Source organism: Trachurus trachurus (genome assembly GCF_905171665.1).
Source record: "Trachurus trachurus genome assembly, chromosome: 22".
Classification (NCBI taxonomy): domain Eukaryota; kingdom Metazoa; phylum Chordata; class Actinopteri; order Carangiformes; family Carangidae; genus Trachurus; species Trachurus trachurus.
Window position 1 is genome coordinate 4,761,672 of NC_139907.1, and position 125,359 is coordinate 4,887,030.

The following is a 125,359-nucleotide window of genomic DNA, read 5'->3' on the forward strand; positions in this document are numbered from 1 at the left end:
TCAAAAACTTGTTGGTGTAATACATTTTTGCATTGTCAGCCTCAGAGTTTGCACTGAACAGCACAGTCGAGTCTCTCCCTTCATTTCCCTGCTCACTGTCTCGTATGTAAATTCTAGGGTTACGTATTTGTTCATCGTGCGTTATATGTAAAAGTGTTGGTCATGTCACTATAACAGTGTAACCTGCTGTGTTTTTTTAATTGATTTATCTGACAACGTTTATATCCTTATCACTGCAGTAGCACTATCTGGATCAGATACAAATGCATTCTTTTAATATTTCCATTTTATAACCTCTTGTACTGCAGGTTTTGGTTTCTGCATTTCTTATTGGGTTTTTCAATTTGCTTTTAATCCCCCTAACCCTGTTTCAACATCCTCAAAGTCTACATGAGCTGGTCACTATAGAAATGTACAATGTCTCCTTTAGGTGGACAAGAAAAATGCTTGAAACACTTGTTGGTGCACATACTGTCCATACCACTGCTGCAGGTTAGTGTTCACATACTTCTTCAAAACTGAAATAGTCTGTAAAAGCATTGACTTGCGTAACAAACAAAGGGGCTTTCATAGGTATTTAATTGTGTGTCCCGGTTCAGGTCATGTTAAATGTTTAATTTAATGACACTATTAGAAAGTCTTAAGCCATATCATCCTTGCTCCTTTTCATTCCTCAGCTGGTATGACAGTGAATCAAGAATTCAATTGTAGTTAACATGTTATTAGGTGTAAAGCGGTAGATATAGTAACTGAGGTAGAAACAATGAACATCAGAAATATAAAACAGTTTGATCATATGTTGCATATCTGATGTGTAAACTACACCGCAGAGATGATGCATTTCCTAATCTTCTTATCTTTTCTTATCTGTCATATACTGGTTTAAATATTTAAATCCACTGTTCTCACAAGAGGGTTTGTATCATGGCTCCGAATGCTCTGCCGCATATAAACGACTCCACCATTTAACTGACATATTTTAACTCTGTATATACCTTTCTTTAATCATGTAAAAGATTATACATAACAATTACCCTAAATGTATTTTACTTGATTGATTGATTGATTGATTGATTGATTGATTGATTGATTGATTGATTGATTGATTGATTGATTGATTGATTTGTTTAAGTGCATGCACATTACTGAGCCCAGCCCACATGGGGTTAGAAGACAATAGATAATATAAATACAGTACATATTCAAAGACAGCTAACAAGTCTACTCATAGATATGTGTCCATAGACTCATGATGCAACAAAAAACTCTGCTTTTACAGGCAGTTTTTCAAAATAACCAAAACAATAAGGATATAATGTTTTCTGTCTCCACGCTAAAAAACAACAACAACAAAAAAAAACAGTTTGATTAATGTCGAAAGAGGACTAACTCTGAAACACTCAATTCTTAAATTCTTTGTTGTATCTTAGAAATGTTAGAAATTCTTTAAAAAAAAAAAAAATCTATATATCAATAGATAGATGATAGATAGGTTTGGAATAGAATTGGACTTGCAATATTGTATAATATTTACGTCACTTCACATTAGTACGACTTATACCATTGTTTTCTTTACTTAATATAAGAATAAATAATTCCTCCACCACTTTATCATAATAGTATAATACATTTTTTTATATAAATTGTGTGTGTATCTATCTATATATATCTACATATCTATCTATCCATCTATATATAGATGGATAGATAGATATATGTGACACACACATATCTATATATTTATATAATGTCTCTATCCACCTTTTTCCGAACGTCAAAAACGTAGCCTGTTTTGCCGGTTTTGCTCTTCCGGTGGAATGTTATGTTTACGTTTCCATGGTTTCGGTAGTCGCGGTAAATGCATGGATTTTTTTTTTTTTTCCCCCCAATGAAAATCTGTAAAACGCATGGATCATCACACCAGCTTTTAATTAAGCAATATTACCCGAGAGGGTGTGCTTTAACGTCATTTGAGCACGACGGTGATGCGGTCAGGACCGAGGCGCTTGCGCCGAGGTCCGCAAGCATCCCCGAAGTGCTCAAATTACGTTTAAGCACACCCTCGAGGGTAATATTGCGATTATACAACAATTACCAACAAAATAAAACGTATAATTAAATAAATATTCATGTTGATGGACATTTTGCTCTCAAAATGTAAAGTTTTTTGCGAGTGTGCTTCCCGTTTCCATGGAAATAATTGGGGTCTGACTAATAACTGAAACACAATCAGTCACGTCAGTAGACTCCTATGTGTAATGGAACCTAGTTCACCTCTACAGCAAATAGTCCGAACCTTAGTAACGACCTAGCAACAGAAATGATTTTCTAGTCCCAGATGAGTGAACTCCGAGCTGACGTTCATGTTTTAACGCGGTCTCGGACTTTCCCGAACTAAATCAACACTGCACAAACTCGCCCAAGTTATAACAAAGATGCCGTTTTTTTCTTTTCACATAATAGCTTCTACAACCGCAAACTCTGCATGTAAATGAAGTTATAGCGCCGTGTCGCCGACACAGCTGATAGAGAAAGCCAAACGATTACTACAGACTATTTAAAAGCCCAATCTGGCGCAAGTGAGAGAGAGGGAGAGAGAGAAACATACAGGTAATCACCTCCGTTTTATCCAATGAAATATTCAGCTCCAGGCCATATTTTAAAAAACATATTCACCGCGATCACAACTCGTGTCTCTCCGACTTTGTAACGTTACACACATGGGAGGGAGACAATCCTCTCGGCTGTAACAGGGAAGTTTACAATATATTAACAAAAAATAAAATAAAATAATTGTTCTATAAATGTGACTTTGGCAGCTGACAGGAACACCCTACAGGAGGTCAATGTAGTTTGTGATTTATTTTCACGAGTAATAAATGACGTTTCTGAAAATAAAAGGGGGAAAAATCCATGTTGCCATGGAGATGTGTAAACAACATGACATGGCGAAGTAATATTTTCAGTGATAAGTCAGCCGTGCTGTAATGCTGATTTGAGCACGTTCTAAATGTCTTATTGACCAATCAGATTGCTTGGTCGGAACTACTTGTTGTATAACAGTGGATATCACACAAATTGACATCTGTGTTAAAAGCCAGCGTTAATAGATCCATGCGTTTACCGCAACTATGACAACGCCTGAAAACCATGGAAACGTAAACGTACAATTCCACCAAACCGGCAAAACTGACTTCCGGTTTTGCCCATAGATGACGTCGGAAACTTGTGGATACACAGACAGACAGACAGACAGATAGATAGATAGATAGATAGATAGATAGATAGATAGATAGATAGATAGATAGATAGATAGATAGATAGATAGATAGATAGATAGATAGATAGATAGATAGATAGATAGATAGATAGATAGATAGATAGATAGATAGATAGATAGATAGATAGATAGATAGATAGATAGCATTTGGCCTCCCTCTTGACGCGGAACTACTTTTCTGAATATAAGAAGAAAAGGAGGAAGGAGGGACATTTTTCTTTGTAACCCTCCTCCTTACACAAGGTTCCGTTTCCAGCACTTTCCGTCGGCCGGACGACATTCCGAGGAGCACCGCTCCGCCGAGCAGCAGCGGCCAGAAGAGGCTTCTAGAAACAACGTGCACCACCGGCGGCGGCGGCGGGGGGACCGACTCAGACAGTCAGCCAGTCAGTCACCGGCAAACACACACACACGCCGAGAAAACCCCTCCAATCCCAGAACTTTTTTTATTAAATTAATTAACATTTAGCTGGCTAAATAAATGGCGAAGTGGGGAGAAGGGGACCCTCGCTGGATTGTGGAGGAGAGAGCCGACGCGACTAATGTCAACAACTGGCACTGGTGAGGAGCTGCTAATGCTAAAGCTAATGCTAATGCTAAAGCTAATGCTAACGCTGCTGTGCTGCTGCCGCTGCTGTGGTGGAAGGACGTTAGTTAGCTCGCTAATGCTAATGTGCTAACATCACAGACACACACACACGCGGCTCATATTACTTCACCACAATGCGGCTGTTATTTTCGGATTTTGTCCACAGACACCAGTTCGTGTGACTTGTTGGGTATTTTTTTAACAAAAAGTGTCACATTTTAGGTAATTTATCCGAGCTAACCACCAGTTAGCTTAACTCGCTGCTGCTGCTGCTGCTGCTGCTGCTGTAGCTTCAAATGAATGCGTGCTGGTGGCAAGTTAGCAGGGATTTCACAACATCCTGTGCCACTTAATCAGCTAAAACACGTGTATTTCACTGTATTTATATGTAAAATATGATGTCCAATGTTATTGTGGTTAGTAGTAGTAGTAGTAGTAGTAGGAGTAGGGTTTCGGGGCTAATTGTGTTACACCTGTTTAGAAAACACGTGAGGGAGCCCCACTTACAACGTGACTATAGATTTTATCGTTTAGTTTATTTTGCAGCAGTTCCCTAGAGTTGAAGAATCAGATTTAGGTGTTTTGGCAGCTCTTTCTGTCTCTTTGTGCTTTAAACGTGGACACACACACACACTCAGGTTGCTGCATTATCTCCATACTGAGCTGTAGACACTTCACTTGAATTGCTGTAACAGTGTGGTTGGTGCATAACAATAACAATGCAAATCAAGTCTGTAAAAGCATTGATTTCAGTTTGATTAAAGCTTTTTAATGGATTGGTTTCACTTGCATATGTGTTAGGGTACGGTAGTGCCAAATATAAAATGTTTCTAGATGGGATTGGAGGTCTCAACTACAATTAGATCAACCATAAATAGACAACTTGCTCATCCATCCATTCATATCCTGCTCTGTATCCAGGTCCAGATCGGACACAGACACAGACAACAGTGATGAAAGATGATTAAATTAGTCTAAATCACCAGTTGTGCTTATTGGCCATATCATCCCCACTGTTTTTCATTCATTATTTTCATTCTTTTGCTTTTATGACTGTGAAACAAGAAGTAAATTATAGTTTACATGCTAATAAAAAGTTATGTTGAAAGTCTTGGGACTCTGCTGTCAAGAAATTGGTTCGTTCACCTTCATTTTGCTTTGTAGGATTTAACCTGTTCTTTATAAATGAATGTTATCTAGGATCCATCTGTTGTCAGATTAGATTGTGATCATCATTGTTTAGTTAATGAAACCAACCACCAGATCTAAACATGATCAGTGTAACTGATAAATAACACACGATACTCACTGAAATGATTGTTTCCATAGCACAACGTAAATCTATAAAAACCAAAGTCACAGCTGATTTTCTTTCTGTTAAAGTCTCAACAAGTTGTATATTTTAATTTTTTTCCTTTCAGGACTGAACGAGATGCAACAAACTGGTCGTCGGACAAATTAAAAGCGCTGCTCATGGGGTTGAGCGTGGAGAGCGAGGAAGGCTCGTGTGAAGTGACTGAAGTGAGCAAGTTGGAAGGAGAAGCGTCGATTAACAACCGCAAAGGAAAACTTATTTTCTTCTATGAATGGAACGTGAAAGCTGCTTGGACCGGTGAGCGGGAGAAGTTTGGTTTCATATTATATTTATTTTAAAAAATGATCTAATTGATGATTCTGCTAACGGTCGCTATGACTCCCTTTGTGTTTGTTTTTACCAGGAACATCTAAATCGGGAATCAAATATAAAGGAACATTCGAAGTCCCGAACCTGTCTGATGAAAACGACATGGAGGATCTTGATGTGAGTTTGTGCGCTCAACTCCACACACACACACACACACACACACGTGCAGAGGTGGTAGCAGAAGCAGAAGCGTTGAGCTGAGGTCTGTCCTGTGATTGTTTTTCTGCAGGTCTCTGTATCGTTGAACAAAGACGAACCCGAAACGCCGCTGACCGGCCTGATGAGGACAAAAGGAGCCGAGAAAGTGCGCGAAGCCCTGGGGAGCTACGTGGGCTACTTGAAAACAGGTGAGTGAAACCGGAGGAGGAGGAGGACGAAGAGGAGGAGGAGGAGATTTTAAAGTTCAATCAGACAAAGAGAGACGAGTTCAAAACAAACAGCTACACTCAGAGATGAGTTGTGTTAACCTGTAATAAAAATTACTGATTCAAGTCTTTAACAGCGTCTCTCTTAAGTTATCATCAATAGTTGTTTTTATAAGTTTATCGTGATAAAACTGAACAATATTTTTCTTTTTATTGGCAACACACACAATACTGAATCATTACATGTCTTTTTTTTAATCATATATACAAGAAAAACAAGAGGTTAGGTGAAGATTTAAGTTTCCATTAGACTCATAATCAACATTGTTTCTGTCTGTCAAGTCTTTTACTGCACCTGTTCAGTCTCCAATTACATCAGTTGAGTCACTACAGGAAAAAAGCATAAAGAAAAAGTAGAGAAAATAAAAAATAACCAGTTAAAAACTTGTTAAATTCTGTAAGTGGATTAAAAAAAAAGTAAAATCTTTTAAGATAGATTTCTTTTATATTCTTCTTCCTCATTAGTAACATTTGCAGGCGTCAGTTTCTGGCACCAAAGTGTCCAGTAGATTTTATGAGTTACTAAGACAATTTAACACATTTCCAGAAGCAAAAAACCATCATAGAAGTAAAATGTAAACTATCAAACAGTAACATTTTTATTTTTAATTCAAAGAACTGTAATTTTGAAGATGTTAAAAGGATCTTGTGAACAGACGACGGACGGTAAAGTCTGTATTTTATGTATCGATGTATGAGACACTTTACATTGCTCACCTATAGAGAGCATCATATGTTTGATATCTGGTATAATGTATTTGCACGTGGCTTCTAAGTCATGCAACAGTGTTTTCTGTAGTTAAACCATTGCTTTTATTTTTTATTTCAGATTCTCAACAACTTCCTGTTTAGATTTTTATAACTGACCTGTTTGTCTTTGTTTTTAAAGCAGCTGCAGCAGTTAAACTCTGTGAAGCTCAGTAATAATGAAGCTTCTGTATGTTTTTCCTGTTGTTTGCCCTCAGAGTTCACACAGGGAATGATCCTGCCCACGGCCAACGGTGTGGCCAAGCAGCAGTCCACCTCTCAGTCCAAAGCCAAGCAGGACAAAACTCAGGTTTGTGCCGACGACACGACAGAAAAAAGCTCCAGTCACCTGATAATTCACTTTCTTTATTTCATAGCAGAAGATCTTTTCCTCACCAGACGTTTGTTGTTGTTGGACAGATTTCCTCCTCAGGCAGCATCACCGCTCCGGCCAACACCGGCGTCAAGATCCCCACCTGTAAATTCAGCATGAGGGAAAAGTTCCAAACCTCACCGGCCGATCTCTACCGGGTGTTCCTCAACCAGGAGGTCAGCTCGCCGCTTCACTAGCGTTGTTTTTGGCGGCCTGTTTTTAATTTTAGTTTTAGTCTTTGTGCCAAACTGTCATTTTAGTTTAGTTCATACTCTCTTTTTTCCCATTCAAGTTTTAGTGGATTAAAACTCTTGTAGTCTTATTTTAGTCAGAATAATCCTTTTAGTCAATGATTTTAATCTTTTTCTAGTGATGCAATTCTATTAAACCCAGTCAATATAGTATAGTTACCTATACCTTTTCTTTTAGTCAAACCCATTTCACAATTCAAACATAGTTATATTATTGTTACCTTATAGACTCAAAAATACAACCATTTCAGACACGGAAGATGCTGCTCAACATATTTATTTTCAGTTCCCACACACTATTATTTGGCAGATATTTTGGAGAAACCCACTTTACACTATCTCTCTCAATTCAAATTGGCTTTATTGGCATGAATGTTGCGAGAACTATGTTGCTAAAGCATCAAGAATCAGTGAAACAAAACAAATACAACTCACAGAATCAAATATATACAAATAAAAATTTTAAAAAGTATATATACATTTATACTGTATACCGTATGTGTGTGTGCTGATGAAGTGCTGTCTCTCTCTCTCTCTTATACACAGATTGGGTGTCATTAGGCAGTTGCAAGTTGTTATATATAATGAAAAATATATATACACATTATCAAACATTATTAAATCGCTGCCTAGGAAACAGAAATACTGCAAAATAATAATAACACCACTAAACATTATAACTTTATTTCATCTCGTCTCGTTTCGGTCAGCGAAAATAAAGAGACATTTTAGCAGAGTTTTTATTTCTAAACCACATTTAGTCTCGTTTTTATTCGTCAGCAATATTGCATTATATATTTCATTATAGTTATCGTCACATGACCACCATTTACATTGCATCTCGTCTGGTTTTCATCATGTGATAAAGGTTCATTGACGACGATAAAGCAACACTACTCTTCACCTGTTCACCTGACTGCGGTTCTGCTTCATGTTCACTTGGACACATGACGTTTATCTTTAACGTGTTTTTGTTGTGTTGTTCTTTGTGCAGATGGTTCAGGCCTTCACACACGCTCAGGCCTTTGTGGACGGAGAGAGAGGAGGGAAGTTTCGTCTGCTAGAGGGAAATGTTTTCGGTGAATTCACAGAGCTGGTGAGACGACGTTTCTCCTCCTTAAACCTGAGAATCAGATTAAATATTTAAACACTGTAGTGTCACAGATGATTTAACCGTGAATGTTTTATTCATATTAGTTGTTTTTATTCTGAATGAAGGTATGGAATATGTTAAATTTAGTTGTGTTTTGTTTGGACGGGTAAATAAATTTGGTATAAACACATTTCCCTGCAGCTATTCTCATTTTAGTTTTACTCTACTCATACTTTTTTAATGTATTTTTTAATATATAACCTGCATAAACAATGAAAACAATGAAATTAAACATTGTGCAGGAGAGGTGGAAGCCAAAAAAGGCTTATGAAAATACCTCCCCTATGTAAAAAATAAAACAACAGCAGTGGTCTTCAAAGTAAGAAGATATTGAAAAGTTTATTATTCTGCCTGCTCCGTTTCATTCAAGATTTAGTTTGTTTTGTTTGGTAAATGAATGATATATAAATATGTGTATAAACTAAAAATCTCTTCTCTTCCTCTTTTTTTAACCACCAGATTCCTGATGAGAAAATAGTGATGAAGTGGAGGTTTAACAACTGGCCCTGTGGTAGGTTCATCTCCTGGTTTTATATATGTGTGAGATTGTTAACTTTATTATGCTCAGAATGTGAAGAGCTGAAATGACAAATTAATATTTTATATAATTTGCTCAAGAAATATTTGCAGGTTATTTCCTTTAAAGGGATAGTTCAACATTTTGGCAAATTGGCCCATTGCCATAATCCCTATAGTCATAGCAGTAGGTTCGTTACCTTTAATTGTCGGTGCAAGCTATTTTTAGAACGGCGGAGCAGAGCTGCTCAGAGCTACGTTACGGAGGCTCATGGGATTTCTTGGTTTCCCTCATCAAACTCATCAAATACACAATCCAACAACTCCAAAACGCTCTGGTGGACAAGTTGTGAGCTGCACATTCACCACGCTATGAGATAATAACACAACGTTACCAGACAGAGTTGTTTTAGAGGGAAATACAGAGACTGCTTGATGAAAAACTGTCCCTGAAGGCAACGCGCATCAGCGGTTTTGCATGAATTTCCCTCTAAAACAACTCTGTCTGGTAACGTTGTGTTATTATCTCATAGCGTGGTGAATGTGCAGGTCACAACTTGTCCACCAGAGCGTTTTGGAGTTGTTTGATTGTATATTTGATGATAAAATACACATCTTTAATAGTCCTTTTTTTAATGATTGAAATTGAAAGCATGTTTTGTCTCGGTGCTGTTTTTTTTTTCTTCTAATAAAGTTTTTCTTGAACTCCACACAGAGCACTACGCGACCATCTCCATGAACTTCTTGGACCGGAGCAGCGAGACGGAGCTGAAAGTCGAGTGTCGAGGCGTCCCCGACAACGAGGAGGAGCGGACGAAAGAGGGCTGGAAGAGATACTACTTCGAAGCTATTAAACAGACATTTGGCTTTGGAGCGCGACTCTACTGAAGACGGCGTGTCGCTGTAGTAACTGTTTCTCTTTTTTCTGATTTTTTTTTTTCATTTTTTTCTCGATTTTTAAACTTCGATATCTTTCTCTCTCTGATACGAGACGTCCCGTTGTGTATAAAAACTCATAGCAGCGAGTTAAAAGAAAGAGATGAATTAAGGTGAGGCCGACCTGTCACCTGTCTGTGTGTAAAACGTGTAAATGTTTTAATTTCTCTACATATTTAAATCTCGTTTCTTCGCCCCGTCAGTATTCGAGTCAAGTTTTTCCACAGGAGCGTCGACGACGGACCGTGCCTCTGGGAGACTCTGGATGAAAAAACACGCGAGTTTAATGAACCACTAATGCAAAATTGGCCTTTTTACTTCTATAAATATTGTAATTATTTGCAAGAGTTAAAAATAAATGTTGCTTTTTCTTTTTATTTGAAAAAAAAAAGAAATTCAGTTGCTTGCTTTTTTTTTTTTTTTTTTTCTTTGGAAAATGAATGTTTATTTTTTACTTATTTTACTCTTTTAAGTGTTTAACTGTAGTGACGCTTTCAGCCAAGATGCATGTTTCCATTTCAGACGAAAAGGAGAAAAGAAAAGACAAAAAAAAAAACACCACTGGACTTGAACGTCTCAGCAGATACTGTACGTTCAGACGCTTTCAATGACACGTTGATCTCACGCACATTAAGAAGCCGGCGGATCAGATCAGAGCAGCTCGGACCTTCAGTGTTTCAATTATAAAACCAGTTTGAGTCTCTTATGCAGGTAGCTATAGCGTAGCAACTCAAAGAGAGATGTGTTTTTTTGCTATATTTGGCTTCAAACTGTAAATTTCGAGTAAAAAAAAAAAGAAAGAAAAAGCTTTTAGAACAAAATGCATCTATTTATTCCTCATTTTCATCCCCATCACGATGTAAAAAGATTAGTTTCTTGGAATAAACCAGTCCCCATACGTTCTGCTCTCGATTTGTTTTTATTTATATCATGTGAGCACAACTTTTAACTTCCTTCATTAAACCTGTCAAGCAGAAGTCTGGAATTGAACTTATTTATTCACATATTATTTATTTCCACATTTCATATGCAGGTATGTGTGTTGTTTTTTTTACCTGTGTTTTAAAACATTAATTTACAAGTGCTTTAAAAATGAAACCACAGACGAATCTATTCAGCTGAGGAAGCACTTTCTTTTTTTTTCACAGATGGCTGCAGGTCACATTTTCACATCTTCCCTGTCCAGAAAACTAAATTTAATTTAATAAAGTTGGAAAAAAACAAACTGAAATCTACCTAAATTACAAGCCTGTAGTCACATCACTAACAAAAAAAGTTTGAAAAACTAATTTCTAACAATCGTCACATTACTAGATCAAAGCTAAACCTGTTAAATGTGCTTTATAAATAAAAAAAGTTGAACAAAAATTTCCTGATCAACCAAAAAGATTTAAACTTTATAATTAAACTTCTTTTTTCAGTGCAAACTTACAGCATCCTTCATGATACTTAACGTCCTAAAACACAAAGATAAAGAGGATAAGAACAAAAAGCTACGTCTCTTCTTAATTTTTTTTTCCCAAGAAAAACAAAAAATATAAATTTTAAACACATAACTTAAATATTTTCCTATTCTGTAATAGCAAATCAATTTTTTTCTGAAATAAGGTAATAAAATAAACAAACTTTTAAAGAAAAAGGACTTCACATCAGTTGATTCAGTCACAAACAGATGTAAAGCTCCGACTCCTGAAACAGAAAGAAAACAGAACAAAAAATAATAAAATTGGGAAACAAGTAATAAAAATGATCCTGTGAGTTTAATAAACCTCTAATAAATGAGGTTATTAACTGTAATATCAAACTTTCAATCCACATTAACTTGTGTAATTAACATTTCGGCCTCATGAGGTCGCTGTTGTAACTCAACACTCCAACAAAAATAACACATTTTATTTCTAACCTAATTAAAGGAGGTAAAATAATAATATTAAAGTCTTTGTTTTATCAGTGTAAAGAGATATAAACTTAATTTTTTATTATAGTTTTATTTGGTGAATGTGTGTGTGAGTGTGTTCAGAGTCACGTACGCTGGAGTCAGAGTCGTTGTCCAGTGAGTTGCGGCTCCTTAGCGGCGCCGTCTCCACATCAGTCGACTTTTTAACAGAGAGTTCATGACACCTCGACCTGGAAAACACAACGATGAGCTCAATTATTCAGATTATCATTTAACATTTTGAATCTGAAGGGAGAAATTAACCCGAGCGTTTCAGTCTCTACCTGTATAACGGCCACATACTGATACTCATGCCTCTGTTGTCCTTCTGGGCTGCCGTAGACGTCGCTCGCTCCACCAGGTCCTTCAGGAAGTGGAAGAGCCTCTCTGACTCTATGCACTGCTTCCTAAACAACAACACAATCAATGCATTTCCACTTTTCACACTAATGTTAGACAATTTCAGGAAAAAAAAACATGACTTAATGCATTTTTTTACTTACTTTACTAAGAAAATTGACATTATGTGCATGCAAACTTCATTTAACCTGACAATTTCATACCAAATAATCACTATACTATGAAGAGAAGTGTGAAATGACTTTTGTGCACTATTAGTTTGGCATAAAGACAGTGAATGCATCATGTCTGGTTCATCTGTGTGAAGGTGGAGCAGAGCAGAGCTACTTACATGTGAGCCACAGACACGACGGCGCTGCGTTTGGACTGAGTTATCAGACAGGTTTTGGTCAACAGAGATTTCAGGAACATCTCCAACGCCCGAGCTGATCTCTGTGGTTCAGGACTCATCATTCTGGTACATTTTATTAAATTATTTACTGTTGCATGGTTGTGAATTAATGCAAGATGTAAAAGTTAACAGTGTATGTACTACAAACATAAGTTTTATTGAAAAATATACTTACAAAAGGTATATTCAACCTTAAATCTAATGCACAAAAGTTTTTATTGTAATGTTTTTAATTGTTGCAACAGCAAATCTAAGTTTATTTCACTAAAAACAACATAAATATGTGACATCTACCTCTAGAAATTTTCAAAAGTCCAACTTCCATCATGGTTTTTGAACTGGACTGTCTTCAAGAGGAGTTGCATAGGTCTCCATTTCATTAGGCTACTACAACTCCCAGAATGCCTAGTCAGAGCTGCACTACAGTCCTGCTGCACTTGAGCTGCAGTTTTGTTTTTTTGTTTTAAAAATGGATACAGATGATCACAGGAACCGCCATCGCGATCCTCCCCACCTCTGTGTCCTTCTGCATGATCTTTTTGACACGATTCTGGGAGCGAAAACAACAGATTTCACTCCCCAACACACCACAGGCATTTCCAAATGAACATGCTGCATTCAGGTGCTCCTCGTAAAGTCGTACATCGTTGAGCTAAAGCACAGTTTTTAACAGTGTAGGAAACTAAAATGAAACTAAAATCTTTAAAAAAAACTGTTCTTAACTTTACTTTGTCTTTCTACTTGTGAAATCGTAGCTTTTTAACCAACCTTTAACATCGGAAAAACAAAATAAAATGATCACGTATGTAGTTTTATCATGGATGTATTATATTAACGAGTTTTATTCTGTAACGCACAACAAACATGGTTCTTTCTTGAACGTTATTCTGATTTAACTTCACTGAATGTCTCTGAACAATGTCAAACTTTAACAATGTTGACAAAACGCGATGTTCATCCCCCACTGTCATCGACAACCAGACTTTCCGAGCGTCCCTGAACGCATCAGACGTTCTTACGCTCCACGCTTTTTACGTGAGAGTGGAGTTAGCTGTTAGCTGTTAGCATGTAGCCCGCGATGTGGCTCTTTATCGGCTTTATTTCACACAAAAATAACATTTTTACTCACCGGGGGGAACCGTACATTATATCTCTTCTTCTGTCCGGGCATTTTACTCGCTTTAATCCGCGTCGTTTTATCACATTTTTCATGTTTTTACCGCAAAACGCCGCGGAGTCCATTTGTTTACCTTGAGCAGGAGGAAGACACCTGAAAAGTGACGTAGGAGGGGGAAAAAAAACGCACCTGACTGAGGTCAAGGCGCGTGACCCCGGCGAGCACGTCAAATGACCTTGCACTGTGATAATTAACAACAATGCAAATAAAATAATATTTAAGTCACATTAAAGTACTTTTTACAGTCTTTTATTTGTCTGACAACCTCAAATTATTGTGAAACAGTGGAAACAAATGTCATCTATTATACAAATTAAATGACTAATTTACAATGTACACACACAAAAATAAGGAGAAGAAATTGTCCAGGACCCAATGATTGTATGTGCCCACATAAAAAAAGTCAACATTATAATCCCAGGCTGATCTTTATTTCAGTTGATCTTTTATTCCCATATTATTTCTATTAGGGCTCGCCAGTGCACATAAAAATGTAGGCCTACTTTATGCAAATAAATCAGTCTGTGTGAGTTATTCAGATCGTTAAGTTGGAATTTAGTTACACACAAAATGGGACCTAACATGAAATACAAGATACAAACAAGCCAAACGAAAATTAATATAAAACGGTAGGCTACAAACTTTAAAATGACTTTGCATTGGGTTGCCATTAGGTTTTTTTTTTGTAAAGAATAAACTTAAGTTACACCAGTTTTAATTAATCTTACTCATCCAAGTCCAAAGTCAACCATTTATTCACCTGAGCAGTAAACAAACAGGTAACAACAGGTTTATAACACATTATAAAGCAGTCATAAACAGAGATATTTGTTAATGTGCAGTGTTTATTAATAATCATAACATCTCATTTGAATTATTAGTGTTAATAAACCATTTATTACACATTTATATGGTGTTAATAACGACTAATTTCTGTATCCAAACAATCTGCTGCTCTGTTTGACATCTTAATTCAGACTTGACGTGTTTATGATCATCAATCGATTATAGATTACTTTATATCACCGTGTGTGGCAAGCTCTGGCGTCGATAATGGATGCAAAGGTCAGAGATAAGATTTGCCATTTTTCATTTCAAAGGTTGTGTCGCACTAATAAAGCTCCAGAGCAGCAGGAGAAACCCACGTCTCATTATTTCTCTTTTTCTCATTGGGAGACGGAAACATGCTGCTCTGTGCTGCATTCGCTGTCTGTGTGTTTGCCACATGTCATGTCAGTGGTAGGTGATAAATCACGCTGTATTTTTTGTATTTAATCTGAAACTCACTGCAGCTCTTTTAATTCATGCACTGTTAAAACGAATTTGTTGGCTCAACTTAAAAAAACGAGTTACCTTGTTGCCTTAAAATTTTGAGTTAAGAGAGCTAAGAATTTCTAGTTCTTTGCACTTCCATGTAAGTTCTCACCACTTAGAATAATATGTTGAAATGACTAATCCCAAAGTGACAGACAGTTGGATCAACTTGATATTTTAAGTTCAGTTGATAACATTTTAAGTACAACTAACAAAGAAATTTAAGTTGTATGAACTAAATGCCTAGTTGAGGTGACATTAAATTATAAGTTTAACCAACAAACACAAGTTGTTCCAACTAAGCCCCTTTAGTTAAATCAACTTAAAATTTTAAGGCAGCAAGGTAACTTTTTCCAGTATAAGTTGGCCTCACTCAAAAACTTAAGTATGTTCCAACTAAGACCCTTTAGTTAAATCAACTTAAAATTTTAAGGCAGCAAGGTAACTTTTTCCAGTTTTAGTTTACCTCACTCAAAAACTTAAGTATGATCAACAGCATTATTTCATTATTTCAAATCACTTATTTTCTAAAATGACTGAGTGGAATACATAAAGAAATTACTTTTTTTTTTTTTTAAACAGTATTTATTTTACCACAAACATCTTTCAACAAAATCAGTTCAGGCATAGTAGGCTATACTTTTGAACATGAAAAATGACAAATATTCAAATAATTCAAATTTAGGTGCATAACAGAAATACTACTTCAACACATGATATACAATTAAGACATATAATTTACTTAAATTACATACAGTACATAAATCACACTGTGAGACAGTCCATCAGATTGACATTCCTTAGCAATACAACCAGTGTGAGATCCATGTTTTAAAAAAAAAAAGATTGCTGAGAGCAACTTGTGTCTTGAAGCGGCAAGATCCACTGTAATGTTCATGTTTTAGTTTGTAATGCCGTAAAATGTTGTGCTGGTTTGCTGAGGAAAATGTATAGTACTTGCATATCCAAGTCATCCAACAGGTCAGCATGACGTCCGACTGTGCCTTAACGTATACATGCGGCCCCGCGGCCGTCCGCTGGTGCTGGTGCTGGGGGGGGGGCGACGACGACGCAGCAGAACAATAGGAGCTGTCCATCCAAAAATCTCTTGAACTATCAAACAAACAGAACTATGGACTGTGGAAGTTTGAATAGTCAAAATACAGAAGTTAACATGACGTGCATCCTATGTTGCGGTGAAAAAAAGACCGTTGATTCGGTGGAAACCTGGCTTTACGGGCGGGAGCGGGGCCCCCACGGCATGCGGGGGCTGCGGGGGTACACTTTACGGCCCAGCGTCCGGACCTGTAAAGGAAACACATCTGTCAGATTGATCTATATCTTGTGTTATATAATTAACTAGCAGAAAATACAAAGTGAGCTAAGGAAGCTAGCTCATTGCTCATTGCTAATTGCATAGCCTACACTAATTCATAATTTCCAACATAAACACCACAGTACATTGAATTAATTACAAACATTTCGTTAAGTTACTCCACAAACTGTGGTTCCAGCCGTATGCTTTTCTCTCAGTGCCAAACACTCCGTAGAAGAAAGAGCAGTTAGCATAGTTAGCTCATTCATCATCGCACATTTAACTTCATAACTTAAAAATATTCAGACATTTCGTGAAACAAATACTTCCCAGAGCAGTTGTGCACATTCATGTAACACACTGTAGATTGCATATCTGATTTACAGACAAAGCCCTTGCTAAACTTAGGCTACAGGGAGCTAACAAGTTTTTTTTTTTTTTTTTTTTTTTTTAAGATTTGAGGGCTCTTTGATATTCTATAGTTTAAGAAAACTAGTTTGGCAACCATTTTAACAGTAAAATGGCACTGACTGCACCATATAGCTTACAAAAATAATTATTTACCTGGAATTACTTGCTCTTTTTGTCCACTCGTGATGACATCTTGTTGCTGTTCATCTTGATTGAAATGGCGTCCTTTCCAACTGACACATGTCGAGCAGGGGTCAGTCTGTGACATGTGGGCTTGTACGGGTTGTCAAGGGCAGTTTTGCAGGGGCTACTGATGTTTAGTTGAGTCAACTCAGCAAACTAAGTTACCTGGACTGTTCTGATTTAACTGAGGAGTTGACAGTATTAAAACTTAATATTTCAAGTTGGCCCAACAATTTAGATACTTTTAGTTGGATTGACTAAGAAAAATAAGTTGAGGTAACAAAAAACCCAAATTCCTTTTTACAGTGTGTTTTACAGTTTCTAAAGAATCTGAACGCATTTATATTTCTTCTTTTCTGTTGCAGGCGACACATTAAAAGGAGAAGAACAAGACATTTTCAACCAGGTATCATTTCTGTCTCTAAGACCTTAAACACATCACAACTGAACCATTTTAAATCACTGCACTTGTTCATACTCTCACAAATTAAGATCAATATTGTCAGTGGATGTTTTAAATATATGTAAAACAGCAGGTTCGTTACCTTTAACTGTCGGTGCAAGCTGTTTTTAGAACGGCGGAGCAGAGCGTGAGCTGCTCAGAGCTACGCTACGGACGCTAATGGGATTTCTTGGTTTCCCTCATCAAACTCATCAAATACACAATCCAACAACTCCAAAACGCTCTGGTGGACAAGTTGTGACCTGCACATTCACCACGCTATGAGATAATAACAGAACGTTACCAGACAGAGTTGTTTTCCAGGTAAATGCAGAGACTGCTTGATGAAAAACTGTCCCTGAAGGCAACACGCATCAGCGGTTTTGCATGAATTTCCCTCTAAAACAACTCTGTCTGGTAACGTTGTGTTATTATCTCATAGCGTGGTGAATGTGCAGGTCACAACTTGTCCACCAGAGTGTTTTGGAGTTGTTGGATTGTGTATTTGATGAGTTTGATGAGGGAAACCAAGAAACCCCATGAGCCTCCGTAGCGTAGCTCTGAGCAGCTCACGGCTCTGCTCCGCCGTTCTAAAAATAGCTTGCACCGACAATTAAAGGTAACAAACCTACTGCTATGACTATAGGGATTATGGCAATGGGCCAATTTGTCAAAATGTTGAACTATCCCTTTGACACCATCTCATCAGGATCATAACATGTTATGATGTGAATGTGTTTTGGTTTGTTTGTTTTTTTCTGCAGGATGTTTTCGGGGCAGATTTCCTCCAGCGTGTTCGACATCCTCTGTTTCACTGTCCTGACATGAGTCCGTCTGCAACCGTCCCCACTTCAGGTCTCTGTCATGAGCTTTTAAAGATGCAATAAAGGCAGAAAAGTAAAATTTACCAGGAGAAAAGAGACACAATGTTTAATGTTGTCCGTGGTAATTAGAAGAAGAAGAAATACAAAGAAAGATAAAGAAATGCTGCAAGTCTGAGAGTTTTTTGAAGCAAAATGAGACAATAAAACTTTAAAACATTATTGAAAATGTAAATGCATACAATTTGCATTAAATATATACGTATATTTCTGGCTTTTTTACTGTGTTTTTTCTTCTGTTTTAGTTGAACGTGTCAGAGCTGCAGACGTGAAAGTCATCGCTGCTCTGGGCGACTCTTTAACTGTGAGTGAGCTGGTGTTAAACTATTAAAACTTTATTTGTCCCCTTGTTGATTTAATTGAAAACTTTATTAGTTTACACTGGCAGAGAATCACTAAGTTCTGGGTTTTTTTTATTGGCAGATAAAATGTAAAATAATCAAGTTAAATGTTTAAAACTCAGTTGTTATAATCTAAAGTGTTGTTTCAGTTGCGTTTTATTTTGAAAAGTCCTTTTCATTGCTATATATGTTTGTGTTTTATGACTGGTTTTTATACGTTGCTGTTTTTCTTTATTAAATCTTAAACCATCACTGAAATAATCTTGTTTTAATTAAACACTGCAGGCGTCGCTTTATTATCTGTGTGACTGCAAAACATATTAACATTGTATTATACAGATTTTATTTTGGTGAAATGTTTTTGTTGCAGACAGCGATCGGTGCCAATGGATCAACAATTTTGGCGATACCTTTTGAATTTCGTCAAGTGTCGTGGAGGTAAATGAGCCATTGCCTTTCACCATTAAAGGGATACTACACCCCAAAATCAATAATTCACCAATTTTCCACCCACCGTCATGCATCAAGGAAGGGTTTGGAGAACTTTCAGAGTCATCAAAACGCTTTTGGCTGGCGACGGATTTTCATATAATGGCGGCGGAACAGAGCCACTGGGAGCTACTGCTACAACAAGGATAAAAACAGTGATCAAATTAATTTTTTCCAAACAACTTTTTCATGTGGCGGCTTCAGGACACTTGGGTCAGTACGGACGAGCAGTATGGAGGTATCTGGATGTTTCATAGTGTGTGTTTTGGACGATTCAAAAGTGAACTCTATCCACCGCCATTATAAAAAAAAAAGCGTTTTGATGACTCTGACAGTTCTCCAAACCCTTCCTTGGAATGACGGTGAGTAGATGATTGGTGGATTATTGATTTTGGGCGAAGTATCCCTTTAAATTACTGACATTAAATTAGTGTCATCATCACTATATGACCATAACCTGTTTATTCAGTGATCCTGTTTAACTTTATCTAATCTAATCAGTCACATGATGACGACTTCTCATTGGCCCAATTACATAGATTGGGCCAATAATACTGTTATTATTGTCATAGCAACCTGTTGTGTGTTTTTACTGTGTCTCTTCTTTTTCTTCCTCTGTAGCATCGGCGGTTACGGCACCTTTCAGAACGTCATCACTCTGGCAAGTACGTTCATCTACACTGAGTTCCCTGCAGCTTATAATAAAAACTTAACCACCTACTTATTGTAGCGTGTTAGCGTCTCCTTTCTTATGAGGGTTCGTGGGAAATGATTCTTTATCTGAGACTAAAACTACAAGTAAAAACTCTTTATCCTAACAACAATCTGTGTCTTTATACAACATTTTAAAGTGATAGTTCCATCCAAAATTCAAATTTCACTCATTATCTACTCACCCTCATGTCGACTAAGGGCTGGGAGAAGTTTCAGAGTCCTCCGTGCCTTCTCTGAGTTACAGCGGAGCTCACTTTTCTTCGTCCAAAAAGACACACCAAAAAACATCCAAATACCTCCATAGTGCTCGTCTGTAATGTCCCTCTTGTATTGAAGCCCCAACATGAGAAATTGTTCCAAAAAAAATTTAAGAAGTCTATATTTTAAGCTTGTTTGTACTGGAAGCTCCCAGCTCCCAGCTCCCAGTTCTCCCAGCCCTTAGTCGACATGAGGGTGAGTAGAAAATAGGTGAAATTTGAATTTTGGGTGAACTATCCCTTTAATGTTTATCATCTGTGTCTGTAGACATCTTTAAACTCTTCAATCCCAGCCTGCTCGGTCCGGCCCCGGTGATGACGTTCCACAATCGACCCACGACCGTCAACGAGACGGGTTTCAACTTCGCCGTCACCGGACACAACACGCTGTGAGACCGACGACGTGGAAACACTTCACTGTTTCACTTTGACTCTGTGTTTTTTTTTTTTTGCATTTTGCATTTAGCATTTTCTCTCGATGGGTTTCTCTTTCATTACGACTCTCACTGTTGAGGTTTCAGAGCAGAGTTCACAGCAGCAAAAACTAAACTAAACTAATTAATGCAATTGTAGCACTAACTAGCTACATGCTAATAACCGAGCTACTTCAGAAGCAGAGCAGATATGATCTAAAATGTGTTTTATAATAATGCACATAAAACAATAATCATTTTTCTCACATTACTGTAAATGGTTTGTTCCTTTAAAGTTTGTTGTTGACCCTCTAGTGTCCCCTTGTGGCCCCCAGGGGACCTCGTCCCCCACTTTGAACATCTCTATGGTAGAAAATCAACTGTAACTCAGATCAGCACAGCACATTTTCCACTGCACATAATGTTTTTTTCGTTTGCTTGTTTGTTTTCTTTCTTTTTTCACCGAACCAAAACCAAATAATTTTCTATTTTCTTTTTTATTTTCTTCTCTTTTTAAGGAAATGAAAATAAGAATATTCAGGAGGCAGCAACATACAAACAATCAGCATCACAAAGGAGGGCAGAAACAAAACAAAACAAAACCAAAATCCAAAAAAACAAAACTAAGCTAAAACAAAACAGCATAAAACCCCAGAAAAGTATCCAAACAGACACACCAGAAACATAACCAACAAACTAACAAGTTTGTGCTACAACTTCAATAAGTTTAAATAATAAATTAAAGCAGAAGTAAGCGGAATATTTGTGTTAATATAAGTCTCAAATAGTTATATCTTCCGACGGCAATCACTTACATAGAGTGTTTGGTCTGAAACACGGGTCTGTCAGTCACTCTGCTCTGCTCTGAGCCAAGGAGAAAACTTTCCTTGTATCCTACAACCTTTATCCAATGAGGAGAGAGAACGGCATGAAGGGGCGGTCCTCTCTGTGTGTGCAGCCAAGGGATGCGCGTGAATGTGGTGACGTAGGGACGAGGGCGGGGACTGCTAACTCCATCTGCTGACAGGAAGTTAGCCAAAACCACCGGATCGCTTACTTCTGCTTTAAATAATATTAATTAAAGCTGAATTTGATTAGAAACAAACATGAAGCTGTTTGATTGATCCCAACGTTTGTTCCCCTGCAGGAACGTCTCAGATCAGATACGACACATGATCGACACCTTCAGGTCTTTTCCAGTGAGTCTCTTATCTGGTTTTAAATCATCGTGTGCAGCAGCTGCAGTGAAACCAGACTGACCCACAGCTGCTTCTTCCTCTTCTTCCTCAGGGTCTGAACTTCCAGGAGGACTGGAAGGTGGTGACGATGCTGATCGGCATGAACGACATCTGTGATTACTGCAAAGACAAGGTGAGGAAGGAGGAGGAGGAGGAGGAGCCAGGCTTTTATTTTGAAATCTGCATCTGTTGCATCATGTGTGTGCTGCTTTTCAAGATTAGACGTTTTAATTTGTTACTTGTTGGCGTCCGGTGGTTTTAACTTTGCGGGCGTGTCGGCGCTGCATGACATGACGCTGCTGGTTCAAGGTGTAACAAAGGACAGAGGAGTCCACACCCAGACACACCCTGCAGCTGTGCCAGATGTGGCCAAACAGAAACTCTGCAGGAGGATCGACTTTAAAGGGATAGTTCAACATTTTGGCAAATTGCCCCATCACCATAATCCCTATAGTCATAGCAGTAGGTTCGTTACCTTTAATTGTCGGTGCAAGCTATTTTTTAGAACGGCGGAGCAGAGCCGTGAGCTGCTCAGAGCTACGCTACGGAGGCTAATGGGATTTCTTGGTTTTCCTCATCAAACTCATCAAATCCAACAACTCCAAAACGCTCTGGTGGACAAGTTGTGACCTGCACATTCACCACACTATGAGATAATAACAGAACGTTACTAGACAGAGTTGTTTTAGAGGTAAATTCATGCAAAACCGTAGCGTAGCTCTGAGCAGCTCACAGCTCTGCTCCGCCGTTCTAAAAATAGCTTGCACCGACAATTAAAGGTAACGAACCTACTGCTATAGGGATTATGGCAATGGGCCAATTTGCCAAAATGTTCTACTATCCCTTTAAAAACTCAGAAATGTCTTTTTATTGTTGTTTCTTTTATCAGCAATTTTATTCTTGTTATGAAAGAAAATCACATTATTTTTTATTATTATTAACAGGTTTTTCTCTTGTGTTTATTCTCTCCACAGAGTTTGTTTTCTCCCGACAGCTTCATCCAACACATGACAGAAGCTCTGGACCTGATGATGAACGAGGTAAAAAATAAATTAAAATGAAATTAAACAAGGTCAGAAATAATAAGACTCTACAAAATAAAATGATATATGATGAACTTCCTGTATTAGTTCCCTTTTTCATCTTGTTTTAGTGCACTGCTGTTTTATTCAGCTGCACACATCTTTTTACTTTTTGTGCTTTTATTTGATTTAATTCTCTTTTCTTTTTAATCTCACTTATATTATTTCTGTCTGGTTTAATTGCATCATTACATCATCTTATATCTCACAGTTTCCTCCTCTTGTCATGTCCTTGTCCTGTCTGTGGCTTTTTGGCTTTTTATGAGTTTTGTTTTGCTGCTGTTTGACTTTTCTGGCACTTTATCACCTTTGTATTTAAAGGTGCTTGAATTATTATTATTATCATGCTGGTTGTTCAGGACTCTTTACGTTTGTGTCTGAACCAGGTTTCTTGACAGTGTTTGTGCAGGAATTTCAGTCTCAGTTGCTGAAATGTTAAAAAAAAAAAAAAAAATCTAAAAATAAATGGAGAGTTTCACTTTTTTTTTCTTCTTACACAACTGTGGGTCTGTTCATGTTCATTCAACCTGTTCCTCAGATAAAACACGCACCTCAGCCTCGGTGTGATTGTGATTGTGAAGTTGCGTGTTGACTGTGACTTTTAAAGAGCCACACAGACGGCAGCGTGACCTCAACTCCTGAATGTGGTTTTCTTTTTCTTTTTCTTTTTCTGATTCTTGTTAATCTTCTTTTTTTGTGGTTTCAGATTCCCAGGACGATCGTGAACGTGGTGCAGATTCTTCCCATGAAACCTCTGAGAGAAGTTCAGAGGCCGACACTCGGCTGCCAGCTCCAGAAGTACACACAACATTTTTATTTGACAACATTAAACCAACCGGTATATACATTAAAGGGATAGTTCAACATTTTGGCAAATTAGCCCATTGCCATAATCCCTATAGTCATAGCAGTAGGTTTGTTACCTTTAATTGTCGGTGCAAGCTATTTTTAGAACAGCGGAGCAGAGCCGTGAGCTGCTCAGAGCTACGCTATGGAGGCTCATTATGGGATTTCTTGGTTTCCCTCATCAAACTCATCAAATACACAATCCAACAACTCCACAACGCTCTGGTGGACAAGTTGTGACCTGCACATTCACCACGCTATGAGATAATAACAGAACGTTACCAGACAGAGTTGTTTTAGAGGGAAATTCATGCAAAACCGCTGATGCACGTTGCCTTCAGGGGCAGTTTTTCATCAAGCAGTCTCTGTATTTACCTCTAAAACAACTCTGTGTGGTAACGTTGTGTTATTATTTCATAGCGTGGTGAATGTGCAGGTCACAACTTGTCCACCAGAGCGTTGTGGAGTTGTTGGATTGTGTATTTGATGAGTTTGATGAGGGAAACCAAGAAATCCCATTAGCCTCCGTAGCGTAGCTCTGAGCAGCTCACGGCTCTGCTCCGCCGTTCTAAAAATAGCTTGCACCGACAATTAAAGGTAACAAACCTACTGCTATGACTATAGGGGTTATGGCAATGGGCCAATTTGCCAAAATGTTGAACTATCCCTTTAAAAAGAGAAATAACATCACAACATAGAGTATTTAAAGTTCATATATAATCTGCTAATTAATCCCCAAATCTAAAAACTAATTGTCGATAATATTCTGTAATATTTCATTTTAAATACTGTGTAGTGTTTCAGGATATATAAATACTGTAGTACAACATCATATTAGTGTAGTATTTCATCATACATACTGTATTTCATCATGTTTACAGTAGGATTACATCATGGTTGCACTGTAGTATTTCATCATACTACTTCACTAAATATGTATTACCGGTACATCATATTAACTAGTGTATTTCATCATATACATACTGTATTTCATTCATTACTGTAGTATTACATCATATTTACTGGAGTTTTCATCATATATATAATGTAATGTATCATTATATATAGTATACTGCAGTATTTCTTCATAAATACTGTAATATATCATCATATTTACGAGTGCTTTGTCATATTAATATATTATTACTTGATATTTACTGTAGTATTTAACCATATTCCTGTTATATATCATATTTTTATCATTATTATATCATAAACTGTAGTGTATATTGTCGGTGCTGTAGTGAGTACCTGTGTACGTACAGGTCTGATGAGATTAGGAGTCGCAACTGATCTGATAATCTGATTATGTGTTAATCTGATAATCTAATAATCTAATAATCTGATAATCTGACAATCTGACAGGAGTTTCTGCTCTTGTCTCGTTGTACCTGAGGAAAACTCCACTGAGCTGCAGGAGCTCGTCCAGATTAACTATGACTTCCAGGTGTGTGTGTGTCTGTGTGTGTGTGTGTTTTAAAACAATGAACCTGATCGATATAATCTGATCGTAATCTATCTGTAAATAGTGAAAAAAAAATCCAGCATGTCAATCAAAAAAGCAGAAGATCTTCATCCTGCTGAGGCTAAAAATACCAAATCCTTTTTTTGCATGTGAGGTAAAATGACTAATCACTGCAGCTCCAACTAGAACAGAAAGTCTGTGGTTTCTCATTTGCATCTTTTATTTGGCCGATTGAAGAGTTCGTTATTCTCTGCAGCTGAGATGCATCGGTGCATGTTTCATCAACGTGTGTGTGCAGCAACATTTAACACATAAATTATTAACATTTATTGATTAACATTTGTCATTTAATGTGTCTTGTTCACAGAGGAGATTAGAGAAGCTTCTGCACAGCGATCGTTTCTTCAGAAAGGACTTCGCCGTTGTTCTTCAGCCGTATTTAGAGAACGCAAACCCACCCAGGCTTCCTGTAACTCACACACACACACACACACACACACACACACACATGCAATGTCTCATTTTAAAGTTTTAATCTTTACATTTTTTAAATTGTCTTAAAGGGATAGTTCAACATTTTGGCAAATTGGCCCATAATTCCTATAGTCATAGCAGTAGGTTCGTTACCTTTAATTGTCGGTGCAAGCTGTTTTTAGAACGGCGGAGCAGAGCCGTGAGCTGCTCAGAGCTACGCTACGGAGGCTCATTATGGGATTTCTTGGTTTCCCTCATCAAACTCATCAAATACACAATCCAACAACTCCACAACGCTCTGGTGGACAAGTTGTGACCTGCACATTCACCACGCTATGAGATAATAACACAACGTTACCAGACAGAGTTGTTGTAGAGGGAAATTCATGCAAAACCGCTGATGCGCGTTCCCTGTCGAGGGCAGTTTTTCATCAAGAAGTCTCTGCATTTACCTCTAAAACAACTCTGTCTGCTAACATTGTGTTATTATCTCATAGCGTGGTGAATGTGCAGGTCACAACTTGTCCACCAGAGCGTTGTGGAGTTGTTGGATTGTGTATTTGATGAGTTTTATGAGGGAAACCAAGAAATCCCATTAGCCTCCGCTCCGCCGTTCTAAAAATAGCTTGCACCGACAATTAAAGGTAACAAACCTACAGTACTGCTATGACTATAGGGATTATGGCAATGGGCCAATTTGCAAAAAAAATGTTGAACCATCCCTTTATTTATATTTTTCCCCCTCTTAACTGCAGAACGGGACGATCGACTTGAGCTTCTTCACAGCAGATTGTTTCCACTTCAGAGTGAAGGGACACGAGGAGCTGGCGAAGGGACTGTGGAACAACATGGTGAAGTTTTAGAGGTTTTTAAGTTGTAATTATAACGATTAGGTAGCTGTTAATTACATGGTAGCGAGGTAAAGCTGTGGTTTATATACAGTAGATCTCGGCCTACAACGACTTAAAACCTCCATGTGAGGTCTATATCACTGTGAATGAATCAGGATGTTTCCCTCATATCAGTTCCAGCCTGAAGGAGCGAAGCAGCTGATCAATACGTTTGACGAACCGGTGAAGCTGATCTGTCCATCGAAGGTAAAAACGACACTTAAGACTTTAAAATGAGAATGTGTGAGTTTGTTTCTGAGCTTGTCTCACGTTTCTGCAGGAGCATCCGTTCATCTACACCAAACCTCGAGCTGCATCGTCTGCAGTGAAACATCTGGAACATCTGTCCTTGATGCTCATGTCTCTGCTGTCTGTGTCTGTCCCATTGCATTTACTGTAATTCAAATCCAATGTAAACTCAGTGTAAAGATCAAATTTACATAACTCACACTTATCTTCACATGTGTTTGTTTTTACCTACTCTTTCAGAATAAAACTCATCCTTCCTCTTTCAAAATAAAACATATTCATCCAGTGTCTCCATTGAATCTCAGCTGCAGCATTTATAGAAGAATTATAAACATTAAACTCTGATTTTGTCCCTTTGTGTCCTGCAGATGTTATTGTAGTGTATGTGTCTTTTATTATTTTGACATGAGCAAAGGAAATGGTTTTTAATCATATTCATATACAGGCCATCAAGCCAGTATGGTGCATTAACTCGCTGCATTATTAATGTCACAACCTCCTTTGTTACATGGACCAGTCTTGCAGCATTCTTGTAACATTGCTGTTTCTTTACTCTCTTGTGCTTGTGCATTTGTTTCTTGACAACTGGAATTAAGTGAATTCCCACAACCAAAACACAGAGACGACAGGACAAAGCAAATAAAAAACTGATGAAATTTGCATCTGCAAATAAACTAAAAAGAATGTGTTTTTGTAAGAAAGCGAAAGAAAAGATTATTTCATAGCGTGGTGAAAGTGCAGGTCACAACTTTGTTGGATTGTGTATTTGATGAGTTTGATGAGGGACATGGGACCTGTACTGTTCACCTCCATTGTGTTCGCTGAGCAGCTCACATCTCTGCCCCGCCGATCTCAAAACAGCATGCACCGATAATTAAAGGTAATATACGACTATAGGGATTATGGTATAGAAGCGCATTTCTGCCAGTAGATCGAGAAAAAAAAAATTGAATAACTCAAAATAATGAGATACTTTCTTCTATTTTGACTTGGTATCTTATTTTGAGAAAGTATCTCATTATTTTTGCATTATTGCTCATTTGCATATTCAAATTAATTTTAAAATAAACTTGTAATTTAAAAAAAATTACTTTTCATGTATACTTTCATTGTGTAAAGTTTCATTGTGATAGGAGTAAAGGGGGGGGGGGGGGATAAACCTATTCGGGTGTATTTTGGGCATATTCCATTAGTGTATGGCTCATTTGCATATTCAAATTCATTTTCAAAGAAACTTGTAATACAAAAAATTTTACATTTCATGAATACTTTCATTGTGTAAAGTTTCATTGTGATAGCAGTAAAGGAAAAAAAAAGAGCCCCATTTGGGTGGATTGTTTTTTGGCCTTATTGGCACCATAGACTTTATAATCAATCTTGGATTGATGAGAATTAAACATCTTTCCCCAACTAGGATTTCTTAGGACTTTTAGTATGTTGTTCTGGACACCTCAGAGAAATGATGTATGGTGAAAAACATTCTGTTACAATTAGTTATATTTTTGGGTCCAAAATGAGCTAGATTGCTATTAAATTCATATTAAAATGTGTGTTTTTAAAAGTAGTAAATCATGGTATCAAATTCTGGTTAAAATGTTTATTGAAAAATCATGTTAAAATGTCATATATTTAAAATCATGTAGGTTTAAAAACAGTTAAAAATGTAAATGGATTTTAAAAGACTTTAAAAGGTTAAAAAGCAAAAAAGTATGGATTGTGTGTGTTTAAAGCTGATAAGGTTAAAGGTTAAAATTATGATTGAATAGTGATAAAAATGTCTTTATTTAATTTTGGGTGCTTTAAATATGTCCCCCCCCTCCCCCCCTACATATTCCCAAGATTAATTTCTAGTAGTTTAAGATTAAGTTTAAAATGAATTATTTGATCTTGTGTTATGTTGATTTGTCATTGGGGTATATTTTCTTGATCTATTTGTGTTTGTGTTTTCAAAATAAAAGAAAGAAAAGAAAGAATTGATTCCTGGTCATTGAGTGAGGTCCAGTTGAAATCTTGATCTGGCAATAGGGGGAATTTGCCAAAAAAAAAAAAAAAGTTGAACTATCCCTTTAACGTGGTGTTTGTGCTGCAGTAGCATACCGCGGCCGCCGGGGGCAGCAGCGGCTTCTGTTTACAGGAGGAGCAGCAGCTTCAGGCTGCATGAGCTCGTAGCCGCCTGGTAGCGTGGAGTCACAGAGAGAGGAGGAGGTCGGTGCAGGACTTAGTTAGTTAGTTACTTTAACACTAAAGTTGTTAGGAAAAAACTCAACTCGCAACAAGCTGAAGAAGCCGTTCAACTCGCGTGGTTTTCAGACGGTGACAGGCTTCACAGAGACGCGGCGGTTAGGAAAGGGAGAGTCGACAGGGCCGTTAGTAACGTTTACATTTAGCTCGTGTGCTAACGGTTAGCCTAACGTTAGCTTCGGTTGGTTAGCTGCGGGGCTAGCGAGGTCCCCTAAAAAAAAAAAAAAAAAAAAAAGTTGGAAGTTGTTTACCTCAACTTGTAGTGGATGTGGTCACCTCACCCTCGCTTTGAGGTGTTCTCTCTCTTTTTTTTAATTTTATTTTCTTTCATTTTTTGTTTGTTTTTTTAGGTTTAGTTAGAGAAAGGACCAACGATTCACACTGGATTTAACACCGTGCGCTGTTAGTAGGAAACTAGCAGGATGTCCACAGAGGTTGAGACGAGCAGTCAGAGTTTGACAGCGGTGGAGGTGGAGGTAGAGGTAGAGGAGGTGGTGGAGAGGAAGAAAAAGACCCACCAAAACAAGTCCGAGAAAGAGAAAGAGCAGAAAGAGCAGGAACAGGGGCAGAAAGTGTCGGAAGACGGGAAGAAATGCAAAGAAAACGATAAAGAAAACGACCAAAGCAGCAGCAGCAGCGGTGGTGGTGTTGGTGGTGGTAGCAGCAGCGACTCTACGGCGGTGGTTGAGGCGGTAAAGAGGAAAGTGGTGGAGGCTCCTCCGCCGAAAGTCAACCCGTGGACCAAGAGGACCACGGGCAGAGTACCGATCAGCAACAGCAGCAACAGCAATAGCAATAGCAATAGCAGCAGCAATAATACCACCACCACGACCACCACCAGCAGCAGCAGCAGCAACAACCACCACAACAACAGCCACAACATCAGCAGCAGCAACAGCAGCAGCACCACCACCCAGGAGAAAGGTGAGCTTCAGATATATATATGTCTGTTTTTATTATCACTTTTTTTGTAAACTTTTTCCGAGATGAGCTGAGCACGTTGTTGCAGCAGCTTTGACAGCTTCACCTACTTAAAAAAAAACCCCACTGCTGGTCCCAACAAGGCCCTGTCAGACAATCCAGACCCTCCCATCTGGGTTTATTCAGCCCTGAATGAAGTGCATATTAAAAGTTGAATGTCAGAGGTGTTGGTGGTGGCATAGCATATACAGTATTTGCTGTCCTGCACCCCCCCTCCTCCATATCCCATCCCATCATATCCCATCCCCCCTCTCTCTCCCTCTCTCTCTTGCTTGCTGTGCTCGGATTGCTCCGCAGCACCACGTGTTGATTGCTGACAACTGCTACTTCTTTAGCCTGTAACTTAGCTTCCTACTACCCACACGGGCTGTGGAAATGACAGTGACACACAAGGTGCCAGGCTCAATCTGGACTTAAAAAAAAACAAAAAAGTCACAAAAGCCTTAGTGCAGATTTTAGAAGTTGGTTGTGAAATGAAGCTAAAGAGAGCCGAGCCGAGCCAGGCTAACTCTTGCTGCTGCTGAAAAGACACGTTTTGCATGTCCAATGGCCTGGCAGCCTGCAGTTCCTCCCACCGAGCTGCTGCTGCTTCTCACTACTGTCACTGCTAGTGAAAGCTCAAGTATGTAGGTGAACCAGGTGACAGGTGGAGGAGCCTGAATAGAAATGTGTTTTTACAGTAAAGGATTTAAATCCATGAAGGTTTTGTAGTTTTGTGGCCCCTCAGAGTTCAAATTAACCCCTTAAATGACCAGATTGACAGCTACAAAATCCAAACTTTTCAAATTTAAAGACTATTTTTCTCTTAATTTTTTTTATCATGTGTTAAATTCAGCTAATAAGGGTTCAGAATTAATCTTTATACCTATTACTAATTGATTCCTATGTGTATAAAATGATCGAAAACTGAAACATGTTCAGTTCCCACGGTTTTAAAACACAGGAAAGTGACAAAATCCTTGTTTTTTTTAGTTGTAGCCAGTAGTTCAGAGTTCAGATTAACCAGTTCAGATTAACCCCTTAAATGTCCAGATTGACAACTACAAAATCCAAACTTTTCCATTTAAAAAAGTAATGATCTCGTCTTTATTTGATCATATGTGTTACATTCAGCAAATAAAGGTTCAGAATTAATCTTTATATCTATTTCTGATTGATTCATGTGTGTTTAAAATGATCCAAAACTTAAAACATGTTCAGTTCCCACGGTTTTAAAACACAGAGAAGTGACAAAATCCTTGTTTTTGTCGCCTGTAGTTAACAATAAATTGAAGAATTGATGAATTTATTTTATTATTAAATGTTTAGTTGTCGCGTCATGATGTTGTCGATGTGCCACCAAAGTTTATTCTCAAGTCAAACTGTTAAATTTACACCTGAAACTCAGGGTGTAGCAGTTTCTGAAGTAGTGGATGTTTTTCAGAAGGGGAGTGGGGGGGTTAATGGAAGGCACTGTTGCATTATGGGAAATGTAGGATCCAAGGTATGTAGTATAATACAGTTTCTCCTGCTTTAATGTTACATATCCTTCTTTAATTCTTCTGTTTTCTTGCCACGTGGAAGTTTAACAAACGTATACAACCTAATATAAGAGCTGCCCTTTTTAATTATTGACTATCAGACAGATATCAGAACTGGATTGATTATTAGCCTTTCTGTTTTGTTTCGTGCGATTAGCTGAACTGAATAATAATCTAATCATTTCGTCAGCAAGTTTAAAAGTCAAAACAAAAACCACAGACTTTTTACTTCACATGGAACTAGAGACTTTACTAACAGCGGGTTCATGGTGTGGCCACGTTTATTTGGATTTAAAAGACACAAAATAAAACCAGTGGTCCTGTTGAATTCAGACTGTTCAACTTCTAGACCTGAGGTTGTGAGTGAATGTGTGTCAGAGGAGCCCAGAGTGTGAGAGAGCAAAGTGCAGGGGGGGGAAGAGCTAAGCTATATTTGAAGTGTTCGAGCACAGGCATCGTTTTACAGCGTTACTGTACAGAGAGAGAGAGGAGAGGGGAGGCGGCGGCTCAGTTTTTTGGGTGGACTGTCTGGTCGTCTGCAGGCTCAGCTCGGCTCAGCTCAGCTCGACTCGGCTCACACACACACACACACACACACACCCATTCATGTGGAAGCCCTCGGCCCAGTGTGTGTGTGTGTGTGTGTTTGTCTCTTATCAATCGGACCATCCTCTCCCGGAGCGATAGGGACTGTCAGTGCTGCAGCAGCGGGCCACTCCCAGCCTGCAGCTGCCTGCGGAGACGCCGACACATACATACCTCCCTTTCTCCCTTTCTCTCTCTTTCTCTACACAAAACAAACCCCAACTAGTTAAGTTGCTCAGTCGCCGGAGGAGCGAGTGTATTTATTCTTTCTGTACTGACACATTCCCAGTCACACACACACACACACACACACACTGATACAGAACACCAGCAGAAGAAGAAGAGCATGCAATAAGTGTGTGTGTGTGCACGAGTTGACTTTTTGACTCCGCCGGCGTTGAGCAACCCCCCCTACTCAACCCTCCTCAACTCCCCCCCACCTGCTCCAGGCCGGGGAGGTTGTTGAATTAAGAATTAAGGTCGGCGGCGGCGGCGGCGGCGCATGATGTCACTGTCACTCATCATTGGTGTTTTATCTGCAGATCAACAACAAAACGCTCTGAAAGTCGTCCGGGCCAGCAAACCCAGGACGAGGAAATCCAGCAAGGTAATTGTTTTTATTTTCATTTTTTAATACCTTTTGTGTCTTTATTATTATTATTCCTTATAATAAAACGCTGCTGTGGTCAGAAGTTATCGCCGCCCCTTTCTCACAACTTTTTTTTTTCCTCGAAGCGATGATCACATGTTCACATTTCATCACAGCTTCTTGCCAGGTTCGTCGCCTCTCAGGATGGGAAATTAACATCTGTGTCGTTCGCTGGCTGGCTGCTACTGTACTGTAGCTGAGCGCTCGCCGCTGTGATCCGCTGACTGTTTGGTCTTGTTTGCTTTTCCAACCAGTTTTTCCACTGCAATTTGTGTCAAATTATTGGTTGGAAACCGACCAAATCATGTCAAAATGTCAAAGAGCAACTTTTCTTCTTTTTTTTTTTTCTTTTTAACTCGCAGTGTCAGCTTCAGATCAAACAAGAAACACAAAAGAGAAGTTGTGAGAAAGAAAATAAACCATTAATTATCATTAAACCTATAGATTATTATTATTATTATGTGTTGCTATAGTGTAGATAAGCTCACTTGGCTGGTTTTGACCTTCCCACATACAGTATGTTGTGTGTATGTGTGTGTTTTTCCCTCTCTTTACATTGTACCCTGATGACCCAGAATGCAACTTGTTGCCATTTCCATGGTCAAAGTCAAGTCAGTCACATGCCCGAGGTGACGGGTTACATTAAAGCTGCACAGCGTTCACATACTGTCAAGACCAGGTGCTACTGTATACTATAGTTTATATATTCACCGCAGCTTTAACATGGACACGTTTCCTTATAGATGTTTAACAACTCTCTGTGTAAATAACTACTTCTGTTCTCTAATTATTCATTAATCTGGAGATTTGAAGTTCAATTTATGAAACTTTATGTCTCCTAATTAACATATGAACACAAACACAACCCATGTAAACTAAGTGCACATTAAAAATAGCGACACTGACATTAAAAACAACAACTTGTAGTAGTATTATTTAACGGTAACATGGTAAAATGATAAATAAATGGATGTTTTGATTTCGTTTTACACCATTTCGTTGTTTAGTTTATAAAGATTCACACAAAATTGACTCCAAATAACCACTAATAGCCCAAAGATACTCGTATTTTTAATATACTGATTTAATTTCTCAATTAATAAATGAGTCATTTGTTTTATAAAATGTCCTAAAAGAGCTAATCAATTATCAAAATTGTTGCAGATAAATTTCCTGTGAGCCGTCCAATCGATTAACTGCCTGATCACTGCAGCTTTAATCCAGTTTTTACCACCATTTATATTTAAAACAACAACAAATTGTCCCATTAAGAATCAAATAGTTTGTATTTTTACTAGAATCAGATAAGCGATAATCAAATTAGTTGCAGATTAATTGTCGTAGCAGCTCGAGTCAGTTGTGTAAAATGCAGGAAGTTAAACTCACCACATGAATGAGATGTTTTAATACATTGTCATTATAATGAGTTTCTCACACACAGATGTCACTAAGCCAACTGGATTTAACATCAGTTTAAACAAAAAAAAAAACGGGCGGCGTTTCACTAAATGTTTAATGAGGATGGAAATCCATTCATTACGTTTGTGAGAACACAACGTGTCACAATGTGAGTGTAAACAGAGGCCGTGTTTGTTTACCACAAAACTCCAGAGGGCGGATTTAATTCCCTGTGAACCCAGAGTAAACAAAACCCAATTTAAACCAGGAGATTTGTGCCTCTTGTTTTAAACACCCACTACTGTCACAGAAAAAAACAAAAAAAACAAAATATAAACTGTAATCTTTAAAGAAAACAGCAGTTAAAGCTTGTAAACAGAGCAATATATTCTTTTACAGTCAATTTTCCAGCTTTAAATTAAACTCTTTAGTGATATTTGTTGGTTTTTACTTGAAAAATGTGGCTTTTAGCTGCTGTAGTTTGTCTTTTGTGTTGATTAAACAAACTCACTGCTCCTTTTTTGGTTCATTTTCCACTAATAATAAACAGGAAGTAGATTTTTTTTTTGCATGAGTTTTTGTGACATGTTCCCTTTAAGCTTATAATTTAACAAGAGAGAAAGAAGTCAGGACATTGTGCATCAGTGAGAGTTGGTTTGGCGCCAAAACACCCTGAAGGATGAATTCATTTTCCTTTTTTTTTTTTTTTACTCGTATCCAACCAACCTGTCAGATATTTACTTTCAACCTTTAATTTTCTGTGCAGCTCCAAGTTTCACCGTCCCTCGTCGTCTCTCTCTAACCTTGATCTCATATCAGATTGTCCAAATTTACAGAATTTGCGGTGGCGGCGGTGGAAAAGTGACTGTGCCTCCTGTTTATCGCCGTTGTTTGCAGTGTTTCCACAGACGGAGCACTGACCTCCTTTTCTCTCCCAGGACACACACACACACTCAGAGCCCTCCTGCTACACACACACACACACACACACATACACACACAAAATCAACTTTATGATGATTTGTTGTCGTTAACGTCTTTGCTTCTGTCTTTTTTCTTTTCTTTTTACAGTCAAGCGACTTCAGTGACATCACAAACTGGCCCACACCGGGTGAACTGGCCAAAGAGGTATGACACGTGTGTGGGTGAAAGAAAAAGCCAGAGAGAAGTCTTTCTGGTTTCTGCTCACTAGATGGAGCACTGAAAACATCCTTAACTCGGCCTCAGCTTGTCAAGAAGGGAGGAAAAAATATTTGAAGTCGACATTTTCTTTAAAAAAACAAACAAAATTGCACATTTTCAAAATCAGATTGAGAAAAGAAATACATTTTTTTGCAAAGAAAAGAGCAAAATCCAGAATTGAAAACAACCAATAAGGTTTTAAAGGTTTCAAATGTCGACATATTTTGATCTTACAGGTTTTAAAACAAGGCAGAAAAAGTAGAAACTATGTGATAGGTTGATTTTGATAACCACTCGTCTTCTTTACTGCTTCTCTCTTGATAAAAAACCCTGCAAGGTTTAAGTGTGTATGTCAGATTTCTTCAAAATTGAACAGAAAAGTACAAATTTAACTGCTTTAAAATGAAATAGGAAACTAGAAGTCACATATGCATACTAGTTCTGTTATGAGCAGTGGGATTATTATAAATCTTCAAGATCTGATAGTAGTAGAAACTTACTAATATCTATAATTTTTACAACATTAAAGTTAAATTTTTATGGTTTGAGGACATTAGAGAAGCTAAAAAGTCCTTGAATTTGCTCTTAAAGTGAGATATATGTTATTTTATTTTAAAAAGCAGCAGAAAATGGATTTAAAACAAATTGTTCGTCCTTCTAAAAGCCGTTTTGTCTCTCCGTCCGTCCCCATCGTTTTTTCCCGCAGCAGCAACAAAATGTCCTCAACAACAACGGGAAGAAGCCGTCTTCCTCTTCCTCCTCGCGCAGAGACAAGGAGAAGAGGAGGGAGCGGCCGGACAGGAAGTCGGAGAGCAGCCACGACGGCGGCGGCAGCGAGAGCAAAGAGAACCAGGAGGCTCAGCAGCAGCAGCAGCCGCAGCAGCGCGATCCGCTGGGGGAGCTGCCCAAGGACGGAGAGCTGAAGACGGGACAGGACGCCAAGAACGCCGCCCTGAAGAAGAGAGGAGGTGAGGAGGAGGAGGAGGAGGAAGAGGAGGAGGTTTCTTCTCTCTGGGTAAAGCATGTTCAGCAGCTTTTTTTTTTTACACATGATCAAAACGAGGCTGTGATCCTGATTGATCGATTGATCGTTTGATTGATTCGCTTCTCACCTCTGTGCTGTGAAAAGACGATTTTAACGAACCAAAATTGAAAAAGGATGATGAGCGTCTTTTCACCGGACAGAGTTGATCTTCTGCATCGTGGGAGCATGCGTGTCAATAACTGTATTGATCAATGGTTTGATTGATTCAGACTTCGGTTTGCATGTTCTGCTGTGATTGATTGATTGATCTCATTTTGTTCACACATTTCCAACTGATTCGCTCCAGATGTTTCACACGCTGAGCGATAACAGACACCAACATCTGTGAAGGCTGAAAGAAAAGCCACTTCATCATCGACCAAAACAAAGTCGGATCAGATTTAGTTTTATTACTGATTTAAAATAAACTAAATTATAAGTCCTGTAGGTGTATAAATTAAACTATAGAAGGATAAAACAGTGGTGCAGAGTCAATAAAAGCTCCATTTAGTAGCTTTTAATCATGTCACACAGTTTAAGTTTAACTGCATACTTAGTTCATAATTTCAATTGCTTCAAATTTCTCTCCTTAAATACAAAATGTTTTTCAGCTCATAAACGGTAAAATAAACAGCCAGCACAGGAGACCTGGGATCCGCAGGGTTTTCTTGATTTGACTTGTAATTTATATGTTAAATTATATGACAGTGAAATGAATAAAATGGTGATGATTGGCGCCTCTTTGTCAGGGAACAAGCTGTGACTCGGTCGGCTCCTTGTGCCCTGAAACCAAATGGTGATTGATTTAAGTTAAACTGGTACTGAGCCACGTTTTTTCTTTTTTTCTTTTTTTAAACGAGTCGGAGCTTGACTCACGGTCTTAAAAAAGGTTCACAGTTATTATTACAACCAGGGTTTCATTTTGACTTGTGTGTGAAGTGTCTTTACATCACAAATTATCTTGAATTTGAACAATAATTCACCAACAAACACATTGAAACGTTAATATTTTATCTTTAATTTCATGCATCAGCCCTAAAAAATAAAGGTTTTACTTTAACTTGTGTGTGAAGAGTCTTTACATCACAAATTAGCTTCAATTTTAACAATAATTCACTATAAAACACCATAAAACATTAATATATGATCTTTAATTTCATGCATCACCCCCCAAAAATATAGGTTTTAGTGTAACTTGTGTGTGAAGAGTCTTTAAATAACAAATTATCTTAAATTTTAACAATAATTCACCAAAATACACCTTAAAACATTAATATATGATCTTTAATTTCATGCATCACCCCTAAAAAAATAAAGGTTTTACTTTAACTTGTGTGTGAAGAGTCTTTACATCACAAATTAGCTTAATTTTTAATAATATTTCGCCATAAAACACCTTAAAACATTAATATATGATCTTTAATGTCATGCATTGGTCCCATAGATAAAGATTTTAGTTTAACTTAACAAAAATTAGCTTGATAATAATAATAATTCACTATAAAACACCTTAAAACATTAATATATGATCTTTAATTTCATGCTTCATGCAAAAATAAAAACAGGATTTCCAGCATTTTGGAACAAACCTCTTGAAGCTGTGTTCTCGGTGTGCAATCATCGCTAGGTAACAAACGTAAGTGGGTTTCTCTGCCGCTGGAGGAAGCGTCCCGGGACGACAGCGGCGGCGACGGCAGCGGTGGCGGCGGCAGCGGCGGCGACAACAACAAGGCGCCCGGCGGCGGAGGCCCGGCACAGTTGGACGCGGAGCTCGGCGGCGACTCGTCCGACCCCATGTCGCCCAATCACTCGCTCCATAATAACAGGGCGCATGATAGCAGCAGGAGTAAGTGGCCTTCAGTGTCTTCACTCACTCGGTGTTAAGTTTATTTTATTTTTTTAGCTTCGCTGTTGTTTTGCTCCCGGCCTCTGATTAATATCTCTTCCTCTTCCTTGGTGTTTGCTCTCCACTTTAACAATCTGCCCCTGAACGCATCGTCTTTCTGCACTAACACGTGAAGATGAAGCATGATGGTGTAAAAATACTAAGCTGTGATCACACACGCACACATGCTGACAAATTGAACTTGAAACTCCTTTTGATGAACTTTATTCTGAAGTTTTGGTGATTTTAAATCCTCTTTGTCTTTGTTACTCATGAGATTTTCTTTTATTTCAGTCAGTTTTGAAAACGTAGTGACACAAGAGACGTCGTCGATCTCAGATCTGTTCACGGGGCGCTTCACTGGAAAAAAACTAAGACGATTCTGAACTTAAACATCCTCATTTCAGGGGATTTCAGTTGCATGTCGCCCCAACATTTCTGTTTCCTGTAATTTGTCCGTTGTCGTCGTCTAAAAATGTGCAAAATCATGGAAAACACAGAAAAAACAAAACTCACAGTTCTGCTTCCTTTAGATTGGAGTTAAAAAAGCTGATCAATGAATTCAGTGGTTCCCATTTGTAGATGCTGCATTTATTTGAACTCAATTTATTTTTGATAAAGTGAAAGTATAGAATACAGTTAAGATTATGTGTGGTGGTTTTCAATTATAATTTAAAAAAAAGAATAATAATTAGATAAAAAAAAAAAAATTTCATCAGTAATTTTTTAAAATCAATTTCTAAACATTTCAGGCGACAAGAAAAACACTGGATTTATTGATCAATCTGCCTTTAATTAACTCTTAAAGTCAAGAACAAAAGCCAGAAGTTTAGTGGTTTCTGTTGCTGCGTCTTCGTATTTTAGCAGCCTCTTCATATAGAAGATGAAAATGTTAGAAAACAGAGATATTACAAGCGAAACAAATAAGATAAATAACATATTGGAGACTTTTTTTCTATTTTTCTAAAGATTAAATATTGTTGAATGATTAATTTAGTTGGTCTCCTCCTGTAATATTTGTGCCATACTGAAAAAAAGTTAATATTAGACTATTATTAAACATAATAGTTTGATAATTAAGAGGAAGCGATGTCCTTCTCTGCTGCACCTTGAGGTAAAAGAAGTTGTGGCTAAACGTGGCTAAAAGTTTTATTTTATGAAAGTAGAAGCGTTCACCAGCTCCCAGTGAGATGTTTTTAACACAAAATAAAGAACCGATCTGACTCTTCTTGTTATCCTTTTTGGTGTTTTCTTGTCGACAGGTTGGAGACGAGAGCCGCGGGACTTCGGCGATGACAGCAGCAGCGTCAGGAGCGACGGCGGCAGCGTCCGAGGAGGAATACGAGGCCGAGGGAAAGGTCGCGGGCGCGGGAGAGGTCGCGGACGAGGCACGTGATGGTGTCTTCAACCAAATTTGCTAAATTTCATTTCAACGACAGATTATGAAGCACAATTTATTCACCATGCTCTTAGTCAGAGGCTTTTACTTTGAAAGAATGTCTTCCTTCACTTCCTTTAAGTTTTAATTTCCAGCACACTGAAACTGTTTCTCACATCTCCTCTCTGTTTTATCCGTCTCTTCCTCCAGGACGTTACGAATATTCCCAGGGCTTCCGCGACTCCCAGTCGTCCGACGGCTCGGCCCAGGGCGGCTCAGACTTCAGCACCGGCGGCATGGTTTACTACTACGACGACGGCAACAAGGTCCAGATGTACACGGTGGACGAGAAGCTGCTGAAGGAGTACATCAAACGTCAGATGTGAGTAACCAGGACAACTCTTATTATGGGCGTTTTAGGAGAAGAAACAAGTTTTCCGTCTCCAATACCTCCTGAAAAGTGCAGAGCATCAACACACAAACACATAAAACACAACTGTGACCACTTATTCATTCATTTTCCATTGTTTTCTATCCATTTGAAGTAATTACATAAAGTTTGATTGACAATCGACCTCCACTAATACCCTATTGTATCACTTTTACACCAAGAATTAGAATAAGAAATTCCTATTATTAGATTTTCAACTCAAATTGCACATTAATCAGTTTTGTTTTTAAACTTTATATTAGTTTTAATATTTAGTTGGCGGAAAAACAGTTAATTCATGATTCGGAGACAAGTAATCTGCCAAAAAAAACACAATATTTGAATATATGGCCTTGTCTTTATATAGATAATCAGTAGATGCAAACAAAACAATTTATTTATTATTTTAGCATATCGGGTAAAAAAAAAAATGAACAAACCCATCATCCTTTTTTTTAATACACAAAACAAAGGGTCAGTTATTCCATTAAAGTTTTCATAACTTTTGAACACATACATGAGGATTACGGCTGATAACAGTAGGATTTATTTCCTCAAAGCCCCCAGAAATGACCTATAACGACCTGCCACTTGGAACTGTAATAGAATATAATAATAAAAATAATATATTCTAACAAGGTTACATTGATGATAAGAACAAAATATTACAAAGGTCCCTAACAGTGTCATTAAAATTAAAATTCAAGTGATTTACAGCAGTAACAGCTTCAGCACAGCTCATATCTGCGGACAGATTATTGTAATTAAAACATCTTTAACTGCATTAAACACAAAGTAACTTTAAAAAACTTTTATTTTCAAGGGTTTAATTTGCTCTTTCATGAAGCAGCTCAACAGTTTTTGGCCTCAATGTTTTTATCAGCACGTTGAAGGTTTTAGAGCTGGAGAGGTCGAGGTGGAAAAGTTAAAGTTTAACCTGAAGCTGCTGCTGCTGAGTCAAACAGGTGAAGACCAGCCACCAGAGGTGTGTGTGTTAGAGTGTGTGTTTGTGTGTGAAGAGTCTTTAATATCACAAATTAGCTTAAATTTTAACAATAATTCACTATAAAACACCTTAAAACATTAATATATGATCTTTAATTTCATGCATCACCCCCCAAAAAATAAAGATTTTACTTTAAATTGGCTGTGAAAAGTCTTTAAATCACAAATTAGCTTCAATTTTGATAATAATTCACTATAAAACCGGGGTTCCCACGCATCCTGGAAAATCTGGAAAACCTGGAAAACGTTTGACCAGTTTTCCAGCCATGAAAAACACATGGAAAATGAGAAAAACAAGTCAAATGTCCTGGAAAAGGACCTGCTGAGGATTTCGTTTCCAAAAATGAAATAAAAAAAATACATGGTTTGTGCTGTTCTATGATAAATTTTTCATAATTTCTTAGCTTAAGAGATCATTTCATAAATTAGAGCCACAGACTGCACATCTTTAAATCAGACTTCTGGGAGAGAGAATGAGAGAGAGGAATAAACATAGAAACAAACTGATTAAATTTACAAAATAAGGTACCATTGACGAAAAGAACACAGTGTATCCCGTTAAAAACGAATGTCTGTCAGACTGTAGCTGCTGAAAAAGTCCTGGAAAACGATTTCAAGAGAAGAGTGGGAACCCTGAAAACACCTTAAAACATTAATATATGATCTTTAATTAAAAAGTTCAAGTTTAGGTGGAAAAGTTCAAGTTTAACTCATTGAGTGCCAACCACGTAATTTCTCGTTTTTCGTTCCCATGCGTTGAGTGCCGAAAACGACATTTTTCGTTTTTTGCTTTTTTTTTATATTATGAAAATAGACACTTTAATACACATTATATGTAAATTTGGGGACTCTACGACGAGGAGAACTGAAATAGATGACGATCAAAGTCACATGACAGCTCATGATCTGGAAGTTTTTATCATAACTCGGCTTCTGCAAACGGAGTTCTGCATGCAGATGCAGCGCAGCTGCTCCGCAGCTGCTCTGCTCTCACCCGCGCTGCTGCAGCAGCTGGGAGCTGAACCAGGAAGCTCTCAGCCGACAGTCCCGCCCGGTCTTCACCTCGAGCAACACCGTGTCCTCCCCAAAGTCCTCCCGCGGTAAAATCTGATGGTCTCTGGGCCAAAGCAGACCGGCATCACCGACCCGTACCACAGCAGGACCGCGACCACCGGCGGGACCGGTATTCGCGAGCCGCGGTGGCCGACTGACCCTCACGCTCCGCGGCGAGAAGCTGTGACACGGCACGGTGCGTCTGTGTTATTGTTGTTTAGTGGCGCCCCCCCCGCCCCCGCTGGTGGTTTTGTGAATAGAACAACCATTGTTGTATATATTTATCTTATACGAGCCCTTTGATCCAGAAATGCGAGTGTCAGAAGAGCGACAGACACAAACAGCGCACCTTTCATAAAAGACGCTCTATCTCCTTTTCTAGAAAAAAAGGAGGGATTTTGGTGAAACCCAGCCATGTTTAGCTTGAGTTTTCTCAGGAACGGAGGCACGTAGAAACAAACGGTTTGTGGTCATTTGAAGCATTAAGGTAAACCTTTCAATTGAGCTACAGTATGTGTTGGTGGCAATAATATAGAATACACTATGGCTCTAAATAAAAAGTCAAAAATGGTCTAAATTGCCGGTACACTTGACTAAAACTTTGGAAAGGAGCGCGGCACTCAATGAGTTAACCTGAAGCTTGTATTGTTAGGTGGAGGCACCTGATAAGCTCCTTGAGTTTTCGCCTCTTCCCGCACTTTGCATTGTCATAATTGTTACTTTTACTTGTGTAATTTTTAACTGTGCACACAAATAAATCAAAAATGAAATCAAGCTGCTGCTGCTGAGTCAAACAGGTGAAGTGTTTTCCATGTGGTGTGTGTGTGTAGCTGTGAGCTGCAGGGGGCAGCAGCGTTCGCTCTGCGTCCGCTGACTGACTGACAACTTTGGCCTCATTTACTGAAGCAGCAGCAGCAGCAGCAGCAGCCTCAGACTGGAGGAGGAGGAGGGGGAGGAGGTGGAGGGGGGCTCCTAAAAATAGTCCGGGTGCCTTGGAGGGGACAGGGGATGAATTATGTGCAGGCCGGAGCGAGGAAATGTTAAAAAAAAAAAAAAAAAAAAAAATGTTTCAGGGAGGAGGAGGAGGAGGAGGGAGGAGGAAGAGGGGAGACATTCTTGTCGTCTCCTCTCTCGTCTCCCTCAGCGTTATTCAGGCCGCTCAGTCAGCCGGCGTTACTCCACATGAAAAGACCACCACACACACTACACACACACACACACACACACACTCACACACACACACTCTGCCTGCAGGCTGAGCTCATGAGACGTGTGTGTGTGTGTGTGGCGGTGACTTTAAGTGGTGTGACAAGTAATAGACAGAGATTTTCCAGTCTACAGATTTGCTGCTCCACTCAGGAGATTCCTACATTTTTACTGAGACTTTAAACTTTAAGATTTTATAAGAATTCACTATTATTATTATTACGTTTTAATATGAATTTATAAATAAAGTGTGTATGTGTGTAAGTGTGTATGTTTATATTTCTCATTAAAATATCCAAAAAGTCACATTTTAATATTTGTTCTGGAGCTTAAATAACAATAATGAACAGTTATTGTTGAGATTCCCATCATGGGCTGTGGCCTCGGTGTCTCTGGTTCATTCCCTGAAAGTGTTTGTAGTTTTTCACACTTTGCTCTTCCCTCGACATTTTTAAAAATTATTTATTTGTTTTCCTATTGAGGCATAAATAAATATATAACACCTTCGGAGGTGCTGCTGCTCCGTCCCAAACGTCGATGTAAAATCAGATCAGATTAGAGTTGCAGATCCTAAGACATCCTGACTGTAAGTCTTCAGTTTATATCAAGCTCTAAAAGAACTACACTTCCCATAATGCAACTGGGCAGCCCCTTTTATCACAGCCCTGTCTCTTATAAACACATATTTATTTAATTCTCTGTTAGTTTTATTATCTATCCTTATATCCCAACATGACTTTGACATTTTAGATGAAAAGAGGCTTTGTTCTTCTTCAGATTATTGATTAATAATGGAAATTGTTTGATTACTTTATTTTTTTTTGTATAATAACCAGTTAATTTCATAACAAGCAATATGATTTTCAGGAAAGGGTTAAATTTGGATTAAAAATATATATTTTCTACTACTACTACTACTACTTTTCAAACATTAGTGAGTGTTTAGTATTGAGTTTCTTGGCTTCATGCTTCTCGTTGTCTGTAGTAATAACAATAATACTTTTGGTTTTATTTCTTCTTGGTTTTATTTTTCTTTCAAATAAAAAAAAAACATAAACATTGACAAAATGATTTTCTAGCTGACTGTATTACCACTCAGCAGCCACGTAAATCCTCATCTTGATGCAGCTCTCCTGATATAATTAGAGTAACCCTTTAATTTACAGGCTGTTAATTACATGATAATGTCAAGAAATAACAATTAATTGCGTCATAATGTCTAGAAATAGGCTAGAAATAACGGTAAATTTCATAGTCATGTCGAAATACAGCCAAGAAATAACGATCGATTGCGTAGAAATAGTCCAGAAATATCGGTCAATTGCAAGGATTTGGTGGAGAAAAATTCTGAATGAATGCATGAAACTTGAGACATTACTATGAAATTGACCGTTATTTGTAGGCTATTTCTTGACATTATGACATAATTAATTGATATTTCTTGACATTATCACGTAATTAATAGTTATTTCTTGACATTATGACGTAATTAGCGGCCTGTAAATTAAAGAGTTACCATAATTTGTAATAAATTAACTCTGATAAAGTTTTAAACGTAGCTTTCCGTGTGTTTGTGTCCGTCCTCAGCGAGTACTACTTCAGCCTCCACAACCTGGAGCGAGACTTCTTCCTGCGGAGGAAGATGGACGCCCAGGGCTTCCTGCCCATCTCGCTCATCGCCAGCTTCCACCGAGTCCAGGCGCTGACCACCGACGTCAGCCTCATCATGGAGGTAACCACGGCAACGTGACATCATCATGAAGAGTTGAACTAGGACTGAGATTAAGTTCAGTTTGTGTCTGTGTGGTTGTCCCTGTGTTGATGAATCTTCTTCTCCTTCTTCTCCTCCTCCTTCTTTTTCTCCTCCTCCTTTTCCTCCTCCTCCTCTTACTCCTTCTCCTCCATTTTCTCCTCCTCCTACTCCTTCTCCGTCTTCTTCTCCTCCTCCTCCTTTTTCTCCTCCTCCTACTCCTTCTCCGTCTTCTCCTCCTCCTCCTTTTTCTCCTCCTCCTACTCCTTCTCCGTCTTCTCCTCCTCCTCTTACTTCTCCTCCGTTTTCTTCTTCTCCTCCTCCTTATCCCCCCCTTCCTTCTTCTTCTTCTTCTCCTCCTCTTACTCCTCCTCCTCTTCCTCCTTCTCCCCCCCATCCTGCTCCTCCTCCTTCTCCTCCTTTTTCTCCTTCTTCTCCTCCTTCTTTTTCTTCTCCTCCTCCTCCTCCTCCTCCTCTTACTCCTTCTTCTCTGTTTTCTCCTCCTTCTCCTCCTCCTCCTCCATCTCCTCTAACACCTCTTCCTCCTCCCTTTTCTCCTTCTCCTTCTTTTTCTTCTCCTCCTCCTCCTTCTCCTCTTCCTCTTCCATCCTCCTCCTCTTCCTCCTCCACCTCTTCCTCCTTCTCCTCCTCCTCCTCTTCCTTCCTCCTCCTCCTTATTCCCCCCCTTCCTCCTCTTCCTCCTCCTTCTTCTCCTCCTCTTACTCCTTCATCTCCTCTTCCTCCCCCTCCTCCTCCTCCTCTCCTCCTCCTCCTCCTTCTCCTTCTCCTCCTACATCTCCTCCTCCTCTTCCTCCTTCTCCTCCTCCTCCTCCTCCTTTTTCTTCTTCCTCCTTCTTCTCTTTCTCCTCCTCCTCCTCCTCCTCCTCCTCTCCTCTCCTCTCCTCTCCTCTCCTCTCCTCTCCTCCTCCTTTTTCTTCTTCCCCCTTCTCCTCGTCCTCCTTCTCTCCTCTCCTCCCCCTCCTCCCCCTCCTCCTCCTCCTCCCCCTCCTCCTCCTCCTCCTCCTCCTCCTCCTCCTCCTCCTCCTCCTCCTCCTCCTCCTCCTCCTCCAGGCTCTGAAGAACAGCAAGGAGGTGCAGCTGGTCGACGACAGAGTTCGCTGTAAGATCGACCCCGAGCGTTGGCCCATCGCCGTCCCGCAGGTCGTCGGTTCCCCGCGAACCGACTTCTCTCAGCTCATCAACTGCCCCGAGTTCGTTCCTCGCCAGACGGTCGGCTCCACGAACTCCGGTCAGTGAAATAAATAAATAAAGCTTTAATTCATTTATTAATTTATTTATTTAGCCCAGTTTAATAGGAACCAGGTGGTTTTTGTGGCCGAGTTGAAGGAAGTGAAACACGACTCACGGTCTCATTGATACTTTTGATCTTATCATGAGGTTTGTCAACAATAAAAGTTATTTATAGACTGTCCTCGGCTTTATCCACGGAGTTAATTAATAATTACAGATTTATGGTCACAGTGATAAATCCATTGGTGCAGGAAGGATACAGTATGTTTATTTACATTTCTTTTACTTGATAATGGAAGCAATCAGAGGTTGTAGCCCCGTTATATAATAATGATAATAAACTTTATTTATAGACTGTAGCAGCAGTTTTTTTTTTTTAACAAAGTTGCTATAAATGAATCTAAGATACATAAAACAGAGAGAAAACTGACAAATAACAACCCATCCAATGAAAAAGTTAAATCCTGTGGCCCATGATAATTAGTAATTAGTGTCCATGTAGGCTGCAAGTAGCATTTATGTTTGTTATGTCATTTGCAGATCGTTTCTTCGTCTAATCGGTTAACAAAGTTGCAAACATTAAAATTTTTGTGCAACTTCAACACTTGATCAGTAGATTATCAAAAGTTGTTTCAGTATGAATTGATCCAACTCTAGTGTTAAATATTTAACTTCTGGTTCCTGCTGGTTTTCATGAAAATATTAATGATGATAATAAATCAAGATTCAAGAGAGTTTTATTTGTCACATACAATAATACAAGAAGACAGTTAAAAATATGAAAAGGAAACTAAAAAACTAAGAAATGCTAAGACACACTAATATATTCTAAACTAAGTAACACACACTTAACAATAGACAACAGAGAATATTCAACAATTCAGTTAAAAGGCAAAATGATGATTAAAAAATGGATTTAAACAACATAATAAAAGATAATGTTAATGATAATAAATGTAAAGACTCATTGTTGACCAGATAACACGATGCAGAGACTCGATGCGACGATGCCGACGGCGTGATGAAGGTTGTGTTCACTGTCCCTGTGATGTGTCAGATGTTTCAGCTTCATCGCCCGTGAAGGAGACTCCTCTTCCTCCTCCCGCCGCCGTCGACTCTGTTGGACCTCGGGACTCGGCTGAGCCCGGCCGGGACTCGGACATGAACGCCGTTAAAGACGCCGCCCCCAAACCGGACCCCGACGCCTGGATTCAGGTGGAGAAACGCCACAAACAGCCATCTGGGAAGGCCAAGGTACGGACCGAGCCGTCGTTAATAAGCTCCTAAAACATCTGAATCTGAAAAAAATCATAAACACGGGAACTAATAGGTTGATTATTAGTTAATAAAACAAAACCATGGCATCTTATTCCTCCTGTTTCCATGTATTTGGATCCTCACAAAGACAAAAACAGTAAAAAACGAGTGCAAAACAAGCCAAATATACGAGTTAAATTGTTAATTATTAAAGAATTATGAATTTATATGGCACCAAATCATAACATAATTAATCTTGTGCTACTTCCTGTTTTAGAGCATGAGGAGACTTTACTCTAGAGCTGGAACAATTAATCGATTAAACGAACAATAATGGATTATTAAATTAATCGTCAACCATTTTGGTAGTCGAATAATCGATTTTTTTAAGAAGAAACTTCTTAAATGTGAATATTTCTGGTTTCTTTTTTCCTTTATGACAATAAACTGAGTCTGTCTTTGGTTCGTGGACAAAACGAGACATTTGAAGACGTCGTCTTGTGGTTTGAGAAACACTGACATTTTTTAACATTTTATTGACCAAACAACTAATCGATTAATTGTTTAAGGGTCAGACTAATAAAAAAATGTTTAAGATAAATGAAGATAAATAAATAATTGTTTTAAAAGCATTGGATTTGTTAAAATGTAAATTTTGTATTCACATTGGTTTTTATGTCATTTCAAATGACATTTGAACCTTTTTTAACAAGAGTAAGACTGAAGCCCCTGGCAATGTCAGATGGTGTAACCACAAAAGAATAATGAATATTAAATATCTTGTCCACCTACAGTAGATTTAATTGTACTTATAAAAAGTGTACTTTCTTCTAAAAACATTAAATTGAAATACTGTGTTTCTATATTTGAATTTTAATGCATTGTAGCTACACCAGGCAGGACTTATCCAAAAAACACCACTTTTTTTTCTAAATAAAGAGTTACAATTTATGTAAAATTTGTCAAAAAACATAGTTAAAAGTAAATTACATTTATTCCACATTTGAGTCCAGATTTATTTTCCCTGTCTGTAATCAGATTGTTATGAAAATATACCTGTTACATCACTTGACATTGGGTTGCATGATGTCATTGACCCTTCAATAATCGACAGATAGTTGCAGCCTTACATTACTCTTTTAAATAAAGTTTCATAATTCAATTTTAGCACAGTTTTACCATAAATAATGGATGTAAGTATGAAAATAAAAGTTTTTTTAACCTTTAACCTGCAGTTACTTGGAAGTCAGAGCCATTGTTCAGGTTTAGTGTACGGTGGCCCTGCAAGGACAAAAAGTCTGAGAACAGGAAAAGACCAACGAGTGTCCAAGGAGTTGTGTTATTGTCTCAGGAAGAGAAACAGGAAGTTTTTAAACTCCAGGATGAAGAACTAAAAAGTTAAAAACCATTAACAACTCAAATAACTTTATTTTTCATAATAAAAACATGTCTGAGCTTCATATTTTCATCTTTCATCCTTCATTCATCGCTTTTCTGTTTCTCATTAACTGATTTCTTCCTTCCTTCCTTCGCCTGTCGTTCCCTCTTTATCCATCCATCTCTTTCTCTCTTTCTCTCTCTATCTCCGTGTTTTCCCTCCATCTTTTCACCGGCAGCACGTCACTGATGATGTGTGTGTCGTCGACTCTCCTCCTCCTCCTCCTCCCCCTCCCCCTCCTCCTCCTGCTCCTCTCCCCCCGTCGCTCCCACCCGACCTCCTCCCCTCTACAGTTGAGTACTTCCTCCCCTCACTCACTCACTCACTCATTCACTCATTCACCCGTCTCACCTTTTCCTCCCTGTGCTTCTCATTTTACTTCTCACATTTGCTGCCATGTTTCCTGCATGATATGATGTCTTTACTCATTGATCATTATCAGATCTTAATCAATCAGCCTTTAACTCGTCTGTTTTAATTAAAAAAGTCGTTGATCATCTTTGTGTTTCCTCTGACGGCTCCGTTCAGACTGTGCAGCTTTATTTTTGGATCTATATTTCCATTGTGCAGCTTTTTCGCCCTGCAGTCTCACGTCAAAGAGCTTTTCCTGTAGAATAAGGGAAAAAAATATTGATTTATTTTCATCATCATGTAGCATTAGATTGGACCAGTGGCTTCTCCTCTGATCAATATTAAGTTTATATTATATTAGTTCTAAGAAAAGCAGCTCGATGATGTGTTTGAGTGTCAGGAACAGGTTTTACAGTCCTCATCAATCATATTTTGGCTCTTTCTGGGAACTAAATATTGATATTGACAAATGTTATATTCTGTAAATCACTAGGCAGAACATAAAAAAGGTTTTTACTCATAATAATAATAAAAGCAGAGTCGAAAACAAGGCAACACAACATGATGCAGAAAAGGTTTATATATCAACCAGACTGAAATAATAAACTATCTTCATTATGCTATTATTCTTACATTACGTTATGATATTAATAATAATAGGAAGTCGCTGTTTATCTAAGCTTTATTTTTACTGCACTTTTCAAAATAAAAGCCCCCTGGTAAACAAACACAAATATATTGGCTTTTCTCTGAGTTGGTAATTAATTATTAAATGTTTATAACAGTGTGTTAGTATATAATAAATTGTCAGTTTGTAGTTTTATCATTTAAAGGGACAACGAGGAGTTTTGGAAAAGCGAAGCTTTTTCACACTACATTTATGAGCCTCCGCGCGCACCGTGAAATTCTTTGACCGGCGCAAGACAGACTCATGTTTTCATTCATCAAGAATTAAAGTCAGAGGTTGGAAGACGATCACATACCGTCGTAGTTCCGACCATAAACGGCGATTCGGCGGCGTTATTCTCATGACTCGCCACGAAACCGAAAGTAAGGAAACGCTGGTCGGCTCGACCAGCATTTCCACCACCACTAATAATAACAAAATAACGATAGAGACAAAACCATAGATTTATCGAAAATGGGCCCATTACCAAGTGTGGGTAGTGTAGATTCATCCACATTAATATGAGACTTTTTTATTGTCGCAGAATTTTTCGTTCTGCCGCTGGAGAAACTCCTCGTTGTCCCTTTAAAATATTGGTTTATATTTTTATAGTGGTAAAAAAAACAAGAAAAAAGAGTCTGAAGATGAATGTTGGATTAAAAAAAAAGGAGTCATGTTTGTTTTATCAACATTTTGCAACATTATTAAATATTCACATCTTCCTGTCTCTCATTAAACCGTCTACATCTCCATCTTGTCTGCTTCTCTGTTAACACCTGTGTCTCTTCCTTCTTCGCCGTGTCGTCCAGGGCGACGGGAAGACGCCTCCTCCCCGCCACCAGGCCCCGGCGCAGGAAGCGCCCGACCAGGAGGAGCTGGACTTCCTGTTCGATGAGGAGATGGAGCAGCTGGCGCCCAGGAAAAACAAGTTCACCGACTGGTCGGACGAGGACGACTCGGACTACGAGCTGGACGACCAGGACGTCAACAAGATCCTCATCGTCACGCAGACGCCGCCGTACATCCGCAAGCACCCCGGCGGCGACCGGACGGGAAACCACGAGTCCCGCGCCAAGCTGACGGCCGACTTCGCCAAGGCCATCAACGACGGGCTGTACTACTACGAGCAGGACCTGTGGAAGGGCGAGGAGCAGATCGAGTGCAGCAAGGTGAGGAACACACGGAGAGGAGGGACTCAATGCCACGATCACTTGTTTTCACAGTTAACCGCAGTATTAAAGGGATAGTTCGACATTTTGGCACATTCTCCTATCGCCATAATCCCTATAGTCATAGCAGTAGGTTCATTACCTTTAATTATCGGTGCATGCTGTTTTGAAATCGTCCTCAAACTCATCAAATACACAATCCAACTCCAAAACGCTCTGGTGGACAAGTTGTGACCTGCACATTCACCACGCTATGAGATAATCATGTAACATTACGACACATGAAGCAAATACTCAGAACTTGCAATTTTCAAATCCCTCCGCCCAGCAGCCGTGTCTGGAATGTAGTTCCGGCTGAATTTCCCTCTAAAACAACTCAGTCTGGCAACGTTCTGTTATTATCTCATAGCGTGGTGAATGTGCGGGTCACAACTTGTCCACCAGAGCGTTTTGGAGTTGTTGGATTGTGTATTTGATGAGTTTGATGAGGGACAGGGGACCTGTACCATTCGCTTCCATTGTGTTCACTGAGCAGCTCACGTCTCTGCCCTGTCGATCTCAAAACAACATGCACCGATAATTAAAGGTAATGAACCTACTGCTATGATGACTATAGGGATTATGGCGATAGGCGAATCTGCCAAAATGTTGAACTATCCCTTTATTTCACCGATCCGATCAATGACGTCATCGTAGTGTTTTTTGCAGATGCTCCCGTTGCATAGATCGCAGATGGCTTCTTGTGTTTTATCCGTCACATTCCACGGCACCGACATGTTTGTTTGCTAGTGACGATGTTGCTAGCTAATGATTCAACATTCAAAAAACTTTATTGTCCATCACATAGTGACAGGGCTCAAAACATAAACGCCACAAAGACATAAAATGTATATATTTCATTGGTTTAAATGTGTCTAAGTATAAACAGTAAAGAAACAAGTAATTTAAATAGACTTGTTGCTTCCTCACGTGATCGGTTATCGGTTTATTTAAACTCATTAATCGGTGATCGGCCCCAAAAAGCCTGATCGTGTAAAGCCTAACTTTACTTACAGTTTAGGGAAACTAACAAGAAGAAGAACAAGGAGCACAGACATTAACAAAAACACCACCTGGACTTAAATTTGCATATAACACACATGTTTAAAGTCGTGTCTAAACACGAGTTTCATGTCACACCAGCAGCTTCTGTGTCACAAGATCCTCACTTTATCTTTTATTTCTGCTTCGATGCACAAATACTTCAGACTGGTAGTCTTCCTGCTTCCTCTTCCAGTCTCCATGTTGAGCTAATATTGACTTAATCCAACTTAATCCAATCCAAATTTCTCATCAGCCGCAGGTTTGTCTTTCCTGGAACAAGGTTTGTCTTTAAACCAGATGAGCTGCATCGACAAAACAAGATAAAATGTGTCGCATACGAAACTATAACACAGGTTTAGATGCTAAATGTTAATCCAGATGTTGGGGAAATAACAACAACGGCATAAACGTAGGCGTCCAGATCTCCCAACAGTCAGTGAACTCGTCGTCGAGGTCGTTCGGCCTTTGTAACATTCGATTCACTTCCTGTTATTGAATCCGCTGCTGCTGAATTTTTCCAGCTTCATCCAGCTGCTGTGGTCACTGGGCCAGTGGGTCGACAGGGTAAACAACACTGGAGCGACAGAAATATTCTTATTTTACAGACAAAAAAACACGAAGCAACTTAATTCTTGTACTGTTACTTTCTTAAATGTCATTTGTTTCAGCAGCAGGAACAATATCTTCTTCAGTTAGTCTCCAGTTGTTTGATATAAATGTTTATAGAGATGGAGCTGGATAATCCATCTGCAGTTGTTGCATAAACTGTAAAAAACACTCAGTTCCCTGCGGATAAGCGGCCATACTTTGACTCAAAGTGGATTTTTGTGTGTGTTGTAATCACAGTTTACACACCGACTGTGTCCTAACTGGAGAAAACCACATCTACACTTAACAACATGTAATGCAAATCAATCAATCGACCATTCAAACTTTATTTATAGAGCAGCATTCATGCAGGAGGAAGCAGTTTAAAGTTCTTTACATCATAAAACAGACAATAAAAGATATCCGCCCTCCTCCCACATTCACACACACACATTTATACTCATTAAAATTAAGAATATAAACATTGAGTCTTTGTAAGTTTGTGTCTTACACTCAAAAATTTGAAATGAGGAAACGCTAGAGAACAGATAAAAAGAAGAAGATAAGAAATACAACAAATAGAAATTAAGTAAAAGTCGAAAGAAAAAAGTGAATGAACTGTTCAGGTCATAAAAGGATAGAAAAAATAGCATAAAATGATTAAGAATAAATATATACGCGAGTAAAAAGAGGGGATAATATTTAAATATTGACAATTAAAAGCAGTTCGAAGCAAAAGAAGGCAATTAAAAAACAATAAATAGTGCTAATAATCTATAGAATAAATAAGATTAAGACTAATTATCTGATTTTGTTAAACTCTGAGATTAAATATGAAATAAAGTTCATAAAAAAACTACAAGTTGCTCTCTGCCGGTCTCTCATCTGCTGCTAAAGCGCTCAGAGGTCGACACTTTGACGACAGAGCTGTTGAAGCTCACACCGTGTGTAGTGGGACAAAAATAAACCACTACTTGTAAAAGCCTGCAGACGTACATCGTGTGTGTGTGTGTGTGTGTGTTAGGCGCACACACACACACGCACACACACACACACACACACACACACACACACACACAGCTGCCTCCACAGCTGAGTGACCTGCTTTCTGGAAAAAGCGCCGTCGTCTGCAGAAAACACGCCGTCTATATGTTACACAGCTGATATTTAATCTTATTGTACAGTCGAACTTCATACGCTGCAGGATCGGATTACATCGACAACATCCTCCGTTATACGTTTAACGTTATATAATAATAATAATAATAAATAAGGGAAATTTAAACAGAACTTTGAACTCTTTTATCAGCAGTTCAACTCGTCCTTGTACCTTTTTTTTTTTTTACTTTTGCGGAGGTGGAAAACGCAACCAAACATCCGTTATTCCTCGAATGTGACTCATATTGAAAGTTCAACACAGTGGAAGAATACTTTTTTCACTGTTTGATGCTGTAATTTGCTCTGAAAAGTAAATATAAGTGAGGAAAAATGTGAATTAGTGTGGAGAAAAAAAAGCTTGTTATTTGAAAGGTCAAATAAAATGACTCTCATTTGTAAATATCATTCACACTAACGATGTTTGCGCTGATTAATGCTGAAGAGTGTTCGTCGTCCAGGTGTGACGCTCCACTCGTTTCAAGGCTGAAAATACTCTACTACTACTTTTTTTTCCTTTTTTTTGGGTTGTTTGGTTTTTTTCGGCACCGTCAGCTCGTTCTTGGGGCTCAAAGGTCGTCGCTAATGTCTCCACATGTGGGAAATGTCACGCCTGAACACACACTCTTCCAAGGTGAACCTGGTTTTTTCTGGGTCTCTCTCCTCCCTCTGACGTCGCTGTGTAAAGTTTAAAGTCCGCTGCACAGCTGCAGAGTGTCACACACACTCTCACTCACACACACACTCATACACACACACACACACACACACACACACAGAGAGGGGGCTGCAGCCGCTGGCACGGTGTGTATTTTTACCACCACGCTGCGTCGTTATCAGGGTTTAAACAACCTGTAACGCAGCCAGAGAGGTCGAGTTATTACGTATCCTACTGTAACTGAATGTGGAGCAGGAAGACCGAACTAAACTGTACCACAGTGTCATTGATATCAATTATCAAATGCAAACGAACAATAAAACGTCACTTTTACATTAATACCGTTACATATTGTTACATATGTAGATTGTATATTGATTGTTTCAGTCATACAACCTTTAAAATCTTTAAAACTCAAATATATGGATTTTCTTGAATAAACACAGTTAAAATGAACATTTATTTAATTAAATTCTTGTCTAGTTGACTTAAATCAACTCTAATGTAGATTAAAAGGACAATTAAATGGTAAAACTGGGGTAAAAATTTTCATTTTCTCAGCTCATTCTGCAATAAAACATGTGAAATGTGCTAATTTTCCTTTTAGTCAAAACATTTATATGTTTATTTAACATCTTTACATTTGTTGTTTGTCTTCTACACGACCGGTTCAGTAAAAAATCAACTGTTTCACAGTGTCATTGATATTAATACCTTTTGTTAATTCAAAAACCAATAAAACACATATATCTTTTACATATTGTGATTATGTTGTCACAAAATATCCCAAATTAAAAGGATAGATGCAACTGAAAAGTATGTTTATTGATTGTTTTAGTCATACAACGTCAGAAAATGGTGAAAAAGTCACAGTTTTAAATCTTTAAAGGTCAAATATATGAATTTTCTTTAATAAACACAGTTAAAATGAACAATTATTTAATTAAATTGTTGTATATTCGACTTAAATCAACTATAATGTAGATTAAATGGACATTTAAATGATTAAACTGGGGAAAAAAATTAATAAATGTTAATTTTCTCACCTCATTTTGCAATAAAATATGCGAAATATGCTCTTTACATTTGAGTTTTGGTTCAAATAAAACCTGAATATCTTGTTTATTTATAACTCTTCTGACTCTTTTGTCCTCTTTCTCAGCAGGAAGTAGAAAACTTCAAGAAACTCAACGTCATCAGTAAAGATGAGTTCGAGACCCTCGCCCCCAAAGTGCCCGTTGACCCGAACCAGGAAGTCCCGCCTCCTCCGATGCCAGGTGCGTTCAGGGAGCTTCCTGTCTGCTGCAGCTTCAACCACATAATCCACTTTATACCTCATTAACTTCTGCTTTTGTCAGTTTCTGGTGCGATTGTGAATTTATTCCACTTAATAAGACAAATTAAATCAGATTTCACTCCACCTGAAAATATGTAAAGGGATAGTTCAAGATTTTGGCAAATTGGCCCATTGCCATAACCCCTATAGTCATAGCAGTAGGTTCGTTACCTTTAATTGTCGGTGCACCTGTAACGAACCTGCTGCTATGACTATAGGGATTATGGCAATGGGCCAATTTGCCAAAATGTTGAACTATCCCTTTAAAACCTATAAAAACATTTTAAACTCTCACCATCATCATGACTTTGTTGATGTTTAGTGACCGTTGTGTCGTTTCTCCTCCTCAGTGGACGCTGGCTCGGACCTGGCCCGCTCGCTGCCCGCCACGGTCCCAGAGTCTCCCGTCTCCCACGAGCCCCGGACCCCCCGAACGCCTCGCACCCCCGGGCGCCAGGACCCCAACAAGACGCCGCGCTTCTACCCCGTCATGAAGGAGAGCGGCGCCATCGACGGCCAGGTGAGAGATCCCTATTCTTGTTCTTGTTATCCATTTTCCTCCTCCTTCTTCTTTCTCTTCATTTTCCAACAATTAAGAGCGAGTTCACACCGTAAAGAGCTTAAAGGGATAGTAGCATTTTTTTAAAGTGGGGTTGTATGATCTACAAAATAGCCCCTAACTACTAACCAACTCACGTATCCCTCCGCCCAGGGTTAGCGCCCACCGATCAGCAGTTGGTTAGGTCCAAATAAAAACTGCGTTTTTCCTGCACTTTGAAGGGCTGGAAAAAATTATATTATTGCGAACAATGGAACTGTGTTTTTTTTTTCACGTAAAACCTCTTTTAGGCCGCAAAAATAGGCCGTTTCTTTGGGTCCATTCACCACAATGTGTGTTGTAAATCTCTGGGCAGGGCTATGGGCTGTCGTTGCTAACGGGAGGAGTGCAGAGAGTCTTCTACTGCAATTAAAGTACTTAGGAGCTATTTGTAGATCATACAACCCCACTTTAAAAAAAAATGCTACTATCCCTTTAAATTCAGGTGTTTATTGTCCACGAGCTGATGCTGAAAATATACTATAGTGTATTTAAACAACATATTACCATATTTGTCTAGTACATTCTAATGATCAGCTGCTGAATCAAGTCGTATGTTTATTTTCTTATTTTCTATGAATACTAATCTATCTCTGTATCACTAATTGTCCATTAAAAGCCATTAAACCCAGAATTTTGGATTTCATTCTAAATTATTTAGTTTAAAATGAAACCAAATCAATACAAAGATAAACGAGACCCAGGTTTTTATTGATACTGACGAGAGTAGATGAATATTAAAAAACTAAAAAAGCCAGAAAAAGTATATTTCTGATGCTCTTCTCTGGCGTTTCCTCTTTAACCTGTAGATACCTGTGTAATTTAAAATCCTCAGATTGATCTATCTATCTATCTATGAAAGAAAGTTTTACTTTTTTCAGTCTATGTTTTGTTTTGTTTGTTTCCTCTGAATGTAACCTGAACTGTTTTGCATGGAGCCGACTGTCTGTTTTGCATGTGTACAATGTTGTTTGAGTCAAATTTGCAAATGCTTCTGTTTGTTTAGACCTGATGAAAATCAAATGCAGGTTCAACGTCTCGTTTTATATTCCAGTTTTTCAAAAAAATTTCTTGTGTAAATCCTTCATTCATCTTTTTTTTCCTCCCTAATGTAACGTAACGTAACGTCTGAATTTCATGGATCTGTTTCCGTTTCCAGATGCCGAGGAAGAAGAAAACCCGCCACAGCTCCAACCCGCCTCAGGAGGCGCACATCGGCTGGGTGATGGACTCGCGCGAGCACCGGCCGCGCTCGGCCTCCATCAGGTTCGACATCTGACACTTTCTGTTTCTGTTTTAGCGTTATAGATGTAAAAAAAGACAGGAAAGCGGAAGTTGATCTGTTCACTTCCTCCTCTGGCTCTGACAACCGCCAACAGTTGACCTTTTATATTTAATCGCTTCCTCAGTTCCCCAGAGAGCTCAGACTTCCGCTGAGTCAGATTTATGATAAATAATCCAGATCGGCCTCAGACTTTAATGTGGTTCTTTAGAAAACGGCTCAGGACCCGTCTCCTGTCTCCGCTCCTCTGTGCAAAGCAGTTCAGAAACTTTTTGCATAATCCTCTTTGGCCGAGGATTTTTGCAGAATTAAAAAAGCTTTCACACATTTTAATCAGCTCAGTTTCAAAAGTGGTTTCTTTACCCAAGACTTTCTGTGACAAAAAACCAGCATAGCACACTCAATGTTTTTTTCCTTACCACTCATTTTATCATTTATTTTTCTAATAACTAACTAAGGGATGCACGATAACCAGAGGTTTGTGCTCAAATCGATTTTTCACGATCTCCTGATCTACCTTTTTAAGAAAGGCAAAAATTTAGTGAGTAAAGATAAATTTAACATTATCGCTCTGCCTCTGATTTAAAGAGGAGCTCTGCTACATTTGTACTTTAATTAATCACCTTCAGAGAACTAGGGCTGGTTAAATCAATGACTCGTCTCTGCGGCACCGCCGCACAAACGTTAACGCGCCCTGTAACCCGTAATCTCTTGTTTATGACAGATAAGACTACACAAATATACACATGGTAACATGGTAGATGATAAATAACGTTATCCACCGCTCCATGGATTGATTTCCCACCGGCTTCGTTGAAAACAAATGCACATGGAGGAGAGGAGGAGAGACCAGACCTGGAGAGTTCAGCTTTAACTAATAATATGACACATCACTAATGTTGTAACCACAACAGAAACTGAACATTTTTTAACCTTTTAACATTTCTATTTATCTATTTCTATTTATTTAGTTTAAATATGCACTGTTGCTCTTCACAGATGAAGTTCTTAATGAGAAAATAAAGTTATTTGAATTGAGTTGAACAGTTAGGAGTTGTCAAAAATTAACTTTTATTATTGTTTCAACTCAATGGACTGAAAATGAGTGAAATCAAGGCAACGTTGCCTCATTATAATTGGGTCTAGTAATTGTTGGCCGATATCAGGCTGGTAATTATTAGTAAAGTTAGTTATCATACTGTACTAGACATCGCCCCTAAACAATCCTTTAATATCAAATATGTGTGAGTTTTTAAACATCTGGACGCTCAGACTCCTCCTGTTTGCCTCCACAGCAGCTCCAACGCCTCGCCGTCAGAAGGAGCTCCTCTCTCAGGGAGTTACGGCTGCACGCCTCAGTCTCTGCCCAAGTTCTGGCATCCATCCCACGAGATGCTGCGGGACAACGGCTTCACCCAGCAGGGATACCACAAGTACCGCCGACGGTGCCTTAACGGTACGCAAACAGAAAGAAACAATTAATTTAAAAGAAGCTACTAAAGCAGTTCCCCTCCAATCAATTTACATTTCTAAATGAAGTTTAAGTTTCTTCTTTAAAGTGATAATAATAAATGAATGATTTTTATGTGTTGTGTTTCTTGCAGAGAGGAAACGGTTGGGGGTCGGCCAGTCTCAGGAGATGAACACTCTGTTCAGGTTCTGGTCCTTCTTCCTGAGGGACAACTTCAACAGGAAGATGTACGAGGAGTTCAAACAGTACGCGGTGGAAGACGCCAAAGACAACTACAGGTGAGCTCCATGTCCAAACGTTGGCTTCGAAATGGAAACAAACAAACTTGTCTCTGTTATTACTGGTGACAATTGATCTTAATAATTATTATAATTCCCTGGGGCTGCAACCAACAGTTATTAGTCAATAATAAAGCGAAAGTAAATTTACTGTTGATCAGTGGAGAAGCTGCAAGAACTAATGTTTGAGGACTTTATCGTTTAAAATGGGAGTTTTAGATCGTATGCTAACAGATACGTTTTTAGTGTTTTCATTAGCTGCGTTTCCATTGCAGGGTTTCGCAAAATAAAAGTGATATTTCAATAATTTCGAAAAGTACAATTCCTATTTGCAGGAATTTCCATTGAAAAGTGTTTTTCGTGAATGAGCCGTAACTCTCGTAACGTCTAAAAGTCTCGCGACTGTAACAGAAGGAAACTATTGTTTGGTTCTTCACACGTACGTGTTATATTGTGTGACACCGCCTGAGTTAGAATCAGACTGAGTTGAATGATTGGACCAAAGTTTTATTAAAATAACCGGGTTGCGTGAAAACGGTACATGAGACGGGACGACTCAAAACAGATGAGAGAGCGAAGGGAAACAGAAAAGAACTACCAAGGGGATCAGATCTGATCAGACCTGGAGTGACGTGTAAATGCGGAAAAAGTGTTTCCATCACCCTTTTTTTTTGGTGATATTTGAGAGATTCTTTGAAATGTAGGTGTTTCCATTACCAGTTTTTAGTTGCGATATTTAGGTTTTACGCATTTCCAGGGGTAATTAATGCTATACTAATTCAGAGTGATAAAGGAAGAATTACTGTTCTTGTGCTACGGCCCCTATACAAGGCCCCAATAACCCACTGGTTATTCACATCATTATTCAGAAACAACAATGCATCAATTTACAATGAATAAGCGATAATTAGGAGTTAATATCAGGAAAAATCTTAATTCATGCTGTAATAGAGGTAGAATAAGGCTATGTAGAAAAAGGTGTCAATACGTGCTTAATAATTTCTAATAAGGAGCTAATAAGCTACTTATATGCATATTGATAGGCGACTAGTTAATGGTGAATATGTGTTCCCTAATCTAAAGTGTTACCAATAATTATTATAATAATAATTTACAGTAGTGTTCGTTCGACAGCAGAGGGTTAATGAGAGTTTTGCCAGAAGCACCTTCTCACACACACACACCTGCCAAACCCACATTCTTGTGTTGTGTGTGTGTGTGTGTGTGTGTGTGTGTGTGGGGGGGGGTGGCTGTAGTTTCAGGGTGTGTGAGCATCCGACACTAAAACGAACCCATCAGCTTGAATTTAACCAAAAACAGTCGACTCGTCCGTCTGGTTTCTGGAGAAGGTCGTCAATCATCTGACTGAGAGACACGTTGGAGACGCACGTGTTGTTCAGTCTATAAGTGCAGATACAAGTTGTGTTGCATAAGAAAGAAAAGACGAACAACCTGGAGCCAGATTTGTGATTTGAGAGGTTTGTTAATGAGGTCGGAGGTCAGAGTGAAATGTTTGTGTGTGTGTTTGTCCCTGCAGATATGGACTGGAGTGTCTCTTCAGATACTACAGCTACGGTTTGGAGAAGAGATTCAGGTTAGATCTGTTCAAGGACTTTCAAGAAGAAACCCTCAAGGACTTTGAGAAAGGTAATTACACGTCAAAGTACATTAAGAAAAAAAAAAAAAGAAAAAGGTACCGTGCTGCCACAAAACTGTCAACTGGTTCACCAGGATTTTCAGAATAAAAGTCTTGCTCACTGTTCACACTTTTATTTCCCCCTCCAAAATAAAAAATATAGAACCACACAAATAGTTTTGTCACATATATTTTATGACACAACAAACTCATAATAGAGAAGTCGATCCTTTATATCAGAGATATTTGGATTTGAAAGTAAAACAATACAAAAGATTCAGAGAGAACAGCAACAAAATTAAACAGTGTAATAAATAAAAAGATATTATAAGCAAACAGTTCAAATTTAGTTAAAAATCCACGCTTACATTTTTATATAACTTGTTCAAACATAATTTTGTATCCTACAGAAGTTAAAATATGTAGTAGATTTAAAATAAATGGCAACAGATGATTATTAATGAGTTGGTAAAGACAAAAACTTAAAGGTCCAGTGTGTAAAATGGGGGGAAAACCGTGATATGCAGCGTTGGGGATCCAGAGGGAAAACCCTTGCTATATGTGTATATAAAAGAATAATTATACGTAAGGCTACGAAAACCAAACAGATTTTATTTTATAGCGATTTCATAAATACATTCATGGGTAGTATATTCAGATTTTGTCAATAAACCTTGACAATTATTACGCACTGGTCCTTTAAATTAAAATACATAGATATAATAATACACCAAGCTATAGCTTTGTAACACGCCCATATCTTATTACAATTACAATAAAACTGTATGTTATAGGTGCTGAGCGTGGAGGGTTAAACTGCGTCTCACTCCTCTGAGCTGTGAACGTGTTTAGTTGTGTGAGAAAAAAAAAAAGAAAGAGAAAAAAAAAAAAAACAGGATTAAAGTCGATTTCTCAACCTCGTCCTCTGCTCAGAGTGACTCAGTGGAGCAGAAGTGGAGCCGAGCCAGCGACGGCCTCAGCCTCTTTTTATTTCCAGCTGATTTATTTTGGTGCTCGCTAAAACGTTTTACTGCTCGACCGACCCCCCACCTCTTAAACCCCCTCAACCCCCACCACCACATATATCGGACCAGACCAGAGATGTGTCAGAGCACAGAACAAACACGACCAAAAACCACAAATTAGCTCAAATAATCACTGTAGTAATGAGAACAGTTCATAGATTCAGTTTCAGATACAGTCAGTAATATATTTACAGCTTCCTGTTCTTGAATTTCCCTAAATTTCCATTTTAAATCCTAAAATAAAAGCCGTGAAAGGGCAAAATTAGGTCAATGAGGGAAAATCAAAGCATCGCATACCTGAGGAACAATGTAAAACTGAAGAATAATGAAATATCAACATACTTACAATACACAATAATGATAATAATTAGTTCAAATAATCACTGTAGTAATGAGAACAGTTCATAGATTCAGTTTCAGATACAGTCAGTAATAGATTTACAGTTTCCTGTTCTTGAATTTCCCTAAATTTCCCTTTTAAATCCTAAAATAAAAGCTGTGAAAGGGCAAAATTAGGTCAATGAGGGAAAATCAAAGCATCGCATACCTGAGGAACAATGTAAAACTGAAGAATAATGAAATATCAACATACTTACAATACACAATAATGATAATAATTAGTTCAAATAATCACTGTAGTAATGAGAACAGTTCATAGATTCAGTTTCAGATACAGTCAGTAATAGATTTACAGTTTCCTGTTCTTGAATTTCCCTAAATTTCCCTTTTAAATCCTAAAATAAAAGCTGTGAAAGGGCAAAATTAGGTCAATGAGGGAAAATCAAAGCATCGCATACCTGAGGAACAATGTAAAACTGAAGAATAATGAAATATCAACATACTTACAATACACAATAATGATAATAATTAGTTCAAATAATCACTGTAGCAATGAGAATAGTTCACGGATTCAGTCTCAAATACAGTCAGCGATAAATTTACAATGTTCCTGTTTTGAATTTGTCTGAATTTTTTTAAGAAATCCAGTTTCTGGTTCATTTTAAATCCTAAAATTTAAGCCGTGAAAGGGCAAAATTAAATGAGATATAATCAAATCATCACATACTTGAAGAATAATAGAAAACTGAGGAAGTAGAACATAAGAATATGATGAAATATCAACATATTTACAGTAAACATTTATAATAAGATAATAATTAGTTCAAATAGTCACTGTAGTAATGAGAATAGTTCATGGATTCAGTGTCAAATACAGTCAGTAATAGATTTACAGTGTTCCTGTTTTGAATTTCCCTATATTTGAAAAGAAATCCAGTTTCTGGTTCATTTTAAATCCTAAAACTGTAAGCCGTGAAAGGGCAAAATCAAATAAGATATAATCAAATCATCACATACCGGAGGAATAATATAAAACTGAGGAAGTAAAACATGAGAATATAATGAAATATCAACATATTTTACAATAAAGATGAAATAGAAAAGTGGTGAAAGTAAAAGGAAGCAGCCAGATGTGTCTTTTATCATAAAGCACTTAGACATCAAATATTTGTTTTGTCTAATATGCAAATTAAATACAGTTGCATCATTAATCTTGATTGAAGGTGGGTAAGGAAAAAAACAGACGACACTCGGCCAAAGACAAATAAAGTTCTGATGCAACGTAGCTCAGAAACAAATGAGAGTGAATAAATTATGAATATTAAAAACCTTTATTTTATTATTATGATTATTTCCAGGTCAGCTGTACGGGCTGGAGAAGTTCTGGGCTTTCCTCAAGTACTCGAAGATGAAGAACCAGCCCATCGACCCGAAGCTGCAGGAACACCTCTCCCAGTTCAAGAACCTGGAGGACTTCAGGGTGGTGGTGAGTGACGGCCTGTTAATTAGTTAATTAATGAAAATATGGATCTAGAAAAGTGGAAAATTACACACATATTCGCATTTTGGAAGTTAAATCTCATCTTTTTTTAATCAATAACAATAGAAACACAGAAGATTTGTATTTGTTAATGGCAAGGCAGCTTTATTTAAACAGCACATTTCATACCAAGGGGCAACTCAGTGTGCTTTACATTAAAACAAAACAATTAAGAATTGGACATGGAAAAGAATTTTAAATAAAACCCAAAATAGTAAAAATTGGAAACATTAAACATACAGTTAAAAGCCAGAAAAAGGAATAACAGAAAGTCCAGGAAAAAGAGAGAGAGAATAATAAAAACTAGACTAAAACAGAGCATATTTATGAGTTTGCAGCATAATTGATGTAATTACAACCTCAACAGTCAAATTAACATGTTTAATTTCAAGTCAATGACATTTTAACGATGTTTATTTATCAATGGGAAGTGAAACTGTTCAACAACTCAGGCTGAACCGACACTTTAGAGTTCAACATATTCCTGTTTGTTCTCTGGGGTGTTTTTTCTTCTTTTTTCTTATCACAGCTTGTCAAAATAAATATAAACACTCGCTAAGATTTGAATTAATCACTGTGAAAACAGAGTCTCATTAACTCACAGACACTTCTGGGTCACTGGGCTTTAATTACCGTATAGTTAGTAGTGGTTTTACTCTTTAAAGTTGCCCCGTGGTAAACAAACAAAGAAACAAACGAGCCTTGTTTACATTCGGTGTTTCCCAACAAAAGCTATTATATGTGTGTCTGTGTCTGTGTGTGCGTGCGCCTTAGGTCCTTAAAACAAGGACCCACCCTGAGTGCTGCTAATAGATCGTTGATCCTAATTAATTAACTGCAGATGTGAAACTTAAAGGGATAGTTCAACATTATGGCAAATTGGCCCCATTGCCATAATCCCTATAGTCATAGCAGTTGTCGGTGCAAGCTATTTTTAGAACGGCGGAGCAGAGCCGCGAGCTGCTCAGAGCTACGCTACGGAGGCTAATGGGATTTCTTGGTTTCCCTCATCAAACTCATCAAATACACAATCCAACAACTCTACAACGCTCTGGTGGACAAGTTGTGACCTGCACATTCACCACGCTATGAGATAATAACACAACGTTACCAGACAGAGTTGTTTTAGAGGGAAATACAGAGACTGCTTGATGAAAAACTGTCCCTGAAGGCAACGCACATCAGCAGTTTTGCATAAATTTACCTCTATAACAACTCTGTCTGGTAACGTTGTGTTATTATCTCATAGCGTGGTGAATGTGCAGGTCACAACTTGTCCACCAGAGCATTTTGGAGTTGTTGGATTGTGTATTTGATGAGTTTGATTAATGAGGGAAACCAAGAAATCCCATTAGCCTCCGTAGCGTAGCTCTGAGCAGCTCGCGGCTCTGCTCCGCCGTTCTAAAAATAGCTTGCACCGACAATTAAAGGTAACGAACCTACTGCTATGACTATAGGGATTATGGCAATGAATGGGCCAATTTGCCAAAAATGTTGAACTATCCCTTTTAAACAAACTAACCATGTGGTTTCCCTAATATAACAAGCACTTTCCTTGTCCGTGTCCGTGTCCGCAGCCCCCCATGGGAGAGGAGGGAGGCAGGAGGAGACGCCACTCGTCCTCGGCCGGGGACGAAGGGAGACGTCGGCGACATCCTTCCAACACTACCTCAAAGCCCACGCAGGCTTCCTCCAAATCCTCCACCACCTCCGCTGCTGCTGCTGCACCTCAACCTGCAGCCGCCACCGCCACCACCAAGGCCGTCGCTGCACAGAAACAACCCAAAGACAACAGCGCCCAGAAAACAGCAGCAGGGAAGAAGACGGATGCAGGGAAGAAGGAAAGCGGCGCTGCGCCAAATAAATGAAAAGCTAACTCGTCGCCATCATCGGGTTGTGGAGGTTTTTGGATCGAAGAGATGCAGCGGCGGCGGCTGCTGTGAGCTCAGCGTTCGCTCTTTTTTTTGTCAACGGCAAACTGTTTTGGTATGAAGAGAGACTGAGCGTGTGGTTGGTTGGTTGACTTAATTTGATTGTTTTTATCAGTGCATTTCATTTTAAAGCAAGCAAGCAAGCGTAGGCAGTGAGCTTGAATCTGTGCGCCTCACAGCTCATAATGTTTACAAAAAATACGAAAAAAAGAAAGAAAAAGAAAATGCATTCCCTGCATTTTTTCGCCTTTTTTTTTTGTTTCTCTCAGATGCCAAAACTTCTTCAACAAAACAAACCGCTCTGGTCTGTAAAGTAAAAGAGCCTTTTTTTTGTTTGTTTTTAAACTGTGATTCTAGTTTGCCAAGATAAAGACGTAACGTCAGAAAGTCTTGTGGTGCCTTAATCTGACTCACCAGGACGACTGGAGGGCAAAAAATAGTCCAAATTTTTATCTTTTCTTTTTTTTTTTTCTATCAAAGTCTTCCCAATTGATTGTTTTGGGGTTTGAATGTTTAAAACTGACACCACTCGCAGTTTTTTCTTTCTTTCTTTTTTGTCTCGAGACATGAATGTCTTCTGTTTTTCATCATGACAATCAAAGTTGACAGTTGCAGTCATACATTTGTGAAGGACCCTTCCCCTCCTCTTCCTCCTCCTTCCCCTCCTCCTCCTCTTCCTCCTCCCGCCCCGAGGCTGCTGCTTCGTAAACAGATGTGCCCTGATGTTCTTTAGTCTGACTGACAGGCATCACAGCTGAACTATCAACATGTTTTAGTTTTTTTTTTTTTAATTAAAACCAGGAGCAAAAAAAAAATAATGACACATTTTATCTGGGAAGCTTTACATTATTATATTATTATTATTATAAGTCCCGTTTTACACCCAGAGGTAGTATAATTTATTGTTTTATTTTTGTTTTTATCTTTCCATTTACTTGATTGATGGAATAGTCTTAGGTAATCAGTGCAGTTTTAAATGGCTTTTGCTATTGAATATGATATAAAAATGAAAAAAAATGTTTCTGCTGGAATTAAGGGTGTGCGCTAGCATCATAAAAACTACAGTATATTTTTTAGTTTACTTCATATTTTACGTTTGAGGCTTGGTGCTCTAGAGCACTTTAATCGTTAACTTTCCTTTTCTTCATGAGTTGGACTTAAAAAAAAAAAGAGGTTTTAGAGTTGAATTTTAAGAAAAAAAAATGTAAATACTATAAAAAATCATTTGCTATTCAATTATCGTTTTGATTTTAAGAAGTGATCTGTTTTATCGGTAATGTGGTTTTTTTTTTGAGTGTGTTTTAGCCTAAAGCAGTGCATGTTAATGAATTGTAAAATGCAAAAAAATATAAAATAACAGTTGATTGTATGAAGCTGTGTTTGTGTGATCTGTTTTTTCTTTTATCTACTTGGCTCTTGGCTAAACTCCTCCGTTCTCCCGGTGTTGTTGTGGTTGCTGCCGTTGAAGCAGAGTCATCGAGCCTGATCAGCAGGTTTTTGTTCCCAGCAACAGTGAAAGTCGTCGGCTGTCATCGCCCTCATTACAACAGGCCGATGATCAGCTGTAAATCTAAAGTGAGATCAGATCTGCTCCAGTTAGTCTCGCTGCTTCAGTCGTCCTTCAGTTACAAAGAAGTGTTTACATTAAGTGAGCAGATAGCAGATAGATAACAGCAGAATGACATGAAGCGACATACCAGGGTTCTTACGGATCCTTAAAAAGTCTTAAAAGGCATTGAATTCATTAATCTAAAAACAAGGCCTTAATTGGCATTAAAATGTCTTAAATCAATTTTTCAAAGTCTTAAAAATGTTAACACATGGTAAGTGGTATTTTATGGTTGTAATTAGTCTCAAATCTCAAAATAATTGGTAGCATTCCGACATAGAGAAGTTAGTGGCGCCCGTCAACGCTAAATCTCTCACCGTCACCAGCTACCGAGTCAGTGTTTTTTTTTTTTCCGGACTTTTTATGCATTTATTTTGAAAGGACAGCTGGAAAGAGACACAATCCAATGTTCATGTAGCAGTCACTTTACCTTGGATCACATATAGGAAAGTGGGTAAAATTGTCCCTAACCCTATGTAATTGATGTGGTGGTTTTTTTTCTTTTTTCTGCATTTGTGTTTATTATGAAGTCGGTCTTAAATTTCATTTCAGGTGGCTTTAAAAAAGTCTTAAAAAGTCTTAAATTTAACTTGGCTTAAGCTGTAGGAACCCTGCATACAGGTGGCTAGAAGAGATGGAAAAAGTAAAAAACAATAAGTAGTATACAAAACCCTACTTAAAAAAGAGGAAAATACCTCTAGTTGTTCTATCAATGCACTTTTTTTTTGTATCTTTCTTACAAAATGACATTGACACCACTCTATAAAACTCATTAACAGATGAGTAAACATTGAAAACTAAACTCAGCAAACAGGTGACAAGGTTTGTGTTTATTTTGGTTTCGTTATAACTCAGTGTTTGTTTTTTACGCTACGGGTACAAAACGGGGACAAAAATCCCCCAAAATCCCCTTTCGACCAACTCGACTCATAGCAGTTGGGGGCGGGTGCTGCGTTGCCTTCAAGGACGCCTCGGAAAAAACAACGATTCCAAACTTTACTGTTGCTCCAAAGAAGGAAGAAGAAGTTTAACTTTTTTTTAAATGTGATGCAACATCAAACAGTCATGTCGTAGCAGGTGTGTTTTTGTTTTTTATATTTCAAACAAGAAATTATCTTATCTATATTAAAAAAAAAAGAAAAAAAAGAGGTCTCAACCGTCTGTGTAGTTTTTGCTAATGTTTCATTTACCGTAAATGTTTAATTTAAAATTGTAATTTAAATATAACCCTTTTTTTTGGATAGTCAGCCACATGTCTGAAAGAAAAGGTATAAAATCCACATTACTTTTACTTTATTTTGTTTTTTTTCGTCTGTAGATTTAACCAAATTAGCCTCCATGTATCATGGAACAATGATGTTGGCTCCAAAAATTGTCATGTTCTTTGTATCAGCAACAAATCCTAAAATTGACAATAACAATCTATGGAATTTGACAATACAAATCTTTAAAGGCTCTTTCTCAAAATGATTTTTTCCTTGAACTCTGAGCCAGAAATCTCGACTTCAGTAGCACTTACAGACACCAAACCTTCTAGTTTTGTTCCTTTATATATAATGAAGTTTTTTTTTTTTTTTACAGAGGGGTTTGTTGATATCATCATTCACAGCCTGATTTATACAACATTTTATTCCTAAAAAAAATGGCGTGTGACCTGCACATTCACCACAATATGAAATTATAATGTAACATTAAAGATTTGAGTTGTTTTAGAGGCAAATGCGTAGCCAGAACTACATTCCAGACACGGCTGCTGGGCGGAGTGATTTATGAAAAGCACAAGTAGTTCCAAGTATTTGCTTCATGTGTCTTAATGTTACATAATTGTACATGATTATTTCATAGCGTGGTGGATTTCCAGGTCACAACTTGTCTACGAGAGCGTTTTTGAGTTGTTGGATTGTGTATTTGATGAGTTTGATGAGGGACAGGGGACCTGAACACCTCCATTGTGTTCACTGAGCAGCTCACGTCTCTGCCCCGCCGATCTCAAAACAACATGCACACATGCACGATAATTAAAGGTAATGCACCTACTGCTACAAGGCCGTAATTACCATATATATTGGGGGGGACACACCCCCCCAATATTCAGATATGCTCAAAATGTCCCCCCCAATATATAGCTAGCTGATTAAAAAATACAAATAAAAAAGTATCCCATGTGTAGCAAATTTACCGTACTTTCCGGACTATAGAGCACACCGGTATAAGTCACACCAGCTAAATTTTAAAAGAAAATACATATATAGGCTGCACTTGAATATAAGCCTCAGGTTTTCATGTTGTAACATGAGATATTTACACAGAAAGACAGTGGGGAACTGTGCAAGTCTTTTTGCTTTTCCGCTGTTTTGGTTACACTCCTCTCGCCCATGTGCATTTGTTTACAACGAAGCCGGCGGGACCGGATAACATTAAATAACATACCGGTATACAATGTTACAGCGTGTGTGTTTGTGTAGTCTTAACCGTCATAAACAAAAGATTACGGGTTACAGAGTGTGTCTGTGTGCGGTGTGCAGAGACGAGAGCTGGGACACTGGGGCGGGAAAAAAGTAGCGGCTTATAGTCCGAAAAGTACGGTATATATACAGTATATAGAAAGAGAGAGATTTGGTCCCCCCCAATGTTGACTCCATGGTTACGGCCTTATACTGACTATGGATTATGGCAATAGGAGACTTTAAAAAAAAAAAAAAAAAAAAAAAAAGGTTGAACTATCCCTTTAAAGTATGCCCGACACACGACAAGAACCTAAACGCTGCTCAGCTCAGCTCAACTAGTGGTTCCCTTCTTCCGACGCGCCGTGAACGCAGCGCCAGTCCAGGGGCGGGTAGTCGGCGCTAGCTGAGCAGTATGGCGGACGATGGAGACAGTTGGAGCGGACCAGCGGACACCAGCGGCGGGCAGCAGCAGGGGCCAGCGGCGGCGGCAGCAGCGGCAGCGGCAGCGGCGGACGAGTCGGACGGGTTCGGCCTCGGCGGGATGTTGCTGAACCTCGGTATCGTGGTCGCGGTGGCGGCGGTGTGCCTGGTGCTGTACCGGCGCTGGGGCAGGCGGCTCGTCGCGGACGCGGCCCGGGGCGGCGACGAGGCCTCGGCTCTTCCCAAGATGCGGAGACGGGACTTCAGCCTGGAGCAGCTGCGGGAGTACGACGGCATCCAGAACCCGCGCATCCTGATGGCGGTCAACATGAAGATCTTCGACGTGACCAGCGGGAAGAAGTTTTACGGGAAAGGTGAGAGCGAGCTGGAGGTTTCTCTGGGGTTAGAGGAAGAAGCCCCCATGTTGGCGGACATAACCTGCCGCTTTGTGATGACTTGTCCCGGGTCAAAAAATTTGGGCGCAAACCGTTGACGTTAGCTTAGCCTAGCCTAGCTTAGCTTCGCCTGTGTTTTTGAATGGGGATGCTGCTAGCTGTCAGCTAACTAGCTTAGCTTAGCTGTTTTTAATCAAAGGGGGTTGAAGGAAGGAAGGAGGGAGGGAGGAAGGTCGCTAACTGTTGCGGTGGCGTTGTTGAACATGTCTTGGACTTTATATTAGAAACTTTAAAAAGTTAAAAAGCTGTTATTACAAAAACGGTTTTTCACAGTAAGCAAGCTAGCCTGTTAACGTTAAGTTAGCTTGTTGACGTGCACACAGACACATACACACACAGACTGCACTGTCTGGTTTTGGTCTGGACCTGGTCTGGCTTGTTTACAGTGGTGGGACGGGCTCACCATGAATGGATATAAGAGTCTGTGCACGTAGATTGTTTTTATTAGCCCATAAATGCCTCATATCTGTTTGTATCTGTTGCGTTTTGTTGATATTATTGTGCAGAAAAGACGCGTCTTAGCACCTGGGCTCAATGTGCACAGTTGAAACACATGCCTACAGCTCTAGATTGGCTATACATACAAGTAACAAGCAAGAAAAAACAAGAAATAAAAGCACTAGCTCTCAGAGAACATGTTTGGAGCCCTACATGTGTTTTAAATGCCTCATATCTCTGTGTTTTTGTTGATATTATTGTACAGAAAAGACGTCTTAGCACCTGGTATCACTATGCACAGTTAAAACACATGCCTACAGCTCTAGATTGGCTATAAATACAAGGAAAAAACTAATAATAATAGCACTCCCTCTCCTAAAACATGTCTGGAGCCCTATATGTGTTTTAAATGCCTCATATATTTGTGTATTTGTTACTTTCTGTTGATATCATTGTGCAGAAAAGACACGTCTTAGCACCTGGACTCACTCTGCACAGTTGAAACACATGCCTACAGCTCTAGATCGACTATAATTACAAGGAACAAGCAAGAAAAAACAATGTCTGGAGCCTTTTATACAGCGCTACAGACTAACTTCTTTTACCAGCAGCACAGTGGCCACCTAACTTTAAACATTTTAGGAGCACAAGCAGAAAATGTAGGGGTGCAAACTGTAAATCATCGTCTTTCATGATCCTCACACACACACATTGTCCTGACACCTGTACTGTCTGACACATACCAGATTCTTTGAGTCATCCATCTCACATTTCATCAGTGTGTCTACAAACTAATAATACTTGCACACTCAAATTTTAGATTTTAAATGCCTCCGTTTAGAGGCGGTCTGAAGCCCTGCCTGCATGTGTGTTTAAATGCCTCATATCTCTGTGTATTTGTTGCGCTTTCTTGTTGTTATTGTGCAGAAAAGACGTGTCTAAGCACCTGAAATAACAAGTTAACACATTCCTGCAGGGCTCCAGGCTTTTGCCCCTAAAATTTGAGACAGTGCAAGTAAATATTTCACCTACGTGCACATGTGCAACCAGGAAATTCACTGGATTTTTTTCTTTTTGAAACGCTGGTGAAACGTGGAAGTGGCGACTCAAAGACTCGGGTATGTGTCAGTACAGGTGTCAGCAGGCCTGTGTGTGTGTGTGTGTGTGTGTGTGTGTGTGTGTGTGTGTGTGTGTGTGTGTGTGTGTGTGTGTGTGTGTGTGTGTGTGTGTGTGTGTGTGTGTGTGTGTGTGTGTGTGTGTGTGTGTGTGTGTGTGTGTGTGTGAGGATCATGAATGAAAAGGAAATGTGAATATTTGCTTTGCAAGTTGATTTATGCCCCTAAATTTTAAGTTTAGGACTCAGGAGCCACTGTGCTCCTGTTTTTTTTTTTAAAACACTGGTGAAACGTGGAAGTGGCGACTCAAACAATCTGGTATCTGTCAGTACAGGTGGAAATGTGGATATTTGCTTTGCAAGTTGATTTATGCCTCTAAATGTTCTATTTGCACTCTTTTCTGTTTGCAATTTTTAAGTTTAGGCCCCACTGTGCTCCTGGTGAAACAAAAGTCAGTCCAGAGCCCTGCACCTACAGCTGTAGATCGACTATAATTACAAAGAAACAAGCAAGAAAAACAAGTAATTATGGCACTAGCTCTTTATAAAACATGTCAGGAGTGAGTCCTGTATGTGTGTGTGTTGTTTAAACTAAGCTGTAGCTGCTACTCCACATTTTCTCTGACCTGTCTGACTCACAGATCACCTCTGTAATAAACTATTATTATTCAAACACACTCCCAGGAGACTCGCGTGTCACGTCTGCCATCCCATACCGACACACACCCACCCACACACACACCCTCACACACACACCCTCAGCCAAGTAGGCAGCTCTCATACAGACACACACAGAGCCACACTGGAGTTGGCATGGTCGTGTCTTGAAAGTTTTGTTTGACTTGTTCTTGGAGGTAAAAGTGTAAATATTCTCAGTGTTTATAAAGTTGTGGAGCGTGAGGATTGGGTGTGTTATTATGTTGCGTCTGTACAAGTGGGGAAACTTTTGCAGGGATTTAATCAGAGAAACAGCTGAAACAGGCGTTTGTTGTCGACAGTTATGAACTCGTAATGAAGGTATTTGTGTGCGTTTGGAGCCGGAGCAGCAGAAGCAGGAGCGCTGACATTTACAGCTGACACACTCAAGTTTTTCTTTCTCCCCTCAGACATTATTATCCAGACATAATTCTGTCTCTTCTTTTGTTGTGAGTGATTCAGGACATTAAAAACAACACAATGTGGATCTAATAATAGCCTGTTGGACCGACTGAAGTATCAGTTTGCTGCTGTATGTGTGTGTGTGTTCTTCTCAGGCTTCTCTGTGTGAAATAGGATTAGCGACCGACCGCTTTTTATCTATAAAACGGCTTGTTCGTCCAGTTGTGCAAGGTTAAAAAAGCACATCTAATCTTGGAGGTGATAAGGCGTCTTCTTTGCTTCATGGACTCTTTAACACAGCGCTTTGAACACCGACTGGACTGAGCTGCTTTTTCTTTTTCTTTTTCTTTTTTCTCCTGCTTTTCTGTTGCACAATTAAAAAGCTTGAGAACCTGAGGGCCTGCAGCGCGTTCACATGCTGGTCAGATGTTGTTCCTGTCGGGAGGATGATGAACGATTTAAAGGACTTCATGGCAGGCCCGGGGCGTTGTCAGAGAGAGAGCGAATCACCAGCTCCTTTTTTTTTTTTTTTTGAAGGGGAAATTAAACGATATCATCCAGAGAATAGAAGTGGGGAAATTCCTGAATAAAACAGATGAAACATGAAGATATTTCAACTATTTTTGGCTGAATATTTATCGGAAGAAGTTGCATAAACAAACCACAGTGTTGTTTATAACGCTGAATATCTGTGGTGTTGATAATGATGAGACTTTATCTAAAGCTGCAGATTAACTTCTAAACAAAGCACCGATTGATTTCACACACACACACACACACCAGAAGTTTTGATTAAATTAAGACGAAAACTGTCGACGCAACAAGTCTGCTTTTGTTTAACCAACAATTTGAAACGCAAAGTGAATCTGTTTCCACTTTTATAACATCTGGATTACACTTTATGCATTTATCCAGTAACATTTCATCCACATAATCATTATTTTTATATATTTTTTGCCGTGGAGAGATGAGAAGCAACAGAGATCTCTAAGATAAAGACAGATATACTGTATATACCTCTTGGATTATTTCTGACTCTGAAATATGAACGTCAGCCGTCATTAAGAAACAATCAGCTGTGATGTGTTTTGTTGCCGTTTTAATTCTCTGCTGATGAACCAGTCGATCGCTGCAGCTGTAACTGAACTCTAATGGAGTTTTTAAGACCAGTCAGAGTCGCTGTAACGTCTGCGAATCCCAGACCGCATCACATTTCATGTTGTAATATCACTCTCATGGTAAAAACAACAATCTGCAGCTCTGATTTGACTTTAGCTTAGTTTAGTTGTTGCTGAATCTGCAGTGAAGCAGCAGCAGCAGCATCACCTGACGGAGGCTCGCGTCAGTAGGTGAAGGGTTAAAACCTGCTGCTCAGCTGTGAAGTCGTATTTGTACAGTTTAACCACTTTTCTCTCGGTCGATCGGTTTAAAACCTTCAGCGAAGCGACACTGATCCTGAACCAGGACCTCACACCGGTTCATAATAACCAACGCTCACACACAGAGTCTCATTCAGAAAACTAAAGTCATTCATCCTGACGTTTGTGTTGTTTCTGTTTTCTTTTGTTTTTGTTAAATTCTCAGATGGTCCTTATGGCATTTTCGCGGGCCGGGATGCTTCGAGAGGCCTGGCCACCTTCTGCCTGGAGAAAGACGCCCTGCGGGACGAGTACGACGACCTGTCGGACCTCAACGCCGTTCAAATGGAGAGCGTGAGGGAGTGGGAGATGCAGTTCATGGGTACGACGATTAAGTTTAGGATTTGTCCAAGGAACAAAAAACACAACATTTTGTCATCCTCTACTGTTTTTTTTCTTTCTCCTGTGTTTTACATCTTGAACAACATGATTGTTATGATTAAATTAGGTCAATTTAAAGCAGCACAAAAGGCCTCAGTTTGCATCCACGTGCATTTTTAGATTCACTTCATATACAGAAACAAAAACCTGCTTCTACTTGTAGATTAAATGAAACCCGTTCCAGATTAACTGCAGGGCTGCAAATACCAGTAATAATCATCCATTTATATCAATAAATCTGATATAAGATCAAAAGAAAGTAAAAAATATTGTTTTAAAGTGTCTTATATTATCTGACCAGCTGAGCAAAACTAAAGATATTCGGATTTATATGATGTTAAGAACAAGAAAAGCAGCAAAATTCCACATTTAAGAAGATTAGTCAACGACCTAATTAAATATCCAACCGAAAATTAATCAGCTATTTTGCTAATGAGAGAATTAACTGTCAGCAGCAGTTTAATATCAGATCATAAGAGAAGCAGAAAATCTTTAAATCCAAACTCTGAAAACTGAACAACATCATCAAGTCAAGGGTTGATGGACCAATCACTTCAGCTCCATGTTACAGTTGGGTTTTTTTTTTTTAATGTGCTGTTGAAACAAACTCTGAGAGAATTTGTGACTGAAAAACTAAAAATATCTGAAGCTGAAACAGGAAACGGTGAAAGTGGACGTGTCACAATCGAAGTGTCACAATACAGATGGGCAGATGTGTTCAAGTCCTCTCGGGACAGTCTGTAATTTCTAAAATGCGCTTCACCTCGAATCACCTGGTGTTTGATTTCAAAGTCAAAGTGTTCAGGTTTTGTTTTCAGTCTGATTTTGGACAGAACTGTCTGAATGAATCAATCGACGTGAGTTTAAACGTAAAGTTGGACTGAGCTCTGAGAAGCAACCAAACAAATTACTGACGGTGTGTCGTTCATCACAGTCCGGCGTCCGCTCTGATGTTCAGGGGAAACTGACTGGACTGTGAGGAAAAGTTGTACATATTTCTTTTTATTTATATATGTTTTTATTAACCTTCAACTTTTACTTGAATTTAAAGATGAGACAAAGCTTCTTTTTTTTCTATCTCAAAGTTAATTCTTGTGCCAGATTTCTCTAAATTACACAAACAAGACAAGTGACAAAGATGAGAGTAACAATAAAAAGTGAAATGTAAATATATGAGAAAAATATACCACGATAAAATACAAGATGTAACTACTTCACTAGTCAATGTAAGAAAAACATTTTCATTTAATTGTTTTACTTTAAAAAATGTCAGAAAATGGTGAAAAATATTTGTCTGTTTCCCCAGAAACAAAGAAACAAAGCGTCATAATAGTTGTTGATAGTTTTAATGAATCAAGTGACAGGAAGTAGATTAACTGTGGCTCAGAGGTTGCCACGACAACTTGAGGTGGTTGCCACGACGATAGAGACCCCCCAGGCCGAGGCAGAAAGAAACTTTGAGGAAAAAGGGCGATTTTCTGCCTCAGCGCTGGTCTCACATTTAGGCTTTTTCTGACAAAACTGTAGCTCCTATCAGAAAAAGAAGCAGACCGTGGTCATCATAAGGACTTCCTGAACGCTTTGATATGACTTTGGTGTTTCTACAGTAAATATTTTGGAAAACTTTGCAAGTTATAAACAGGGGTCACTTCTGCTTCTCTCAGAAAATCTTTGTATTAGAGTCAATGGGGAGCAGGGGGAGACGTGGCCGCACTCACAGGCTCACAGTTTAAATTCTGTAAGTCTCTCTGCTTTGTTGAGCACATTGTTAGAAAGAGGACAACCTTGTTTACAACTGTGGAAAAAATCATGTGTGTAGAGTGTTATTTGTGACCGGGAGCAGCGTGGAAAGAGAAAAGTTTTAGACGATTTCAGACAACTCCTCCCACTCTAGCCGATGATGTCATCCACTCGAGCCCGAACATTCCGCGCAACACACACCCATTATAATCTCAACGTTTCTCCAAAAATTATCATGGTCATTGAACAGTGATTGATTAAAAACTACAATACCTACTGAAACGTGGATTAATACACTAATAGACAAGACTTGTGTCTACATTTTACAGTTTAAATGGAGTCTCTAGGTGAAAATATGCCGGAGTAGCAGGCGTTTGAACTTATCTTTTGTCATCATACCCCCTATTAGGAAACTAGAGCCCCAGGTTGAATTTACCTGGAATTGTCCTTTAAGGAGCTTATTGTACATAGCAGAACAATTAAATATGATATGATGATTTAAAAAACTGTAATAACCTTGGTAACTCGATGTTTTGCCGTTGCAGAAAAGTACGACTACGTGGGTCGGTTGCTGAAGCCCGGGGACGAGCCGTCGGAGTACACGGACGAGGAGGACATCAAGGACCACCTGAAGCACGACTGAGCGGTACCATCACCACGCCGACCAAAGCCAGGAGCCCCAAACAGCTGCGACAGACCAGAGCCAGAGCAGAACAGACCGCCCCCAGACCACCACCGCCTCCACCTCCTGCCACCACCTCCTTCACCTCCTCCTCCTCCTCTTCCTCTTCCTCTTCGTCCAAAACAAAACAAAACCTTCCTCCTCACCTGCTGAGTCTGTCCGGCGGCGTGGCTCCTCCTCCTTCTGGAAGGACGACGGGACTCGAGTGTGAACGAACGAACGCCCAGAACCTCCCTCCTTCCCTTTCCCCTCACTCACTGCATCCTGCAACACGATGATGACCACCGACAGAAAAGTAAAATTGGATGGAAACGGAGAGACGAAGAGCGAGAAAGAGGAGGAGGAGGAGATGGAGATTGAGGAGGAGGAAGAAGAGGAAAACGAGGAGGAAAGGGGAACGAGGGGCTTTTTTTCTAAACTAAAACAACATCTTTTGGGGGCGAGGTCGAGGTCGAGGTCGAGGTTTGAGTTGTGCCACTTGATGTATTTGAAACAAAATCCTTTTAAAAAGAAAAATGTCCAGGGGGGAGAGGAGAGGAGAGGAGAGGAGAGGGGAAGAGGAGAGAGGAGAAGATGAGGACACGTGTGGTTGTCGTGGTCGCCGCTGAGTGCTGGACGGAGAGAAACGCGCTGGTCAGGGACGGACGGACGGACGAAAGGATGGATGGACGGACGGGGAAACAGATTTCTCTCCTTTTCTTTTCTTTTTTTTTTTGGTTTATGTGTCTGTTTTAGTCACATTGCAACTGAAACTGCTTCAGCTTCGGACAGCTTATCTATCTATCAATCAATCAATCAATCAATCATCTGTTCCTGTTATTTTTGTTCTTTTTTTTCTTCTTTTTCTTGTTCTGTTCATCAATCACCCCCCCTCTACCCACCCTCCCTTGATGAAAAAGAGAGAAAGAGAGAGAGAGAGCAAGAGAGGGCAGTGCTGTGGCCTAACCAAAGGTAATTGGCAGGGCGTTGCATCTTCCTGTTGTGTTCGTTTTGTAGTGTATGCACTACTTTAGTTTTCTTCGTTTGTCACCATGTGATTGTATTTGTTGAGTAGCAGAGAAAGAGAAGAGGCTGTAAAGGCTTTTTTTTGTGTTATTTTATTTTATTTTTTTGTTTTTTTTCTGTTTTTTGGGATGGGTTGTTGGGGTTGAGGTCCTTGCCATATGATGAAAACCTGTTTTGAATCACATCAGACGGACTGGGATCGCTACCGATCGGGAACACAAAAAAAAGGGAAAGGAAGATGATGACGATGAAGAAGATAAGGCAGTCCTAATCAATCGACTCAATTGTTTACATGCCTCACAAAGCCAGCTGCAAAGTCTGTAGACCCCCCCCCACATACACACACCTTTGAGAAAACAAACAAAAAAGAAAAAAGAATGAAAAAGAAAAGAAAAAACGGTCCAAGTATTAATAATTGTGCCTTATTTTGTTTGTTGTGTCAGTCCTGACTGGTCGAACAGAGGAGGCGAGCGAAAGAGAAAGACAGAGCGAGCGAGCGGATTGGTCGGTTTCTCCTAGACTCACACCCCCACCCCCCGAACCCCCCCTAGACTTTTAACGAAGGTAAAACAAACAAACAGACAAACAGTCGTCCACACACAAGACAGTAACATCCACCCCCCCACCCCCCACCCCTTCCCCCCGCCGCCACGTCACAAACTCTGTAAATAAAAAAAACGTATGAATTACTCAGTGTTACTGCCATATTTATGTAGATGATGAACTCCATATACGTATAATGCTATAATGTCGTATCGGCCAAAACGCGCCGGTCAGTGTGTCTTTTCATTGGTCATTGGATTTTTTTTTTCTTTTGATGAATAATAAGAATTAAAAAAAAACAATAGAAAACAATTGGTTTATTTAATTGATTTTCATTTTTGAAATACAAAAAAGTCAAATTGAAACATTGAAGCATTCTTCTTTTTTTTGAGTGTCAAAGAGCAAAAACTGTTTAATTTTCATGTTCTATTTCAAATAACAAAATATAAAATCTCTATACAACAGAAATTAAATTAAAAAACAGACCGAAAACACAGATTTTTTTCATATTTTGACACCGGATGTTGTCATTTTCAAGGCATGAGCGTCAATGAGCCCGACAGTACCTGTGTGTGTTGTTCTCTAGGCCAAAAAAAGCTGCACATATCACACAAGTGGGTGCAGAAGAGGATTTTGAGCTGAAAATGGCAGAAACTTGATGGGAGTCCCCAACGTATCTGGAGTTAGAGGTGGAAAAAGTCATAACTGATCTAGAAAATGTCAACTTCTGGTGTTGGAACATGAAAAAAAAAAATTAAAGGTTTTTTTTTTTTTTTTTTTTTTAATTTCTGAACATGAAAATCAAACTGTTTTTAAAATATAGTTATGCTCTTTGGTACTCAAAAAGAAGAATGCTTTGTGTTTCCATTTTATTTGTATTTCAACATGAAACATGAAAATCAAATAAACTCATTCAAATATTTTTTGTTTTTTTTAAATTCACATTCATCAGAAGAAAAATCCAATGACCAAAAAGATACGCTGACCCCAAAACCCCCCATGGTTCGTGTGTTTCCGTTTTGTTCTGTTTGTTTGTTTGTTTTTCTTTGTTTCTTTATTTCTTTTCTTTCTTTTTTTTTTTCCTTTCGGTTCTGAACTTCTTTTTAAATGTGTGAATTTCCAAAAAAGAAAACAATACACAAAAAAAAACTAAAAAAAAAAAAGAAAAAACAAACAGGAGTGTTGCAAAAAGTGCTGCAGGGCGGGACCGGGAGCTGTTCTCTTGCGATTTTTTTTTTTTTTTTTTTTTTTTCTTTCTTTCTTTTTCCTTTCTCGGAGACGTTGCTTATCCTGTAAATATTATCTATCATTTTATTAAAAGCATGTGCAACAACCAAGCAAGTGAGCTATGCCGAATTCCCACCACGTCATGTATTTAAATGTTGGGTGTGTGTGTATGCGTGTGTGTATGCGTGTGTGTGTCTGCGTGACCGAGGCAGGAAGGGATTTGTTCATGCATAATAAATCGATTTGGTTAATAATTGAAGACGTATGGAGTTTATTTGATGAAGACGTGATTGGATCAATACCAGACGGTGTGTTTGCTAACAAATCAAACAAACACATTTTCTCCTCATTTTTGCAAGTAAAACCAACTTCTCGTTTCAGTTTCAGTAACAGTAAGAAGACGAAGAGTCGTGGTGAGATGATGAGGTGGAGCTGCGGGCGGCTCCCAGCTCCTGGATAAACTGTTATTATTGAAACCAGATGTTGTTGAGGAGCACAGAAGGAAAGAAAAGAAGTTGAACCAGAAACAAAAACAGATGAGGAGAGGAAGAGTTTTGAGAAAAAAAGAAAATCATATGCAACTAAATATAGATTTCAATATGTAAAATAGCATTTTTAACATCAGCAGAGATTAAATATTTATTAGGATCAATAGGAAAATGAGGAACAGGGCAATATAGTAGAAAGAAAATGAAACGTTTAGGCTTGAGAAATGCAAGCTGGTATGTATGTCACATCATTTAATTGAATAATAATGAGTTTAATCTGGAAAAAAAGTAATAGATTTGTACAGTAGATACCAGATACCCTCTCAAAATTAAGGAAAAAATTAGATAAAATTCACTGAGGAGCGCTTCCATGTACATTTGTGTTTTTCTTTTTTATACTAATAGTAGCCTACACTTTAATCTACTTTTTTGAAGTTTTGTACAATTTGTCTTTCAACTAGCTGTTGGACGTCCGAATTTCCCTCATGATCAATGAACTATCTATCTATCTATCTATCTATCTATCTATCTATCTATCTATCTATCTATCTATCTATCTATCTATCTATAAATGTGGAAATGTATTGATATGGAACAGAATAAGGAACAAAACATAACCTTTTTCTTTTTTTTGCATCCTGTTTATTTGTCCCTTTTGAGCCACCGTAACATTTAGTTTGACTCATTGATATTAATGTCCGGACACTTTTAGGGGACATGTAGGCTATCTTTCTTTCTATGAACCACAACTGACTCATTGAACTGTGCACAGACATGAGAGAGGAGGTTGTTGTGTGGTCACTGCACACACACACACTCACACACACACTATAAATAAACCGGCTCGCCATCAAAAACTACAGCGGCTCGACAGCGCCCCCCGTTAACGCTCTGGTTGATCTCGGTACTGCAGCTGCTCACTAACTAACAGCTCTCAGCGTGTGTGTGTGTGTCTGTGAGTGTGTGTTGAAGTGAAACTCGTCTCCGTTGTTTCTTATCGACCTACAAAGCCACAGCAGCGGAGCAGAGATGCGTTCAGGACGACCGACCATTTCACCCCCGGTACCTGAACGCACCACCACCGACATCTTGGCTGCAGTTTTCGGCTAAAAAAAAAAAAAAAAATTCAAACCCGCTCCTCCTCTTCCTCCTGCAAAAAACAACCAGACAAAACCGAAACAAGAACCAACATCCATCTCTCTCTCTGGGACCAGGACCACCATCTTGGCTCCTCTATTTCTGTGAGTGAGTGATGATATCCGGAGGACGCGGAGGTTTGTCCACTTCCACGGAGACGAGACCGTGAAGTGAAGTTGGAGTGAAAGTGAATTCCTCCGGTGTTGGTTGATCCCCTCGGGATGGCGGAGCACCTGTCCCAGAGCGAGCTGGACTATCCCTTCAAACTGCTGGAGTATTTCAACGGCTTCAGGGTCTCTAAGGTAAAAAGAAAAACATCACTTATATTGATTAACATATGCATTAACATTAACATTAATATCTTTATAATAAAAGACCATTGAACAGGCTGCAGCTGCAATAAGATACATACACTGTGTTGCCAGGTTCATCCTCCAAAAACTAGCACAGACTAAACCCTGCAGCTGCTACAGTGGATATTATAATATGATCCTTATGTTGTCTTTTTAAATCCTTATTTTATCTCTATATTTGTTTGCAAATATACAAATAGCCTAATACGGATTAACATACATTAGGATAATAAAATGTAGGGGGGGGGGGGAATCCCTCAGAGGTTTAATCTGGGCAAAGATTACATCACTTTAATCTGTGACAAAAGAGAAGTGAAAAGACTGAAGAAAGAAAAGAAGCAATATAAAAGTGGAGGATTATCATTTATGAATGTAAATAAATTAATAATGATGCTCAGTTTGTGTTTATTAGACAAATGTTTCTATTATTTCCTCCATCCATCAGGCTGGTTTTTATTCTGAGCTGCCTCTGCATCAAACAATAACATTTAATAGAGTATTAATACCAACTACACACAACTCCCTACGCGCAAATTAAAACAATTAAGCACTTAACTGAATAAATAGATGATAATTAATCCAGGTCCCCACGGGGATCTTGTGCAAATTTGCATAATTTTACAGTTTGTATTCAGCGTGATAGCAGCTGGCTGGAGTAAAATGTGTTTTAATAGCGTTTCAATGAGGTGGCACAGTGGTGCAGTGGTTAGGAACAAGGTTTTTTTTTTTTTTTTTTGAAGGGGTTGAATCCCTGGTGCTGCACTGTGATGTGTCAGGAGGTGTGAGGCTGTTGCACTGATGAGTTCTGTCACTTTTCTAAGAGAGAGAGAGAGCAGAGAGGAGCCAGCAGCAGCAGCAGCAGCAGCAGCAGCAGCAGCAGCAGCAGCAGCAGCAGCAGCAGCAGCAGCAGCTCTGTGTATGTGCTGCTGCAGTATTTAACTCAGTGTCACCGGCTTCTTAATAGGTCAGACAGATGGTTCAGACTCACTTCTCTTCACTGCTCCACTCTTCTGTGTGATTTCATCCTCTCTGCTCTGCACCATCGAGTTCCTGGCTGCACATTTAACTGACCCATTGCCCCCCCATTGCCCCCGCTGCCCCCCCCATCCTCACCCTTCAGCTCCAGTCTCCTGGTTTCATCTATTACATGCAGAGTAATCCATTACCTGCAGCTGCAAGTGACAAGGCTTCATAAAGAAACACCAAGGCTCAAATTAATCTGTTGCATATTGAGAAAGAAAGACACAGGATGCACGTTGAAATTATTATTATTAGTAGTTAGGGCTGCAGCTAACGATTATTTTCATTTATATCGATTATTTAAACGATTAATCGATTAGTTGTTTGGTTAATAAAATGTTGAAAAATGTTAGTCAGTGTTTCCCAAACCACAAGATGACGTCCTCAAATGTCTTGTTTTGTCCACAAACCAAAGAGAGACTCAGTTTATTGTCATAAAGGAACAAATAAACCAGAAATATTCACATTTAAGAAGCTGAAATCAGAGAATTTAGCCTTTTTTTCTTAAAAAAAACCTACTCAAAACGATTATTCGATTATCAAAATAGTTGACGATTAATTTAATAATCGATTATTTTGCCAGTAATCGATTAATTCTTGCAGCTCTATTAGTAGTAGTAGTGGTAGTTGCTGCACAAATTGATACAGTCAGGCATCAATCAACGATCAATAATGCATTCATTAATTCAAACTTAATTCATAAATGTTACACTGCCTACTACCCTTTAATTCTTCATTTCAGTTAAACCTTTGGAGCTCTTTATGGTTTCAGTAGAACAACAGAAAGTAGCAGAAATATTATAATCAACAGATAAAGCCAAAATAAAAAAATTTGCAGTCAAATCCCAAATGATCAATCCTGTTGACTATTATTATTATTATTATATCAGCCTTTTCATTTGATGCTCCAAACTCTTCGAATATTCTCCAACAAGGTTTGGAGCTGGAGAATATCTCCTCTCTTGCTGATTTTAAATGTCTGGTGTCTGACTCGTGTAAATCGCCCTGCAGTTGTTTTTCAATGTAATTGTATTTCATGCTCTGTTGTTACTGTTTGTGAACTCGTCATCGCTGTAAATGAGGGAAACCTCAGTGACCAGCTAGTTAGAATAAAGGTTTAAATAAATCAAAATATTATTGCAACACGACATAGAGATAATGGAAACTAGTGAAAGAAAAGGTGGCAACACCTGAATCTCCCTCTAAACAAAAAGAAAGAATGAACAATCAAAACACTTTGATCTCCTGCAAACTGAATCAAGAAAACAAACAGAAAACAACAGGAGCCTCCAGGCTTTTGTAGCTGAGTGGTCGCTACTACTGTTCCTGTACAGAAGAAACAAAGACAAAGATAATGTCCACATGTAAAAAACAAAAAACTACAGCGTCTTTAAAAAAGAAAAAGCATCTGAAGAGGAGTGCGTTAAATTAAACAGGTGTGTTTCTATTGTTTCTGTGCCGTCTGTTCCTGCAGGTGATCTTTTCGGCCTGTGAGCTCGGGGTGTTCGACCTCCTGCTCAGGTCCCAGGAGCCGGTCAGCGCCCGCCACGTGGCCGAGGAGCTGAGCAGCAGCGTGGACGGGATGGAGCGGCTGCTGGACGCGCTGGTGGGCATCGAGATCCTGGAGGTGGAGACCACAGACGGGACGGGTGAGGGATGAGGGGAGGAGGGGGCATTAAATCAATTTATTTTTATAACCTGACTTGACAAAATATGGAGGCACACAGGTGTCTAATAATTAAAGAGGAAGTATTTCAAAGGAGGTTAAATCGAAAGCAACTGAACTTAGTTATTTGTCTAGGAAGACGTTTCACCTCTCATCCAAGAGGCTTCATCAGTTCATGTACGCAGCTGACCAGGCTGGGACTGGTCCAACTATCTGGTGTGGAGACTCACTATTTAACCTCTTGTGTGGGCGTTTCACAAGGGTGATGATGTCACTGGTTCCCTTTTGTGCTCCAAGTGCCAACGACAGTAGTTGGAGTGACAGTCGTTGGTGGGAAGTTGGTTTCGACTTCGTTAGTGCCCTATTGTGTTCTAACGACAGTCGTTGGAGTCACTTGCCACTTGTGAACAGTGGTTGTTCTTTGAGGCTAGATTGTTGAGTCTCCTGGGAAGGGATGAAAGGGCAGCATTGTAAATTGGAGATAGGTGGTGTCTCAGACCTCCTCCCCTGTTGAGGGTTGGTTTTTCTACTTTTACAAAAATGGCTTCTTTAACTCCTCTTTCAAACCATCTGTCCTCTCTGTCTAGGATTTGGACATTGCTGTCCTCAAAGGAGTGGGCTTTCTCCTTGAGATGTAAATGAAAGAGTTAAAGAAGCCATTTTTGTAAAAGTAGAAAAACCAACCCTCAACAGGGGAGGAGGTCTGAGACACCACCTATCTCCAATTTACAATGCTGCCCTTTCATCCCTTCCCAGGAGACTCAACAATCTAGCCTCAAAGAACAACCACTGTTCACAAGTGGCAAGTGACTCCAACGACTGTCGTTAGAACACAATAGGGCACTAACGAAGTCGAAACCAACTTCCCACCAACGACTGTCACTCCAACTACTGTCGTTGGCACTTGGAGCACAAAAGGGAACCAGTGACATCATCACCCTTGTGAAACGCCCACACAAGAGGTTAAATAGTGAGTCTCCACACCAGATAGTTGGACCAGTCCCAGCCTGGTCAGCTGCGTACATGAACTGATGAAGCCTCTTGGATGAGAGGTGAAACGTCTTCCTAGACAAATAACTAAGTTCAGTTGCTTTCGATTTAACCTCCTTTGAAATACTATGACCTGGACAAATGAGAATATGCACCGGCCTAAAGAGGAAGTATGCTTCATTTGCAGCTTAATTAACCAGCTTCAGAGTACACTGCAAAAACTCAAAATCTTTCCAAGAATATTTGTCTTATTTCTTGTCAAAATGTCTAATATCTAGTCGAAACTCATCCCTTTCCACTTAAAATAAGACTCATCACCTTAAAAATTAACTTGTTTTTAGATAATTTTCACTTTCACAATAAGTAGAAAAATCTGCCAGTGAAAGCAAGTTTTTTGTGCTTGTAATAAGAAAGAAAAACTTGCTCCACTGTCAGATTTTTCTACTTATTTCAATTGAAAATATGCTTTAAAGAAGGAAAACGTGTGTGGAAAAAGCTGCTTTTTATGTGATGAGTCTTATTTTAAGTACAATGAGATTTGTTTTGACTAGAAATTACATTTTGACTAAAAATAAGACACATATTCTTGGTAAGATATTTGAGTTTTTGCAGTGTACTAGTGCATGGTAGATGATAAATAACGTTATCCACCGCTCCATGGATTGATTTCTCACCGGCTTTGTTGTTGAAAACAAATGCACATGGAGGAGAGGAGGGTTAGAGACACAGAGGAGGAGAGAGTTAATCTTTAAGATTTTTACCTTGCAGGAAGTAGAAATATCCCATAATAACCTACTTTAATCTTTGCTTCATTTGTCCTCTGTCGAAGCAGCTGTGTACAGCAGCACCGACGTGGCCAACCTGTACCTGGCCAAAGGCAGCGCCAAGTCTCTGCACGACATGATCATCTACCAATCACAGACCATCTACCCGCTGTGGAACAACATGGTGGACGCCGTCAGGTCTGTGGCTTCGGTTTATTTTAAAAGAAGCTGAGAAAGATGAAAATGCATTAAAGGAATAGTTCAACATTTTGGCAAATTGGCCCATTGCCATAATCCCTATAGTCATAGCAGTAGGTTCGTTACCTTTAATTGTCGGTGCAAGCTATTTTTAGAACGGTGGAGCAGAGCCGTGAGCTGCTCAGAGCTACGCTACGGAGGCTCATTATGGGATTTCTTGGTTTCCCTCATCAAACTCATCAAATACACAATCCAACAACTCCACAACGCTCTGGTGGACAAGTTGTGACCTGCACATTCACCACGCTATGAGATAATAACACAACGTTACCACACAGAGTTGTTTTAGAGGGAAATTCAGGCAAAACCGCTGATGCGCGTTGCCTTCAGGGACAGTTTTTCATCAAGCAGTCTCTGTATTTACCTCTAAAACAACTCTGTCTGGTAACGTTGTGTTATTATCTCATAGCGTGGTGAATGTGCAGGTCACAACTTGTCCACCAGAGCGTTGTGGAGTTGTTGGATTGTGTATTTGATGAGTTTGATGAGGGAAACCAAGAAATCCCATTAGCCTCCGTAGCGTAGCTCTGAGCAGCTCGCGGCTCTGCTCCGCCGATCTAAAAATAGCTTGCACCGACAATTACAGGTAACGAAATGAACCTACTGCTATGACTATAGGGATTATGGCAATGGGCCAATTTGCTAAAATGTTGAATTATCCCTTTAAAGTTGTCCAATAAAAGTCGGATAATTTTCCTCTGTGAGACTAAAACAACCTGGTTCCTGGTCGTAGGGAGGGGAGGAACCAGAACGAGAAGACCTTCGGCCTCCCGCCTGAGGACGTGTTCCAGGCCATTTACAGGTCGGTGCTTCAGGTTTTTGTTTTTGTTGAATTGAATCATTTTATTTATTTAATCAGAGGACGAAGTTTCAGATTCTGTGTTTGACGGACGACGCAGGTCAGAGGAGGAGATGCTGAAGTTCATGGGTCTGATGAACTCGTCGTGGGTCCTCGACGGACACGACATCGCCACCGCGTTCAACCTGTCGAGCTTCCAGACCATCGTGGATCTGGGAGGTGAGAGTTTCAACACTTCGACCCTTTTTTTATGAGCCGATATGAACTGTATAATGAAGATCAGAAGATCAGAGATTACATTTTTTGATTTTATCGGCTAAATATGTCTGAATACCGAGAGCTGGTGACCTTTACTGCTTTGTCTCATTTCATTATCTATATGTTTTGTATGTCACCTGTCACATAATAAGGCAAGGCAAGGCAAGGCATCTTTATTTATATAGCGCATTTCATACCAAGGCAACTCAATGTGCTTTACATAAAGACAAAACATTAAAAAAAGAAGCATAAGACAGAATAAAAACAAACAAAACACTAAAAACAGAGTTAAAAGCAAGAGGAAATAAAAGTAAAATAAAAGAAAATAGATAAAGTTTTAAGTTCTCAGCTATAAATGGAAAGTTAGGAGGGGAGGGGGGAAAAGAGAAAGGGGGAATGGGAAAGGGGAACAGGGGAAAAAAAGGTGGAAAAGGGAAGAGAAATGAAGGAAATGGGAAAAAAAGAGAAAGGTTTGTTCCGTCTAATTATTCTCTTAGATTGGCATTTTTGATTGGCTGCTGATGTTTATTTTCTCAGCTTTTCTTGTTTTGTTCTGCTGTGTTGCGGCGTGAGGTCCTTCCTGTCTTGTGCTGTGTCATGTCTTTATGTTTGTCACTTGTATTGCACAACAAAAATAAAACATAAAAACACAGACACAAGAACTGAGATATTAAAATTTTTGATTTTCTTCTGCTAAATGTGTCTTCTGAATACTTCCCAGGATGCACTGGTGCTCTGGCGCGGGAGCTGGTGAAGGCGTATCCCTCCTCCTCCGTCACGGTGTTCGACCTGCCGCAGGTGGTGGAGTCGGCTCAGAAACATTTCTCTCAGGAGAACGACGGCGTCGTGTTTCAGTCCGGTGAGCTGCTCACATTCACTACAGTGATTTAAAACTAAAAAGCTGCTCCTTAAATTACAAACCAAAGAGAAAGAATATGATTTTGATTTCTATATTTTATGATACATACAAAAAAAGACAATAAAAAGTTAAAGCAGGATCTTTTATTTATCTTCACGCACCGAGAAACTAAAACACACAAACACATGTTCGTATTACAAAATTGCACATTTGTTAAAATAAACAGTTTACAGCTTTAATTTATACTCCTATTCGTTGTTTACACTCATATTAGGTAACATTTTATACTAAGTACACACTATTAAGCATTAGTTAGGCATTAAATACTGAATTCATCATTTACAGTTTAACACATGAATACTCATTAGTATGTAGTTTATAAACAGTTAAAAATGTTTTACTCATCATTGATAAGCACTAACTGTATTCATAAACTACATACTAATGTATTCATGCATTATAAATGAAGAATTCAGTATTTATTAATGCTTAAAGCAGAAGTAAGTGATATATTTGTGTTAATATAAGTCTTAAATAGTTATATCTTCCGACAGCAATCACTTACATAGAGTGTTTGGACCGAAACACGGGTCTGTCAGTCACTCTGCTCTGCTCTGAGCCGAGGAGAAAACATTTATCGTATCCTACAGTTTTTATCCAATGAGGAGAGAGAACGGCATGCAGGGCTATGTGTGCAGCCAAGGGACGCCGTGAATGTGGCGACGTAGGGACGAGGACTGTTATGGTGCGTTCAAGGCAGCCCGTAACTCGTGTTTTTCCGACCTGTGAAGTTGTACCAGTTTGATCTGGTACGAGTTCACAGGTCAGAAGTTACGAGTGGCCGTTATAGTGACTTTCACCGGTAAAACAGGTCGGAAAAACACGAGTGGGTTGCCTGGAACGCTACAAAGTCGTAAGTTGTGATTTGAAGCTGTAATTTACGGTTTCAAAAGCCTGCCTGGAACGCAGCATTAGCGAAAACGACCGGATCGCTTACTTCTGCTTTACTGTAACTAATGCTTCATAGTGTGTACTTATTATAAAGTGTTGCCAAAAATGTTTATGTGTTCGCACTTTAAATAGTTTGACATTGCTCAATGATAAAATATCACATATCACTTTTTTTTTTTTGCTTGTACATTTCATATAAATAGATAGATCGATACCTTTATTACAGACCCGAGTCAAGCCCATTATAAAAGCAAATAAAAGAAAATACAAAGACACAGACAATATAAAAAAACAACACGACAACTTGGTTTAAAACACATAAAGGTAGTTGTTCCAGTGTTTCCAGAAGCATGACAAATATTTTGTATCACTATTTACACTATATAATACTTGTGATCCCATTGCATAAACACATGAATCTATATATACAATTTCGTAGAAGTGCATGAAAATGGGGCACATTACTCGCTACAAACATGTTTAAAAACTAAGCTGTTCCTAATAAACTGACGCCTGAGTGGCTCGTCATCGTAGGAGACTTCTTCGGCGGCGACGTCCCGGCTGCAGACCTGTTCGTCCTGGCCAGAATCATCCACGACTGGCCGGAGGAGAAGTGCCTGACTCTGCTGAAGAAGATCCACAACCACTGCAGACCAGGTGAGCCTGAAGGCAGCACGAGGCGTTTAATGCACTGTATCTGATTTAATCCACATGGGAATCTGCAGGAGCTTTAAAGGGATAGTTCAACATTTTGGCAAATTGGCCCATTGCCATAATCCCTATAGTCATAGCAGTAGGTTTGTTACCTTTAATTGTCGGTGCAAGCTATTTTTAGAACGGCGGAGCAGAGCCGCAAGCTGCTCAGAGCTACGCTACGGAGGCTCATGGGATTTCTTGGTTTCCTTCATCAAACTCATCAAATACCAGGGATGCAAACAGCGCGCCGAAAAGCGAAACTCGCTTTTTTCATGACCAATTAGGTGACTTGTGTGAATCGTTCAGATCCGAAGAGTTTTTGTTTTTGAGGGGGGGGGGGGGTCTCAGCGTCTCGGTGTCTCAGCTGGGGTCAGTAAAATGTTTTTCTAACAGGCTGACAGTGACAATCACGTGAAACTGAGGCAAACTCATCCATGGTTGTCTCTGATTATACTGATAACAGTCTACCTCCAATGTAGACGCGCGACGTGCGCGCTCATTACCCAAAGCGGCGCGTATCCGCGTGCATTCGGTGCGACGGCGCTGCCGTTTCCCCCCCCCCCCCCGTGCATGTCCGTTGCTGTGTCAGGCAGGTGTCTCCCACGGAGCTCTGCCCCGTTTCAGAGGTGAAGGAGAGACGTCGCCTCCGCGATGTAGAATGTGTTCAGTTAAAGTGAAACTAACACATTATATATATGTCCATTACACACTGAATAAAACATCCCATGTCTTTTATTTATTCAGTTTATTTTAATAGTAATAATTATGACTAACATTCAGTGAAGACCTAAAATTCAGTATCTCCAGTATCTTAGTCTTAAAAGTCTAAAATTTGAAAATCTAAATTTTAGGCCTTAAAATGTCTTAAATTTGTTGAATTATTGTGTTCAAGTCTTAAATAATTTTAGACAGCTCTTAAATTTTCTTATGCCCACCATGGGCGAGCATTTCACTCGCATTTGCCCCTAAAAAAAAATACATGTGTGAACCGGGAGAATCACAAAAAAGAAAGATCACAACCTGCGATTGGTCAAAAACTACAAATCCCACAATTCTCTGCCTCAACAATAACAGTAGTTAGTGTAAGTAAGGGAGAGTGGAGCTGTCGGTGAAAAGAGGAAACAACGCCACGCCTGGTCCTGTTCTATGTTGTTCGTTCACACGTCACCGTTTATTCGTTACGTCCGCGGTGTAAAAGGCCGTAACGCAAAGACGCGATTAGGCGCGAGACGCGGTATACGCGACTTTTTTTTTTTGCGACACAATACACGCGATTCTTTTATGGCGACGGGACCTTCGCGTCTTCGTCCTTTTCAACGCTTTTTTTTCGCGCGAGCTTTTACGCGCGACCAAACGCGAGATACGCGAATTAGCGCTCCTTCTGACTCGTGTCAAAAAAAAATTCACGAGCCCGCCAACAACTTCTTTTTTTTTTTTTTTTTTTTTTCTTCAAAGGAGGTTCAACTGGACTTAGTTATTTGTCTAGGAAGACGTTTCACCTTCATCCAAGAGGCTTCATCAGTTCATGTAGCATCTGACCAGGCTGGGACTGGTCCAACTATCTGGTGTGGAGACTCAGTATAAGTGCAGTTGCTTTCGATTTAACCTCCTTTGAAATACTATGACCTGGACAAATGAGAATATGCACAGGCCTACAACAACATTTCTGCTCTCGTCAACCATGGTTGAGGTCACAACGCTGCTGTAGCTGCTCTGGAAGTCCGAGACTCGTCTGAGGCCAATAACGATAACGTGACGCACAGTATACTGTTATGAGACACATTATGCATCCCAACTGTCTTTTTTTTAGAGGATTTTTTTTTTTTTTTTTTACCAAGAATGCGCCCAAAAAAATCATGATCCAGGGGCCAAAATTCGAAACAAATATATATATGTTTTTATCATAATTCTCATTATTCTCCTGATGTCGGTTTAATGTAAACAGATTGCGCTGATATGCGAGAGTAATGTGTCAGCGGGGCAGAGCTGCAGCTGCTGTGCTGTGATGGACCTGATCAGACTGGTGGTGGTCCACAGTGAATCAGTCTGGATCCTCCACCGTCACCAAAGCCCCCGCAAATAATACATCGACAAGAAGTTAAATGGCAAGTTGCACCTTTTCGTCGGTTTATTATTTGCGGATTATTTTTTTATAGCCTATATAACGTCACTGCAACATGCGGCTCTCAGTGCTTGTCGGTGTTGTGTCTATAAATTGTGAAATAACTTTTCCTCGATAGAAATATGAGACGTGGTCGACAGGTTTCATTCATCCATGTTTTGGCAGACGATACAAATAACCAATGATAATGAGATTTCCACCGCGCCGAACCAATCATGTGGCTGGAATAGAGCCAGTCAACAGTAACATGTGCATTTGTTTGGGTTGCTGCAGACGGGCACATCAGCTGACACCGCCGGTAAAAGAGAGAGAGAGAATGAGTGTTGTCTCGAAAAAAAAACAGTAAAGGAGAACTTGGACAAGTGACTGAAAAGACGCGTGGTGCGTAATGGAGACACCAGGCAGCTGGAGCGGACCGTGGTCACGGTGCGGCCGCTCTGCTGCTCACCTCAGTGTGTGCGACAACTCATTCATGGTTGTCTCTGATTACACTGGTAACAGCCTTCCTATTCACCTCCAATGTAGACGCGACGTGCGCGCTCATTACCCAAAGCGGCGCGTATCCGCGTGCATTCGGTGCGACGGCGCTGCCGTTTTCCCCCCCGTGCATGTCCGTTGCTGTGTCAGGCAGGTGTCTCCCACGGAGCTCTGCCCCGTTTCAGAGGTGAAGGAGAGACGTCGCCTCCGCGATGTAGAATGTGTTCAATTAAAGTGAAACTAATGGCGCGTTTCCACTACATGGTACCGGCTCGACTCGACTCGACTCGACTCGGCCTTTTTGCGTTTCCACTACGTAAAAGTACCTGGAATCTGGTACCCGATACTATTTTTTTAGTACCTGCTCAGCCGCGGTTCCAAAACGGCTGAAGCGGTACTAAAATGTGACGTGTAAACATTGCGGACCGCTGATTGGTCAGAGAGTGGTCAGAGAGTCGTCACCGGTGGCCGCGGGTCATCAGATATCACCACATTTCAATAAATAAATGTTTTAAAATGAACAAACTATGCAAGTCTGGTCGCTTTTCCGCTGTCGCTGCCCCCCGCCCCTCCCCTCCCCTCCTCTCCCCGTCTGGCCATGTGGGTTTGTTGACAACGAAGCCGGCGAAAAATCAATACGGAGCGGTGGATAACTATATAGGCTAACACATTGGATGTTACGATGTGTATATGTGTAGTCTTGACTGTCAAAAACAAAGGCTTACGGAGCTGGTTTGTGTGGCGGTGCAGCAGAGAGGAGAGGAGAGCTGGGACACCGGGGGGCTGCGGCCAGGTAACAGATGTTGCAAGGTTGGTTTTCAGCCGTGAGAGGCCAGGTGAAGGCAGAGAGCCTCCGCTCTCACTCGTAACAAGTCACAAGTCATGTAGTTAACTATCAAATTACTCCGGAGCCTTTTAATTAAGGTAAAAATGTGGCATAACCACGGGGAAAATCCTGTTTATAGTTTCGTTTTATTTTGTTAAGCGCCGCCGGTCGCTATGACGACCGGCTACTCTAAAGCCGGTACTATCCTGTAATGGAAACGCTCTCTAGAATAGTACCTGGTACCAGAGCCGAGCCGAGTCGAGTCGAGTCGAGCCGGTACCATGTAGTGGAAACGCGCCATAACACATTATACAGTATAGGCCTATATGTCCATTACACACTGAATGAAACATCCCATGTCTTTATTTCTTCAGTCTATTTTAATAGTAATAATAATGACTAACATTCAGTGAAGACCTAAAATTCAGTATCTCCAAAATTGAAATATTGCAATGGTTTTTATTTTTTTTTAAGCATTTTTAATATAGAAATGTTGGCCTTCTGAAAACTGTCCATCTATATGCACTCAATACTTGGTTGGGGTTGAACTACTGGAAATAGACTTTTCTGTGATATTGTTAATGGTGAGCCAATAGCTTGCACCGACAATTAAAGGTAACGAACCTACTGCTATGACTATAGGGATTATGGCAATGGGCCAATTTGCCAAAATGTTGAACTATTCCTTTTAATCTCTGACCTCTGATCTCTGTTTTATCCACATTGCATTCGTTGTTTGCAGGATTTCATGAGAATATATTTTGAGGATCATGAATTTGCTTTTTTTTTTTTTGTTTTTAATATTATCTCTCTGCTTTTTGCCGGTTCCTTCGGTGCAGGCGGCGGCGTGCTGCTGGTGGAGGCGATGCTGTTCGAGAACCGGCGGGGGCCCGTCATGGCTCAGATCTTCTCCCTCAACATGCTGGTGCAGGCCGAGGGCCGCGAGCGCCGGCCGTCCGAGTACACGCGCATGCTGAAGACCAGCGGCTTCCACAACGTGCAGGTGTGTCGGACGGGGAAGTCGTACGACGCCATCCTGGCCACCAGATGAGCTCAGAGCGACCGGCCGAAACCGTGTGTGTGTGTGTGTGTGTGTGTGTGTGTGTGTGTGTGTGTGTGTGTGTGTGTGTGGGAGGGGGTCTGGGAAACTCACCTTGAACTGTTCAAGGCCAAAGATCGAAGGTGAGGACCAGGCTGAGCTCTGTGCACATGGATCTCTGTTGTTTTCTCTGTCGTGGTTCGACCCCCAGTGACCCCGTTCCTCATCTCACTCTTCACTCTGGTGACGTTCAACATTTTCTGGAAACTGGAAATACAGGTGCATCTATAGATCAATAAATTAGAATATCAGTAATGTCAGTAATTCAATTCAAAAAGTGAAACTAATACGTTATATACATCCATTATTACACACAGAATTAAACATTTCATGTCTTTATTTATTGATTTATTTTAATTGTAAAGATTATGGCTCACATTTAAAGGGACATTGTGTAACTTCTCCTGTTATCTATTCACGAAAATCGATTATTTGGTTCAAAAGTACGTTTTTCATTAATCAGTAATCCCCCCCCATCAACATATGAATGAGCCGTTCATATCATTCATATCTACATGGAGCGGGTAAGCTTGGTGCTGGCTGCCATGTGGTGTCTCCATCATGTGGTGTCTCAGCGGAGACCTCGGAGCTGTCGTAGCTAACAAACCAGATGTCATTTTAGTCTCTCTGCCTCCCCATTTCCTGTCTCTCTCGACTGTAACTCTCAAATAAAGGCATGAAAAAGCCAAAAAAATATACTTAAAAAAAAAAAAAAAAAGTCGAGAGGAAGCCGGTAAAACGTGGGTCAGGTAAACAATACCACATCGCCATGACAACATATCATCACGTGTATTGTTTTGCCTCGTGCTGACGGACCACTTGTTTACATAGAGGCTTGTTTATGCCGTTACGTGCAGCGGCTGTCGTCCGTCTGCCGTCTGCCCGATTTCACGTGAATGCAGCATGAAAAATACATTGAGTTGCTTGTGATATACAACTGCAACGCTGGATGGGAGGAATTCCTACACAATGTCCCTAATGAAGGTCTAAAATTCAGTTTCTCAAAAAATTTGAATTTTACAAAAAATCAATTAAAATCAATTAATATGAAAATATTGGTCTTCTGAAAAGTGTGTTCATATATAAGCACTTAATACTTTGACTTGAACTACTGGAAATAGACTTTTCCATGATATTCCAATTTATTGAGATGCAGCTGATCGGTACAGTTAGTAATCAATACAATCGATACCTGCCTCTGTAGTGACACTGTGAACACATCTCTGCTCACTGATAACGAGCTGATTTGTCGTCTTTCTGAGGGTCAGATGTTTGATTCCACTTTCAAGTCTCTGTGTGTTTGATATGTTACTAAAACCAAACTAACACGTCCTTTAACCTGCACTAATAAAACTTCTATGGTAGCCTACAATTGTTTTATTCAATAAACTGGGATTCATTTCCTCTTGTTATGCCAAAATAACTGGCTGCTGGCTTCTTAGGGAAATACGTTTATGGTCATTTTATATCTACAACAATATTTCAACGAGCTCTCTCAAAAGGCAGCGAGTCACAGGATTAAAAACAAACCAACACAAGATAAAACGACAATGAAACAGTAAATCAGTAAAGTAAAGAGGACGAGCAGAGCAGCAGAACAAACATATTGAACAGATATGAGAGTGGCATCGATTTTCTCAGCTCGTCTCAGAAAGAAATTAAACATTTGTTTCCCAAAATATCAAAACTATTCCCTGAACTCATTGTTCAAATCTGTAAAACAACAGATTAATGTTTTTATCTGCTTTGTTATTAAGTGACATGAAGAAAAGAAAACACATCACACAAACAGTAAACACAGTAGGCTATTCCTGGAGATTATATCAATATATTATATATCAATTGAAGTGTATTTCAAAATGATAAATCCATTATTGTCAGATTTGGGAAAATATTTTAATGATATTGGATCAATATCAAATAAAAATAAATATTGGAAGATATATATATTTTTTATGACAGATGTTATATTTATAATCCTGGATTCATTTGGTTTTTCACTTGTTTTATAATGAATTTAATTTTTTTTTTAATTATTTCCATCTACACGACTGTGTAGGACTGTGAATAAGAGATAAAATAACGTGTTTACAGCAAATATGTTATCACTTCACATACTATATTTGTGCTTTTTTTTTGGATTATTTAATATTATCTTTTTTTTAATCTGCTTTAATCTGTCACCCATGTAAAAACAGTATGAAACTGGCCAATGTCTCTAAATTATCCATGAATGAAGATGTTTTTTTTTACCTGGAAAAAAGTGAATATGTGTTTCTGTATGTCGTGATGCGTTCAGGTTCCCTCGTAGATCAGATTCATGTTTACTTTTCCAACAGTCAAAGTCTGGAAACTGTTTAAGGGCAAATCTCTCATCATGTTTGTGTGTTTTCTTTTTTCCTTGTGGTGATGTGTTACAGCATCGTGTGTGAGAGTTTACGCCATAAATCCGTTTAAATCATCTCAAACAGCTGCTACACAGTGTGAGAGGAGTTTCTTTCTTTAACTTTGAGCAGAGTGTTGATATTTGTGATTTGCATGTGTTGTGAGGTGCGAATGCAAAAATACCACAATGTGCAACAGAAACACATTAAAATGTTTTTTTTTCTTCTTCTGTATTAACACATGAAACCGTACGTTGACAGCATGCATCCTTCAGACTATTAATCACAGAGACAAACAGTGTTTATTCTCTGTGAATGGTTCAGTTTTTTGTTCCTTATTAAAAGATTTGCATGTGTAAACGACATCATGTTATCGTCTGTACTTAACTCTCTACTGACAGCTAATTACAACCATCCATTTTCATTCATTCTCATTTTAAGGCTAGTATCACTAAAAAAAAGTAGATGCATCTATGAACTGGATGAATTTTGTGTTCATTGTAAGTATTTGTTCATAACATTACTAAAATTCACACTGTGCCTCTCCAGTCTAAAAAATACTTTGGGTTCATACAGTGCAGACAAAATATTGCTCAGACCCACTGATCTTAATTTTAGTGGAAATGTTTCTAGAGCCTGTCAGACTGAATTTAGGGCAAAATGTGGATGAAATGAATTCAATATTGTTCTTGGGCTGTATTTTCTAGTTACCATACATATTATTTCTGGACTTTACTTAATAAATGATTAAACCCTTTACAGTAACATTTAATAATAATATTAATAACAATTGTCTGTTTTGTTTTGTTTATTTTCTCCAGTTAAAGTCATACATTTCATAACTAAATTTTTTTATCTGAGTTTAATGTGGGATAAATTTGACACCCAACTGTCCGATGTAGAAATTAGATGACTGTGTTTCTTTTTCTTTATTTTCTTTTATTTGGTGAACAGTTAATGTATTCTTTTATTTTTATTCATTCGTTTATTTAGAAGGGACAGTGCACATCAATGAACACCGCTGTAGATGCACCAGAGTTAGCCAGAAAGGCTTATTTTTCATCTGTAGCCCCTGGACAGATGTTACAATGTCATCCTAAAACAGAATATAAGAGAAAGGAGGTACAATAATACGTACATGCAAACAATAAAATGAGATGAAAATGTTAATAAAATATAGGCAAGGACGACGTACAGTAGACAACAAACATTATTAAACACTAAACAGTCATGCAGAACAGAAGCACAAACATAAAAAGCATTCATTTAAAGTTTGATTTTAAGTAGTACAATGTAAATGTGTTAACATGATTAGATTAAGAGGAATAATATAGTTTTTTACATGATTATAAAAGAGTTACATGATTATAGAAGAGTATACATGAGGTAACCTGAAGCATAAAATGTAACAAGTTGTTCAACGCAGATGTATTGTATTAACATGCTTCAACTTAGTTCAACTTAACATGATTTCCTAATTTAATTATTGATGTGTTATTGATTTTTTTTTTTTTTTGATATTATTATTATCGTGTTAATGGTGCCCTGTCACTTTAACAGATGAACCTGTAGTTGCCATATAAGGAGTTATAAGTAGTGTCACTCAATGGGACAGTTACGTCATCCCCATTTAGGATTGAATCTGAATGATTCATATAAATTATGTTTGTTGACAATTAAAAACTTAGCCGCCGGGGCAACGCTGCTGCTGCTGTGTATTTATCCACGGAGCTGGAGGAAACCGAGTGATAAAGCAGTTTTTTTTTTATTTTTCCTCTCCCCCCTCCACTGCCTTTTTTTACTCCTTCCTCTCCAGCTCCAGTGGCTCCAGTGGCTGCGGGGGTTTCTGCTGCTTCTGCTGCTTCTGCTGCCATCCAGCGGCTCAGAGGCGCCGCTACAGTCCGGGCTGAGTAACCTCCTCCCCGGCCACCACCACCACCACCACCGCTCCTCCGTGTGTTTGTGTATGTGGAATGCGGGTCAAGCGGAACTCACGGCAAAAAACTGCGCTACACATCAAACTCAAAAACACCGGCTTGCATCGGCCCTGACGTGCTCTGTATGTACTGTCCACTTTATTTATTACAACTTGTACACGCTTTTTTTTTAAACTCATGTGCATATCCCGCCGGACGGTTTGTTAACGGGCTAATTTTTTAACTCGAGTTGTATTAATCTACAGTAGTCTCTAGTTGTAGTGTGGTGGTCGCTCGCACTTAGCAGCAGCAGCCCGCTAGGAAAAGAAAACGCGACATCGTCATTTAAAATGGCGCCAAAGATTAACCTCATCCAACCTGCTGCCACATTTGTGTCCCGCTAGGCTAGCAAAAAAACACAACATTAACGTATTAATTAACACCTTTTAAGTTTATTTGTTTGTTTTGTTGCCACGTTTGTTAAGTTTTAAATCAATTATTGACCCTTAACCCCTTTGACAGTAAGCTGGTTGTTGTGACTAATTAGCGGCACCCGCAGGAGAAACACCCCCCAGAGTTAGCAGCAACGTAGCGGTGTCGGCTAATGCTAAACACAGCCTACGGTAAATTACATGCAGTTTAGCCATATGCTAACTAGCCTAGCCACATGCTAACTAGCTTCTACGTCATCTGTATGTAACGTGTGTGGGCTGTCACTCACTACGCCTGTCGGGAAAATAAATGTTATTAAGTGACATTTAAAAAATACACACAAATCACAAAAACAGAAAAAAACACAGTATTCTTGGAGATTATTATATCAAATGAGATTATAGGTACAGTATCCCTGGAATATAATTAAGAGATGTATTTCAAAATTACGTGTAGCTTAGCCACATAGCCACATGCTAACTAGCTTCTACGTCATCTGCATGTAACGTGTGTAGGCTGTCACTCGCTACGCCTGTCGGGAAAAAAAACAAACAAACACTGACGTTGACTTGTTTTTTGGGGGGTGGAAGTTTCTAGAATGACACGCTTGAATATTTAAAGTAATTAATTTAATTTTGCAAATTATATTATCATTAAACAAGAGGCGCCGAGTGTGGTTGTGTGGGCCCGCATGTTGCATAACGGTAGGAGGGGGGGAGATTAGCAATCTGGTGGCTAGTTAGCATTAGCCAGCTAGAGTGTGTGCAGTAGTTTCGGGTTTTTAGAAAAACAAATACAAACTTCCTGTTGTGTTGTCGCTTTAAATGAAGAATAATGACAGACAGACGATATGGCCTTGTGTGTGTAACTTTATTTAAAGAGGGTTTGCTTCAGTCAGCTGTTAGCTCAAGTTAGCCGCTAGTTAGCTCCCTGCCTGTCTGTTGGTTGGATGTTAGCCTAGCCTGCTAAGTCAGAGTTAGCCTCCTCCTCCTCCCCTCCGTGTAATGTGTGTGTGCATGGTGGCAGAAGAAGCAGACCCTGGGATATTTCCACCTGTCGGGAATTCACAGTCCACGTCGGTTTGTGTGTGCGTGTAAGTGTGGGTGTGTGTGTTTTTTTGTCTTTTGCACGGTGCAAGCGGAGCTAAAAGCGCTGCAAGGCGTTGTTTCCTGTCAAGTGTTGCATGTGGTAACTTCTTGTTGTCATCATAGGAGCTGTGTGTGTGTGCATGTGCATCCCCTCAGGGCTGGTTTGCTGCTGTCAGATCAGAAGGAAACAGGTGGATTGTGTGACAGGTGTTGTGTAGTTGTGCATCACTGTGGTGCTTCAACAGGGGCTGGGTCTGTTTCTCAGAAATGACCCTGTAGTTACACACACACAAGTAGAGTAAACTAACTTTTTTTTTAACACTCCTATGTAAGGATATCTATAAACCTTTAATGTTATTGTTGTAGCTGAAAATGAAATTCAGTTTATTGTTGTCGTAGATAGTTGAGGGTCAAATTTGCCATTTTATTCACATGAATTGTTTTCATGTTTAGTGTAACTTTGCATCATCTTTGTGTATGTGTGTGTGTGTGTGTGTGTTCTGAAGCTGGGGTTGTGTTAACTTTTGTTCCACTAACATATTATTCATTTACGGTATCTAATGTTTATTTCAATCGATAGTATTTGCTGTTGCGGCTTCTCAGCTGTGAGGATTTGATGCCTTTATTTGTCTGTAAATTAATTTTCTATTGTCGGGCAGACAAACAACAAGACATTTGATACTGTTGATGCAATATTATTTTCCTATTTTCTCTTTTAGAGACAAATAATTGATTGAAATAACTGTCAATAATAGCAAAGTAGGTCTATTAAATGTCACAAACTGAAAAATGTAACGATAATGTCATAAAATATCTCGTTAACCCTTAAAATATTTATATTTTTTAGTTATATAAGACAATAAAAAGAAGCATTTTAATTAATTAATTAATTATTACAGGTGTTGCATGTTAAAAGTGTTTCAATGGATTAATTAACTACTGGTCGCCGTGTTATTTTTTGTGTGCCAGTTTAATGAGCCTGAATTCTTATCTTATTTGCAAGTGTTTGGGTTTTTCTTTATCTCGACCCGCTGCCTTGTCTGTGCAGTGTCCCCACGCCGGAGCGCCGCACACAGACGACGATGAAGAGGAGCAGGCACCCGAGCAGCAGCGACGAGTCCGACAATGGAAGTAAGCACCAAAAAAAAAAAAAATTATTTAATTGTCTGTGCTGCTGACTCACTGACTCCACCAGGCCCAGACACTGAGCCGAATGAGGTCAGAGCAGCTTCCTCAAAACTCACGAGAGAAAGTGCAAAAGCAGAAAAATGTGGTCAGCAGGATCAAAGGGAAACACCTCCTTTTATTCTTACACATTGTGGCTTGAAATAACATATCATATAACTTGATGTGTAGTTGTTTTTATCTGCAGTAGTGACATAATTTCTAACAATAATTTAATTTTCAAAACCACAGAGTTGAGTTGTTTTTGTGACATTGATTGAACCTTCTTCCCTGTTTTTCCCACTGCCCAGTGTCAGTAAATCTGTCGCTTCATGTTCAAAGGGAGGAAACAAAGAGGCAGAAAGAGAAAGAAGGGCGGCAGATGGACAGAGAATAAGGCTAAGGCAAAGGAAAAGACGGTCCGCAGGAGACAGAGTAGGGACAGGAGGCGCACGTGGACCTGTAAAGACGTCCTGGCAGGTCAGACAGACAGAAAGACGAGACAGAACAAACCCAGCGTCCATACATTCTCAAGACGCGTCGGCCTGTTTTTATCACTTTTATGCAGAAACGGCGGGGTAAGTTGTTTAATTACAGAGAGAAAAAGAGAGAGAGAGGACGCATCGATGCTTCCCCCCCCCCACAGCGATTGTTTGGATATTATTTCTTATCATCCAATTTATCCGATGTGCCATCTGGTGTCACCACAAACCCAGAGAGAGAGCTCTTAGTGGAAGCTGCTCTCAGCCCTGCTCCCTCACAGTGAGGTGAACAGCTTTTATGATAAAAGAGTTAGAAAGAAAGAAAAAAAAATGTGTCTAGTTTAGTTTAGTTTATTCGTTTAATAAGGGACAATGTGCAATTACATTAATCATTTAAAGGAAAAAATGAAAAGATGGTTGCACCAGATTTAGCTCCCAGTGAGAGTGGAAACTGCTCTCAGCCCTGCTCCCTCACAGTGAGGTGAACAGCTTTTATGATAAAAGAGTTAGAACGAAAGAAAGAAAAAAGTGTCTGGCAGCTTTTAGACAAATTTTAAAGTAGGAATTAAGTTTTCTGAACCTGTTTTGAATGAGATTTAGATATTTTTGACAAGCTAAGTTTGTGGAAATGTTTTAAGAATGATCCCAGTGTGCACAGACGCATGTATCCAGGGTATCCGCGGGGTCTTGAAAAGTATTAAAAGGTGATAAATCAATTTTGGGAAAATTAAGACCCTTAAAAAGTATTAAAGTATTTTCATGACTTTATAAAGTCTTAAATTTTTTATTATTTTTTTCTGAATTAGCTGTCCAAGAGTTTGAGTCCTAAAAAACATTGTAAAAGTGTGTGAATTTATTCATTTTTATTCAAAAACAAAGATGAACCGGTACATAAAAAAGAGAAGAAGATTGTTGTTTTTGTTTTTTGAGAGTGGAGCAATGTTTTTTTTGATAAACTTTGCCTTTGATCTATTATCCTAACCTATTTTGAATTCTAGTCTTTATCACAAACTATAACTGTTAAGTTAAAAGTGTCACTGATGTAAATGGTTACAGCTTGAAGTGGCGGTGAGGTATTAAAAAATATTGAGAAGGTCTTGAAAAAGCCTTAAAAAGGTATTAAACTATATATAAACTGACTTTATAATAAAAGTGTAAAAAGTTGTGTTTTCATTGAGTGTAGATGAATGATACAAGAGCTGTGTACTGTCATTTTAAATCAGAACAAACTGGTTACAACAAGTAACTGAAACAGAAACAGAAAAACAGTTGCACCATTTTTGCAAATAGACAAATGAGCGGACGGGGGAAATCCAGACAGATCTTTAGGATGTGAGGTCGATCATTAATGCAGCAGCAGAAGCAGCAGAAGCAGAATAAGAAGAAGATAAGAATAAGAATAGGAAGAAAGAGACAGAATAAAGCCGACATGATGCTCGGTCCTCCGTTAACGACCTGTGCCGTCTCTCCTCCAGGTAACTCGACCTGCTGGTCGCAGCACTCGTCACAGCCGAGGAGAGGCACCGGACAGAAAGCCTCCGAGGTAACGTCGTCCTCCACCGACATCCCACTCTCAGATTATATTAGACTTTCAGATCCTCTACATCTTGTTTTTTTTTTTTCAATTCTGTTTTTATTGTGATTTTCATGGTATACATGGTCATTCACATATCAATTCACCAATCTCATCCATTCATCTGTAAATTACAACTGAATTGCACAGTAATACATCCACGATTCCACTGACAATACAGATAGGGATGATTGGTCCTCCCTCAATCACACAAAAGATGAAATTAATAAAATCCCAAAATTCAGAACTTAACTCACACACACATCTGTTATACTAGAGAAAAAAATTAAAATACTGATGCATAAGGGTTGAAAAGGAAAAACATAGATGAAAAAATGAAATGGATATACAGTAAGACCTGGTACTAGACACATCTTGTTTTTTTTTTGTTGATTTGTTAGTTTGTTATTTCATTTCTGTGCCAACGTCAGTTTGTAGTCAAAACAGAAAGTGTGTCACCATCCACTTTTACAAATATGAGCAATAAAATATATAAAATAATGTGGAAACAACACAAAAGAAAACTAAAAATGAACACGCAATTTAGTATCTGTGCTTTATCTGTATAATAAATCAATATCTGCTTTTATTTGACTCAAACAACCCAGCATAGTCTGTTATTTGATCACAGTTTTACATCTTTATATTTGCTAAAAAAAGAAAGAAACATATTTAAAAAATGAACATAAAACCTCATAAATTCAGTTTTTATGTGTTGAGATTGTTCTGTGTTTTGTCCTCGACACTGGAAACATTTAATTTCTCGCTGTTATCTGTGGACTCGGCCCCTCCAGGCCACCGTAGCCTCCCTCTGACCAGGCGACCAGTCAAATTAAAGCAAAACAATGACTCGGGGCCTGAGCTGCGTGCTGATTGGCCGATCCCCCCATGCCCCCCCCACCCTTCCTCTGTTCAGCTGGCTGCGCCCAGCCCGGTAGTTTTTTTAACCTGTGTCAACACTGATAAAACCGTGTCTCTGTGGGACAAAGACACACGTCTCACAGCAGATAAATGGGTTTATTACTGCTGCTGCGGATGTTTTCACTTTTCATAATGATCCATTTATCAAACAGTCACTTTATTCATTAGTTAATTACAACAGTTTCCTTCGATTGTGAAGTTGTTAAAACAGGTTTTTAGCCTCTTAGTGGACAAAGATATTCAAACACTAGAATAAAAGACAGCAAATTCTCCCATTAAAGGATCTAAAACTGTCAAATATTCACATTTTAGTGTAAAAATATTATTTAAATGACCATAGTTGTGTTTATATTTGTTGTTGATTAATCGTTGCAGCTCTGTAACTCTTCTAGATAAAAGTCAGATCATCCAGATGTTTAACTGGACTGTTGTTGATGTTGTTTTCACTTCTCATGATCCATTTATCAAACAGTCACGTCATTCATTAGTTAATTACAACAGTTTCCTTCGATTGTGAAGTTGTTAAAACGTGTTTTTAGCAGCTCAGAGGACAAAAATATTGAAAAACTAGAATAAAAAACAGCAACTTCTCACATTTTAGTGTAATATATTACTTAAATGACCATGATTGTGTTTATATTTTTTGTTGTTTAATCATTGCAGCTTGTAAAGATAAATACTGACAGATTTATTAAATTTTTTTGCACGAACATATCATTTAAAATAGTATGAATATCATTATGATTGGGATGTGCAAACAACATATCTGTTTGTGGTTTTCATATAAACCCAAAAGGGCTTATATGAAAACCACAAACAGATATGTTTTATAAATTAAGTCTGAAACTTTCTTCTAGATAAAAGTCAGATCATCCAGATGTTAAACTGTCGTTGTTGTTGTGGCGATGCAGGTTTTCAGGACGGACCTGATCACGGCCATGAAGGTGCACGACTCGTACCAGCTGAACCCCGAGGACTACTACGTCCTCGCCGACCCCTGGAGGCAGGAGTGGGAGAAGGGCGTCCAGGTCCCCGTCAGCCCCCAGTCCATCCCACAGCCCGTCGCCAGGTAGGAGGAAGATTCAAACTAGGCCTGCAACTAACGATTATCGTCATTATTGATTAATTGATTAGTTGTTTGGTCAATAAAATGTTTAAAAAAATGTTGAAAAATGTCAATCAGTGTTTCCTAAACCACAAGGTGACGTCCTCAAATGTCTTGTTTTGTCCACAAATCAAAGAGAGACTCAGTTTATTGTCAGAAAGGAACAAAGAAACCAGAAATATTCACATTTAAGAAGCTGAAATCAGAGAATTTCAAGGTTTTTTTCTTAAAAAATCGATTATTCGACTATCAAAATAGTTGACGATTCATTTAATAATCAATTATTGTTTGATTAATCTTTATATCGATTCATAAAATCCTTAGATTGATCTTTTAATGTACGCCACTGCACGGTTGCACTGTTTACGTCTGGAGTGGGTCGTTCGTTAATGTAACTGCTTTAAATTCTGTCAATTTAATATAAACATGAATATTTTTAATAATACAGCAGGTTAGAGAGTTTCATCTTTGTACAGTTTGCAGCATCGGTTCTGTGAAAATCTCTTTCATAACCAAACAAATCGGTGTTAAAACTGAAAACATCTCTAAATGAATTAATTATCGAATCGAATCGATATTGATCTGAAGATAAATATTGGCTTATTGGAGGTCGATTGATATCGGATAGAGCTGCACAACTGATCGCAGTGTCATCGAAATTGCAATATGACAAAATATAGAAGCAGTATCCAAAAACACAGGAGCTGCTTTTGATCTCAGTGTGTCACATTTAAAACGTCTTAATTGTCAAAATAAAGATTGTTCATTTATATGATGTGTTAAGCAAAAAAAAAAAGGAGATAATCAATCAATACATTGTTATGAAAGCTTTCAAGCACCAACATCACTATCAGACTCAAATAAAACGTGTGTGTGTGTGTGTGTTGCTGCAGGGTCCTGGTGGAGAAAGGGAAGGAGGTCATGTTCGTGAGGCCAAAGAAGCTGATCCGGACGTCGGGCGCCGAGGTGCTGGGCTACGTCGACATCCGCACGCTGGCGGACGGGATGTGTCGCTACGACCTGAACGAGGAGGACGTGGCCTGGCTGCACATCATCAACCAGGAGTTCACAGAGATGGGTGAGTCTAGCGGGACGTCGGGGGCAACGCTGTGGATAGACGGACTAAAAGATTATTAACAACTATGGATGTCCCGATTACTTGTTTTCACAATTAATCGTGGTATTAAACGCCACAATTAATTAATCATAAAGATTCCTAAATACCGTTACTTTCCGAAAACGGTGATGTTGGAACCATATTGGCAGATGTGCGCCAAAATAAAGGTATATTCACAGATACTGGTCCATTTAATAACGTAACATTGAATTGGTAGGAATTTAAATGTTAGCGTGTCATTTGTAATTTAATAAAAACAAAACAAAACAAAAAATTATTAACATAAACATAAACATTTGGTATAGATGACAATTTATGACCTGAATATTTCAAACATTTCCCTCCTGGGGGGTTAAATGGTAATTATATTTTGACTATATTTGATTTTACACATTCATAGTGTTGTGGAATCAATTAATGCATAATAATCGTGATAATGGTAATACCGTGATTATTTCTCTGACAATAATCGTACCAAGGAAATGTATAATCGTGACATCCCTATTAACAACAACGCATAGAACAGTCGCTCCAGAAAACCATGATTATGCGATCGCATAATTCAAAGCATAATCAGCCAAATTCTGCACTTTTTGCCGCATAAATCGCAGATTTCCGTGCGAAATATGCCAGGCTTGCATGATTTCATAATCCCCGCGTTTTCGTTGCAAAAAAAAAAATCACACATATCTTCGCATAAAGTAAAAAAAAAAAGGTTGCGTTTACTTCACACAAGAGCAGCCATTTTCCTCTTGTTGCCTTGGGAACGTTATGAAGTGACGTCATCGGAAAGCTGCAAATGATGAAGTCTTCAAATCAGTCTCATTTTCCAACAAAAAAATAAGCACAAAAGGAGACGGAGGAGATGGAGGATGAGGATGGTGAATGATTGGCCGGTGTTAGAGGCGACGCAATTACAGTTTTCATTTTCTTTTCTTTTTTTAATTTAACTTTTTATTGACATTCTGCAACAAATATGACATGTACTGTACATCCATTTCAATTATAGTTTTCATTTTGTCGTAGTTTCATTCAGCGGTTGATGATTGCACTTTTTTGTTACTGGTTGGTTAAATCATAACACAAGAAGCGTTAGAAATTTGAATCTGATTGTTTGGATTATTATGCAGCTCTCTGTGTGTGTGTGTGTGTGTGTATGTGTGTGGTCGTTGTGGTCGGATGACTCACAGTAATTAAGTGTTTTGTGGCTGTTTGGTTAAAGACGTTATCTCCAACTTTGCAGCTGCGAGAGGAAAAAGGAAACGACAGAAAAACATCTGATATAAAAGTCAGAAAGAAGTGAGTGTGAAAGGGTGAAATAAAGAAATGTCCGTCTGCTTGTTTCTCCGCAGCCTTGCCGCCGCTGGACGAGATCACCATGGAGCGGGTGATGGAGGAGTTCGAGCGGCGCTGCCACGACAACATGACGCACGCCACGGAGACGGAGGAGGGGCTGGGCATCGAGTACGACGAGGACGTGGTGTGCGACGTGTGCCAGTCGCCCGACGGCGAGGACAACAACGAGATGGTTTTCTGCGACAAGTGCAACATCTGCGTCCACCAGGTGGGAGAGAGGGGCGTGATGCACCTGAACGCACCGCGGACAGTTCATTCAGAAACTCAGATTCAATACTTTTATTCATTAGTTATCGTATAGACCAGTGGTTCTCAACGTGGGGTTTAAGGGGGTCCCCAACTTTTTCTTGAAATTTTATAATTTTTTCTAGAACTTTTAACCTTTTCTTTTTTTTGAAATTTTACCCCTTTGTTTCTAGAATTGTTTTTGAGAAGTTTTACCTTTTTTTTTCTGGGAAATTTTCAAGTTTTTTTTTTTTTTTTTGATATCTTACCAATTTTCTCTAGATTTCTTTTTAAAAACCTTTTTTTTTTTTTTTTTTAAATGTTATCAGTTTTCTAGACTTTTTTTTGGGAGAAATTTTACCCCTTTGTTTCTAGAACTGTTTTTGAGAAATTTTACCTTTTTTTTGTCTGGAAAATTTTGAAGTTTTTTTTTTTATATATATATCTTACCAATTTTCTCTAGATTTCTTTTTAAAAACCTTTTTTTTTTTTTTTTTTTTTTAAATGTTATCAGTTTTTCTAGACTTTTTATTTTTATCTTTTTTTTACTTTTATTTTTGGAGAAATTTTACCCCTTTGTTTCTAGAATTGTTTTTGAGAAATTTTACCTTTTTTTTCTGGAAAAAGTTTTTATTTTTTATATTTATCTTACCAATTTTCTCTAGAATTTTCTTTTTAAAACTTTTTTTTTTTTTTTGAGAATTTTTACCACTTTTTTCTACAAATGTTTAAATATTTTTAGAGAAATTGTACCAATTCCTCTACAATATTTCCAAAAATTCACGTCATTGGCCCTAATTTGAACGTACATTGACCAAAAAAGTAACATTCTTCAGTCTCAGAACAAATATTTGTGTATTTCTGGTGTTTGCTTCAAAAATCTTTGTCTAATGGGGTCCGTGGCCTAATTTGTGTCATTTTAGGGGTCCTTGATGTAAAAAAAAGTTTGAGAACCACTGGTATAGACCCAATACAGAGGAGATTCATTGAACGAATCGATCAGTTTAAACTTAATTTCTAGTGTTGTTACGACTAAATGTGACAGAACGCGTCACAGCGAGATCAGCTGTTTCTCTGGTTTCACTACACATCTGTCTCCGTCTGTCTGCTGCTGTGCTGACGTGTGTGTGTGTGTGTCTGCTCTGTGTGTGTGTGTGTTTTCTGTCTGCAGGCGTGTTACGGCATCCAGAAAGTCCCGAAGGGCAGCTGGCTGTGTCGTATCTGCGCCCTCGGCATCCTGCCAAAGTGCCAGCTGTGTCCCAAGAAGGGCGGAGCCATGAAGCCGACCCGCAGCGGGACCAAGTGGGTCCACGTCAGCTGTGCCTTGTGGATTCCTGAGGTGACGACGGAAAAAAAACCCACCTGCACACAGTCACACAGTCGTTATATATATATATGTGTGTATATGTCGGGGTTATTATAGTTCACTAAAACTATAAAATAATGACATTTTTTCCAAAAAACAAGAGCTAAATAAAAGCTCCAATGAACAATATAAAACTAACTAAAACTAAAGTAGAGTCAGATAACATCAGCTTAATTGTAGTTTTCTTAGAGATGTCTAAAGCTGCAGGAATATGGGACGACTTCATACGACCCACAGGTAGATAAGAGTGAATGGAACATGATGAGGAGAACATTATGGGATGCAGCTAAAAGGGAAAGATCCCACTTTCATCTCACAGAGGCTTTCTCCTAAAACCTGAAAAACTAAACTAAAACTGCTTCATCACTTGTTGAACTGACTGAAACTAAACTGAAATAAAAAATCAAACAGAAAAACTAAATAAAATTAAAAACTAATGAAAACTTTAAGACTAAAATAACCTAATACATACATACACCACGCGCCGTGAATTCTCCAGTAAAAGCCGAGTCTCAAACAGTCACCTCTACTGGACCGGGGCTGGCTCCAGGTTTGAGCAAATAAAAGCAGAGTCTGTTTCTATTTTCTGCAGGTTCTTGTGAATGTAGAAAACCTCTCAAAGCCCACGATCGCCCGTTTAAACTGTTTCTAAACTGCTTAATTCGCGCTGGAACCTGAAAATTAAACCGTGTTGAAGCTCGTGTTTTGGTTGTTAAAATAATTCAGCATCAAACTTTTTTTTATTCCTTCACTCACAGGCAACTGTTTTCCACCAGTGTTAAGTCTGCAACCCCTTTAATCCTAATAATAATAATAACACTGTGATACTGTTACTTATGTTATGTTTATTTATTTGATATGGACATCACAAATACATTAAGACTGTTCCAGTGATTGGCTGTCACTTACTGATCATTTTTAAACTGATGAACAACTTGAGCTTCAATTGGAAAATATGATTCATCAATGCAAAGTCGACAATAAACTTTTGACAAATTTTGCATCATGTGTAAAAATCTACTTCAATATTTTTCAGGTGAGCATCGGGAACCCGGAGAAGATGGAGCCGATCACCAACGTGTCGCACATCCCCAGCAACAGATGGGCTCTGATCTGCTGCCTGTGCAAAGAGAAGACGGGCGCGTGTATCCAGGTAGAGACGCCACTCGCATCTCAAACACAACAACACAAACACACAAAACACAACACAGAAAGAGAGAGACTGTAGATTCAATGAGACACGACGACTGGAAGCTGGAAGGTGTCAGGTGATACAACACGCTGCGTCTGTTTCACTGAAGCTCACAGCTCAGCAGAATCAACATAAATGTGTTATTTTTGTACATTCATTATCATGTTTTACTAGTTTTACCTCCTTAAGGTGAGACACTACAGGCAAAAACATTGTTTTTTCATGCTGCGATCCATTTGGGCATTTAAGGCTCATTTCCTTAACATGTCTTCTGTCCGAATAGAGGAAAGAAACGGTATAAATCCACATTTTACTTCGTTATGTTTTCTTTCGTCTGTAGATTTCCACTAAATTCACCAAACGTTAGTCTGACCCATGTCATGTCAGGTATCATTGTAAAGCTCTCTCTCTTCTGAATCATCAAAAGTACAATCGACAATAACAACTTATAGTTTAAAGGACGTTTTCTCAAAATGAAATTTTCCTCACACTCTGAGCTAGAAGTCTCCACTTCCACCAAACCTTCCAGTTTGATCAATTTCTATATTCTGAAGGTTTTTACAGAGGAGTTTGTTGATACATCCTTCACAGCCTGATTTATACAACATTTTACTCCTAAAAACAGGGCGAAATTAGATTTTTTTAGGGCTGGTGACAATATTTTCTCATTTACAGAGTGATAAAAAGAGAAAAACTTCTGACTCTAATATGTCAACAACATAAAACAAGAATTTTGAAAGTAGCTTCATCCATTGTTCAGATTTCAGTTCTGGAACTGTATGCAAATTGGCGCATATTTAATCAGATATTGCCTCATTTACATATTTAAACATAAAATTTGACAAAACTTGTAATAAAAAAATATTTGTCTTAATGTAAGTGATAAACTTGGGAAGTTTCATGATGATACCTGTTAGTATGCACCTATAGCGTCAAAACGTATTTCCATGTGTAAAACAGGTTTAAAACGATGATTTTTCATTCGATAATTAACGATTAAATTGAGTTAAGTCGTTTCTTGTGTCGTTAAAGTTTCTTCAAATGTTTAAAATTTGCTAAATCGAACATGTCGTTGTTGTTTCAGTGCTCAGCGAAGAACTGCCGGACTGCCTTCCACGTGACGTGCGGCCTCAGCGCCAGCCTGGAGATGAACACGATCCTGACGGACGACGACGAGGTCAAGTTCAAGTCGTTCTGCCCCAAGCACTCGGGGCTCGAGGGCGCCGCCGCCCCGGAGGAGTCGGGCGGCGAGGAGGAGAGAGGGGAGAGGGAGGCGGCCGTCGTCAGGGACAACAAGAAGGGCCGGAGGAGAGGACGGGTGAGAGGAGAGGAGGAGGAGGAGGAGGAGGAGGAGGAGGCCGATAGAGGAGGATCGCCCTCGCCGTCACCGTGCTCCTCCTCCTCTCTGTCGCTGGCGGCGCCGCGGCTCTCGGAGCGAGCGCTAGGGGTGGGTATTGCCAAGGACCTCACGATACGATACGATATTGCGATATCCAAATTTTGCGATATATTGCGATTCTCTACGATATTCTACATAGTTCACTGAAAAATGTAAAAGGCATTATTATGCATCTTAAAATCCGAGTTGTATGTACATCAGATGATAGTGATAATTTATGGGACAAACTGAGTCAAAACAATGTAATTCAAATTATCCATGCCATTTTATACAAGTGCAAGTTACAACAACATATTTGCATGAACAACACACTGTCTGAGGTACCAGTACAGTAGGTGCGTTTCCATCAGCTGTTTAGATGCATCGAGATGTATCGCATCGGAAAATGATGATGGAAACACCGTGATTCGAATTAAAATCCCCTAATTCGCACAAACTGAAATACGCTAGCTAGGGCCAGGTTTTGGTTGATGATTCGAATTAAGTGTGACGTAGCCACTTTCACCCCATCTGCTCCCGTGTTTGCAGTTCATTCACAAACAACATCAGGGTTTCACTACATGTAATTAATTGTGGCGCACCGGCACGGCAAAATAAAAGCCCCCACACACCTTCATAATGATGTTACTGCACTTCTTCATAGTTCTTCCTCAGTAAAAACAAAACTTATCAACCAGCGCATCCAGCGTTTATCATTAATAAAGTCTGTGGCAGCCGCGCTTCTCTCTCTCTCTCTCTCTCTCTCTCTCTCTCTCTCTCTCTCTCTCTCACACACACACACACACGGACAGGTCGCGTTATGAAGGTAATAAACATATGCGCTAATGTGTTGAAATCAGACCGTCCGTCCGTCCGGGGGGGGAGTGCAAAGTCCGTAGATGGAAACACACACGATTCAAATTTCTTTTAATGTGCATTTCCCACTAATTCGAATCACTTTGGATGGAAACATGGCTAGTGACACCTCGCATAGCAGAGGTGCGGAAGTCGTACTGGATTTACATCTGAAACATGATTTATTATTTGAAAAAAAAAAGTGAAAATTATTATTATTTTTATTTATTTATTTTATATTTTTGCCCACCCCTAGCGAGCGCCCGGCGGTGGCGGCGGCGTGGAGCTGGAGGCGCTGAGCAGCCGCCAGCAGCAGCAGCAGCAGCAGCAGCAGCAGCAGCAGCAGCAGCAGGACAAGCGGGTGAGCCAGCGGAAGCAGAAGCTGCAGGAGATGGAGGAGGAGTTCTTCCAGTTCGTGGAGGCGCGCGACGTGGCGGCGGCGCTGAAGCTGGCGCCCGAGACGGTCGACTTCCTGTTCCAGTACTGGAAGCTGAGGCGCAAGGCGAACTTCAACCAGCCGCTGCTCACGCCCAAGAAGGACGAGGAGGAGAGCCTGGCGCGCCGCGAGCAGGAGGTGCTGCTGCGCCGCCTGCAGCTCTTCACGCACCTGAGGCAGGACCTGGAGAGGGTAGGTTCCCACGGCAACGACGTCCTCAGCATCAGCTGGAGGAGGAGGAGGAGGAGGAGGAGGAGGAGGAGTCGGCGACGAGCTGTTGGATAAAAAAAAAGAGTCAAATAAACGTGAAGAGTGAAACGTCAGAGCAGAAGTTTTTATTATTTATCAGACTGAAGGTTAAAGAACAGAGATCAATAACATGATCAATAGTTTGGTCAGAGGTTAGAGTCAGAAGTTTTTACAGAGGAGGATTTTCTTTTTATCACTCTGTAAATGAGAAAATACTGTCACCAGCCCTAAAAAGAAATGTTTTCAGTAATAAAATGAACGTACGGTTCATAATGTTAAAAGCTTTTATTTACACCAGTCATCAAAGTAGTGAAAGAGAAAGTGAAGAGGTTGAGCTTTAAAAATACAGTGAAGAGGCTCAGTGTGCAGAAGAGAAAGAGGAGATAATCAATAATCAAGAGTCGACAGGAAACTGATCGATGAGAACAAACAGAAAACAAGACACAGATTCATTAAATCAGCCTGAAACTGAAAAAGTCTGACACAGAGAAACTTAAATGAGAGATAATTATTCTGTCACTTGTTCTTCAGATTATTAATAATAATAATAACAATCAATTAATTATTGTGGATACACTCAAGCTGAAATCTTCCAAGTGAACTGGTCGGGTGTTGACATGCAACGACGAAACAGATGTTTTGAACGTGCAGCGCAGCAGCACAGTATTGATTACATTAGTGCTGCAGCTGTGACCAAAATAAAACAGAAACATGTCATTTGCTGAGCACAGTCTTTGCTGTTCTAATATTTCTCTTTATTAAACAGCAGCGTGACATCATATATTATAATATATACATGTGCCTACTGTTAAGAGTCCAGCAGCAGGAGAAGAAGAGAAGTGCGATGCAACATGTTGATCTGTTAGTTTGTCCTGTAGTAAACAGGTTTCTCTTGGGGCGGTGGATTTCGCTCGACATTTTCTCTCACGACTCTAAGAGCTCAAGCGTGCGTGCATTAGTACGTCAAGTCCTGAGCATGCGGAGAACGAACGCAGCCAGGGATCAACCTGTTTCAAGGTTCACATGACAGACAGACGCTTTAGAAAAGGTTTAAACTACCGTCTTCAAACCCACTGGACGTGGTTTGTGGTAATTAAAACAGTAATCTAACAGTGTATTAACTGTGTGTGTGTGTGTGTGTGTGTCCTCAGGTGCGTAACCTGACCTACATGGTGACTCGGAGGGAGAAGATGAAACGTTCCCTGTGGAGAGTTCAGGAGCAGATCTTCACGCACCAGGTCCGACTGCTGGACCACGAGCTGCTCACAGGTCAGAACCACAACTACAACACACTCAATAACTTTAAAGCAACTCTATGTAGTTTTTCAACCTCAAAATAATGTTTCTAAACTCATGGAAGTGGTAGAAAAACAGTTTATTTTAAGGTTGAGAAACTACAAATTGTTGTTTTAAAAGTCTCTCAGGCTGATGAGGCCTCTGGCTCTTTATCTGTTCCTCCCACTCATCTCAGTCTGTGCTGTAGTAACAGGGTATCCGCGGGGTCTTGAAAAGTATTAAAAGGTGATAAATCAATTTTGGGAAAATTAAGACCCTTAAAAAGTATTAAAAAGTCTTTTCACGACTTTATAAAGTCTTAATTTTGAAGGTATTTTTTCAGAATTAGCTGTCCAAGAGTTTGAGTCCTAAAAAACATTGTGAAAGTGTGTGAATTTATTCATTTTATTAAAAAACAAAGATGAACCGGTACAGAAAAAAGAAAAGAAGATTGTTGTTTTTGTTTTTTGAGAGTGGAGCAATGTTTTTTTAATTTTTAATTTTTATAAACTTTGCCTTTTATTTATTATCCTAGCCTATTTTGAATTCTGTTGCATCATAGTGGTCTATATAGTCTTTATCACAAACTAAAACTGTTTAGTTAAAAGTGTCACTGATGTAAATGGTTACAGCTTGAAGTGGCGGTGAGGTGTTAAAAAATATTGAGAAGGTCTTGAAAAAGTCTTAAAAATGTATTGGAATTAACTTCAAGATTCCTGTATATACCCTGAGTAATATTTATGATACATTATATAATTTAGTTTTATTGTTTTCTTACTGTTGTTGTTGTTTTGAGTTCAACAACATAATGTTACAGATTATAAAACAGAAAGGTGAAATCCGGCGATCTGATTGGTTGTTAACCGTGGTATAATGAGCATATACACGGCTGTTTTTACGATGTTAAAAAATGGACTAAAGTAGTTGAATTCACATGTTTAAGGTTGACTTTCACCTCCGGGGAGGGTTAACAATGGTAGAGGGGATTGAGGTGGGACTATTTTTTTCACAGTGGGGCTATTTTATTGGATAATATGTATTTCTGGTTGACTAAAACTAAATGAAATTGATTGCGTATTCCTCTTTCATATTGTCATTATTGGTAACCGTCCCTCCACTCCGCTTCGCGTCGGGCCGAACAACGCCCCTTAGCTGTGGTATAATGAGCATAATATACCACGGACTGGAGTGATATATTGCTTAAATATACAGTATGTTCACCCCAAAAAGGTCAGAAATCTAACAAACATACACAAAGTATTTATGTATTTTGGATCAGATGTGTCCTGAATTCATCAAGTATTGATACATACAGATTTAAGTAATCTCTTGATTTAATTTAAAGGCCCCATGCTGTGCACTTTTCTCTGGGTTTATTTACCTGCTGATATCCCTAACAAGATGTATCATTGGTTTTGAGTACCTGTGATCTGCTTAATATCGTTTCTACTGCCCCTTTCTGTTGCTTCTTTCTGGAGGTCTAGCAGGCACAGGTCATTTGGCCAATCAGAAGAGAGAATGAGAACCTCTCCTCTGATTGGCTCACTGTTTTAGAATGGCATGTGGTCGGGCCAATCACAGGCAAGTAACTGAAACCTAAGCTGCATTCATAAAAATTGAAAAAAAACAACTGGTCACGGTGGGCGGAGTTACCTTGTGTGTGACATCACAGAAAAGAGGAAGTGCTATCTGCTCGTCTTAAAGAGACAGTTCCTACAAATGGGCGGTGTGTGTTTCTCCGTTTATGACCAGTTTGATGCATGGGGCAGTATATACGTGGCCCAGAGACCTCCACAAGCACCAAAAAATAATCAAAATCACATTTTTCATGCCATGGGGCCTTTAATCAGTTTTGAGTTGTTTATTATTATTCATAAATTCTTTCCTATATCACATGACAAAGGAAGTGATTGAAACAGTTCAGCATCAAAACAAAAATCTAAAATGTAAAAAAAAGTTCATAGATCAATACATCAATCAATAGTTTATTTATACAACTATTAAAATGGCGGCAAAAGTGTTTTACATACAAAAAACAGTAAACTGGCATCATCTATCTCTCTCTCTGTGTGTTGCCAGGCGACCCGTCGGCGAAGGACCTGGAGCGGCTCTTCTCTCTTGGCTCGTTGTCATCGGCGTCGTCTCCGGGCTCGAACCCTCAGAGCGCCGGACCCAGAACCAAGCGAGGCTCCTCGTCGTCATCGGCGTCGTCGTCGCGGTCGGAGAAGAGGAAGAGCGGCGAGCGGCAGCGACGGCGGCGGCGGCAGCGAAGCCCGTCGGACTCGCCGCCGCCGCTGCTGCCGCTCGCTCACAGGAAGGACAATCTGAATCTGAGCAGAACGGACGCCCCGAGCGAAGCCGAAGCTGCTGCCACTTCCCGCCGGCCCGAGATCGGAGAGGAGGCGGAGCTACGGAGGCCCGAGGTCGCCATGGAGACGCTCGGCGTGAAGCTGCACCGACTGGATAGCAGGAAAGTTCCTCGCCGGGAGTCGTCGGAGCACGAGGCGCCGAGCAGGAAACGAGACGTCGTCGACCACGAGCAGCAGCAGGAGGAGCGGAGGAGGAAGAGGAGGAGCGAGGCGGCGTCGTCGTCGTCGTCAACGGCAACGGCGGCGTCAACAGCGACAGCAACAACAGACGGTAGGGCTGGTCTCCCGATTTGATTCTTCTACGATTTTTTGGATGGCGATTCGATTTAAATTGCGATTCTACGATATTTTGCCGATTCTCTCGATTTTTTGTCTTTAGCATTTTTAACATTTATCTGCACACAAATACTGTAGGAGCCTATAAATTAAAGGGATAGTATCATTCAAGTGGGGTTGTATGATCTACAAATAGCCCCTAAGTACTTTAATTGCAGTAGAAGACTCTCTGCACTCCTCCCGTTAGCAACGCCAGCCCATAATAGCCCTGTCCAGAGATTTACAACATACATTGTTGTGAATGGACCCAAAGAAACGGCCTATTTTCGTGGCCTAAAAGAGGTTTTACCTGAAAAAAAAATACACATTTCCATTGTTCGCTATAATATAATTTTTTCCAGCCCTTCAAAGTGCAGGAAAAACACAGTTTTTATTTGGACCTAACCAACTCACGTATCCCTCCGCCCAGGGTTAGCGCCTGCCGATCAGCAGTTGGTTAGCTCCAAATAAAAACTGAGTTTTTCCTGCACTTTGAGCGGAAATAGGCCGTTTCTTTGAGTCCATTCACAACAATGTATGTTGTAAATCTCTGGGCAGGGCTATTATGGGCTGGCGTTGCTAACGGGAGGAGTGCAGAGAGTCTTCTACTGCAATTAAAGTACTTAGGGGCTATTTGTAGATCATACAACCCCACTTTTAAAAAAATGCTACTATCCCTTTAACATACTCCATTATAAAGTGAACTTAAACCCTTTTCAAAACCTGTACTCTCTGTATGTAAAAAAGGCGAACAAATGCACATTGCACAATATTTAAAAAAAATTAAAAAAAAAAAAAATCGATTTTTGAAAAACAAATCGTCAAAAAAGATGTTGCGATATATATATGTTAATCAATCTATTTCCCCCCCCCCCCCCAACAGACGGCGTGAAGAACAACAAGCTGATGACGTCCAAACACCTGGAGAAGACGGTGTCGATCCGGCTCGTCGACATCAGGAACTCCGACACCGACGACTACTTCTTCGACGAGTCGCTAGTGACCGCCGCCAACGCTAAGTTTAGCAAAGCCGCCGTAGCGTTGGACGCTAACGCCAACGCCAACGCCGCCGTCGTCAAGGCCAACGGCTGGCTGAGGAAACACCACGGCAACGCCAACGGACACCTGAAGGGCTGGGGCAAGTTCAGGATCCCCAAGAGGAGCGAGAGGCCGGACGACGGCGAGGAGGAGGCGGAGCTACAGCCGCCGCCACAACAACGCAAACCGCTGCTCAACAACACGCCATCATCGCCATCTCCATCTCCATCGCCGTCGGCAACGTCGTCGTATCCGAGGACGCGGCTTCGCACGGGCTCGGAGAACAACGACGGCTACGCCTCCGACTCCAAACCGTGCAGCGGCAGCGATGGCGACGTTGAGCCGTGCCGCCTCAAACGATGCCACTCCCACCAGCTCCGCGGCGACGCCTCCTCGCTCGGACGCCGCTACGGCAACGACATCATCCGGCGCGGTGTGCTGGCCTCGTGATGTCAGGAGGAAGAAGAAGAAGAAGATGAAGAAGAAGGGAGAAGCGAGTTTTGAGAATATATAAGCTGCACTGTGTCGGAGCGACCATAGATATATATATATATATATACTGACTAGATGCCGCGTTCCTAGGCAACTCTGTTGAGTGGAATGCGTGAACGCGGCGGCCATCTTGGTGAGGGGGAAGCCGTGTCTACTTACTGCACTAGAGGTCTATCAACCATTAAAATCGCCATAACTCACTGAATATTCAACCGATTTTCAAGCCGTTTGGTTTATTATAAATGTCAGACATATATTTATGATACAACAACAACTAATTATTAATTATTATTGTATTAAACATACAATTAGATACTCAGACACACACCCACATGCATAAATACACTGAAATTTGTTCTACAAGGGTCCGACCGGGTCTGACTGCTGGTCAGACGTTTATTATATCTATGGTCAGAACCCCCGGACCAAGATGGCGGCGCTATTGACGTACGCTGAGAAGCAGAACGCGGCATCTAGTCTCTATATATATATGTATGGGAGCGACGGCGGCCGGTTGTACCTTTATTTTTCTGGATGAATCATGAAATGCCTACGGAGTGTAAAAAAAAAAAAAAAAAGGAACGAAACAAAAAACAAAAACAGAGCTGATATTTATTTTTTATTTGTAACATATTGTAAAAGTGGGAAATATTTTACTTTTTACTTTATTTTGAGCTAGTTTTAATTTTAGAAAGATGTCAAGTTGCCACTTAAAAAAGATAAAGAAAGAAAGAAAGAAAAACGCTTAATTGCTCAGATATTTACAAGCACGTCGTCGTCGTCGCTGCTTGGGACCATAAGCTTTGCAATGTAATTAGTTTTATTTCGTTTTTTATTTTATTTTTTCTGTTGTTGGAGTTTAGTATTAATGAAAAGTCAAAAGTCGGTCGCACTTAGTGGGAAACAGACACACAAAGGATTCAAGGCGCCACGGAAAAAAAAAAATCAAACGAAACAAACCGACGACAACAAGAGAAGAGAGGAGAGGAAGTTGGACTGATGTTCGATGCCCCGTCATCAGCACTTAAGTGTAATTGAACTTGCGATCGTATCGTATCCATCATGTGCCTAACTTTTATTTGAAGCGTTTGCACTACGAAGAGGAACGGCGCAGGTGTGAGGTACGAACAGAGTTATTTTTACACTGAAAATAAAAAAATTACAAGGAAAAGCGTTTTTTTTATGTACCCTCGGCCCGCTGCTGTACTTTAACTACTGTTATGCAAAAGGAACCTTGTTTTTGTCTTTTTTTTTTTTTTTTTGTCTTAAAAAGAGGAAATAAAAAACTTCTCTGGACGACTTCACTGTGTCGAACTGATCAATGTTGTTCTGATTTATAAGTCGCTGTACTGTATCGATACTTGACCAGAGCTGATTCAGTGGATTAAAATAGTTCTCTTACATGAAAGTTTACAGCTTTTTCTGTTTTATTATTAACAATCAGTCAATTTATTCGGGATTTATTGGACAAAACAAGACAAGAGGCAATAACCCTAATTGATAATCATTAGTTGCACATTTTATGACTTTTTCTTTCTTTTGACTAATTTCTTTGTAAAACTGTGGAGGACAAAAAGTGTCAAGTTATAAATAAATGCAACATAATTTTTAGTTGATGAAAAATTCTGTTTCTGTTTCTGCATTTATCTGTTTAGAGAGATTTCCACATTTCTGCTTTTATGTATTTCTGGGCAATTAAGGTCTGAAATGAATAAAAACAAATAGTTGAAAAATATGAGCTGTAAATTAAAAAGTTTAAAACTGACTTCTTCAGGTCTAAAGTTACAAATTTGGAGAACAATCTCAAGATATTATGCGATGTGAGGTGAGAAATGTGCAAGAAAAAATAAATGTTACAAAAAAAATTGTTCAATGTTCAAAATTGTGAGAAAATTGATAAATTTGGTGTTTATCCCGTGACTTTTGCAAATTTACAAATTACTTCCTACTGTCAGATTATCTTTTTTCTTTTCTTGTAAATTTGTAATTTGAAAAATTAAAAATTCAGAGTTTTCAATTGATTTTTTAAAAACTTTTTTAACTTGTAAATTTAAAATATTCTTAAAATGTATATTCAAAGTGATAAATCTGTCCTCACAGTTTTGATCCTTGTCGTCCTACATACATGAAAGCTGCCTTGACACCTTCATATACAGTCCATGCTTGACACCTTAGAAACTTTAAAGGGACATTGTGTACCTTCTGTTATCTATTCAGGAAAATCGATTATTTGGTTCTTCAGTCTGTTTTTCATTAATCAGTAATCCCCCCCCATCAACAAACTGAAGTGTTCCTTTCAGCTCTGAATGAGCCGTTCATATCATTCATATCTCCATGGAGCGGGTAAGCTCGGTGCTGCTGCCATGTGGTGTCGCCATGTTTTTACGTTCAGTGGCAGCGTGACGGTAGGAAACCACGGAAACTCAGCGGAGACACCGGAGCTGTCGGCTCAGGTCGAGGTGGCGTCTGTGAGAAGTCACCGCGGTAACGCAGTGAGGAGGAATGGAGCGTTACACTGATGCTGCATTCACCTGCAGTCGGACAGACGGCCGTCGCTAACAAACCAGATGTCATTTTAGTCACAGAAGTCCAGAGAAGCCGGTAAAACGTGGGTCAGGTAAACAATACGACATCGCCATGACAACATATTGTCACGACGTGTATTGTTTTGCCTCGTGCTGACGACCACTTGTTTATGCCGTTACCTGCAGCGACTGTCGTCCGTCTGCCGTCTGCCCAATTTCACGTGAATGCAACATCAAGAATACATTCAGATATGCAACCGCACCGCTAGATGGGGGGAATTCCTACATACTGGGGCTTTAAAAAATATGAGCTGTAAATTAAAAAGTTTGAAACTGAACTCTTCAAGTTTAAAGTTGCAAATTTGGAGAAAAATCTCAAGATATTATGCGATGTGAGAAGCGAAATGTGCAAGAAAAAATAAATGTTACAAAAAAATTGTTCAATGTTCAAATTTGTGAGAAAATTGATAAATTTGATATTTATCTTGTGACTTTTGCAAATTTACAAATGACTTTATAATATATACCTTTAATTGTCGGTGCAAGCTATTTTTAGAACGGCGGAGCAGAGCCGTGAGCTGCTCAGAGCTACGCTACGGAGGCTCATGGGATTTCTTGGTTTCCCATCATCAAACTCATCAAATACACAATCCAACAACTCCACAACGCTCTGGTGGACAAGTTGTGACCTGCACATTCACCACGCTATGAGATAATAACACAACGTTACCAGATAGAGTTGTTTTAGAGGGAAATACAGAGACTGCTTGATGAAAAACTGTCCCTGAAGGCAACGCGCATCAGCTGTTTTGCATGAATTTACCTCTAAAACAACTCTGTCTGGTAACGTTGTGTTATTATCTCATAGTGTGGTGAATGTGCAGGTCACAACTTGTCCACCAGAGCGTTTTGGAGTTGTTGGATTGTGTATTTGATGAGGGAAACCAAAAAAATCCTTTAGCTCTGTGCAGCTCACGGCTCTGCTCCGCCGTTCCAAAAATAGCTTGCACCGACAATTAAAGGTAACGAACCTACTGCTATGACTATAGGCAGGGATTGTGGCAATGGGCCAATTTGCCAAAATGTTGAACTATCCCTTTAAAGTTGTACTAAATATGTTTAAAGTTCATATTAAAGTCGTCACATGTGCATTAAAAGATACAACAATGATGGAGGTGAGTCGGAGCGGGGTGGATGCACGTTCGACCAACTTTTATTGCACGATTCAACATACGTGAGATCCTGCACACAAAAGTGTTTTAGCACTGCATCAAGAAAAAAAAACAAAAAAAAAAACATACAATGTCAGAGAAATTGTATGGTATTTACAATAGATGCATCACTATTACCACTTATACATTATGTACATATTAGTCTCTGGTTTTACTATGACAGTAGTTACAGAATGAAACCCCTACGCACACGTTATACACTTCAGCTCTACAGGGAATTACAGTGCTTACAAAATAATAATTATAATAATAATAATAATAACTGGCTGGACTACATTCACTCAACACAAATCAAGGTTAGGATGAAGATCGTTACTTAGAAAGTCGCACAATTACTCATACACACTGACGCTGACGCACCTCTGGACATGGCCTGTTCAAATGCCCTGGGAAAAATGACAACCAGATCGAAAAGGGAAAAAAAAAAAAAGAAAAGGTGCAGTTGTTATAAACTAAGAATTATTTTAAAAACTGCCCCCTGCTGCGTCTGTACAAGTCAAATCTGTGGTTGTTTTTTGGAGATATTTCAGATCCCAAACTGAAAAAATAAGAGCACAGATAGTGGCTTCAAAATAAAATATTAAAGAAAAGAAAATAAAACATGCTTGTTTCGGCAGATTCAAGGTGTAAATAGTCCCAAAGCTTTGTCAAACAAAATGAAAATAAAAAAGGCACGAGAAACGTCTGTGGCCTCAGTGACACTGGAAATAAAAACTCATAACTGACCTGAAACAAGAGACGACGACGACGACGACATGAACTCTTCAGTGTTTGTTTTGTTTATCACGACGAGACAAACTTAAATAAAAGCGAGTCGGTTAAACCTGCGATCATCACTCCATGGTTATTTTTTCCAAAAGCTCCAGGTACGGTGGCCGTTTGAGGACATTTTTTCCTTTTTTTTAGTGTCACAGCTCCTGTTTGTGTATTAACCATCATAGGAAAACAGGAAGTGAAGCAGAGGAGGAAAATAAAATAAAAAATCCTCATGAACTGGCAACAGAGAGAGAGAGAGGAAAAAAAAAAAGGAAACAGGTTTAAATCTGCAGCTGCATGATTGATCGACTGTTGCGTGTGAAATGAGGATTTAAAATAACAAGAAAATCCCTGTAATGACTAAATAGCACCGTGTTTATTAGCACTAATATTGACTCTCTTGATTCACCGACTCAGAACGTGACGGAAAAAGAATGCCCAAAACACAAAAAAATATGTTCACTGATGGATATTTATATATTTTTTAAATGATTGATAGATTTTTTTCCAGCTTTAACAACCTTTAAGTTTTATGTTTTATCTGTGTTGTTGATGACGTGAACCAATATGAACCTGAATCCCAGCTTTGATGGGATGTGATAACAGTATTTCCCAG

At 39.2% G+C, this 125,359-nt stretch overlaps 7 protein-coding genes across 9 annotated transcripts; 6 read left to right on the forward strand and 1 right to left on the reverse strand.

The window, feature by feature from the left end:
• The first annotated feature begins 3,575 nt into the window (after positions 1-3,575).
• LOC311005341 (activator of 90 kDa heat shock protein ATPase homolog 1-like) lies at positions 3,576-11,094 on the forward strand. Its single transcript, XM_083997724.1, has 9 exons — positions 3,576-3,841; positions 5,291-5,481; positions 5,588-5,670; positions 5,783-5,900; positions 6,944-7,035; positions 7,146-7,274; positions 8,344-8,445; positions 8,962-9,013; positions 9,734-11,094. The coding sequence occupies exons 1-9, from the start codon at positions 3,762-3,764 to the stop codon at positions 9,904-9,906; spliced, it is 1,020 nt and encodes a 339-aa protein (XP_083853850.1). The 5' UTR covers positions 3,576-3,761; the 3' UTR covers positions 9,907-11,094.
• Positions 11,095-11,454: 360 nt separating this feature from the next.
• LOC311005674 (dr1-associated corepressor) lies at positions 11,455-13,907 on the reverse strand. Its single transcript, XM_083998185.1, has 6 exons — positions 13,771-13,907; positions 13,119-13,191; positions 12,582-12,675; positions 12,175-12,297; positions 11,985-12,081; positions 11,455-11,643 (listed from the first exon to the last, which is right to left on the reverse strand). Exons 1-6 carry the CDS (start codon positions 13,810-13,812, stop codon positions 11,617-11,619), a joined length of 456 nt encoding a protein of 151 aa, XP_083854311.1. The 5' UTR covers positions 13,813-13,907; the 3' UTR covers positions 11,455-11,616.
• A 2,399-nt stretch (positions 13,908-16,306) lies between these two features.
• Positions 16,307-25,037, forward strand: LOC311005921 (phospholipase B1, membrane-associated; the record flags this gene model as incomplete). Its single annotated transcript, XM_083998528.1, has 10 exons — positions 16,307-16,439; positions 18,610-18,668; positions 19,076-19,143; positions 19,816-19,859; positions 20,434-20,554; positions 21,726-21,777; positions 21,869-21,949; positions 22,791-22,856; positions 23,605-23,696; positions 24,989-25,037. The coding sequence occupies 10 exons, from the start codon at positions 16,307-16,309 to the stop codon at positions 25,035-25,037; spliced, it is 765 nt and encodes a 254-aa protein (XP_083854654.1).
• A 3,926-nt stretch (positions 25,038-28,963) lies between these two features.
• On the forward strand, positions 28,964-67,531 carry larp1b (La ribonucleoprotein 1B). 3 transcript variants are annotated; one of them, XM_083997961.1, is made up of 19 exons: positions 28,964-29,987; positions 32,692-32,756; positions 35,268-35,324; positions 36,085-36,346; positions 38,030-38,248; positions 39,550-39,675; positions 39,876-40,047; positions 44,947-45,091; positions 46,181-46,358; positions 47,418-47,614; positions 50,883-51,242; positions 55,889-56,003; positions 56,413-56,582; positions 57,820-57,926; positions 59,238-59,398; positions 59,547-59,691; positions 61,229-61,338; positions 64,050-64,177; positions 65,809-67,531. In XM_083997961.1, the coding sequence occupies exons 1-19, from the start codon at positions 29,486-29,488 to the stop codon at positions 66,097-66,099; spliced, it is 3,510 nt and encodes a 1,169-aa protein (XP_083854087.1). In that variant the 5' UTR covers positions 28,964-29,485; the 3' UTR covers positions 66,100-67,531. The 3 variants fall into 3 exon arrangements, with proteins under 3 accessions (XP_083854087.1, XP_083854088.1, XP_083854089.1); XM_083997962.1 differs by having other exon boundaries at positions 55,892-56,003; XM_083997963.1 differs by lacking the exon at positions 38,030-38,248.
• Positions 67,532-70,611: 3,080 nt separating this feature from the next.
• On the forward strand, positions 70,612-78,062 carry pgrmc2 (progesterone receptor membrane component 2). Its single transcript, XM_083998979.1, has 3 exons — positions 70,612-71,012; positions 75,328-75,483; positions 77,828-78,062. The coding sequence occupies exons 1-3, from the start codon at positions 70,631-70,633 to the stop codon at positions 77,923-77,925; spliced, it is 636 nt and encodes a 211-aa protein (XP_083855105.1). The 5' UTR covers positions 70,612-70,630; the 3' UTR covers positions 77,926-78,062.
• A 4,110-nt stretch (positions 78,063-82,172) lies between these two features.
• Positions 82,173-96,261, forward strand: asmt2 (acetylserotonin O-methyltransferase 2). Its single transcript, XM_083997968.1, has 8 exons — positions 82,173-82,666; positions 85,212-85,386; positions 87,226-87,355; positions 88,149-88,217; positions 88,315-88,433; positions 89,194-89,331; positions 90,817-90,939; positions 95,243-96,261. Exons 1-8 carry the CDS (start codon positions 82,586-82,588, stop codon positions 95,452-95,454), a joined length of 1,047 nt encoding a protein of 348 aa, XP_083854094.1. The 5' UTR covers positions 82,173-82,585; the 3' UTR covers positions 95,455-96,261.
• A 5,113-nt stretch (positions 96,262-101,374) lies between these two features.
• Positions 101,375-121,807, forward strand: jade1 (jade family PHD finger 1). The gene is made up of 13 exons (XM_083998529.1): positions 101,375-101,422; positions 102,371-102,453; positions 104,444-104,511; positions 106,374-106,531; positions 107,461-107,645; positions 109,037-109,248; positions 110,437-110,604; positions 111,668-111,784; positions 112,908-113,270; positions 114,313-114,684; positions 115,893-116,010; positions 118,096-118,656; positions 119,584-121,807. Exons 1-13 carry the CDS (start codon positions 101,418-101,420, stop codon positions 120,186-120,188), a joined length of 3,015 nt encoding a protein of 1,004 aa, XP_083854655.1. The 5' UTR covers positions 101,375-101,417; the 3' UTR covers positions 120,189-121,807.
• The last annotated feature ends 3,552 nt before the right edge of the window (positions 121,808-125,359 follow it).

Bases quoted from the DNA above. Each gene is read 5' to 3' on its own strand.
- asmt2 (XM_083997968.1), top strand. From the start codon at position 82,586: ATGGCGGAGCACCTGTCCCAGAGCGAGCTGGACTATCCCTTCAAACTG. The intron at 85,387-87,225 runs GTGAGGGATGAG...CTGTCGAAGCAG, and splicing joins GGAGACCACAGACGGGACGG to CTGTGTACAGCAGCACCGAC. The intron at 89,332-90,816 runs GTGAGCTGCTCA...TCGTCATCGTAG, and splicing joins CGGCGTCGTGTTTCAGTCCG to GAGACTTCTTCGGCGGCGAC.
- LOC311005341 (XM_083997724.1), top strand. From the start codon at position 3,762: ATGGCGAAGTGGGGAGAAGGGGACCCTCGCTGGATTGTGGAGGAGAGA. The intron at 3,842-5,290 runs GTGAGGAGCTGC...TTTTCCTTTCAG, and splicing joins AATGTCAACAACTGGCACTG to GACTGAACGAGATGCAACAA. The intron at 5,482-5,587 runs GTGAGCGGGAGA...TGTTTTTACCAG, and splicing joins CGTGAAAGCTGCTTGGACCG to GAACATCTAAATCGGGAATC.
- jade1 (XM_083998529.1), top strand. The intron at 111,785-112,907 runs GTAGAGACGCCA...TTGTTGTTTCAG, and splicing joins AGACGGGCGCGTGTATCCAG to TGCTCAGCGAAGAACTGCCG. The intron at 116,011-118,095 runs GTCAGAACCACA...GTGTGTTGCCAG, and splicing joins GGACCACGAGCTGCTCACAG to GCGACCCGTCGGCGAAGGAC.
- pgrmc2 (XM_083998979.1), top strand. From the start codon at position 70,631: ATGGCGGACGATGGAGACAGTTGGAGCGGACCAGCGGACACCAGCGGC. The intron at 71,013-75,327 runs GTGAGAGCGAGC...TTAAATTCTCAG, and splicing joins GAAGAAGTTTTACGGGAAAG to ATGGTCCTTATGGCATTTTC. The intron at 75,484-77,827 runs GTACGACGATTA...TTGCCGTTGCAG, and splicing joins GTGGGAGATGCAGTTCATGG to AAAAGTACGACTACGTGGGT.
- larp1b (XM_083997961.1), top strand. From the start codon at position 29,486: ATGTCCACAGAGGTTGAGACGAGCAGTCAGAGTTTGACAGCGGTGGAG. The intron at 38,249-39,549 runs GTAAGTGGCCTT...TCTTGTCGACAG, and splicing joins GGCGCATGATAGCAGCAGGA to GTTGGAGACGAGAGCCGCGG. The intron at 64,178-65,808 runs GTGAGTGACGGC...CCGTGTCCGCAG, and splicing joins TGGAGGACTTCAGGGTGGTG to CCCCCCATGGGAGAGGAGGG.
- LOC311005674 (XM_083998185.1), bottom strand. From the start codon at position 13,812: ATGCCCGGACAGAAGAAGAGATATAATGTACGGTTCCCCCCG. The intron at 12,676-13,118 runs GTATCCATTTTT...CACAGAGATCAG, and splicing joins GGCGGTTCCTGTGATCATCT to CTCGGGCGTTGGAGATGTTC. The intron at 12,298-12,581 runs GTAAGTAGCTCT...GTTGTTGTTTAG, and splicing joins GTCGTGTCTGTGGCTCACAT to GAAGCAGTGCATAGAGTCAG.